The sequence below is a fragment of the Lobosporangium transversale genome (assembly GCF_002105155.1).
Source record: "Lobosporangium transversale strain NRRL 3116 chromosome Unknown BCR41scaffold_5, whole genome shotgun sequence".
Lineage (NCBI taxonomy): Eukaryota > Fungi > Mortierellomycota > Mortierellomycetes > Mortierellales > Mortierellaceae > Lobosporangium > Lobosporangium transversale.
In genome coordinates, this window is record NW_019028983.1 from 1 (window position 1) to 128,420 (window position 128,420).

General features: G+C 41.1%; 40 protein-coding genes across 40 annotated transcripts in view; 17 read left to right on the forward strand and 23 right to left on the reverse strand.

Annotated features, from left to right (window-relative positions):
• Positions 1 to 20: 20 nt before the first annotated feature.
• BCR41DRAFT_392885 (hypothetical protein) lies at positions 21 to 1,022 on the forward strand (the record flags this gene model as incomplete). The annotated part of the gene is made up of 1 exon (XM_022028512.1): positions 21 to 1,022. One exon carries the CDS (start codon positions 21 to 23, stop codon positions 1,020 to 1,022), a length of 1,002 nt encoding a protein of 333 aa, XP_021884594.1.
• A 2,075-nt stretch (positions 1,023 to 3,097) lies between these two features.
• Positions 3,098 to 5,730, reverse strand: BCR41DRAFT_367860 (WD40-repeat-containing domain protein; the record flags this gene model as incomplete). The annotated part of the gene is made up of 8 exons (XM_022026342.1): positions 3,098 to 3,209; positions 3,359 to 3,666; positions 3,788 to 3,866; positions 4,013 to 4,161; positions 4,321 to 4,449; positions 4,801 to 4,953; positions 5,186 to 5,207; positions 5,633 to 5,730. The coding sequence occupies 8 exons, from the start codon at positions 5,728 to 5,730 to the stop codon at positions 3,098 to 3,100; spliced, it is 1,050 nt and encodes a 349-aa protein (XP_021884595.1).
• Positions 5,731 to 7,187: 1,457 nt separating this feature from the next.
• On the reverse strand, positions 7,188 to 8,669 carry BCR41DRAFT_177456 (hypothetical protein). Its single transcript, XM_022019744.1, has one exon. It carries the CDS (start codon positions 8,301 to 8,303, stop codon positions 7,449 to 7,451), a length of 855 nt encoding a protein of 284 aa, XP_021884596.1. The 5' UTR covers positions 8,304 to 8,669; the 3' UTR covers positions 7,188 to 7,448.
• Positions 8,670 to 10,178: 1,509 nt separating this feature from the next.
• Positions 10,179 to 11,070, forward strand: BCR41DRAFT_177478 (hypothetical protein). The gene has a single exon (XM_022019745.1). The coding sequence runs from the start codon at positions 10,452 to 10,454 to the stop codon at positions 10,947 to 10,949; it is 498 nt and encodes a 165-aa protein (XP_021884597.1). The 5' UTR covers positions 10,179 to 10,451; the 3' UTR covers positions 10,950 to 11,070.
• A 491-nt stretch (positions 11,071 to 11,561) lies between these two features.
• On the reverse strand, positions 11,562 to 13,145 carry BCR41DRAFT_367861 (Alpha/Beta hydrolase protein; the record flags this gene model as incomplete). Its single annotated transcript, XM_022026343.1, has 2 exons — positions 11,562 to 12,536; positions 12,642 to 13,145. The coding sequence occupies 2 exons, from the start codon at positions 13,143 to 13,145 to the stop codon at positions 11,562 to 11,564; spliced, it is 1,479 nt and encodes a 492-aa protein (XP_021884598.1).
• Positions 13,146 to 15,191: 2,046 nt separating this feature from the next.
• Positions 15,192 to 18,641, reverse strand: BCR41DRAFT_346979 (hypothetical protein). Its single transcript, XM_022022997.1, has 3 exons — positions 18,131 to 18,641; positions 17,569 to 17,706; positions 15,192 to 17,432 (listed from the first exon to the last, which is right to left on the reverse strand). The coding sequence occupies exons 1-3, from the start codon at positions 18,402 to 18,404 to the stop codon at positions 15,223 to 15,225; spliced, it is 2,622 nt and encodes an 873-aa protein (XP_021884599.1). The 5' UTR covers positions 18,405 to 18,641; the 3' UTR covers positions 15,192 to 15,222.
• Positions 18,642 to 21,215: 2,574 nt separating this feature from the next.
• Positions 21,216 to 23,201, forward strand: BCR41DRAFT_367863 (CP2 transcription factor-domain-containing protein; the record flags this gene model as incomplete). The annotated part of the gene is made up of 4 exons (XM_022026344.1): positions 21,216 to 21,258; positions 21,479 to 21,649; positions 21,877 to 22,154; positions 22,293 to 23,201. The coding sequence occupies 4 exons, from the start codon at positions 21,216 to 21,218 to the stop codon at positions 23,199 to 23,201; spliced, it is 1,401 nt and encodes a 466-aa protein (XP_021884600.1).
• A 349-nt stretch (positions 23,202 to 23,550) lies between these two features.
• On the reverse strand, positions 23,551 to 25,377 carry BCR41DRAFT_332215 (triose-phosphate transporter family-domain-containing protein; the record flags this gene model as incomplete). Its single annotated transcript, XM_022021843.1, has 3 exons — positions 25,031 to 25,377; positions 23,932 to 24,422; positions 23,551 to 23,795 (listed from the first exon to the last, which is right to left on the reverse strand). The coding sequence occupies exons 1-3, from the start codon at positions 25,351 to 25,353 to the stop codon at positions 23,551 to 23,553; spliced, it is 1,059 nt and encodes a 352-aa protein (XP_021884601.1). The 5' UTR covers positions 25,354 to 25,377.
• Positions 25,378 to 26,007: 630 nt separating this feature from the next.
• Positions 26,008 to 26,745, reverse strand: BCR41DRAFT_346983 (hypothetical protein). Its single transcript, XM_022022998.1, has one exon. It carries the CDS (start codon positions 26,464 to 26,466, stop codon positions 26,209 to 26,211), a length of 258 nt encoding a protein of 85 aa, XP_021884602.1. The 5' UTR covers positions 26,467 to 26,745; the 3' UTR covers positions 26,008 to 26,208.
• A 2,593-nt stretch (positions 26,746 to 29,338) lies between these two features.
• On the forward strand, positions 29,339 to 31,156 carry BCR41DRAFT_332217 (hypothetical protein). The gene is made up of 3 exons (XM_022021844.1): positions 29,339 to 30,102; positions 30,505 to 30,866; positions 30,989 to 31,156. Exons 1-3 carry the CDS (start codon positions 29,412 to 29,414, stop codon positions 31,016 to 31,018), a joined length of 1,083 nt encoding a protein of 360 aa, XP_021884603.1. The 5' UTR covers positions 29,339 to 29,411; the 3' UTR covers positions 31,019 to 31,156.
• A 202-nt stretch (positions 31,157 to 31,358) lies between these two features.
• On the reverse strand, positions 31,359 to 32,845 carry BCR41DRAFT_318238 (short-chain dehydrogenase). The gene is made up of 4 exons (XM_022021309.1): positions 32,677 to 32,845; positions 32,346 to 32,548; positions 31,999 to 32,080; positions 31,359 to 31,890 (listed from the first exon to the last, which is right to left on the reverse strand). The coding sequence occupies exons 1-4, from the start codon at positions 32,733 to 32,735 to the stop codon at positions 31,401 to 31,403; spliced, it is 834 nt and encodes a 277-aa protein (XP_021884604.1). The 5' UTR covers positions 32,736 to 32,845; the 3' UTR covers positions 31,359 to 31,400.
• Positions 32,846 to 34,586: 1,741 nt separating this feature from the next.
• On the forward strand, positions 34,587 to 36,249 carry BCR41DRAFT_383937 (AIG1 family-domain-containing protein). The gene is made up of 4 exons (XM_022027516.1): positions 34,587 to 34,866; positions 35,039 to 35,103; positions 35,286 to 35,485; positions 35,592 to 36,249. The coding sequence occupies exons 1-4, from the start codon at positions 34,704 to 34,706 to the stop codon at positions 36,145 to 36,147; spliced, it is 984 nt and encodes a 327-aa protein (XP_021884605.1). The 5' UTR covers positions 34,587 to 34,703; the 3' UTR covers positions 36,148 to 36,249.
• A 185-nt stretch (positions 36,250 to 36,434) lies between these two features.
• BCR41DRAFT_346987 (hypothetical protein) lies at positions 36,435 to 39,619 on the forward strand. Its single transcript, XM_022022999.1, has one exon. The coding sequence runs from the start codon at positions 36,583 to 36,585 to the stop codon at positions 39,574 to 39,576; it is 2,994 nt and encodes a 997-aa protein (XP_021884606.1). The 5' UTR covers positions 36,435 to 36,582; the 3' UTR covers positions 39,577 to 39,619.
• A 3,003-nt stretch (positions 39,620 to 42,622) lies between these two features.
• On the reverse strand, positions 42,623 to 45,614 carry BCR41DRAFT_383938 (hypothetical protein; the record flags this gene model as incomplete). Its single annotated transcript, XM_022027517.1, has 2 exons — positions 45,044 to 45,614; positions 42,623 to 44,944 (listed from the first exon to the last, which is right to left on the reverse strand). The coding sequence occupies exons 1-2, from the start codon at positions 45,389 to 45,391 to the stop codon at positions 42,623 to 42,625; spliced, it is 2,670 nt and encodes an 889-aa protein (XP_021884607.1). The 5' UTR covers positions 45,392 to 45,614.
• Positions 45,615 to 47,729: 2,115 nt separating this feature from the next.
• Positions 47,730 to 49,965, reverse strand: BCR41DRAFT_346989 (hypothetical protein). The gene is made up of 3 exons (XM_022023000.1): positions 49,223 to 49,965; positions 48,959 to 49,005; positions 47,730 to 48,801 (listed from the first exon to the last, which is right to left on the reverse strand). The coding sequence occupies exons 1-3, from the start codon at positions 49,729 to 49,731 to the stop codon at positions 47,765 to 47,767; spliced, it is 1,593 nt and encodes a 530-aa protein (XP_021884608.1). The 5' UTR covers positions 49,732 to 49,965; the 3' UTR covers positions 47,730 to 47,764.
• Positions 49,966 to 50,722: 757 nt separating this feature from the next.
• On the forward strand, positions 50,723 to 52,094 carry BCR41DRAFT_177656 (hypothetical protein). The gene is made up of 5 exons (XM_022019746.1): positions 50,723 to 50,904; positions 51,041 to 51,084; positions 51,182 to 51,313; positions 51,815 to 51,894; positions 51,990 to 52,094. The coding sequence occupies exons 1-5, from the start codon at positions 50,879 to 50,881 to the stop codon at positions 51,993 to 51,995; spliced, it is 288 nt and encodes a 95-aa protein (XP_021884609.1). The 5' UTR covers positions 50,723 to 50,878; the 3' UTR covers positions 51,996 to 52,094.
• Positions 52,095 to 52,147: 53 nt separating this feature from the next.
• BCR41DRAFT_419312 (hypothetical protein) lies at positions 52,148 to 54,210 on the reverse strand. The gene is made up of 2 exons (XM_022029740.1): positions 53,517 to 54,210; positions 52,148 to 53,394 (listed from the first exon to the last, which is right to left on the reverse strand). The coding sequence occupies exons 1-2, from the start codon at positions 54,031 to 54,033 to the stop codon at positions 52,190 to 52,192; spliced, it is 1,722 nt and encodes a 573-aa protein (XP_021884610.1). The 5' UTR covers positions 54,034 to 54,210; the 3' UTR covers positions 52,148 to 52,189.
• Positions 54,211 to 54,335: 125 nt separating this feature from the next.
• Positions 54,336 to 55,393, reverse strand: BCR41DRAFT_392900 (hypothetical protein; the record flags this gene model as incomplete). The annotated part of the gene is made up of 2 exons (XM_022028513.1): positions 54,336 to 55,235; positions 55,352 to 55,393. The coding sequence occupies 2 exons, from the start codon at positions 55,391 to 55,393 to the stop codon at positions 54,336 to 54,338; spliced, it is 942 nt and encodes a 313-aa protein (XP_021884611.1).
• Positions 55,394 to 55,941: 548 nt separating this feature from the next.
• BCR41DRAFT_346992 (aldehyde dehydrogenase) lies at positions 55,942 to 57,635 on the reverse strand. Its single transcript, XM_022023001.1, has one exon. It carries the CDS (start codon positions 57,617 to 57,619, stop codon positions 56,021 to 56,023), a length of 1,599 nt encoding a protein of 532 aa, XP_021884612.1. The 5' UTR covers positions 57,620 to 57,635; the 3' UTR covers positions 55,942 to 56,020.
• Positions 57,636 to 57,771: 136 nt separating this feature from the next.
• BCR41DRAFT_392902 (yeats family-domain-containing protein) lies at positions 57,772 to 58,771 on the forward strand (the record flags this gene model as incomplete). The annotated part of the gene is made up of 4 exons (XM_022028514.1): positions 57,772 to 57,795; positions 57,891 to 58,080; positions 58,237 to 58,439; positions 58,556 to 58,771. The coding sequence occupies 4 exons, from the start codon at positions 57,772 to 57,774 to the stop codon at positions 58,769 to 58,771; spliced, it is 633 nt and encodes a 210-aa protein (XP_021884613.1).
• A 147-nt stretch (positions 58,772 to 58,918) lies between these two features.
• Positions 58,919 to 60,333, reverse strand: BCR41DRAFT_346995 (hypothetical protein). The gene is made up of 4 exons (XM_022023002.1): positions 60,134 to 60,333; positions 59,715 to 59,995; positions 59,437 to 59,568; positions 58,919 to 59,353 (listed from the first exon to the last, which is right to left on the reverse strand). Exons 1-4 carry the CDS (start codon positions 60,280 to 60,282, stop codon positions 58,953 to 58,955), a joined length of 963 nt encoding a protein of 320 aa, XP_021884614.1. The 5' UTR covers positions 60,283 to 60,333; the 3' UTR covers positions 58,919 to 58,952.
• A 715-nt stretch (positions 60,334 to 61,048) lies between these two features.
• BCR41DRAFT_367873 (hypothetical protein) lies at positions 61,049 to 62,319 on the forward strand (the record flags this gene model as incomplete). Its single annotated transcript, XM_022026345.1, has 2 exons — positions 61,049 to 61,121; positions 61,301 to 62,319. The coding sequence occupies 2 exons, from the start codon at positions 61,049 to 61,051 to the stop codon at positions 62,317 to 62,319; spliced, it is 1,092 nt and encodes a 363-aa protein (XP_021884615.1).
• A 3,202-nt stretch (positions 62,320 to 65,521) lies between these two features.
• On the forward strand, positions 65,522 to 66,701 carry BCR41DRAFT_392905 (hypothetical protein; the record flags this gene model as incomplete). Its single annotated transcript, XM_022028515.1, has 2 exons — positions 65,522 to 65,594; positions 65,722 to 66,701. The coding sequence occupies 2 exons, from the start codon at positions 65,522 to 65,524 to the stop codon at positions 66,699 to 66,701; spliced, it is 1,053 nt and encodes a 350-aa protein (XP_021884616.1).
• Positions 66,702 to 69,908: 3,207 nt separating this feature from the next.
• Positions 69,909 to 71,085, forward strand: BCR41DRAFT_392906 (hypothetical protein; the record flags this gene model as incomplete). Its single annotated transcript, XM_022028516.1, has 2 exons — positions 69,909 to 69,981; positions 70,109 to 71,085. The coding sequence occupies 2 exons, from the start codon at positions 69,909 to 69,911 to the stop codon at positions 71,083 to 71,085; spliced, it is 1,050 nt and encodes a 349-aa protein (XP_021884617.1).
• A 1,580-nt stretch (positions 71,086 to 72,665) lies between these two features.
• BCR41DRAFT_392907 (transcription factor/nuclear export subunit protein 2-domain-containing protein) lies at positions 72,666 to 78,963 on the reverse strand (the record flags this gene model as incomplete). The annotated part of the gene is made up of 15 exons (XM_022028517.1): positions 72,666 to 72,760; positions 72,866 to 73,224; positions 73,366 to 73,736; positions 73,834 to 74,103; positions 74,203 to 74,363; positions 74,477 to 75,529; positions 75,644 to 76,060; positions 76,212 to 76,932; positions 77,023 to 77,118; positions 77,225 to 77,323; positions 77,440 to 77,636; positions 77,754 to 77,908; positions 78,176 to 78,303; positions 78,456 to 78,753; positions 78,884 to 78,963. 15 exons carry the CDS (start codon positions 78,961 to 78,963, stop codon positions 72,666 to 72,668), a joined length of 4,500 nt encoding a protein of 1,499 aa, XP_021884618.1.
• Positions 78,964 to 82,287: 3,324 nt separating this feature from the next.
• On the reverse strand, positions 82,288 to 84,175 carry BCR41DRAFT_392908 (hypothetical protein; the record flags this gene model as incomplete). Its single annotated transcript, XM_022028518.1, has 4 exons — positions 82,288 to 83,267; positions 83,395 to 83,491; positions 83,793 to 83,978; positions 84,143 to 84,175. 4 exons carry the CDS (start codon positions 84,173 to 84,175, stop codon positions 82,288 to 82,290), a joined length of 1,296 nt encoding a protein of 431 aa, XP_021884619.1.
• Positions 84,176 to 86,199: 2,024 nt separating this feature from the next.
• BCR41DRAFT_300791 (ribosomal L29e protein family-domain-containing protein) lies at positions 86,200 to 87,020 on the forward strand (the record flags this gene model as incomplete). Its single annotated transcript, XM_022020593.1, has 2 exons — positions 86,200 to 86,236; positions 86,884 to 87,020. 2 exons carry the CDS (start codon positions 86,200 to 86,202, stop codon positions 87,018 to 87,020), a joined length of 174 nt encoding a protein of 57 aa, XP_021884620.1.
• A 1,260-nt stretch (positions 87,021 to 88,280) lies between these two features.
• On the reverse strand, positions 88,281 to 89,821 carry BCR41DRAFT_419316 (hypothetical protein). Its single transcript, XM_022029741.1, has 2 exons — positions 89,690 to 89,821; positions 88,281 to 89,451 (listed from the first exon to the last, which is right to left on the reverse strand). The coding sequence occupies exons 1-2, from the start codon at positions 89,727 to 89,729 to the stop codon at positions 88,490 to 88,492; spliced, it is 1,002 nt and encodes a 333-aa protein (XP_021884621.1). The 5' UTR covers positions 89,730 to 89,821; the 3' UTR covers positions 88,281 to 88,489.
• Positions 89,822 to 93,210: 3,389 nt separating this feature from the next.
• Positions 93,211 to 95,438, reverse strand: BCR41DRAFT_300379 (S-adenosyl-L-methionine-dependent methyltransferase; the record flags this gene model as incomplete). Its single annotated transcript, XM_022020567.1, has 6 exons — positions 93,211 to 93,685; positions 93,799 to 93,904; positions 94,019 to 94,607; positions 94,736 to 94,801; positions 95,165 to 95,245; positions 95,397 to 95,438. The coding sequence occupies 6 exons, from the start codon at positions 95,436 to 95,438 to the stop codon at positions 93,211 to 93,213; spliced, it is 1,359 nt and encodes a 452-aa protein (XP_021884622.1).
• A 129-nt stretch (positions 95,439 to 95,567) lies between these two features.
• Positions 95,568 to 96,275, forward strand: BCR41DRAFT_419318 (Trm112p-domain-containing protein). Its single transcript, XM_022029742.1, has 3 exons — positions 95,568 to 95,798; positions 95,964 to 96,053; positions 96,167 to 96,275. Exons 1-3 carry the CDS (start codon positions 95,619 to 95,621, stop codon positions 96,266 to 96,268), a joined length of 372 nt encoding a protein of 123 aa, XP_021884623.1. The 5' UTR covers positions 95,568 to 95,618; the 3' UTR covers positions 96,269 to 96,275.
• Positions 96,276 to 96,335: 60 nt separating this feature from the next.
• BCR41DRAFT_177842 (hypothetical protein) lies at positions 96,336 to 98,146 on the reverse strand. Its single transcript, XM_022019747.1, has 4 exons — positions 97,906 to 98,146; positions 97,685 to 97,805; positions 97,455 to 97,606; positions 96,336 to 97,374 (listed from the first exon to the last, which is right to left on the reverse strand). Exons 1-4 carry the CDS (start codon positions 98,107 to 98,109, stop codon positions 96,625 to 96,627), a joined length of 1,227 nt encoding a protein of 408 aa, XP_021884624.1. The 5' UTR covers positions 98,110 to 98,146; the 3' UTR covers positions 96,336 to 96,624.
• Positions 98,147 to 98,329: 183 nt separating this feature from the next.
• Positions 98,330 to 99,882, reverse strand: BCR41DRAFT_347003 (hypothetical protein; the record flags this gene model as incomplete). The annotated part of the gene is made up of 4 exons (XM_022023003.1): positions 99,604 to 99,882; positions 99,143 to 99,213; positions 98,738 to 98,785; positions 98,330 to 98,581 (listed from the first exon to the last, which is right to left on the reverse strand). Coding segments are annotated over exons 1-4 (421 nt in total), but the record flags the coding sequence as incomplete, so codon positions are not given.
• A 528-nt stretch (positions 99,883 to 100,410) lies between these two features.
• Positions 100,411 to 102,001, forward strand: BCR41DRAFT_347005 (S-adenosyl-L-methionine-dependent methyltransferase). The gene is made up of 4 exons (XM_022023004.1): positions 100,411 to 100,588; positions 100,791 to 100,915; positions 101,062 to 101,152; positions 101,265 to 102,001. Exons 1-4 carry the CDS (start codon positions 100,442 to 100,444, stop codon positions 101,949 to 101,951), a joined length of 1,050 nt encoding a protein of 349 aa, XP_021884626.1. The 5' UTR covers positions 100,411 to 100,441; the 3' UTR covers positions 101,952 to 102,001.
• Positions 102,002 to 102,606: 605 nt separating this feature from the next.
• On the forward strand, positions 102,607 to 106,259 carry BCR41DRAFT_347007 (hypothetical protein). The gene is made up of 4 exons (XM_022023005.1): positions 102,607 to 103,817; positions 104,623 to 104,753; positions 104,883 to 105,467; positions 105,601 to 106,259. Exons 1-4 carry the CDS (start codon positions 102,859 to 102,861, stop codon positions 106,164 to 106,166), a joined length of 2,241 nt encoding a protein of 746 aa, XP_021884627.1. The 5' UTR covers positions 102,607 to 102,858; the 3' UTR covers positions 106,167 to 106,259.
• Positions 106,260 to 106,473: 214 nt separating this feature from the next.
• BCR41DRAFT_347009 (hypothetical protein) lies at positions 106,474 to 108,683 on the forward strand. The gene has a single exon (XM_022023006.1). It carries the CDS (start codon positions 106,505 to 106,507, stop codon positions 108,659 to 108,661), a length of 2,157 nt encoding a protein of 718 aa, XP_021884628.1. The 5' UTR covers positions 106,474 to 106,504; the 3' UTR covers positions 108,662 to 108,683.
• Positions 108,684 to 108,736: 53 nt separating this feature from the next.
• Positions 108,737 to 109,631, reverse strand: BCR41DRAFT_419323 (Glyoxalase/Bleomycin resistance protein/Dihydroxybiphenyl dioxygenase). Its single transcript, XM_022029743.1, has 3 exons — positions 109,515 to 109,631; positions 109,192 to 109,308; positions 108,737 to 109,075 (listed from the first exon to the last, which is right to left on the reverse strand). The coding sequence occupies exons 1-3, from the start codon at positions 109,590 to 109,592 to the stop codon at positions 108,776 to 108,778; spliced, it is 495 nt and encodes a 164-aa protein (XP_021884629.1). The 5' UTR covers positions 109,593 to 109,631; the 3' UTR covers positions 108,737 to 108,775.
• A 142-nt stretch (positions 109,632 to 109,773) lies between these two features.
• On the reverse strand, positions 109,774 to 113,412 carry BCR41DRAFT_347011 (hypothetical protein). Its single transcript, XM_022023007.1, has 3 exons — positions 112,929 to 113,412; positions 112,664 to 112,743; positions 109,774 to 112,567 (listed from the first exon to the last, which is right to left on the reverse strand). The coding sequence occupies exons 1-3, from the start codon at positions 113,166 to 113,168 to the stop codon at positions 109,963 to 109,965; spliced, it is 2,925 nt and encodes a 974-aa protein (XP_021884630.1). The 5' UTR covers positions 113,169 to 113,412; the 3' UTR covers positions 109,774 to 109,962.
• Positions 113,413 to 120,044: 6,632 nt separating this feature from the next.
• BCR41DRAFT_376733 (3-deoxy-7-phosphoheptulonate synthase) lies at positions 120,045 to 121,232 on the reverse strand (the record flags this gene model as incomplete). The annotated part of the gene is made up of 2 exons (XM_022027065.1): positions 120,045 to 121,022; positions 121,161 to 121,232. The coding sequence occupies 2 exons, from the start codon at positions 121,230 to 121,232 to the stop codon at positions 120,045 to 120,047; spliced, it is 1,050 nt and encodes a 349-aa protein (XP_021884631.1).
• Positions 121,233 to 122,272: 1,040 nt separating this feature from the next.
• Positions 122,273 to 126,185, reverse strand: BCR41DRAFT_419326 (hypothetical protein). Its single transcript, XM_022029744.1, has 3 exons — positions 123,511 to 126,185; positions 123,042 to 123,385; positions 122,273 to 122,929 (listed from the first exon to the last, which is right to left on the reverse strand). Exons 1-3 carry the CDS (start codon positions 125,952 to 125,954, stop codon positions 122,289 to 122,291), a joined length of 3,429 nt encoding a protein of 1,142 aa, XP_021884632.1. The 5' UTR covers positions 125,955 to 126,185; the 3' UTR covers positions 122,273 to 122,288.
• Positions 126,186 to 127,774: 1,589 nt separating this feature from the next.
• BCR41DRAFT_347016 (mitochondrial FAD carrier protein) overlaps positions 127,775 to 128,420 on the forward strand; it is a 1,618-nt gene continuing 972 nt past the window's right edge. The window contains exons 1-3 of the mRNA XM_022023008.1: positions 127,775 to 127,813; positions 127,984 to 128,068; positions 128,144 to 128,420. The exon at positions 128,144 to 128,420 is cut by the window's right edge and continues 537 nt beyond it. Coding sequence (XP_021884633.1) covers positions 127,781 to 127,813; positions 127,984 to 128,068; positions 128,144 to 128,420 — 395 coding nt within the window. The 5' untranslated portion in view covers positions 127,775 to 127,780. The remainder of the gene's footprint in view (positions 127,814 to 127,983; positions 128,069 to 128,143) is intronic.

Below are 128,420 nucleotides of genomic sequence, written 5' to 3' on the forward strand. Positions count from 1 at the left end.
TCGAAGAGTTGGGTGAGGACATGATCAAATTTGTGGACCTCGAGCCATCGATTGCTGCTACTCCCCAAAGACGCTCCAACCCCTATGGTGGAGGGTCCGTAATCGGTACTCCGGACATGTCCTCGTCCGCACGGTCGAAGGGTCTCTGGAGCAATGGAGGAAGGTTCAGTGCGACGACTACACCCCTGCACCACCCTGCATATCAGTTTCAACAACAGCAACTTCAACGTCAGATGTCTGGCGGGGGAGCATCCAAGAGATATAGCGGAGGAAGCACCATATCTAGTGGCAGCATAGTCGACGATTACTTTGCCCGTTCCTTTTCGATGGAGCAGAACGGTAATGTTGCGGCCCCAGCTGCGCCCATTGGCCTGGGATTGACAGGGATCGATAGACCAGTCGAGCAGAGCTCGATGGAGCGATTCCTTTCTACTTCACCAATGAACACTCCACCGGCACCAACTCTAGGACCATCATCAACAACATCATCATCGTTCCCCTATAACTCGGGCCCAGCAGCTTCACCATTGCCATTCATCTCCTCACCGTCATACCATCAACAGCAATTCTACATGCGCTCGCCTCTCTCGACTCCTTCTTCTGCCACCTTCTTCCCAGCTGGAGTGATGATGGAGCCTAACCAGGGTTTCCACAGCCATCATCATCCTCAGCGATACCTGCACCATCGAAGCAGTCTTCAGAGTCTCCGTAGCAGCAGCAACGGCAGTGTCAGCAGTGGTCGACTCAGCCGTGCAGCCACAGTCACACCCACGCCCACACCAGCGACGCCTCCCCCACCCATGGGACCTTTGCCTCCGCTTCCCAAGAACCCGACGTGCACGTATCGTGAGCACACGAAGCAGAAGCTGCTTGATTTCAACAGGCGTCCAACCCATGCTCGAACCAACAGCCATGGGTTCGTGATTGAGAATGTAGGCCAGTTTTTGAAGAAGAAATCCTATAGCAAGGCCTTGACTCGAGATTATATGAGCCGAGGTCATCGCCGTAGGGGCTCTATGTAGAACAGACCAAAAATAAAAACAAAATCTATGAAAATAATAATAATAATAATAATATATATATATATATATATATGTGAAAAAAGTAATAACTGCGATGACAAATTCCGTAGAGGAATTTTTCTTTTTTTAAAAAAAAAAAAAAAAAAAAAAAAAAGAGAGAGAGACAGAGAGACTATAAATGAGAGCATATTCCAAATGGTATAGGAAAAATATAAAAAAAAAAAGTTACTAGCCTTCTCTCCTTCTCTCCTTCTCTTTCGGATGACCAAGGTGAGGTTAGTTTTTTTTTTTTTTATTATTTTTTTTATTCATAAGGTTCAAGGAATGTGGAGAAGGATAGGACGCGCGTCCCTTTCCCGATCGAATTCTGTCTCTCTCTCTCTCTCTCTCTCTCTTTGGGTGTTGTGAATGAGTCACGTGGGAGTGAGCAGTAAAAAAAAAAAAAAAAAAAAAAAAAAAAAATGAATTTGATGAATCACGCGGGAATACGGAAAAAAAAAAAAATAAATAAAATATTAAAAGGGCATGTTTTGTCATTCATTTTATTTTGTTTTTTCTCATTCACAACACTCCATTTCAAACAAGAATATTCTTTATACACATTATTATCCACCATGTGCTACCCTGTCAAGTGCGGAAAGTGCCAAAAGACCGTATGATCTCTCTTTCTTTCTTTCTTTGTTTTGTTTTTTTTTTTTTTGTTTTCTATCCAGTCCTTTCAAAAATATATACATGATCGCAGCGCAGGAAGTTTAGGATGCTAATACTCCACTACATGTATATGTATTTATATCAATCGATCAACTGACATTTTTTATTTTATTTTTTTCCATGTTTCTTTATAGACCTGGGCAGGTTGTGGTCAGGTATAATAATGACGATCTTTTTTTTGAAGACATGAATGTCGAAGCAAAAGGATTGATTCTAACTATTATTATTATTCTTATTCTTATGATTATGATTATGATTATGATTATGATTATTCCTCCTAAATTCTGCTATATTATCATATCCAGCACGTCGATCAAGGTAAATAACATACATATATTTTACCTTGTAATGCTTCCTATACACATGGGGAAAAAAATAAAAACAAAATGCTAATATAAAAATTATCATTGTCAACAATTATTGTATAATCGTCGACTTAGTTTTCAAGAACGTTCCTGAGAGTCAACGTTGCGAGTGCCCCCGTGAAGGTTCTTCATGCGTGATTATGCAAAATCCCAACACCAAAGCTTTCATGCTTGATGTCATCCCTTCTGAAGTCTAATCGAATTTTTATCATCTTTTTTACTTTTTTTATTTTTTTATTTTATTTATTTTTTTTATTTCTGATATTCGACATCTTGATCAAACGATGACCATTGACCCAAAAACAACACCAAAAAAACAAAAAAAAAAAAAAAAAATATCATAATCATAATCATAATCATAATAATAATAATAATAATAATAATTTCCCCTCATAACAACAATAACAACAGGCGCTGCTCCAGTGCAGACACAAAAGTCATCCAATGTGGAAGGATCCACCCATTAACTAAAAAGAAAAAAAAATACTTTGACTCCCTTTTATTTCATAACAAGCAGAGTGCTTTTTAAAAATAAATTGAAAAAAAAAAAAAAAAAAAAAAAAAATTGTTCATAAACATTGTTATACATTCACAAAGATGTTAGGGGACTAAGTTTGTGTTTCCTTGAATGACCAATGTTTTTTTTTTTTTTTTTGTTCATTTGGCACATTCAGTACACAGCAAGAATGTGAATAAATAAATAAATAATAATAAAGCACAGCAAAAAAGCATTACAACCTTTCTCACTTTTCTCACGATCATTTACGCCTTCTTGCCCTTTTGTTTGTTTGTTTGATTGTTTTCTTTATATACAAATGATACAATGGAGTAAAAAGGAAGAGAGAAAAGGAGGAGGGGTGAATAGTTCCTTTTCCTAGTCTTGGAGATATTTTTCATAAAAATAATAACAAGGGTAAATATTGTTTAAAAAAAAAAAACAACAACAACAAAGAGAAAGAAAGCCTTCCTTCCTTCCTTCCTTTCTTTCTTTCTTTCTTTCTACCATCCTTTCTTGATGTTGATAGGTGGTGGTTTAACTTCAATTCTTCTACTTTCCATCCACTTTTCATCCTCATCCTGTAGCGATCTGCACAAATCCTTTGTTACCCATCTGTAATATGATAGCAATACAAAACAAAAAAAAAAAAAAGAAAAAAACAAACAAACAAAAGTTAGAGATTCATTCAGTATAAATATAAACAACTGTAGATTAAATAAAATATAAAGCTGGATATACATGTAATGATCTCTATGACTTACAAGATAATGTGATTATCATCACTGCAGGAGGCCATCAGGCCTGATGTCGTTGGGTGGAAAGCAGTGCAGCCCGAATGCTTAGAATGCTCTTCCAACACCGTGATCAGCTCACCCGTTTCCACATCCCAGAAGTGAATCTTGCCATTCTCAGATCCTGCACACAACATCTCATAGTGGGGTCCACCAAATGTGGGCATGATTTTGAACATCTCATTGATGTAAGAGTCTGCCTCTAATGCCCTCATAAATGTCAATGACGCGAAATCATAGATGAGAATCTGAGCAGGTCGACAAAGATCCATATTAGCCTAAGGAAAGAAGGTAGGAAAAAAAAAAAAAAAAAAAAAAAAAAAAAAGATCAATAAATGTGGTCCTTGATAAAGTGTATTTCTATCAAAGAAGAAACAAATGAAAAAGAAATAAGCTCACCTTGGTGGAAATAGAAAGGTATGCTCCATTTGGTGACAAGGTAATGCCTACCGGTCTCTCCGTCATTGTATCAATGGGCCTATTTTGAAGGACAATCCATGATCATAACGATCAAGAGGTCAGATCTCGATTTCTCTTTGCTCCATATCCATCCATAACGTTCAAATAAAAAAAATATTAAAAAAAGAAAGAAAGAAAGAAAAAGAAAAGGATGCAAGTTCATACTTTGACTCTTTGCCTTCAAATGAATAGAGTTCCACTTTGTTATCATTCGTGACAATCACCGCTTCGTTTCGTCCTGGAACCATACACATTATATCCACACATTTGCCCTCTCCCATATCAACCTCTTGCACAACCTCGCCTTTAAGGTTCTATAATACAATAATAAAAAAAAAAAAAAAAAAAAAAAAAAAAAAAGATAAAAGAAATGTTTACACATTAGAATCATTTTCTTGTTTTTTCTTTTTTCTTTTTTCTTTTTTTGGTCCTTCTCAGAGAACGGATGAAGGAAATAAGGATAAAAAAATTACCCAAATATAGAGCAAGCCATCGGGAGTTGCAGTAATGAAACGTTCAGAGTCTGTCATCCAACCAATGCTATTGACTGGGACATCACGCGGTCCATCTTGATGCTTTCGTGTCAGAATGATCTCGCCAGCCTAATACACAATACAGAAGCATCACCGAATGAGGTCAAAAGTATATTCAACAAGTAAACACAGAAAGTAAGTTAGTTGAACAAAGTTTTTCTTTTTTTTTTTTTTTGTAAGAATAGGTTACTCCCAGATATTCACGCGTTTGTCAATCAATGGAGCTCTTTTTAACCATTAAAACATGTGAAACGCCTTCTTACAAAAAAAAAAAAAAAAAAACTCAGCGCGCATAGGTGACACCTTTGTACCCTTTTCAATGCTCACACGCTCAAACACACATGAACACTCAACATAAGAAAAAAAAGGAAAAAAAAAAAAAAAAAAAAAAGAAAAAAAAAAAGATACACTAGGCCTTACCACAATATCAATCAAATTGAATTCAGTTTGGTATCCTGGTCTACCGTGGTCGAATCCGAGGTTTACGAGCAAATATTTACTATCAGGCGACCACTGCACATGAGTGATGGTCCGTGAGAATTGGAATGCCTTGTAGACCGAAGGTTCGGGCGTCTTTAAATAAATAAAAAAAATAAAAATAAAAAAAGAATAGAAAAAGAGGAAAAAGAGAATAAGTAAACATAATAGGTTTATAGACACTCTAAATGAACATGAGTTATTGTTGTTTGTTTTGTCGATTTCAACAAACAAAAGCCCAACATCCACAGTGCTCTCTATTCCTGTCCGGACCCTTGACCCCTGACCATGACAACATTGACCCTTTTTTTTTCTTTTTTTCTTTTACTTTATGCGCCTCTTCGCCTTCTCTTTCATTTTTCAGGTGTTTTGTCCCACCATAGTCTGTTATGCATGACAACAGCCACGGCGACAATGCAAATTCTGCGGATCAAATGATATGTATGGAGTCCCTGGCGACCTTTTTTTTTTTTTTTTTTTTTTTTTTTCTTTACTCTCCCAAGAAACAAAAAAAAAGAAAAGAAAAGACAAAGCTGAGTATCAAAAGTTTTCCTTTCTAAACCCAAAAGAATTGAAGTGGGGCTAATATTTTTCATGCAGACAACAACACCTTTCAGATGACTCAAATCCCACTTTTTTTGTTCAACAGGCCCTTTCAATCCAGCCCAAATAAAAAAATAAAAAAAATAAAAAAAAAAAACTGCTATTGTTCTTGTTTAGCTCATGCAGAGCTATGGAGTAAATAGTCGCATCAGAAGGAATCACTTTTTTTTACCCAACCAATTTTTTGCCCAGCTTCTTTGTATTGATATAGATGTTGATGTGAACAAAGGCATGGTCACACACTCTTGTCTCCTTTTTAACTGGAGTCATAAAGAAAGGGGGTTTTGTGTATAGTCACTTAAAGAAAGCTTTTTGTACATGAACTACATCGGGAATAAGTATGGATTACCGATTTGTCACCAACAAATGGGCAAAATAAATAATGGAGCTTCGTATCCTAGGAAGTACCCAAACCCCCCCTTTTTTTTTCTTTTTGCCAAGTCTAGACAAGGCAATCCCAGGACTAACGAAGGATATATTTGTAGCTGTAAGTGTAAAAAGCTCAAAAAATGAAAAGTGCGGGAAAGATGGCGTATGTACAACCAAGAGAAGAGGGTGGCGACCATTGCATCTTGATCACACAAGCGCCTTTTTTTTTTTTGTGTTCCACTTTTCCTCCTACTCAAAACTAGAGCTCTGTCTTTCTTTCTTTCCTGGTCAAGAATGTAAAAAGCTCCCCTTATAAAGAATACAGTTACAATGATAAAGAAGAAATTGAAGGGCCGACTGGAGTTCTACCTTCTCCTCCACAGTCGGATATGCAGGCTCAATGGCCCGTTCTCCTCTTTTCCTTTCCACCCTTTCATCTTTGGCGCCTTTTTTTTTTTTTTTTTTCTCTCATAGATATCTTTTTTATATATGTTTGAACCAGAGTTGTGTGGGGAATCAAATCAAATCCGGTTGAGAAGGTTCTTGTGAACATTCTCAAGGAATTAAGATGATGAGCAATGAAAGGGGGCAGGAAAGGGGGGGGAAAACAAAAGAAAAACAAAAAGAGATGCTGTGTAAAGTAGTTCCCTCTTTGTATCGGTGATAGACATTCCTTCCCTTTTATCCTTCATAAACAGCTCAACCATCAAAAGTTAAACATACATCTCAGAGTTTTAACCTGACCTTTGGCGTGTTAAAGCCCATGGTTTTTTAGTGTACAACCCAAAACTCGTGCATCGTTACAAAACGAAACACAAGTCCAGGGTGGTGTGAGAGAGAGTGTATAAGCATTCAACATGGGTCAAGACGTCTTAATTCACAAACTTGCTGTACATGTACTCCCACCAAATGGCTTTTTTTTTTTTTTTTTTTTTTTTTCCCAACTTTTTAAAGAAGAAGAAGAAGAAGAAGAAGAAGAATAAAGAATAAAATAAAAAATAAAAAAAAATAAAAAAAAAAAAAAAAAGGGTTGTGGTTCAGTTGTGCTATTTGTTGTTTGTTTTGTAACAGAAGTTTATTGTTGTGTTCTGTATCACCATCACCATCAAAGGACCATCAACGAATAAACCCTCGCCCCCCTCTTTTCATCCGTATCTCTCTGGCCCTGACATGCAATCACAATTTGATCCAACCCTATTCTTTATTGTTTGTTTTTCCCTTCCTGCCCCGAGACCAATTATATACCTCCAATCAACATTCCAACTTCTCTGGCGGATAATGCCATGTGTTACCCAGCTTAAAGACACACCAATCCCAATGAATAAAAAAAAAAAATAAAAAAAAAAAAAAAAAAGAAACAGGGGGATAATACGACTAAAGAAAAAAAAAAGTATGACCATGCATATGCGATATACAGTTGGATCAAAATAAATTGCTGCAAGCCCAATGCAATGCCATTTGGAAAATCAAGGCGAGTGAATGAAAGAGAAAGAGAAAGAGAAAGAGAAAGGGAGAGGCGGAAGCATTGGGAGCATACAAAGCGTATGCGCCACATACAGTTATGCAACAGAAATTGTTGTTTGTTTGTTTGTTTGATTGTTGTTACTATAGCTGTTTCTTCATTGTATTTCTTTTTTTCTTGGGGAACTTACCACCATATCCTTCCATACCACAATCGAATGATCTAAACCAGTCGATGCCATGTACTGACCTGAGGGTGCAAAGTGCAAGAACCAGCACTCGTCCAAATGGTAGCTCAGCCGTACACGCACTTCTGAAGGGATATGTTCTTTAAGAACGGTCAGACGATTGCAATCATAAAGCCTTTCTAGACTGATGCTATCGCGGTGTGGATGATGACCAAAGAGTGCCTGCTTGTGCTGATCCTCTTGAGCAGCCACACCGGTACCTGTCGTGCCTGAGCTACAGATGCTATTGCTTCGCGCACTGGAGCAACAGTTGCAGGATGGCATCGATGATGCTGCAAGTGCCATGTCGTACTCATTAGAGGGTGTCATCGTACTCACATCTGTGTCTCTACATTCATCATCCTCCTTCAAAGTACCAAAGTATGATCCATGTGGTTCGCTGAGGGTGGGCGATAGAGGAGAGAGCAGTGCCTGGGAGACTCTGCGACTATGGGAGGCATTGCTCCCGTAGCTCGTATAGGATCCCGAACCAAGGCTAGACACGCTAGCGATGCTCAATGGTCTTGCGCCGGCAGAGGAACTGCCATTGAGAGGGTTGTAAAGTCTGCATTGTGGATGATGCTGGGGCGAGATATGGGAGTGACCGAGGAGATTGGCGAGTGTATGATCAAGATCATCATTGTCGTCCTGATCGAGCAATGAGGGATCGGCAACGGAGGCATATGCGACGGAATTTGGGTTGATTTTGGGGTATCTGTGAGAGGAAGAGGAAGTATTGCTTGAGGACGATAGCTTCCGAGGAGGAGGAGGAAGGGAGGGTGACATTGTATTTGTTCGTTTGTAAAAGAGGAGAGTATATATGTATAAATAAAAAAAAAAAAAAAAAGAAAAAAAAAAAAAAGAAAGAGAAAGCAAAAGTAATTGTAGTAGTAGGTGATAGTAGCTGTTGTAGTGGTCGTTTTTCGTTGTAGTAAAAAGAAAGTTGATTGAGAGATGTAATATGGAGCAAGATAAATGACAAAGGAAGAAGAGGAAGAGGAAGAGGAAGAGGAAGAAGAGGAAGAAAGAACAGAATGAGAATCAGATGTAGAATGAGAGGAATGAGAAGAATCAGAATGAGAAGAAGAAGAAGAAGAAGAAGAAGAAGAAGAAGAAGAAGAAGAAGAAGAAGAAGAGGGAAGGAAAAGAAGGATGGATTGGATGCAGACAAAATATGCAAACAAACAACATAAAATAAAATAAAATAAAATAAAATAAAATAAAATAAAATAAAAAAGAATTCTGAGTGATAAGCATTCATTATTAATCTAATCATTTTGTTTTTCTAATATGAGTAAGAAGTGAAAGACCATTTTTGCATGAAAAAAAAAAAAAAAAAAAAAAAAAAAAAGACCCGCGCTTAGGACACTCACCACTTTTGGGATGCAACTTTTTTTTTTTTTTTTTTTTTTTTAAGGTTATTGTCACAAGACAGATTTTTTTTTTATCCATTCATTCGCGACCTTGAATTTCAAGAAAAGGCCATTTTGGGACAATCTACTGATCCTCCCCTCACTCTCATTCCCCATGTTTCTGTCTTATTCTCGAGACCATTCCTTTTTCTTGTTAACTTGAGTTAGGGCCCGATCTTGGATCTTGGATCTTAGACCTTGAATCTCTCTGATCTTCTCTTCGCAGTTTAACAGGGTTCAGAAAAAAAAAAAAAAAAAAAAAATTGGAAAAAAAAAAATTGCCCAATTATAGCAATTGGCCATAAACAACAACGTTCGCTCCCCCTCTGTTATGAAATGTATAGATGTATGTTATTTGAAATGATGAAATATTATACTGCCCTCACCCTCTGTGTCTCTCTGTAGTATACATGATATAGAATATCCATTGGAATAAACAAAAGGACAATCAGGGTGATCATGCATCAGGGTTCAATAATGAATAGTGTTTCCTTCTTCATACCTCTCCCCCCCCCTTTTTCTTTTTTTCTCAAAATGATCATGTTCATGGAACCATCGAAAGGAATTCAAAGGTATTATACATATATTATGTTTTAATATAATTGTAGTCTTTTCTTTTTCTTTTTCTTTTTTTTTTTTTTTTTTTTTTTTTCCTATTTTGTTGCCGACTCAACACATGATTTAGAAAACTAGTTGGGCAGATTTCAATCGTTACCATCCTTCATACAACTATGGTATATGTGTTATAATTTATACTTCCACTAAAATCGTGACAATGTCTCGATTCAAAAATCTCACACAATGGCGCGCCTTATTTTCTTCCAAAGTAGACGCTAGGACAAAAATCTGAATTGCAATAGTAGGAGAAGCAGCCCCTCCCTCCGGTCGAACCCATTGCTTGAGTAACATATTGACAAGTAGAAAAAGAAAAAAAAAAAAAAAAAAAAAAAAAAAAAAGATTATGAAGATAAAGAGTCCCTGTTATCTTTCACATGAAAGAGAACCTTCTGGCCCTTTTTTTTTTTTTTTTTTTTTTTTTTTTTTATATTATATAACATGTTAAATTTTGTCCCCTCCCGTCATCATCATTTATTTTTGTGCATCGTTCATGCACGGACACAAAAAGCCCTGGTAACTCTCTCATTTATAAAGAAAAAAAAGAGTTTACGCGCGCCTTTTTTTATTTTTTTTTTTTTTTTTGACATTATCTAACCTGTAATTGGTTCGATAAAAAAGAACCCAGCACAAACTGGGGGGGGGAGGAGGAGGGAGATGGTGACGTTGCTGAGTTCACTTTTTCCAACCACTTCAAGTAATATAGATGTATTTATAATAAAACTGTGTAATATATATATATATATATATATATACTGTATATACAAATGTACTTGTACACATGGCACAATTGCCGTGTATAAAAAAAAATTGGAATTGAATTTATATATGTACATATCCCTATATTGCCCTCTTTGTTCATTTGTTGGCCTGAGCGCTGAAGACAAAATCTTTCCTTGACGCCTCAATGCTTTATTTACATTTGGGCGGGGCGGGCAGAAACTGGCCTTTATCCCCTCCTCCCCCCCCCCAGTCCTTCAATCCTCCTCCTACACTTACCCTCGTTGTTAGCCAAGCAAAGCAGCTGACATCACAATCTTCTCTTCAACTTTTCCCCTCAGGCTCCTCCTTCTCCTTCTCCTCCTCAACCCCTCAACAATTGCATCATATCCTATATTTCCTCATTACCACATTTGCCACCATTACGACATTCTTCTGCGGATCCCTTTACAATTTTCCTACGCCTTATTCAACAGCATATCCATCTAATATGCCAGCTCATGTACCTACCCACCCAAATGTGCTACACAAATATGCCTTATTCATGCTATCCTATTCAGCACCCGTAGTCACCCCCCCTCCCCCCCCCTCCAAGCTTTTTCGCATTGTCTACCATCTCCCAAGATACCACTTTAGCTTTACTGTGTGTATGTTTTACAGCAGTAGCCTATACCTCAAAGTGTAGGACATTACTCCTAATCAATCTAGTCAACGCTTCAATGTCCATGCATCACACAAGGGGCCCTTGCCGTCCGAGCGAACAATTGCAAAAATGAAAAAAAAAAAAAAAAAAAAAAAAAAAAAAAGGTGGTCCTTCCTTCTATCCAATCAACTTTGCACCGTGTAATAAATAAATTCGGTGGGGTGCACCACTCTGAAACATTTTACCGTTGATGTGGGTTTCTGATTTGATAGACCACCGGGCGTACCTGAGCTCTGGTGCATGGTAAATATCATTCATTGATTTCGAACCATCATCCTATACCTCCCTTGCCTTCCTTCCCTTCCCTCCCATTGTCCATTAATTAACACACAAAGAAATAGATGATCTATATTCATCCAAGCGCATTGGCGTCGAAAAAAAAAAAAAAAAAAAAAAAAAAAAAAAAAAGAGAGATTAGACAGCTAAGACTACAAGATCTTCATGCAATCTTCAAACAAGGCACTAAAAAAGTCTGGCATATGCTCATTCATCTATCCCTGATATTATTACTTTCCTTCTTTCTTTTTTCTATTATTACTACTATTTTCAATACTTGAAATACATTTTTTTCTTTTTTCTTTTTTTTTTTTTTTTTTATGCTTTCTTTGGAGGTGGAAATGGCCAATGCCGCGTTGGAATGGTCCCTTGTTGGAGCAGGACTTCCCACTCATACAATGTCGCATCAGTGACCACATCCTTTAAAGTCAGTCTCTGACGACGCTGGAGTTGTTGGAGAGGCTGATGACTTTGTGATGGGACTTGTTTATGATAACTCATGATACTGACGCCAGACAGATTGATCACATTGACTATTGTCTTCTTTCTGGAAGAAGTCATGCCCTGATTGGGGCGTTCCACCCTTCCTGGCGATGGTGGCCTTGAAGGAGATGATGATGATACTGATCCATCGTCAGCATTAAGGATCCTCGGACTTGAGGACCTATTAATCACTTTGTTGTTAATGCCAACTCTGCTAGTGCTTGACCCAAATAGTCCCTGGTGATTGGTTCTTGCAGTAGATGTGGGTGAGAGCAGCTCTTCCGATATATCCAAGGATGAAGATAGAGAGGCCACCCTATCCATAGCGGATGAATGTAAAGGCTCATGTCGTTTATCCTGAAGATCGTAATCGCTTTCAACAATCGGCACTCCCAATGGCGAGATGGTATTGGATTTGTTATTGTTGGTCGACTGCAGAAGAACAGAAACCTGCTGATTCATTGACTGCTGTCGCTGTTGCCTATGCTGTTTAGGTGAGAGTAAAGGTGAATTGGCGGAAGAGGATGAAAGTGAAGAGGGGGTTGAAGAGATGGGTATAATAACGTCCCCATGGTCGGTGCCTACGCCACTAATATTGTTTGCCATTGCACTGGATCCATTTTTCACAGCCTCGCGAATATAAGCGCTGGTCCGGTCTAGAGCCGCAATGGCACTTGGGTGAAAACGAAATAATGGGAAAATATGAGGCATGTCTTCATGGATATCAATCCTGCATGGTTGCTGTTGCTGCTCTAAACGAGAAGCCATCAATATACACTCGTTTACAAATCTCTCTGCTGATCCGCAAGTCTAAGATAAAATAAAGTAAAAAAAAAAAAAAAAAAAAAATTAGCTTTCCACTATCCAGATACTTAAGATCAAGAAGCCGATCAAGAAAAATAAGAAAAAACTTACGATGAAGATACTGGGGATGCCCTTAAAATTAGTCTCGAACAATGGACTGACATACTTTAAGCGCAAGCACGAGTCTGGGCAATAGACTTGAGCTCGCTGCCTGACCAATGGCTCATCGGCCGTTACAAGTTCCCAATCGTCATCGTCATCGTCGTCATTATCTTGACCCCTTTCAAGTCCGTGCTCTTCATCACTGTTGTATTCATTATTATCATGGCAGTCTTTCTGCTCTTCGAATTCAAACATCTTATCAACTGCCACCGAGTGGATATGTGTGAAGTTTTCATAAGGGATACAGTCCGTCAAAGCGTTCTCTTTGAAGGAAGGTAGTGACTGAGTTAGGTCTAGCCAAGGGGACCACGTCGCAATTGTGAGTGGTTGTGGTAACTCTCCATAGTCCCGCAACAACAGACTGAGACTCAATGCCAACCCTCCGCCAGCAGAGTCACCCATGAACACAATCTGATTCGGTTGGAAACAAGGCTCATTACTCAGTCCAGTCATCTCTGACGAGTCGTTGGTGGCCCTGGTCCTGTTATTTGAGAAAGTTTCAGAGATGGGTTGTTCAAGCAGCCACATGTAACAAGATAATGCATCAATTAATGCTGCTGGGAATTCATGTTGAGGAGCAAGTCTATAGTTAACCTATTTAGACGTCCAATTAAAATATTTTGCCATTTTAGTGTAAATAAAAAAGTAAAAAGGAAAAAAAAAAAGAAAAAAGAACCAAAACCATGAGCTAAAAGGACTTACAATCAAAATGCGAATATTTTTGCCCAGTCGTTTGACGAGCGGGCCAATCAATACACGGTGCTCCTCCTTTGATCCAGTGTAGTATCCACCTCCATGAAAATAAAGTACCGCTGCAACGTTATCACTGCCACCGCTACTGTCGTCGATGTGTGTTTCATCTGGCCCGATGTATTCCAACCACTCAGCATCAAGGCCTTCTGCAAATTGATCCTCTGGTTGATGGTGATGGCTAGAGTAGAACCTGTTTCTATTTCTGGCTTCCTGCCCCATATCATTATTATCTTGATCCCCATCATCTATGGAGCACACACTCGTCAATGCCGTATCATATCCTCTCTGAATCTCAACGGAAAGTGAATTTTCATCCTGCTGCCCCTGAATGTGATTAGAATTCTTTCCTTTTTTCAATTTCCTTTTGTTGAATTCTGGCACTAACGCTCGTTCCTCCTCTGATAGACAGTTGTAGACGATGGACTCTGCTCTAGAGCGATAAGGGAATGCTGGTATCTTCACCTTATTGACCCGAATACCTGCTGGAGCTGTCATAAATGGAATCGACCTAGATCGTGCTTGACAAGCTTCAATTGTCAAATGCTCTGCATGCTGAAGGTAAACCTTAAGAAATGAAAGCGCCAGCGCCAATCGGACAGACCAAGTTCTGAGAGAGAGAGAGAGAGAGAGAGACAAATAAAGAGTTGTGAGCTAAATTATCCCTCTTGTGATTGATCAATACAATAAAATCTTTTTGTGATTTTTGCTCTTATTTTCCATTCATCGTACTTGCGCATGCCTCGTCCTTTGCCCTTGTCACCCGCCTGGCTAGTGCGGATCCCCAGTAACCAGAATACAAATGAAGGAAGCCATGTCATGGCCACAATCAACAAGAATGGCACTTGGGCGATAAAAAACAAGCTCGATTGCAGATCCAGTGGCTCAGGCTCATTAGGGAACAACCAAGCTGAGATACGGTTATAAATGATGCTGATCACATGCCACACCCAGCCTAGTACACGAACGATTTGTCTAACGACAAAATTCCGCTGCTGCTGCTGCTGCCGCTGACGATGATCGTTGGTGACACTTTTCCTACCAAGAGTCCTTCTTTCCTTAGCAGTAGACGTAATTGTATTGGAGAGGAGAGGCTGTTGATCTGTGCGCAAGGCTCGAGTATTGTCCTCATCCTCATCCTCATCCTCGGTGTTACTATAGTTGCTATTCTCTAGAGAATACATTGTCTGATACTTGGACCTAGGCGAAGTAGGGGTTGATCCAGCAGATGCTAGCGAGATGTTGTCCAGGACAACCATTCTTGGAACGATGATATGCTTTTCTTTGCGTATTCCAACGGATGAAGAGAAAGGAAGGGAGAGTAAAAAAGGGGGATAAAAAGAAAGAAAGAAAAAAAAAAAAAAAAAAAAAAAAAAAGAAAGAGTGAAGAGTGGGAGAGCGACAGAGATGAAAGTTCGGCAGGGGGAAGTAAAAAAAGATGAAAACCTTATTGGTTAACCCTAAGAAAAAATTGTATTAATATTCCAACCAAGCCCGTGGCGAATAGAGAACACTTGTATGTATATAGTAAGCAAGGAGATACCACCCTCATCATCACCATCATAATCGTCATCATCATCACAAATATTATAGGGCTAAACAAGCAAGGAAAGGTGGGGTGATTTTTTTAAATCCTCCAGAAACAAGCGGAGAACATTTGATCTTCATATGTGTACAAGACATATGACAAACACAAACCGCACCGTTTTACTGGAACAGGCTTTTTTTTTTTTTTTTTTTTTTTGTAGACTTTATTAAGGGTATAAAATATTCTAATTTTCTATGCCAAAGCCCAGCGACTTCCATCGCCTCCAAAGCTCTCAACAATGAGCACAAAGCACCACTTCATAACAGCTGCTGCATACATTAGTAGCATCCAAGCGACTTGCACATAGAAATTTGATGCTATTGCTACTGAAAATGTTCGCTTCGAGTAAGTCTCACTGGTGTCCTTTTGGATTTCACTCTGATCGTCATCCAAAAGCTGTGCATCTTTCCATGCAGTCTGGAAGTAATTGACTGTTGCACTAGAAGCTTTTGTCTTCTTGTCTTCACCACTAACTCGCTCATCTCGTTTTTGTAGTCCTCGAAGAGCTTCAGCGCGTTTTAGAAATGAAGTCTCGGTTGGAACAGAGACAGAAGGAGCTATTGGATGACCTCGGGATGCTTCTATGGCCCTAATCCGATCGCAGACTTGCAGTGCACTGACCACACATCCTTCCAACAGGGGAATACCTGGGTATGCATAGCTTCCTACAAACCAGATGCGATCTGAAACAGGGACCTCCGGTGTATCTAGCGAGCCAATACCAACGTAATCCAAACAATCCTGCTCCTTCTCTCCTTTCCTTTTAGCTGCCATGATTTTAATGTGTGAATGGTTTTGATCAACCCAATGCGCTGTTTGTTGGTCCATCATACGTTGAAGCTCATCAACAGCCTTAGTTGAGACCGGGTTAACAACAGCACGCTCGAACCAAGTCGATGACAAGACTGTCTCGGGTCGAGGGAGGAAAATAGGATTGGTTGTCTGAAGAAACTTGGTTGCCCATCCTCGTTGCATTGCTGGATTAGTAGTGCTATTCATAATGTGTGTCGCCATCGCAGAGTTGTGACTAAGCGATGCTGTGGACGAAGCAGCCGTAGCAGTAGTGGTAGTGGATGCAACTATTGCCGATCCGATGTTGGTTGCAGATGGTAAAGGGGTAAAATGGGTGCGCACCTTTGAAGAGCTATTCCTACGACTTGCCGTGGGCCTAACCCTGCTATTGCTATTGAGCTGATTGTTGCAATTTAGGTGATTATGGTTAACCAGCGCCGATGGTTTTAATGAAAAGATGGTTGCTCGGGGCTCCTTGGCTTTCTTGGAGCGCATCTCCATCTCCAGCTCGAGATCTCTGGTGATTTTGTTCAACGGGGACGCCAAGACGTCGGCTTTGGATGATTTAGCAATATTCAACAACCGCCAATGTGCTTGATTCTTGGGCAAGAAGGACTTGTCTGTATGACACACGACTCGAGTCCGCTCATAGGGAAATTTGGCAAGTATTTTGATTTGATGAAAGAATGGAGAGGTTGGTTCGATCGACTCCAAGACTGCAGGGTCATAGATAGGAGGATCAGGGCCAAATGGTTGATCGCATTCAGACCGAGGATGCCTTGTAGGTGACTGACCAGCTAATGCGAACGCAGCTTGATTGGCTTGTGTGGCAAACACGACATGGTCAAACGATCTTGCAATGCCACGAGAATCGACCAGGATAACAGGTCCATTTGCCGGACCCTGCGTTTCGAGGCCTGAGGTAGATGTTCTGTTGCCTTTGACAACACGTTCGATCCTGGTGTTGAAATGGATTGTACCAATGTTCTTCGCCAACCTTTCGGCCACATCCTGGACTCCAGAAGAAACAAACTGCATCCGACCGAAAGGCATACATCTCGCTACATATTCAAGGACCGCACAAGCTGGATATTCCATCATTCGCTCAAAGCTACACGTGCAAACTGAAGCAAACAAGGGAACAAAGAACTCACAGAACTCTTGACTATATCCCCCTGCCTCTAAAAACTCGCGCAATGTGATCAATCGACCATTGCCCCATTCAATCGGATGTTTGCCGATATCCATCATCCGACCTTTAGCCAGAAACTCTTTGGAAATCATCAACATACGAAGATAGTCATATGCGATACGTACATATCCCGCGATGCGTCGTCCAAAAGGAAATGGATTGAGTAAGGAGAACCGCGGCAAATCCGGGAGAGTGATGGTTTGTGAACCGATCTTGTACGATCTGGAGGACAGATAAGGTTCCTGAACTTGAACGGCTTTGATTTTCTCTTTATCGTAATTATTACTATAGGTATCAGAAATTTCACAAGTCGCTCGTCTTGAGTCGAACTTGATATCAAAGCAGGACAAGGTATTGTCTGCATCTTGAAATTTGACACCGATGGATCGATAAAGACGTACTAGATTAGGGTAGTACTCTGATAAACGACAAAGAGTAAAAGAGTCAGAGCGTAAAATGTTAACAAAGACGACGTGGTGGTTACAGCAGTTATACGCACAGACATGGATGATGCAAAGCTGAAGATAGACGCGATTGTCTATTGTTTTGTGTACCTGGAAAAAAACTCCTCATAGGCACATCCATACGACCTTCGGCATGTTTTTGATTGGGGCTCTTGTGGGTCTCTGTCCCCGAGGCTTGGACACACTCTTGACATGGACATGGTACGGATAGAGAAGCAGCATCCATACCTATGTAGATCAATGAACATGGTAAATCATAGTATTAGTAGGTTCACATTATGTATGACGGAATGGTGACCGGATCGGGATTAGAAATTCATGCAATCAAGAATTGGAGGAAACAAAAAAAAAAAAAAAAAAAAAAAAAAAAAAAAAAGGAAAGGAAAGGAAGACATGTGTTTGTCGATTCGCCAATAAAGTTGAAACCAGAATGCTCTTCCCAATGATGACAAAAAAAAAAAAAGTGTAAGCAAAAGAAGAGCCACCTTTGACGATCACGCGTGTGTGCGCATGACAGGATTAAAAATAAGTACATGTCCGCATGATTTTATGCTGGTAAGAATACTGGGCATCCAACCTGGCATTGAAATTTCTTTTTTCTCTGGACTCTCGTTTCATGAGTGAAACTCATTGAGTTTTTTTTTTTTCTTACCAAATTTGTGTGCTTCTTCAAACACATGAACGTCAATAGCCGTATTGCCATGTCCGTTCTCAGTGTGCAATGAGGATAGGAGATGGGCGATAGTCAATCCAGCGAGACCTGATCCAACGACCGCTACTCTTAACTGCTTTGGCGTAGATGTGGATGAAACATGGCTTTGATGTGGTTGATCAGTGTGGTTGCGGCCCGCAACGTGGTCACGATCGATTGCTTGTGAATGAAGGGCAGTGTGCCCGTTGATGATGATAGTGGGTAATGCGGCCATAGGTAGGAGATCAATGTGTATATTTGTATTAGTCTAGATAAGCTTTGGTTGTCAAGAACCGGGTCCTTTTTAGATGGGAAAAAATTGGCAGAGGGTGTGTTTGTTGACTGGCGTGTGATTTCGTTGTTGCACCAGACTAGTAAGATTGGCAGGAGACTTTAAAAAATCAAGGCTTGTTGTCAAAGGAATGAAGTAAGCAAATGAATGAGTTGCATGAGCAAGCCTGCTTAAGGGATGAGAGAGAAAAAAAAAAAAAAAAAAAAAAAGAGAATGACTTTTTTATTTTTTTTTTTTTGAGCAGACATGCTCTCTTATGACAAACCTTTCTGTATTTTTGAATAGCATTTTGCAGGAACTGTGACACTGGCTTCTGTGTTGCACATGCAAAAGCAATTCGATTTTTATTATTGAAAACATTTCCTGTTGAAAAAAAAAAACGTGGAGGTTATGACATAAACATTCAAAGGAAAATGCTTTTGTATTCAATAATTCATGGGATAATGATCCGCTTTGCCTCCTGTTTTTGGGAGCACTTTGACTTTTCCTTTCAGGTTTAGAGAATCGAATCTTTTGAGCAGGTTGTAAAAAGACGATTAAAAATCTGCAGAAACAAAGAGGTCACAGAAGAGGTTCATTTCATTGCACGAGGGCAGTGCCCCTTGTCCTGTCACAGGGTCATTTGCAATTTAGTGTCATTTTTACTTCTTAGTCCATTTAGTACAAGAAGTGACTTTGATAAAGCCAACATGGGTTAGATCAGGTCCGTGATATTGGCACCAAGCCGAATAGACTATGTTAGTCTTGATTAGGGTCAGATGCGACTAAGCGAAAGAGAGGCGCGCAAACAACATTCTTGCTATTGCTTTATTATTTTTTTTTATTTTATTTCCTTTTTCTTTGCTGGCTGGCCCTCTTCCTCAACCAATGACCAAGATGGGTTAGTAAAGAGTCCAACAAATACAAGACAAGAATCATTGGAGTAACAAGACAGGTAATACATGAGTTTACATTAATTTGTTCTTTTGAATTGGTTTTCAACAAGAGAAGAGCTCCTCTGTCACATCCCTTTTCTTTCAAACAAAGCGGTTGCTGACAACCTGTTTGTTGCATTGTTTTGTCTCCTTCTTTCTCTCTTGAAGTCTCTCTCTCTCTCTCTCTCTCTCTCTCTCTCTTTTTTTTTTTTTTTTTTTTTTTTAAACATCTTGAATCTATTCTCATCAAAACATCCATTCTCTCATCTAAACACACAAAAACAAAAAAAGAAAGAAAGAAAGAAAGAAAGAAAATATCTCACTCCATCCCTTTTTTTTTTTTTTTTTCCTTTCGCATTTTTTTTTTTCTTCTTTTTTTTTCTTTATTCTTTTTCCTCTTCCTCCGCATTGCCTCTATTCCCGATCTTGAGATCATTACCTTGTTGTTCCTTTACATTGCTCTGTGACGCCGTCTACATGGAATGGTGTCAAAGTCTTTTGATTTGATTTGATTTGATTTGATTTTTTGATTTCGCAAGCAATTCTACCCTTACACCTGAATCGAACATTCCCCTTTTCATTTCATTTTCATCTATCCAATCGTCTATTGTGCCATCTATTTATTCACTGAACCCATTCCTTGGGCAAGGAAAAAAGAGAGGAAAAAAAAAAAAAAAAAACATTTTTAAAAAGAAAAGGACAAAAGCATTGAAACACGACAATTTCCACCCATCCTGAACATGTCGGCGTCTTTGGACCCCTCACAATCCAATAACTATCCTCAGCAGCAGGATAATAACAACAGTAACAGCATTAGTAATAACAACTTTGGTCGGCAGCAACATCAAGATCATCCTTTACAACCTTTTGGTAATCCAAATCAGAATCTGAATCAGAACAACTTAGGTCAGCCACCTCAGCAATATTACTACCAGGGTGATAAATATTCCCATCATTCTCGACCACCTCCTTCACAGCAACCGCAACCGCAGCAGCAACAACAGCAACAGCCACCACCACAACAGGGCTTTAACCGGAACACAGGTGGCCCATACTCCCAGCAACAGCCAATGCAACAGCAACAACAGCGGCCTGAAGATTATTACTCCATGAACTCTCAAGGAAATAAAAATCAGCAGCAACAGCAGCAGCAACAACCGCAACAACCGCAATACCAGCAGCCATATCAGCCGCAGTATCAGCAGTATCAACCACATCTACAACAGCAACAGCAGCAACCGCAACAACAACAGCAGCAGCGGCATCCTGGAATGAATAACTATCAGCAACAGCATCATCCACAACAACAACAGTATCATCAGCAACTGCAGGGTAGGGGAATTTTGCCTTCTCCATCAGTTTCATTGACATCAGATGAATATCTGATTCAGCGTGACTACAATAGTGGTGGAGAAGCTGCCCTGTCCGCGGGTTCCTCTACTGGGCAAAGTCAACAGGACCAAAGCGAGCAGGCCTCTACCACAACATCGGCTGCTTCTGGTTCTATCGAAGGATCATCATCGCCAAGATCAGAGAGCGAGTCAAGGTAAAATAAAAAAAAAAAAAAAACATTGTCAGTCTTTTATATGCCCAAACAAACACATTCTGTTATACCATTCCCTGATTCAAAAAGGAGCTTTAAATGAGTGGGAAAAACAGAATATACAAATGCATTTGGGCTTTTCAGGTTTTGTGTGCATGTGTGTGTGCGGATAAATGAAAATGTGATATCAGAATTCAGAGACGAATCAAGTAAAACCGTACTCACGCACTTGCCCTGTGCTGTGTCTTTTTTACTAGTTTACGATTCAAGGTGACATTGGATGCGCAAACTGCGGCAATGCAACACCAAGGCGATACTCCCGTTACCTATCTCAACAAGGGTACAGTAGGAAAAAAAAAAAAAAAAAAAAAAAAAAAACGACCCGAGGCATCTTCACACGTTTTATTTTTATCATTACATTCACATAATTCATAAATCGTCAAAAATGATATACGTTGTTGTATTCATGAAAAAAAAAAAATGCATATCTTTCCGACATGAACCTTTTTTTTTTTTTTTTTTTTTTTTTTTTTCCTTTCTTATTTCATTCATCTTAATAGGTCAATTTTATACCATCACGCTGCAGGACACAGAGGAGTATGATGGCGAAATCAATAGCGTAATCAAAGTTACGTTTCATGAGGAGCCACATCGGAAACTGGCGGCTCGATACTGGAGCTTCTGGTTGAGCCAACAACAAAATCCAAAGACAGCGCGAGCATTGGATATCGGTATGTTATGATAACAACTTGCATTAATTATAAATATAAAAATATTAGAAAGTTGAGCTTGAAGGGTTAATAAGATTAGGAGGAAAAAACAAAAAAAAAAAAAAAAAAAAAAGCTTTTTTCCGCGCTACTTTTTAACACTGTTTTTCTTTTTTCTTTCTTTTTTTTTTTTTTTTTGTTTTTTTTTTTTGTTTTTTCTATTTCTCTTCTTTTCTTTCTTTATATTTAGAAAAGGCATCGTCGACGGGGATGATGGAAGTTCAGTCCAAGACGTTTGATAGGATCTCTTTCAAATGGAATGGAAAGGCAGGAGCCAAATTGATGGTTCGATTCAATTGCCTCTCAACGGACTTTTCGCGCATCAAGGGTGTCAAGGGTATTCCTCTTCGAGTTCATATGGATACAGTACTTCCAGGAGGAAGTGTCAATAATAACAACAGTAGCCAGGGAGATCAAGAACACCAGATTGAACGTTCATATGCCAAGATTAAGCTTTTCAGAGACAAGGTAAGCATGTATTCATCATTATTTGTTCCATCAACTTTAAATTTGTTTTTTTTTTTTTTTTTTTTCAACAATTTTTTTTTTTTTTCCTTCTCTTTTCCTACTTTTTACCTTTCATTTTCTTTAACTGTTTAAATTTAGGGAGCGGAAAGAAAGAATAAGGATGACCATAAGCACTTGGAAAAGATGTGGGATAAGATGCGAGGCAAGAATGCAGATACCAATCCATTGTCTCAAGTCTTGGCACCTGTACAGAGCGTATCAGTCTTTTGGGAATGCCTGGATCATCAGGAGGACACTGGCGAGGATGAGACCTTGGACCTGTCTGAGACTTTAGCCCACGAGACCTTGGACTCTGAGGACGGCAGCCAGCACAATCCATCTTCCTCAGCAGGAGGTACGTATGGGGGGGTAGGAGGTAGTAATAGTAGTAGTAATGGTATTAGTACTACTGGTGCTAATCTCATCTTTAACAACAATGGGGTGAGCGCAGGGTCAGATTCTGTGAGTGGATTACTGACTCCAAGCGACGAGTCTGGTGGGTTGTCTTCATCTGGTGATTCAAATGCCTTGGTCCCAGCCTCTAGAAAGCGACGTCGACCCAATGATACTGGTGGCGGCGTACATAATATTTCGAACATGTTACCGATGGATCGTTGGAATCAATACGGAGGCGGCGCTGGCGGCGGTGCTGGCAATGACGGCCTGACATCGGATCAGTTACTGGACCGAGATCCGACCTATGTCCCTCAGATGCGCAAGAAGAAGCAGCCGGCATTGTGTCTTTACATCAAAATCGGAGGCGAATCTGTATACAGAGCCGTGTATCTAGAGCGATTGACATTGGCAGAGTTGACTCAAAAGCTATCGGAGAAGCTAGAGATTCAATCGTCGACGATCTCGGGTGTGTACCGCAAGACGACCAAGAAGGAGTTGCTGGTTCGGGTGGACGACTCGATGGTTGCACAGATGACCGATGAGCTGGACATGGTGGTTGAGTATGACTTTAATCAGTTGGATGGTAGCGTCAACTTGACACTTAAATACTAAGGCTAAGGAGGGCAAAATAATAATAATAATAAAAACAAAACTAACGAAAATATTCTGGAAAACCTCTTACAGCACACTACCGATGACCTGTCCAAAAAAAAAAAAAAAAGAAAAAAGAAAAAAAGAAAAAGAAAAAGAAAAAAAGAAAAAGAAAAAGAAAAAAGAAACGGCTCCCCTTTGAAGAGGAGACAAAACAGTATGGTACCATCAAAAATAAAATAAGCATAAAAATTTATATAAATATGTATTATTCCTTTTTCCTTTTTTTTTTTTATTATTATTATTATTATATCAAATGAGTGAGAGAGAGTTGACGATTTTTTCTTTCTTTCTTTTTTTTTTTTTTTTTTTAGCTTACTACCCTGACATTGAGCAACTCTTCCTTTTCAGATTCTGTGGCAGTTGTTGTAGGTGAGGGGAGGGGGAATGCTGGAGTCAAAGGCCTTGCTCGCTGATTCTTCTCTTTCAGATCCACATAGCTATAGCACGCACCTCCTACTAAGGTCATGATAATGCCCAGACCATTCAGGAGTCCAATCGTCGTATTGAATACTGTGACTGCGACTACAATTGACAGCACTTGTTTGACATTGGCTAAGCAGAGGTTAATCATGGTAAAGGATAAAAGTATATTAATATTAGCCATTAAAATAAAGTAAAATAAAATAAAATAACAATGTGTTATGTGTGTGGTATTGCATCTTTTTTTTTTCTTTTTTCTTTTTCATACCTGCAACAGTCATAGTCAAGGCACTGGTCTTCTTGTTGGCCGTGAATGAAACATAGTTAAGGAAGAAAGCAATGATCCCGTTTACCAACAATGCCAAGATCAGCTTATAACTCATCTGCGTCTGACAGAACGACACCACCTCATCCAGTTCGCCCTTCATCCATGAAAAGATGACAGTCTGCACAAATGCCAGGGGGCTCATCCTCAACAACAGATCCAATGGGTGAAGCTGTAGTCTCCCAACCTGGACCCGGTTCGTCACCACAGTCTTGGTCGCCGCCAATACAGTTCCCAAGACGGTTAAGAAGAAGCCCATTGCCGTAAAAGAATAATCGCCCACAGTCGCCATATAAACCCCCAAGAGTAGAGGTAGTAGTGAAAGATATGTCATGCCACTATACCGTTTTGAAAGGAATGCTACTGAGATGGCGATCGTAAAGACTGGCGTCATCGCACGTACAACTTGATGAAACGCAACTGACACCTCGTTCCTGATATTGCAATAGCAGTTGGAAAAAAAAAAATAAAAAAAAATAATAATAATACTTGATTAATAACTCTTTCTTTTCTTTTCTTTTCTTTTCCTAATATGAGATTAGAAACGAGGAAGGTAGTAAAAACAAAGATGGAAGAAAGAAATCCGGTCCTAAGATTGCTCCGGACAACATACTGGATTTTTCCATGGTGAAAAAAAAAAAAAAAAAAAAAAAAAAAAATACAGGGCTTTGGGAAATGCATTGATTCCCTTTTTTGATCAAGAACAAAGAATGTTTTGTAAACTTGAATGTATCCAAAAATAAAAAAAAAAAGGATCCAGTAAAAGTCCCAAAATGCGGGTACTTCCTATTTTTTTTGTTTTGTTTTATTCACAGCTGGGGTCCGGCCTTTCCTTTTCCCTTTTTTTTGTATAAGTGTGTGTGTAGTTGGGCTTTGGTGTTGAGCATATCCTGAATACCTTATCTTCATCCACTCCTGCTTTCCCTGTTCTTCATTCAGTCCCTGCTTGCCTTGTCAAAACTTCCACAGCAAAAGAAAGAATAAATGATCCGAACAGAGGGGAGGGGTTTTTTTTTTTTTTTTTTTTTTTTTTATCACTTACAAAGAGACGTTGCTGATGGCGATATTGAGGGTGTATAAGAATGAAAACATGAGCATGACCATGTTTTCACGCTCTCCGAGTTGTGCAGGTGTAAAATATCCTAGACGAGCCATGATCAACGCTCCGATGCCTGAGCATAGTGTATGGATCCCCGTTAATGTCCATGGAAAACTGAAGTGGAATGTGCTGAGGATCGCCTTGTTATAGATGGTGAGTGAGAGATTGAGTAGGAAATACATGGTCAGCCATGTATACGACGTGTCTACTTTCTTTGCGGGTGTATTCCCAAGTTGAAGTGGTATGGGACGCTCTTTTCCTTGCATGGCTCTCTTTTTTTTTTTTTTTTTAGACGACTTTTTTTTTTTTTTTCCTTTTTCTTTTTGAGTTGTGTTGGAGTTACTGGGTTGATGTTAATAAAAAGTAAAAAAAAATAAACCGAGACTGCTCTTGTCTTGTTCGAATAGGACTTGATGAACTTGTAGATGAATGAACTGAACTGAACTGAACTGAACTGAAACTGAAATGCTTTTTTTTTTTTGTTGTTCCCCTGAAAGAGATGAAAGGGTCTAGACAAAGTTCTTTCTTCAGACAATGATTGCGCAATGATTCGGTGTCACCGGCTAAATATCCCAGAAAAGGACAATTCGCGCAATAGGATTAAGGACAGGAATATGAATATGATAGATAGAGTGAAATGCAATTAAAGTAACTGAAGAGACGATCTATTGACATTGAAAAGAAACGGAAAGAAAAAGAAAAAAAGCGGTTGTTGGTTAGAAAAAAAAAATATGTATTCATGTCATGAAAAAAAAAAAAAAAAAAAAAAAAACGGTGGCCAATAACACTGCATCACTGAATTTACGGTATGGTATATGAGGAAGGAAGTGGAAGGAAAGGATGAAGAAATCAGAGGATTGAATGAACTGAAAGAAAGGAAGAAAAAGAAAAGAAAAGAAAAAAAAAAAAAAGGGAAGGAAGGCAGGAAGGTAGGAAGGCAAGAGGACAGGAAGCAAGGAAAAGGAAAAGGAAAAGGAAAAAGACAAAGAAAGATCCAGTCCTTTTCCTTGGTCTCCTTCTATTCGTCTGTTTGTCTGCATGTTAAAGTCTTGTCTTCGTGCTCTTTCGAAGCCAGCTACCTAGCCATACACAACCCCCATATCAACAAAAATCCCAGATACTCATATCCCTCCCACATCCATCATCATCATCATTATCATCATTATCATCATCATCATCATCATCATCAACATCGCCACCACTGCCAATTGTCTCCATTTTTTTTTCTTTCTTTCTTTGTCGTAGAAACAACAAAAGTGACGCTCAAGGAATGAAATGAGGAGTGTGGAAGTCAGATGGGAAACACAGGTACAACAAACAAAGGAACACAAAAAAGACCATCCTCCCTGATCTCGATCAAAAGTATCAACGCATCGCATCAACCTTGTTGTATTTATACAACCATTGAGCAGCACAAAATATTTATCCCGTATAAAAATAGCGAAACCTTTACCTTCTCTCTCCCACCTTTTACTTTTTCTCACTCACAACTCAAAAAATGAGTGAACGATTAGAATATAGACGACTGGAAAGAACTACTTTCCATTCCAACTCTCTGGGTTAAAGGATGTTCTAATCATTTATAAATATCATCATACCCTCCTCCCGGGCTATTGCTCAGTACAATACATGCTTAAAAAAAGGAAAAAAAGTCATCGCCACTAATTAATGGGCTATGACATTGTTTTTTTTTTTTTTTTTTTTTTTTTTTTTTTTTTTAATTCTGCCGTAAATATCCCCAGAAAAGAATAAAAAAAAAAAAAAAAAAAAAAAAAAAGATCCAATAGGCTGTGCAATGGAGACACGCTTCATCAGCAAGAAGAGAGCGGCAAGGCACGAAAAAGGTGAAGACGAGACTTTTGTATTGATATATGAATCAAAATATGTATGAAGGAAAGGAAGGGAAAACAGGAAAAAAAAAAAAAAAAAAAAAAAAAAAAAAGATATGACAGTGCCAATGCGATCATCTTACAGGAGATAAGGACCACAGCAACTAAAGTCTAGTTTGATCTGGCCTACTTTAAAAGTAGATCGATCCAAGAGATGTACATTCTAAAGCTTTAAAGACAATATGGGGACAATCAAAAGTAAAATGGGTGTAAGATGGAGTGTGGCAATAAGCGTGAGAATTGAAGGGTATGGCAACAGAAAAGAAACTAAAAGGATGCACACATTCTCTCTATTGATGTTTTTTGGGTAGGGGAGTGGGGAGGGTTGGCGGGGTGGAGGGAAGAGCAAGATTAGATCTTCATTAACAAACACGTTATGTTCTATTGAGAAACAAAGATTGAAAAGGAACGTTGCATTCTGAAGGATACCAGCTTTTTTTTTTTTTTTTTTTTTTTTGTCTTGGAGCTTTCATTTATAGCCTCCTATGACAAGACATAATATAGCCGCCAGATTGTATCGGAATATCGAGACTCCATGTGAACAGATGCCAATCATCCTGAGATCGCTTGTCTCACCTTTTTTTAAATGTCTTTCTGTGTTGTAAAAGGCTGTAAAAGACTGTAGAGGAGTGTAAAGGATAGAGGGCTTAAAAGGATCGTAAAAGGTGTCTTTTTCCTTCTTTAAAAAAAAAAAAAGAAAGAAAAAGAGAGTATTGTGAGGTCAAAAGGAACAGAATGGAAATGCGGAACGAGACTCAAGGCCAGGGGTAAATAAAGGCAGTGTAAAAAAAAAAAAAAAAAAAAAATAACAACGTTTGCGATTAAATTATTGAAATAACGTGTTGTGAAACAGGTAAGACTGAAAACGTGAAGACGCTACAAGAGGAAAAGAAAAAAAGATGATGAGAGGAAAAATGAAGAGGATTAAAGAAAAAAGAATTGGTCAAATGTAATTAATGAAATCTGTTGGTGCACGTAGCCCATCATTATCTGTATTTTCCTTGGAAAGGTTGGGAATAAGACGTTATTAAAGCCAAAGCATTGGTTCAAACAACAGGGCTCTCATCTATACTTCAGCGGTCAAAAATGAATTGTTCGACGTATAGCAATCAAAATGAATCGGCTATCTGACATGCACTGGACTTTTACCACTTCACCACCAAGAATTCAAATCTGTGTATAATGTGTATATTATTATCATTAATATCATGATTGATGACATTCAGGATGATTCCTTTTCGAATTAGAAGTGCGCAAAAAAAAAAAAAAAAAAAAAAAAGAAAAGAAAAGAAAAGAAAAGCAAAGCAAAGACAAATGGATAGTCTTGACACGTTCATCATTCCTAACGGACACAGACACATAACCACATGTTTCTCACTCATTTCGCATGGAAAGCAACGACCCCTGTAGGGATCAGTAAGTGGATGCATTTTCAGATCCACGAAAAATGTCAGGGGAAGGTTATTTTTTGTTACTGTTTACAGTACAGTGATTGAAGTTGACTACTACATGATCAATGTAATGCTTTGGTCGTAATCAGTAGCGATGCCCCTGTGAGTAGCAATGGTCAATATTTTAGCTCTTTATCCTTCCAGACATTCGCATAAGCGACTTTCTTTGAGTAATCATAAACAATAGCCTATAGTCCACAAGTGTATAGTATATATTCCTTCCCGAAAATGCAGCCGCTGGAAATCATGTTATTAAGAACAAATGAACTGTCAAAGAAAATAAAAAAAAATCTTCTTGAAACACTGGACGTTTTCCTTCCCCCCCTGTTGCGACTGTTCTGTAAGCACCTTGTCTTGTGAAGGGAAGTGAAAAATTGTGTAGGCTCAGATGGTCAGCATCTTTAGCATTTTCCCCATTTTTCATTTGCATAGCATGTTACTCGTTATTTCGACGGTAAGCTGGGCATGAAATAGTGGGGACTGCGCCATTGTTGGACAAATGAGTGTTATTAACCTGTCTCGTCATGCCTTGATCAAACAAAAGTATAAAATATAATATAATAAAATAAAAAGGCCCATGGCCCTGCAGAGAATATACTATTACAAGGCACTGTTGTTACTACCTTTGTTGTAATCACTGTTATTATGTTATTACTCAAACCTTCAAAGTAAGTGGGAAGGAATCTGCTCTTTTAGTCCTTTAGAAAGAGAAAGTGTTGATGTCAGGATGCGTTTTACTAAAAAAAAAAAAAAAAAAAAAATTCTGGATGTATATTTTAGCAGGGTTAAAGTGGCCAATGGGTCAATGGGGTCAATGGGACAAAATTATACATTTGTGTGCATGGATGGGATATAAAAAGAAGTCCCTCTTCTAATTTCTTTTTTTTTTTTCTTTCTTTTTGTTTCTCTGAATACGACCTTCCTCATCCATCCTTTGTCATTGATCAACTCTCTTGTTTTTGAGATATCCCTCCTGTCAGAGCTATGCAGCAACAACAAAATCACTACAATCATTTCGATCACAACCAATATCGTCGATCATCACTCGCGCATCCGCCTTATTACCAACACCAACACCAACATCAACACCAACAACCGCCACCCGAATACTCTTACGCACCTTATCATGGACCCACACATGCTCATAATAGTATACCCTTCACCTCTCAATCCTCCTCCAATTCGTTAGTTCAATCGCGTCAATTTCAGCAACAGCAACAGCAACAGCAACAGCAACAGCAGCAACAACAACAACAACAACAGCAACAGCAGCAACAGCAGCAACAACGACAACCGATCCAGGATAACAGCCAGCCACAACAGTCATACCATTCTCATGACTCAATAGCAACACCAGTATCCACTGCATCAGCTCCTTATCAACATTACAATCACTATAATACCTATCGACCTGGCTCTCCAAGTGAGATGCAATTCCAACGACAACAGTATCAACAGCATCAGCAGGTGCTTCGACAACAGCATCAACAGTACCAACACCAGCAACAGCACCAGCAGCCAGGTCATGCAAGGTCCGCTTCCACTGGTGCATTACCCGCACTCAACTCACTCAAGGATTGGTTTGATGCGGTCGACACGGATCATAACGGAAGCTTGTCCTGTGAAGAGCTACAGCGGGCGTTAATGAATGGTGATGGCTGGACCCCTTTCAATGGTAAGTTCTTTTTGTAATTATTATTATTTGGATATTGTAAAAAAACGGAAAAACGGAAAAACAGGAAATAGAACTTTCTCACTTGACTCGGAAAGGATAGAGTTATACAATCTCTTGGCACTGGCGATGAAGAAAGAAAAAAAAAAAAAAAAAAAAAAAAAAGTGGGCTGAATAGGGTGTACCAAGGATATTGGAGAATGTGAAGGGCGCATTGATGTAATTTACTGAAATGATAGTAATACACGTGGGGAATGCCTCAAAGCGAAAAAAAAATAAAATAAAATCCCGATATCGAAAGTAAAACAAAAAAAAAGTGGTAATGTTTTGATATGCATGCATCTTATATAACCCTTTTTCTTTCTTTTTTTTTTATAAAAAAAAAAAAAAAAAAAAAAAACTTAGTCGAGACGGTTCGGATGATGATGAATATGTTTGATCGCGATGGCAATGGATCGATCGAATTCAACGAGTTTATTGGGCTCTGGAATTATATTGAGAAATGGAAGACATGTTTCCAAACGTATGATCTGGATGGGTCAGGGACAATTGATGCCATGGAACTACGGAAGGCTTTACGAGGATTTGGATATAATCTGAGTGAGGCCATGATTCAGCTAATCATGACCAAATACGATGTTCGTGGTCGTGGAGACATCAGCTTTGACAACTTTGTGCAGTCGTGTGTCACCATCCAAACATTAACGGATGCGTTCCGTAGAATCGATGTGACCGGCACGGGCGTTGTCACCATGACTTATGAACAGGTAAGGGAGTCCGCTCGTTCGCAATTAAAAAAAAAAAAAAAAAAAAAAAAAAAAAAGTATGGGCTGTTGCGTTGTTTCTAATTTCTATGGCTGTAATTGCTTTTGCTTCACTTGCTTTGTAGTTTCTTGGGCTCGTGATCAATAATCGTTAGGATCCTCAAAAAAAGGGACGGGAGAGAGCATAGATCAAAAAGAGGGAAGAACCCATATTCCCTAATGCACATGTATGGAATTGTCCATTGTACATATTCAAAGCAAGCAAACACGTCGCACTCCTCGCTTTATTGGATTGTTTTTTTTTTTTTTTTTTTTTTTTCAACCTTTCGCCTCATCCAGGGTCTCCAGGGCAATCCAATAGCCAACTCGTTGATTGTGCACATGTCAAAGAAAATCCTTTTTCTTCCCTTTGAGGACCTGACATAACCTTGCATGTCCCTAGTATCAAACAACAGACAATAAAAAAAAGCCTACATTCTCAATAATGATGTACAAGGCATTTTTTCATAATGATTTTTATTAAAAGTGGTCTTTTTTTTACTGATAAGAGGTATGAGGAGAGTTGGAAATGGTCTCACCCTCTGGGGTGACATAAGCAGAGCAGAGTCCTCCATCGACCACAAAGTCCGTTCCAGTCATGTATGAAGAATCATCTGAAGCCAAGAACAAGGCAGCCTTTGCCTGTTCAATCGCCTCTCCAAATCGTCCCATAGGAACATGAATCAATCTCCTGTTCTTCTTTTCCTCGGTATTCAAGAATTCCATCAGCAAAGGTGTACGCAACGGACCTGGGCACAAAGCATTGAAGCGAATGTTTTCTTTCGCATGTACTACAGCCAATTCACGAGTCATAGCCAGAACGGCACCCTTAGAAGCTGTGTAAGCCAGTTGAGGTGTTGCTGCGCCACGGAGAGCTACGAATGAGGCTGTGTTAATGATCGATCCTCCACCCGTCTTTCGCATCTCCGCAATCGCGTACTTGCAACCCCACCAAACACCCTTGACATTGATATTCATGGTCAAATCCCTAAAAGAATGAAAAATAAAGTTTATGTAATCAGTCATTGATATTGTTTTATAATCCAAAAGAAAAAAAAAAAAAAAAAAAAAAAACTAAAGGGATTAAACCACATACCAGATATCTTCAGAAGTCGTGATAGCATTGTCGTCGGCAGGGTGCATGATACCAGCATTGTTGAAGAGAACATTGAGCTTGCCTAAGAGAGAAATCAAACAAAAAAGAGGGGATGACCAAGGAGATCCGCAAAGAACCCGTGGGAGTAAATTAAAACAGTCAGTCAGTTGATCAAAAAAAAAAAAAAAAAAGAAAAAAACTTGCTTCACCACATGGAAGAGCATTTTGAAAAATCCTCATCCTCACTTCCAATCCATGCTTCTATCGCTTTTCCCCCCTCTATCATCCAGGCTTGCTATTCAGAGTTGACATCAAGAAAGGTGGCATAGTAGATATGGATAGCTTACCAAATTGGGCGACAGCCAACTGGATCATCTTCTTGACATCTTCCTCTTTACTGACGTCGACACGGACAGCAATGGCACGACCTTCACCAAAGAGTGAATTAATCTTCTCAACAGTCGCAGCCGCGCCCTTTTCGTTGATATCGGCACATACAACCTGAGCACCTTCGGATGCAAACAGGACCGAGGATTCGAGACCGATTCCACTTTTTAAAATTATTTAAAATTTATGGAATGAATTACGTTAAAAAGTCTCCAAGGCAAGTGCAATTATGAAATGAAGAAAAAAAAAAAAAAAAAAAAAAAAAAAGTCCCACCAAGGAAAAGAGTTTACCTTCCAGCACCAGTGATGACGGCGACTTTGCCGGCCAGACGAGTTCCAGTGGGCGCCATCTTTATAAAATAGGTATGAGTGTGTCTGATTAGGGGAAAAGGGAGGTGGAAAGAAAGAAGGAAGAGTAAACAGCAAAAGATCGTGAGAGCAAAAGAAAAAAAAAAGGAAGGAGAGGAAAGAGAAAAAAGAAAAAAAAAGAAAAAAAAAGAAAAAGGACTTTTGTAGAAGGGCTAGGTATTTATACAACGAAAAAAAAAAGAAGATTGTTCAATAGCGCGACATGTCATGGTTGTACATGTGTCATCACATCCATTGAGTGGTTTGATTGCCAATACTGAGTTTGATATATGGCTTCAATTAGAAGATGAGTTTTAATGTTGGTTTATGTATTCACAAAAACGCAAGAATCCCATCTTCTTTTTTCCCTCCCCTCTCCCCTTCAAGTATTTGAAATAAGAGGATCGTTCATCCTTTTGCATTGTCTTAATGGTGCTGCCTCAAGAAAAAAAAAAAAAAAAAAAAAAAAAAACCATTTGATATCCTTCACATTCGCTCGCTCTTTTTTACGACAAAAGAGATTTTTCCTATGCATGACCCAATCATGGATGGAGTACGGACTACGGAAATATTATTGATAATAATGCGCTGTGGCTGGTCTGTAGCACCACTTTTTTTTTTTTTTATCTCATGCCGCGTGTTTGGATCCGATCCCCTTTCCCAATGAGGAATCTGCAGAAAGAGAGAAGATATTCGCAACTTGTAAGAGATCAGCCGAATTCTACGTGAATGAAACTACGTATTTACTTACCGGGCTAGAGAGAGTGACTGGAAAAGGATACATTACGTGCATAAAAAAGCCGCAGCAAATATTTATTTTGTATTCTTACACACATTCAGCGCGTTGTTTTTTACGCGTCTTTCTCACACTAATGTTTCCTTCCTTCTTTTCGACCACAATCCTGAAGCCACAAAGGGAAAACATTTCATTTATGATTGGTGCAAGGAACGAATCCGTCGTCGATCTTGAAGAATGTGTAATGGAAAGGTGGTCATTATTGATCCTTACTGCTGCAGATGAAGATGATGTTGTTATTGTTAACAAGATGGCTACGGCTGTTTGATGGAAAATCCCTTCTTTTGCTTCTTGTATCTGATTATTGGGGCAACCAAAGAAGAGGAAGAAAAAGAAAATGATAAAGTACTCTTTTGTTATTTTAACAATGTATTAATCTGGAGTGGGACGAAAATGTCTTCTTTGCCCAGCCCTCATTATTCAGCCCAAATTCCGTCTTGCAGCGCCATCCCCAATATTGCTTTTTTTTTTTTTTTTTACATGTCATTATGCGCTTTGACGCCAATGGTTGAATGTCGTAATAAGGAACCCCTTATGAGGTCTGCTATATTGTTTCCCAATTTTTTTTTTTTTTTTTACAGATGATATCTTGCTCCGAGAGAAAGTCGAGAGTAGTAGGAAAGTAGACTGCTGTTGAAGCAAGATATGAGTAAAAAAAAAAAAAAAAAGAAAAAGTCAGGGACGATGGAAAGAGATAAGACAAGATCAAATGGATTCATATTCACACATTCATTTCCGACAACACAACACAAAACGCATCCAAGCTCAAATATCCGCACAGTTTCAGTAAGGTTTGGGCTTGTCATCTGCGTCACAGACAAATGTGAAAAAAGTGCTTAATTTTCAATGTACTCCAAGGATCGATTAGTGTTCACAGCTCATTGATGGCACCATAAATTGAATTGACACAGCGGCCTGTGTGTATGTGTGCAGAAAAGTTCTCTTTCCTTCAAGTCTTTCTTTTCACCTTTTTCTCTTTCTCATTCTCCTTTCTCATTCTCCTTTCTCTCATTCTTCATTCCTTCTTCATTCAATCATTTCATATCCCTTTTTCTTTTTTTTTTGTTCATTCATTTCCTCCATTCACTTTTTATTTTTTATTTTTTTCTTTATAACTATCCTAAACCACCGCCACAACTTTTTTTTTTGTCTTCTACTATAACATCACTACACCATGGACACTGACGACTATCAACAACAACTTCAACATCAGCAATATATGATGCACCTACAACGTCAACAGCAGCAGCAACAGGAACGACTACAACAACAACAGGTTGCTGCTAATTCACCCACGCGCGAATTTACAGTTGTAGCCATTGGCAAGAGTGGTGAAGGTATTATTTCTCCTTTTTTTTTTTTTTTTTTTTTTTTTTGCTCTGCTGATGACCTGGACCTAAACCTGCAAGCTGCGGTGCATTAAAAAAAAAAAAAAAAAAAAAAGGAATCACAAGATTCATTATGAATACAAAAAAACTAACGACTCGACTTTAATGGCAATGAATACAGGCAAAAGTACACTTTTAAACTCAATCTTGGGTCGAGAAATGTTCCTGGCCAAGGCATCTGTCAAAGTAAGATAACGAAGGAGGGGAGCGAACAACAAATCAACACATTGTTTTTATCGACCATCGATCTTCTTAACATCACATCTATACTGTTTTGTTTTGCATTGTTTCTTTCGACTTTCTCTGCTATTCAAACTAATTTGATGTTTTATGACTTTTTTTTTTTTTTTTTTTTTTTTTTTTCGCAGGAAGTAACACAGAGGGTCGATCAGGCCACCAACCATTTCTTGAATATCTCCTCCAACCCTGTGATGCATTGTATCGACACACCGTCATTTAATGGACAACTACACGACCCAGAACGTATCAATGAGATTGGTGCATTGCTGACAAGAGTTGCAGCGGGCGTGGATGCATTCCTCTTCGTCGTCAAGTGCACTCACTATCGGTAAGCAGGTGCAGACGACTATTTGAACAAATTGCGAATTGATGTGAAATAGCGAATTAATCGTTCTTTTTCGGGTCCATGTGTTGGATGGACTGATCTTTTCTAGATATGACAACACGTTCCATCAGACATTACAAACGTATCAGAGCCTACTCACACCTGCATTTTGGCCTAAAGTGATTCTTGTTTTTACACACGCTACACCAGAGCTGGTCTCCAACACCACAGAGTCACGGTTACCTTTGATGGCATGGGCACGAGAGATTCAAGAAAGCTTTAAGCTGGAGGCACCACCACTAACAGTCTTTGCAATGGACTATGTTCGATTTCCATACCCTGCTGGCGGAGCACAGGAGTTTTGGGAGGCATTGATGACACTAGATGCCAATACAACACCATATCGACACACACCTTTTCTCGAGAGCTTTGGCAATGGAATTGCAGTGGAAGGATATGTACAGCGGATCAAGGGTCATCTTGCGCTGTTTGAACCAAGTTTCTTTGAGGAACAAGCAGAAGGGCAGTATAATGAGAATAAGAAGAGAGTGGGTCGGTTCAGTTTCTTTCGGAAGAGTAAGAGTGCTGTACCCAAGACAGCTATAGGAGGGCCATTGTCAGCATCATCATCAACAGTGTCAACAGCTTCCGGAGCATTGTCGTGAGAGCTTTTTTTATTTTATTTTATTTTTCTTGAATAGGATCTTTGGTGATCATTGTAATAACATTGATGTAAAATAAAATAAAAAAGCTTTTTTTTGTAATGCAGTCAGAACGAGATTAGATGAGCACTCTTTGGAACGTGACCTTTAATAAAAAAAAGAAAAAGGCTGGATAATCGCGTAAAAGGTGATCATTGTTCCTTCCTCGCCTCTTCACTCTTTGTTCTGACTTCTCTGACTTCATTCTGTTCCGTCTCTCATTCGCTACATTTACTTTTTTTTTTTTTTTTTTTTTTTTCTTCTCCATTCAGTCTTTTCATCTCTTCACGCTTCCCTATCACCTGTAAACCACCTTTTAGAAAGAAATAATTAGAGCCTTAATTTATCCTTTTTCTATTTCTATTTCTATGTTAATCTTGAACGACAAACATACATATCATGGAAAATCAACCTACTACACCTTCACAATTCGATCCGATACGGAGTGACACATCGGCGTCCATTTCGATGTCAACACCAGCTTCAAGCTCAGCTTTGACGCCAGCGTCAGCGTCACCTACGACCTCAATCTCGTCAACGTCCTCCTCAGGAGTGCTGCTGCCGCCACCGCTGCCACCGCTGCCTTTGCCCACACGGCAGCCAACGCCCAAATTGCCAGCTGAATGTCTTCAGTTGATCATGGCTCACTTTGAGGATGATCTAACTATGTTGCATTCGCTCCTTTTAGTCAATAGCATTTTCTTCCAGCTGGCTGTTCGGTTGCTCTATCGATCTCCCTTCCGGTTGTTAAAAGCTTTTGATGGAGATAAATTGCCCTGGGATAAATATCGACGTCAGGTGAAACTCGTTTGGCTATTGCTTTCCTGCGTTATGCACCATCCTTGGGTCTCAAGTGAACTACCACCAATGGACACATCCTTCCCAGTGCTGCGCAACCCTGCTCGACATCATCGTGATGATTATCAGCAGCAGCAACATTATCAACAACAGCAACAACAACAGCAATACCTTCCAGGTCTGGATAACGAGAGGTGTACCTTAGCTGATCCATCACCGAATGATAGCATTATTTACACCACCAATAGCAACAATAACGTCAGCCATGACGAAAGAACAGCCACTACCAGACGATTGGATGATAATGACAATAGTGACGATGGATACAAGGATTTGACTATAGATTATCTCCGATTCTACATTCATCATGACCATCCCCAACTCTCTGACGCGTTCCCAGATCTGTTCCCAGGTTTGATATGCCGGATGATGGATGAATGGCGTCGATCTGAAGATATGATTCGATTACGACACACGATCGAACGAGCCTTTCTTTTACATCACCCAGAGACGATTGTTTCTTTGACCATCCCCTTGTCAAGAATAGAGACATATCTAGAATCAGGCGCTGTGACTAGGCTTTCGAGGTTAAAAAAAATCGAATTTGTAGATATCAAGAACTGGAACCTGGTGAACATTCAACAGGCGACCTTGTTCTTGAAGCAGCATGATCGAGCCCGTATTCAGGAGAACGGAGGCAGAAATATCAATAGAAATAGGAGCAGGGGCGAGAATAGGAGTGGGCACATGCCGCAGACGAGGAAAGAGGGAGATTGCAGGCAGCAATCACAGCCGGGTAACTATGATCTCGATGATGACGGTGGTGGCAGTGGAGGCGGAGGTCGAGCTGAGAATGGCAATGGCTGTGGGGCCTATGCTGAAAGCCAAATAGACTTGTCGGAGCAAAAGAAGAAGAAGAGGAAGGAAAAATTTGCTGTCACCCTCACAGAGATCAAACTTGGTGGGACTGATGACAGTGGGATCATTCAGACGCTGGAACTGTATAGGATCCCACAGGCATTGCGATGCCTTCGGGCTCTAGACGTAACAGGCTGGAGGGGCGCGGCCTTGGATATGATGTCTATCCCTACGGAATCATTACAGGTCCTTAAAATGAGGTTGGATCGTCCATTGCCAATAGTGAGTCCTCTGTTGACATTTTTAGCTCATGCACGACAGTTGAAGGAATTACAGATTTGTATTGCAAGGACTCATGAGGGATGTTTTGGGCCTCAGTTGACAGAAGAGCGGAATTATATCCAAAAAATGAAGAGACTTAAAAAGGCCGCGCGGTTAGAACGTCTGCGACAATACCAACAGCAGCAACAGCGCCATAGACGGATATCAAACCATGGACGAGAGGCGGACAATACTGAAGATAAAGAGACAAGGGACAATATGGATGGGAGTGAGGAGGACGAGAATGAAGACGAAGACCCAGAGAGAAATGAGGATCAGGGACTGGAGGTACTTAGTCTCTCGGGAGAGACTCGTGTGGTCGTGCATGCATCCTGTGACGCAGCCAGAAGATACTGCCGTAGCTTAATCACACTTCAGGTTAATTCATGGAAAGAGAGTACAGGGCTTCAATTCGAAGACATTGCAGTGGGTCCTGTCATACCCCAGATGGCTGATGGGGGCGATGATGACGAAGGCAATCCTTTTCCTCCTCCTCCACCTTTGCCTTTACTACCACCACCGCTTCCAGTCATCCCAGCGACAGCAACAGGCAACAATGGCCATTCTGACAGCGATGACGATAGTGATAGTGACAGTGACAATAATAACTCCACAATTGGGACAGGATACACTTCTACAAGCATTCGAACTCGATCTCGTCTAAGTTTACAGTTCGAGGAGACTATGATCTGCCTACGATCGCTAGAGCTCCGTGGCGAGATAGCCGCATTGCATTTCGTGCTCGAATCGTTGAAACGCTGTCCAACCCTTCAAACCCTCAAACTCAACACTAAGCCCAGCAAAATTGAACCAGCCTCGTCTACGATCAATGCCTTAGTGGAAAATGTCTCTACCGAATTAAATGAGCTTGAGTTAGTAGGGCCATGGTGGATTACAGACTCGCATCTGAATAGGATTGCTAATCGGCTTTTGAAAATGAGAAGCTTGAGACTGATCCATGCTTCATCGTTTTATTCCATCAATGCTCAATCTCCTGCCACTGTTACCCACCACCATGGCTCATCTGCGTCGAAAGCTATATCATTATTACCGTCACTGTTACCATCGCCATCACCTTCATCATCAAAACCAGTGCCCTCACCTTCGCTCCCTTGCTCCGACAATAATGAATCAGCTTTGAGTAACAAGTTTCTCTCACCAACAGGAATTCTTCATGCTGTACAACAGATGGGTCAACTGCAAGAGATTCAACTGGGAATGGATATGGATCGGTTCCGTCGGCTTGATCAAGAAAGAAGCCTCCCTTTTATCGCTTTTAGAAAGAGCCAAAATAATGAATCAAAGGATATCTGGACATTAGTGCGAGAGATGCTGGAGCAAGAAAGCCTAAATTGCCAACGAGCCTCTGCAGGATGGTGTCCGTTTAGAGTTGAAGTTCAACATTGTCCCACATAGAATATTATATATTATTATTAACAACAATAACCATAAAATGTACAGTACATTAATTTGTAAAAGTGTTCAAAGAAATATATTAGATTGAACATATTTACTGGAATTCCATTCGTCACTCGGTAAAATGTTTTAATTTTTGGTTGGTATAATCGGTACAGATGTAAAAAGAAAAGACAGCTTTTTCAACGAGGAGTGCCAGTCGCAGTATTTCTTGATTCATACGCTAGGAGTTGTGGACAAGTTCATAAATACTCGACCCAGTCTATGGTTTTTTATTATTGGACCCTTCAAAGAGAAACACAACATGCGTCAACAACTAGCATAGACATGATCAAGACCGACGTACATTCGGCTTTATTTATATTAAATGAATTGAGTAATAGCTGGGGACTAAATGGTGTGATTCCGTTACAGTCGCCGATATCAAATGTGGTTTAATCAGATAAACTACGCCTCCATTCCTTCGAGCGGCACCTTCCTATATTCATTTTTGTATTTAATCCATCCAACCTTTTTCATACTTTCCAGGTATTTCCATACTTCCCAACCATTCTTTTTAGGCTCCTTGGCCCATTCATTTACAGGTTTAAATACCGCTCTTTTTTGTATGTTTGCAGAAAGCATCCTATCATTAGTGAGATACTTTAGCTCTAATAAACTTAGCAAGCCCTTTCGGACTTCTGATTCACCGAGTGGGAAGAGATCGACCAATATACCATTTCCTAAGCCAAGCCTGTCTATATTTTTCCTACTCTGGCGCTCTAGGATCGTCATCGGAGCATTTGTTCCTGTTCTTGCACATCCAGAATGAGGACTGTCTTTAAGCAGAGGATATTTGATGAGTTGGTCAAGTCAGTAGCCTGTCTTCCCCATGTCGCGTCAGGAATGGCAAAAGCGGATAGCTTTCCCTGGCCTATATGAAAACGCTGCAAAAACAAATATCTACTATGTCTTCTAAAGGCATCACCACGGAATGTTTATTCAAGTCAAATATCCTTGTTCTAACAAATTCCCCACATTGCCACCAAAATCTTTATTATCGAGGGAACCGACCTATAATGCCCCGCTCTCTACTTCCTCTTACCAGTCCAATTCATGAGCTCTTTCTTCTCCATACACTATTTCGAGAAAATCCACTTAGCTTAACTTCGTCTTACGAAAGCATACGTTTCTTTGCGCCTTGGACTGGTGATAGCTTCAATGGATCGTTATCAGGTACGATTTTGCCCCCCTTGGCATCCTCAACCCACTTGGTTGGTGGTATCATCACAAACGCTGAAGGAGACGACGTGTACGATCTATCCAAACGTGTTTCGACACACATCGACAAGTTTCAGCAGATTCGACAACAACATCAACAAGGATTAATTGATGACGAAACTTAACGATACGTAAGTTAACAGCTGGTTATTTTCGATCAATAGGGAGTGGGTCGCATATATCCTTCTCTTACTACTGAATCACCATGAATATTCATCAAGGACTCTCTCGTTTTACTCAACACGCTAATTCGCTAAAATTAGCTTTTTGAGAAGAAAAGTACTACTTCAATAATATTGGAAAGCCACAGGAGACAAGAAAATCTCCCTTGATGCAATTCACATCAACTACAAGACCTGGGAATGCACCAATGAAAAGACGGCAGCCGAATTACTCGCAAGCATCAAAGAAACGGTCAAGAAACTCATCGGGTTTGCAGTGGTCCAGTTCAACACCTATCAAGCCAATCCAGAAGCTGGCCTTGCATTCACAGAACTTACGACCCTCGCAGTCACAGGCAACGGTCAAGAAGACAGCGGAACAATCGCTCACTACATGGATAAGAGACTCAGAGGACTATAGTTCCGAAGACGAAGATGCTGTTCACGCCTTATTGGGGCATCATAGTCTTGTTGTACATGCACAAAAAAGTTTGTTTACGCGATGTCGGATATATTATGGTCACGTGGTGAGCTCGCCACCAACCTACAAAACGAACCATATTCTCGTTCAGACTTTTTTGTATACCAATAAATAGGATAGTAGAAGTACTTTTATAGTTCTTTATCAATCTTTACTTTGAATTATCGATCACCTTCTTCCCTTTCCATCATCATTACATTATCAAAAAAATAAAGAACGCTGAAAAGCTCACCTTTGATATATATTGGTCGGCTCCACTGTGACGGCCTTAACTGAGAACAAGCTTATGGTCATGCTCTACTTTATACGGACATGTATCACTGTATCGTATAGAAACCATTTTATTAGGAAAAGTGAAAAAAAAAAACACCATGTCCTTGCAGGTTGTTCTGTCTTCTATCCAATGTATATTTTTTCTTCTTTATTGCGAGGTTGTATTTCGACCCTCCGATTTCGGCTCTTCCTATCATATTATTAGTAGAATTCAATAAGCGCCGGATCCTTCACTCGCGAATACGGTGCATGCTCCTGCGTAAAGATGATACACAAGAGTTCAATTCTCCTCCTGATTGAAAATCAGTTTGTGCACCGCGCTTTCTAGCTGCAAATTCCCCTCCACGTGTGGAAATGCTGTGCAATAATCCAATCTTACTGTAGACCAACTCTATATTGCCTTCACTTTCTGAGACTGTTGCAAGACGCGTTCATTATTTGCGAAATGGGATTGTGGTAGCTGATCTTGCACACCATATTATATATATTGTTATTTATAAGCCGCGCTATGCTCTCCATTCTCCTCAATAACTCTGTGATAATCATCATCACAGATGATATACATTCTCCTTCCTTGTCCTATCCCGCTGTAAAGCCGAGCGTTCTCTCTTTTATAATGTGATAGTAGCGACCTTTAAAGACATTACACGAGAGAAACTCAATGGCGTTTTCTCAGTCCAAGCCATGTCCTAAATCAGGTAATGAGGCATCACATGAGCTTACTGCGATAAATTCATTATATTGGCATCAAAAAAAAAGTTATAGCAATCAATAATGTATTTTTTATTTTATTTTATATTTATTATTATTATTATGAAGGTTGATTTATATAACCATGCCTATTTTTTTTTTTTTTTATTTTTATTTTTTTTTACAGAATGGCGCCTCCATAGAAGGAGGTAATATCCTCACTTTGCTGAATAGGTGCTCCTCCTGGCGTGCGGTCCTTGGACTGTGGAGACAAAGCTGGACTTTGTTGTGTGGAAGCCGAGTATGGGGCCATGCTATTAGAAGCTGCCGTGACATTGGCTAACGTAGCGGGGGAAATCCTGGGCGACGGCGCTCCGAAAGTTTGTTCATTCAAAGGCTGTTGCTGGTAGCTTGAGTACTGAGAGTAAGATGGTTGTTGCAACTGCTGTGGCTCTGGAGCGGGGATGTATTGTTGTTGGACAGTTTGCGCTGGTGCTGATGCAGGTGTGGGTGCAGGTGGAGGAGATTGAGGCACCGGTGGCAAGGCTGGCTTGATGTATGTGCTAGCGGTAGCGGCAGCGGGAATAGTGATGGAGGAAGATGACAGTGGCGACGAAGGTCCTTTCTTGGGCGTCAAAGGTTTAGGTGATTTAGGAGATGTGGATGAGTTTGTAGGCGAGGGAAGCGAGTTCAATGGAGGAACGGTGCCTTCAACTGCAGCTAAAACATCCTCATAGAAACCATCACCAAACATCGAATCCTCCGCAAGCGTAGGTGAATCCAGACCAGTACTTGGGTCAAACAAATTCTTCTGCACATTGGTTAATGAGCTAAAAGATGACTCTTGCTCATCTGAGGATCGGACAGGGGAGAGGACATTGGCTGCTGGTGTAGTTGCAGTCGTGTTGACATATGGGCGAGATGCTGGCGCATTGCTAGATACGGGACTGGTTACCTCAGTCTCCATGAGGCGGTTCTTGATATCGTCCTCATCATTGTTATCAAAGTCAGAGTCGGAGTCATCATCTGGGAAATCATCATCATCGTTCTCTGTGTAGGCAGCTGCAGACACTGGACGTTTCTGTTTGGGAGTCTTGGCCTTCTTTGCTTGGGACTGAGACCCTAGTTGCTCTTGACTTTGCTGCTTCTGCAGCTGACGCTGAGCCTGATGTTCTTTGGCAGCCTCCTGGTTCGGCAAGACAATGGGTCCGGACCTAGGCACTCCTGTAAACTTGACAGACTTCTTGCGCACAATCTCAGTCGATGCAGGGGTAAATGTGCTCGAAGGCTGGTGCGGGATTAGATCCGAATTCAAGGGAGATGCAATCACTGCTGAGAGCATTGGAACAGCAGGAATACGGGATGCACCCTCCTCATCATCTTCATCACCGTCTTGAGGCTGAGCATATGCGCCAAAGATAGTATCACGATATCCGTTGTAGACTGGAGCATTATCTTCTACTTCCTCGAGCTCAGCTTTATCATCCAACTGAGTAGAGTCAAGAGGTTTCTGAGCCGCAGACGAGGGTTCAGGGCTTGAGGGGGCCTGTTGTTGCACTTGTTGCTGCTGCTGCTCTTGTTGTTGACGTTGCAACATCTTTTGCTGTTGTTCGTAGTGATGCTGCTGGATGCCAAGCTGCTCCAGCTCAAGATCTTTTACTCTAGGTGTAGCATTAGGGCCGACCTGGCGATGAGCCTGGACAGGAGACGTTGCAACAGCTGCAGCTGCAGCTGCATTCATGGCCAGAATTTCATGTTCATTAGATGGCGTCAATGGGGCCTGGTTCTTGGATTGAGGACCCATGTTATGAGGATACCGGCTACTGCCATTACTGGGACTGGCCTTGAGCTCTTTAGGGCCATTGGGGTCATAGATGGACTCAGCATCCGACTCCGATGACTTGCGGTTCTGTGGACTGCTTGCTCGTTGAGGAGGAGGCCCTGTCATTTGAGGAGGCTGGTACTGATGTTGACGGGGTAAGGCTCCTTGTGCTGGGATCACTACCTCGGGTCCATCAAATGGACTCTCAGATGGTGAACTCATCTGTTGTGGAATAAGGTTAATAGGTCCCGAGACTTGATGTTCAGGACGGGAAGGAGCACCGTTCAATGGCACAGAGACCATATCTCCATCAGCAGGGCCGCCCGCTCCTGCAGATTTTGTCAAGGACTCTTCCTTGGATGTAAGGCCTGCTTCCTTGCTATCGTCCATAGAGGGACCGTCATGCACTTTAGCTGCGGAGACACGGCGGCGATGACGGGTAATGAACAGCATGGAGACTGCGAGCAAAAGTACCGCGGCACCTGCGATCAAACCAATCAACATCATGCCAGAAAGACCAGAGCTTGCCTGGGCCTCTCCTGATCCAATGGTGGGATCCGCATCTGTGGGTATAGCAGCCGCAGCCGCAACTGTGGTAATAGTTATGATGGGAGCATCAATGTCAAATTGCCTTGAACTGACGGGCTTGATCTTGGACTGATAGTCGCAATAGAAACTATGCTGTGACACATTTAAGAAAACACAATCCATGCGTCAGTCGCACGAAAACTTGCAAGGACAATTGGCTGTGTAACATCTTGTATGCCTATTTGTTGATACCTTTCCTCCAGTTGCATTCGCTGGAATCTGAACTCGTAGATTGAGGGCAGTCTGTGCAACATTAGACTGGAGCAAATATCTTTGGCCAGTGAGTGCACGCAGGACTAAATTGAAGGGTTTATCGTCAAGTACTGTTCCAGCATCTGGAGCTGCAGCAGTCCATGACAAAGCAACCGTTTCACCAGGTTTAATAATCAGGTTATCAGCTAATTTATTGAAGGCAATATTGGCAGATATCGTCTGCATCCATGTCATTGCAAGCGCAAGGGATGGAAGGAAGAGTGAAGAGCGATATCCTGATCGAATCATCTTTGCGTTGTTTTTTCTATCACTACCAAGTGTTGACATGGTTAACTATTTGTTGGAATTAGAATGGAGATATGAAGGAGGCCAATGGGGTAGAAAGTAAAGAGTAGAGAGCAAGGATTAATCTGGCTGTATCTTTTCGAAGTATGACTATTATTATTAACTTCTCCAGGAGGAGGAAGGACAGCGAGTCTGATATAAAATAAGGTGCTGGTGAATTCAATTAATATTAACGTAAAAGAAGGTAGAAGGTGGAAGGGGGCACATTAAACTAACCTGTAAAGAAGTTGGGTGATGCAAAGCGGACAAATAAAGGAGGTTCAAGGATGTGTGTAAGTTTTAGGACTTAGAGGAGACGTTGTGTGAAATATTTGAAGGTATAAAAGGGCGGTATTAATGATGGCGCTGAACAAGGAGTGGGGAAGCAATCGGGCAGATTATCAAAGGAAGGACGGAAGGAAGGAGGGGAAGGAAAAAGGATATAATAAGCTGAAGAGCAGAGTGTTGACCGTGTATAAGGTAAGATGGGCGCCTGTTCCTAATCAGTTGTGGAACAATTAACTGTTCTCAATGGGAAAGCCGGGGAAGGAAGAAGGAAGAAGCAAGGTGGAGAGAGAAAAGAGAAAAGAGAAAAAGAGAAGAGAAAAAAAGAAAAAAGAAGGACCAACAGATTCAAGAGCATAATAAAATCCGCGGGCGGTAAAAAAAAAAACCAATGAACAATGAATGGTACCTTGCAAGGGGAGAAAGGAAGCCAGACTGATTGAGAAGTAAACAAGGTAATTTTAACGCATTATAAAAATACAGTACAGACATCATTCAGTTGTAGTTAAAAAAAAGATAAAAATTAAATTTAGCGTCTGGTTGTGCTGGTTGTGCTGGTTGTGCCTGCATTGATTCACTCAGCACCCGTTAAACACTAAACATACTTTACTCAGGTAGGACAGACAAGGAGGAGGTATTTAAGATTCACTGATGGGGCATGGTCAAAAAAAAAAAAAAAACAAGAGCGTTATTTTTGTTTATTTGTTATTTGGTTGGACAATCTCACCATTCTCGGCCCTATCTACCGTATATTTATACAATAGTGGTGTTTCTCCACTGCCTTCGACTTGACAACGCCTTCGATAGACTGGTTCAATCAGAGCCCAGTTAGACAATACACACAAAAAAAGAGAGCGTTCAATTTGATGTACATGTACAGTATATACTGTACATATTAGGGGTAATAGATAGAGACATGAGTATACATTTATATATACTTGCCGCCGATATATCCGTTCTACACTCAATTTTACTGCCGAGAAAGAGATTGGGAGGGAAAGGGAGAGGAGGCAGGGAAAAGGAAAAGAGATCTACCAGCTCTATTGTGAGATTGCAGTAATTCAGTACATGAATATTGTCTGTGTCATCTTGAGCTGTGCACGCTTAGGTGAAGACCGTTGGAGAAGGTTGCATTGTGCTTACATGAAACGCGTAACACATTCAAGCCCCATTTTAAGGAACTGACCCCTGAAACGTCTTTTTCATCCGCGTTGTGCGACTATGATTGCAACATCGACATTCACACATCCTCTTTGCCTCATTGTCCTCTTCGTCTTTCTCTTTCCCTGCCATGATAAAAATCTTCTAGGGCACGATGAGATCCATCTTTTCTTTTTCTTTTCCTTTTCCTTTTCCTTTTCGGCTCCCATACATTGTGCATACGAGGCTAATTGATATCATCCGATTTTAAACTTGAGTCTAAACCCAGTCCCATGTTCTGAAGGAGCACGTTTCGCTCTGCTTCTTTCTTTTTTGTCCAACTGATCTGATTTACCATGCACTGGGATTCGAGCCGATAAGACGATATAAAGATATAAAAAAAAACATTTATTATGCAAACATTTACGTATATATATTTATATATGTCCAAATATACTAAAATAGCACGCTTACCTTGGTGGCTCTCAAGAGTATATGAATATACTCGTATACAAAAATTAAAAAAAACCCATTCCCAATTTGTATTCCCAGCTCGGGTTAATGTAACTTTCGGGAGATACAGAATGATGAAAGAGGTACTGGGAAAACTGTTTGGAATTTATATAAATATACCTACAACATGTAAAGCCCGACATGGAAAGGCTGACTGGTCTTCATAATTGAGAATCACAAATCTCCACTTTTCCCCTCTCTCCACCAGTCTTTCTTTTTCTCTCCCTTTTTTTTTATTTCTTTTTAAGAAAAAAAAAAAGCAAGCAAAGCAATGCTTATCAACTCTTGAAAAAAAAAAAAAAAAGAAAAGCCAGGAGAAATATGCAAGTACTTTACTAGTTTTATTAGCCTTTTTTTTTTTTTTTTTTTTTTTATATAAATATATATATATATATATAAAAAAGGCATGGTTATTGTTTGTTGTACATTTAATTATATCTACGACCAATCGTCATGACGACGACTATGCCATTGAGAAACATACGCGTCTCCATTAATGGATGTCTTGTCTGGTTCCTGGTCCCGTGAGTTCTCAAAAGATGGATTGAACCGCTGCTCTTCCTTAAGCTTTGAAGGCCCTGCTCGCTGAGAAGTGATTGATTCTGACTCTGGCTCTGGCTCTGGCTCAGGTGTCGGTGCAGGAGGAGGCATAGGACCATTACCCCAGCCAGCACCAAAGAATCCAGAAAGTGCCAAAGATTGGTTCGAGGTTTTGTGGCGCAGTGTCTTTGGCTCCTGTAAGTGTTGCTGTTGCTGTTGCTGTTGCTGTTGTTGCTGCTGCTGTTGCTGCTGTAAGTGTAGCTGTTGTTGTTGTTGTTGTTGTTGAAGCTGTTGGTTCCTAGCCCGTGTATAGCTCTCGTGGTCTTCTTCATTCACGAGCTCACTTGTTCTTGATGAAGCGAACTGTGAGGCAATGGGTGTGACAAAAGCGAGCCTTGGTGCTTGAGCTTCATCATATTGTGCCTGCGAGAGATTATCCATGGACATGTTTTTCCTGTCTTGAGAAAGTCCTGGAGTCTGTGACCGTGGACCCACCTTGAGATCATATTCCTCACGGGTCATCATGCGCCGCTCCTTGTTATGTGCCCACCCATCGTGCTCACCCCACCACCACATTCCCTTTTCGATGGTTCCGCAGATAATGACAAATAAGATGGGTGTCCACAGCAAGAAAAGAATTACATTCAATATCACAGCTGCTTTGACACCTTTACACTGTGCTGTATATCCTGGACGATCTGATAGAGGACCCTCTCCACAATTGGATTTAGCACCATACTCGTTGGCTGCAAGAACAATCCAGCTGACAAAGTTAAGAATTGTGAGGATTGCAGACATGAAAATAGTAGTAGTTTGCATAGCAGGATGATTGATGATTGTGCGCCATGATGATTTCAGTCCTCCACGCCGGACAAGGATTGGTGAGAGCGATTGCCAGATAGCAGTGATGGATGTGCTCACGGTTGCCACAAGAACTATTTGGAAAGGGTAAATTGCTAATTAGCAATCATATTCATTTTTGAAGGCCAGATGATGAAAATGAACTGTTCCCCTGTTCCGTCGTGTAACAATGAAAACATCATCAATTACTTCATAAATTTGATTGTGTAAAATGTAAATGTATAAACATACAAATAATGTAGGCTGCATTGACAAAGGGCTGAGATTCGAACTTGTTCCTGTCAAGAAAAACCACGAGGGAGGTCGGAAAGGTGGCGAGACAAATTTTGATGTGTGAGAGGCAAAAAGTGGTTAGTTGCATTGTCCTTTGTGACAAAAAAGTAAAAAAACCACTGTTCCATGTCTTGTATAGCAAACAAGCGTGCCAGGCTGAAACATAGTCTTTTTTCTAGACCGAAAATTCAGGTCGCTTTTTTTTTTTTTTCTTTTTTTTACCTAAAAGCATAAGCGGGCATGAGTGAAAGCCAGGCCATCATACTGACTAGAGCTAAAAGAAACCACAAGATACGAAGCCTTGTCACATTTGCCATGCTCAGCACTCGTAGACGGAAAAGTTGTCCCTTTGTAGGCTGATGATGGTGTGGCACCTCAACTTTGTCGGCGTATGCATTTGAAGAGCTGGCAATTTCGCGTGGATACTCTTCATGCTGAATATGTCCAATTTCTGGATCCTCGTCATACTCTTGTTTTTGATAGCGTTGTCCATATTGATCATGCTCTGCTATGCTGGTCCTTTCTAGGTCAAGGACATGGCTGTGGACAGAGCTTGGTGTTGGAGACCTAGCACCATGTGCAGGTCCCTGTTGGTACTGTTGTTGCGAGTGGTAGTAGTTGTCTGATTGCTCATGCGCATATTCTTCAGGAAAATGCTGTCCTTCATGATAATGTTGGTGGAAGGACGGTGGAGTATCTAGTGAAGCGCTGTCACGAGGGAACTGTGACATAATGGCTAATGGAGGAGCGAGAGAATGAGAAGTGATCAACCGCAATTGAAGAGCAAGAAAGAGAAGGAAAGAAATGGAAGAGATGGAAAAGTACTGCGTTGGTCCTCTTTTGAAATGGTTTGTTTTTCAACTTTTATTTTAAAATACAGCTACGCACTGTCCTTCGTTTAAAAGTATAAAAAATAAAAATAAAAAAAAAAGTAATGAGTGAATGAGACGAAGGACGAAGGGGTGGATGACAGAAATGAATGATCGGAGACAATCAATGACAACATTAGCATATGGAAGAAAGACCTGTCCAAACTAAGCTTACTTTGCTCGGTATGTTTACATGCCCTGATTTTAAGGAGGAAGCATACGTTTGAGAAAAAACAGTATGAAATTGTATGCAATCAGGCCGCATAGCGCTAGACGATGGACTTTGTTAAAAAGATGCCAGGAAAAACATGGGCGTGATAGACAGATATTATCTATTTGTATGACTCTCAAAGGTAAAGACATAGTTTTTCTGTCTGGAATCTTGGATTGCCATGAAGATTGGAAGCAGGAGCAAGAGCCCAGCGCACTAGTCTCGTACTTTCACTATTAATTTTATTTGTCTTAGCGTTTCACCAAAGACCAATCATTTTGAATGTGTTGAAGTGACATTAAGAATTATATTTTGGGTGCCATAGACTATACAGATTCCACACAACGCACAGCCACGACCTTTTTCTTTTTTTTCTGTCGGCTTTTAGATACAAGCAATTATTGTCATATTTACATTCATTCATATACAACTTCATTATAAATAGCTCTTTATTCATTCTACATCTTGCTGGAGAACAGCTTTGAATTAAGTGGCGTGCTGAGTGTTACAGAGGGGCGTGACCAAAAGTCCAATATCGCGCATTTTCCTTCCATTCATTCCATTGGAAGACTTGTGGTGCTCTTGGCGAAAACAACGACACAACACAAACGAACACTAACAGAAAAAAAAAGAAGACCAGGAAGAAAGGAAAGACAGTAGTAGGCTCGAGTCACAATAAAAAGAGCGCAGACTAAGGAGATCTTCCTTCTTTCTCTCTCTCTTTTTCTTCATCTTCTTCCTTCTCTAGCACCCTTCCTCTAATCTATTCCCTCATTTCGAAATAAATAAAAAAATATAATGGAGGCTCCTCTTCCCCCTGGATGGTAAGGGATTCCAGACCATAAAGTCTAAATATTCTTTAACAATTTGAACGAGATGGGATGGGATTGAGATGAACTCCTTCATTTGAATTAACTCGAACCATTCTTTTTTTTTTTTTCCTCTTCCTCTTGCCTGCAGGATCGCACAGTATGACGCAACCCATCAACGAAACTTTTACGTTGGTAAGGTTCTTCCTCCAGACTTGCAGTCGGAGACGAATAAGTGTTAAACAATGTTTCAATTCAATTAATCAAATGCCATTGTCTTTACTTTATGTAGACACTGCAACTGGCAAATCGCAATGGGATCATCCTGGTCCTGCTGGCGCCCACAATCCGCCTGCATACGCTCCTCCAGCTGCCGCTAAGGTAGACATGCCTTCTCCATCAACTAGCTCCGCGCATGACAAAGGTATTTATCAGGCCGCTCCTTATGGTGGACCTCCTCATCCAGGTGCCTATGGCTCTCATCCACCACCTGGGGCCTATGGTGCACACTCACCTGCTCCTTACCCTCCTACTTCCCACGCACCGTATGGGGGTCCTCCTGCTCCTCATGGTGCTCCATCTCCATATGGCGCACACGCACCTGCGCCCTATGGTTCACCTGCCACGCCATACCCTTCCAGTCCATACCCAGCTCCTTATGGTGCGTCTTCCCCCTATGGCGCACCCTCACCCTATGGCGCGCATCCGCCTCCACCCCAAGCAGCCTCCTATGGAGGTCACCATTCTACTACCCCTGCTTCTTCATCCGCTCTTAACCTTCCTCGTCTCCCCGGACCTGCTGGCAATTTGGTAGCAGGTGCTGCTGCATTGTTGATGGGTGGTGCTGCGGGTGGTGCCATGGCAGCAACTCACAAACCCCATGGTGGTGGGGCCTTTTCTGTTCCTGGCTTGTTTGGTAATTCAGGTCATAAAGGCAAACATTATAAGCACTCGAAACATCAAAAACATTACAAACATTCCAACTATGGCCGCCACAAGCATCACGTAAGTTTTTTTTTTTTTTTTTTTTTTTTTGGTCTAAAGAATTGCAAGTGAACGAGCAATCTTAATAACAAAGTCCTTTTATTATTATTGAATAGAAATAAGGACCTTACTCGTTCGTCTATCATCAGATGCCCTGCTTCTTTTGCCTTCCATACCTACTTGATTATAAACACAATAAAATCTATACTGTATTTTTATGAGGTGTCTTCCAATCACACATTTAAAAAGGCTTTGAATGAGACCTTTTTGCGTAGCTGGCTTTAATTCACTTTAATGTAGACCGATTGAGTAATATTTATGGCCGAGTCTTGCTTTTGCTTCCACGATCATGGCTTCTACTGCTACTACTACTACTACTACTACTACTACTACCACTACTATTACTATTACCATTGGTATCGCTGCTGTTGTTACCATTGCTGTGCCTGCGGTCATTATTACTAGCGTTCGTATCAGTTTTAACATCATTGCTCTTAACATGAGTTATCTTGTTTAAATGGCGACGGTGATTACTACGAGCTGCTGCAGATGAAGAAGCATTCTTGATACGATATGCCGCCATGACTTGATTCCATACACTCTGCATATGTGTTGTAGCACCCCTTACTAACGTGAATGCATCACCACGAACGACACTGTTCTTGATCCGCTCTAACCCACGTCTTTGCGAGCCATTTGTCCAAGAATCTACATACATTTTTGATACGCGATAGGTAGGCGAGAAGGTCCTATACAAAAACGCTGTTGTCGCGTTCATGGAATGGATCAGACGCTCTTGAACTACAGTGGTGGCAGAGTTGAAGACGGCTGGAGAAAGTGAGATGAGAGCAGCAAAAATGGATGTCGTAGCAACAGTATCAGTGGCAGTGGTAGTAGGGGTAGAGATAGGGAAACAGGTTTTGGTGATGTTGGATGATGATACAGTGCCATCGTTGTTATGGTTAGATGTTTTATTATGGTCGGTTTGAACATGATGGATATTGTGGTTTGTATCGGCATTAGTATTGCTCTGGGTACTAGTGACGTTGATTTTAGCGTTAGTGTTGGTATTAATATTGGCAGTAGCACCGGTACATTCAGAAACATGGGTACTTTTTGAGGTTGCCGAGATCCTTGTAGAGGGTGCAGCGGAAGCATCTGTGCCACCTACTGAATTAGTTAAAGTCTGTTGTTCCCCGACCAATGGATTCGTGAGTCCTGTTTTAACCTCGCTGTGTGCGACACTTGCCGGAGCAGTCACCAAACCAACATTGGCAGGGTTTGTGGGTGAATTTGAGGAGTTTGATCCCGAAGTCGTGAAGGAGGTCATTCTTCCATCTTCTGCATGGTTCTCATTCCTCGATATATAGTATGAATCTGACATTGATGCTGTTGATACTATGCTTTTGAAAGACATACTCCTTCCCGATAGATATCCGTAGTGTGGCCTGGTTGTGAATATATTGGTAGGGCCCTCAATCTCTTCTGCACCCTGACTGCATCTTGTCCTTTTAAAAATAACTGAAATGGAACAGAAAAACAAAAAAGTTAGAAAAGCGAACAGAGAAAACGGTGCACCTCATTCATTTACAAAAGGGCGATAAGGATTCGAACAGTTTCTTCTCCTTCCCTCTCCCTCTTACCTCCACTTGCATACTTAAAGTCTTTGGATACTCCCAATGTTATGGGAAAATCTTTTGGATTTGGCTGCTGATGATCGTGATTTATTAGTTTGTCATCCTCCTGTGTAATAACAAAGGAAGGAGAAATCGTAGGAGAGCTCATGGATGATATATGGATGAAACACTTGAGCCAGTCAACTGTTTCTTGCGGTTGAATATCAAGAAGCGATCTGCAACAACACTTATTCTTGGTATGAAGTGAATGTGCTGAATAGCAGGATGTTTGTTTGGAAAGTAATGCAATGGTAGAAGAACCAGGTGTTGTAACGATAATTGAGGGATATGATGATGAAGGGAAAGGAGAAGCAACAGTCGGGATAAGACGCGATTGCTGATGCTGTTGTTGAATGTGATGCAACGGTGAAAGGGAGCTATCGAACGTAGTACTGCCTGTCTCTGTATCCATGGCAAGATTCCAAAGAAGAGGGTCAACAAGTCGCACCACCTCGTACCAGCTTTGCATTGCAGCAGTAACCATAGTACAGGAAATATACGGGGCAAAAGGGAGAGAGAAAAATAAATAAATAAGAAAAGAAAGGATGGAATGATGTAATTGAAGGAATGGAATGAGAAAAAGAAATGGGCCGTCAACGAAAGGTGAGGTGTGAGTGGGAGGACAGAAACATAAGCACACATAAGCACAATTACAAGGAAGGAAAAAAAGTGAAAAGAATGAGATAAGACTTTTTTTTTTTTTTTTTTCCTTCGCGAATATTCATTCGCCCAAAGGTGGCCTGACCGCAGTGTAAGGAAAGGAATAAAAAAAAAGTGTTTACTTGCTCATTCAACTCTAAACTTGGGGCTGTCTATGAATGAATTGATCTTGGCCTCAACTTGTACGCGCTTGTCTTGCGCCTGTCTCTTGATGGCTTTGTTAATCCGTTGGAGCCGTGTACCTATCAGGCGGCGCATAATTGCTCTTGACTTTGATCCTTCAGGATCGTACTCTCGGGCGACCATGACCAGCCAGGCAAGACACATGATCAAACTCACCCCCATACCCCCTATGATTTCAAATAACACAAGACATTCCATCTCGCGCATGTCCACAGCACCCTCCGTTATCGACATTGGCACGACTGCTGCTGCTGCTGCCGTTGCTGTTGTTGTTGCTACCAAACTTGATGAGAAAGAAATGTTCCGAATGATAAATTTGAAAACTTCCACTTCGCACGCTACTGGCCAAGAGCTACATAACATCGTTGCGTAAAATGCTCGAATATTCAGCAATGGATTGTTTTCTCCTACATGCGCATGTCCAAAAGCTTTGATGCTACTGGAATCTGCGCTTATAATAGGACCAAGATTTGCCATCAGATCTGGGTCGATCGAAATATTCAGTGTCGTTGTTGTTTTACAAGCCTTATAGGCTGCTGTTGCTGCCGAGGGCGCAGTCAATCCTACTTCTCCTTTCAGACTGGTTGAAAATTTTGTGAAAAACAATCGATGCACATCCAAGAGTTGCGTCATTACTAACCAGATGTTGAAGAGTGTCCTGCATTGGGATGGTGTTCCAAACTTTTGGACCAAAGAGACACCCTGAATATGTAAAAGAAGCCATCCACATTGGATCAAATAAGTGGCCAAGGCAAGAGCATGAGGATGTGTTTCAGCTATTCCAGAAATGGTCAACAATAGACTGGCAAGAAAACATCCTGCAGCGTAAGGCAATAGTGGAACCTATCCAGAGTAAACAACAACAGCGGCTTTTTCTGTAAAAAAATGCAATTCATACTTCTTATCGAAACCGCAATCTTGTTTTTATATCGTGCTATTTTTGAGGGTTGATGGTTTACCGAGCTGTCATCTTTTTGGATATGAGTAAGTGTCAACAGCATATTGAATACTCTGTTTGCAGGTCTAGCGTTTTATAGAGTATTCGGATGTGGAGATGTGGTTTATAGTTTTATCAAAAAGGAAATAACAACAAAAGAAGAGAGGGAGCAAAAATGTATAGCTAGAGATGATGGAGCAAAGAAAGAAAGATAAAGAATGAAGCGAATTGATCGGAAGAAAAGATAAAGTACAAAAAGTAAGCCTGTTGATGATGTAGCTATTCTCTTGTTGGGAAAGAGAGAGAAGTAAAAAGAAAAAAGGAACAGAGGTCATTGCCAAATTGTTACAGTATTTGGTATTTGTCAAAGAACTGAATTCAACCTGAAGAGAAAGATATGCAACGACATTTATGATGAATATCCCAACATCTCCGTGATCAACAGCAGGACAGTAGCAACAAAGCATGTGTTTAACTTCAAGACGTAACTACAGAAAAATACAGTAGAATACCCTTCTGCCATTGTGCAATTGGTCAGCTGCGTATGAATGAACATTTGTTTTATTTGTCGCGTGTTCGAAATACGAAAGATTTTTTTTTTTTTTTTTTTTTTTTTCCCTCAATGGTGATTATGGGCGAATTCAGTAAATGTGTATAACAACCATCTTCAGCATATACAAAAGCTTTCTCCTTAAGAGATCCAAACACGCTCCATAACACCTTTAGTTGTCTGGTACGCTCTCAAGGCTTCTGCTCCGAGATCTTTGCCAATGCCACTCTCCTTTACTCCACCAAAAGGCACGTGGGTCATAAGCAAGTTATAGCAGTTGACCCATGTCACTCCTGCCTCAAGCTCCTGAACGCAGCGTTCTGCCTTGCTTGCATCTCTGGTCCATACACCTGATGCCAAGCCATAAGGCGTGGCATTTGCACGCTCCAAGGCTTCCTCAATCGTTTTGAAAGGCTTCATCACCGAAAGGACCGGGCCAAAAATCTCTTCCTTGGAAATAATTGATGAATCATCAACGTTACGGAAAATAGTAGGCTCGATAAAGTAGCCTTTATCGCCATATCGCTTGCCTCCATGGAATAGTTCGGCCTTGCCCTCACTCTTTCCCTTCTCAATAAGGCCCATAACCCTATCAAACTGCACACGATCCACCACAGTACCAAAATCGTATGCTTCGTCTAGCGAGTTGCCAATCTTTACTTTCTCGATACGGGCCTTGAGTTTGGCCAAAAAGTCCTTCTCGATACCTTCCTCCAAGAAGAGTCTTGAGCCTGCGCAGCAATTCTGGCCCATATTGGAATAGATACCTCCAAAGACTTCTTCAACAGCCTTGTCCAAATCAGCATCCGCAAAGATGATTACCGGACTCTTTCCGCCGAGTTCAAGGGTGACAGGCTTCAAATTGCTCTCGGCAGATGCTGCCATAACTTTGCGGCCCACATTGCCTGAGCCTGTGAAGCTACATTTGTTGATACCCTTGTGGTTAATGATCGCTGCTCCGACAGCATCCCCACCAGGTAAGACATTGAAAACTCCTGGAGGCAGATCTGTGTGATCTGCGATGAGCTTCCCAAGCACGAGCGAGGAAAGTGGGGTCTGTGGCGCTGGCTTGAGAATGATGGTATTGCCACAGGCTAGAGCTGGGGCAATCTTCCAAGCGGCCAACATAAGTGGATAGTTGAATGCAGTGATCAACCCACAAACGCCGACGGGCTTTTTAATAGTGTAGGTTTTATAGTTCTCCTCAGTTGGGTAGCTATCTCCGTGGATCTTGTCAGCATGACCTGCGAAGTAGCGGAAACACTCGATCGAATCTTCGATATCGATCTTGGCTTCCCCAATCGGCTTACCACAGGCAGCCTCAAGGACCGTCAACTCCCACATATTTTTCTCAATGGCTGAAGCAATATCGAGAAGGACGTTGCGACGTTTACGGCCCGTAAAGTTTTTCCATGGACCCTTGAGTGCGGCTTGTGCAGACTTGACGGCTACATCAACATCCTCAGGGCTGGCCTCTTGAACGGTCTCAAGCAGCTCCTCTGTGCATGGGTTGAAGAGCTGACGTTGAGCAGGTGAGCTTGCAACTGTGGGCTGGAACTTGCCATTAATGAAGGGACCAATAAAACGTGGGAACGAAACTTTGCCTTTGGAAGTTTGAATGGAAAACATGGTTGGATGAGGCAGCAAAGTTTGAAAGAAATGTAAAAAGTAAGGAAACAATTGAAATGACAGTGAAGGAAGAGTTGAAAAAGAGGAGAAGAACCAGGGTCTATTCGACATGGGCGTGTGAACGTTGGTTCGGTCTTGAATACCACAGCAGTAGAGGACCAAGTTTTGATCCATTACAAGCCACATACCACTAACGAAAGAGTTCTTTTATTGGTCACGACGACTCTTTCAACCCTACTGTTGTTTCGTCTACATTGCCGCAAATGACCTCAATTAAACGAATGAAGGTAAAAAAGAAGAGAAGGACAAGAGCGGCCATATCAATACATCTTGTGAAGCGTTCGTTTTGGTCTGACATTTATTATTATTATTTTTGGAAAAGGGAATCTCGATTTCGAGACCCATTATATATGGTAATTCAGCAACACCATTACATGGGAAGAAGGTCGGGGACTCTGACCATACACATCGCTGGACTATTTCTGTAAGGGGCGTCAATAATGAAGACATTTCATATTTCGTTCGCAAAGTCGCCTTCAAGTTACACGACACATATGAAAATCCTAACAGAGGTAATAAAACAAATCCAAAAAAAAAGACAAATAAACGGGATAAGCTGACATGTCAAAGGAAATGAAAGTTATTAAGGAGGGGACCCAAACTTGAAATGACTTGTTGGACTGACTAAAAGCGCGTTTTTTTTTTTTTTTTTTTTTTTTTGGATATAGTGGTCGAAAAACCACCATTCGAGATTTCAGAGACTGGATGGGGTGAATTTGACATTATTATCAAAATACACTTCAACCCAATAAGCGGAGAGAAGCCCCTTACACTTTATCATCATTTAAAGTTACATCCATACGAAGAGGACAGCCTAGGCAACCCTTGGCCAAAGCAGAAACCGGTGACTAGTTATTCCTATGATGAAGTTGTAGGTCCTTCTCATTTTTTTAAAGAGTCACTTTTTCTTCAAAAAAAAAAAAAAAAAAAAAAAAAATCAGTTCAGGAAGTGGAGCTAATGGGCGCAACACACTTATTTTTCCTTAGGTTTTCAATGAGCCAATTGACACTTTCTATACATTGTTGCAAGAAAATCAGACTTCCAACATTCCACTCAAAAAGACACCGCATCATCAATTTAGTCTCCAAGCCGAGCAAGAGGAGCTTGAGCGGATTGATAAAGCGTTACAAACTACAGCACAAGAAATCGCAAAGCATCGGGAGCGATGTAGACGGCTTGAGGCAGAGCTCTCGGTAAAATAAGATCAAGTCATATCAAATCAAACAGGACCAAACGCAATAGTTTTGGGTATGACGGTCATATCCTCAAGATTCGTCTCCATCAATCATGTATAATACAATAAATGAAAATTTAATTTTTTTTATTTTTTATTTTTTATTTTTTATATAATGCTTCTATCTATTTACTATGATATATTTTTGCTTATGCGTTCCTAGCAACATCGCAACGAACCAATCTATCGCCATCATATCCATGTCTCTCTAGGTCTCGACGTGTCTCGATTGGATCCTCTAATGTCTGTTCCAAAAAGAAATTGAAAAAGCCCTCCAAAGTCAAGTAGCCCTTGGCATCCTTTCCAAACTGAATACCCATCTGAGTTAGGAAGGCAGTAGGCGGACGACTTCCATTGGTTCTATATACAAAATCCGACAGCTCTGTAGGTGAAAGACTCCCGTCACGATCCTTATCAAATGAGTTGAAAATAGCTGTCAAAGCTGCCTTTAATGGTGCCGATAATTCTTTGGCGTTATCTAACAGAGGTGCTGCATCTGACATGGTTGAACCATATCCATCCTGCAGTGCATGAATTTCCTTCGTAAGTTCTAAATTAAAAATAGAGAAACACGATAAGCTTTTTATTTATTTGTAGAGTATGGACAACAAGACCTGAATAACAAAGACTGACCTTTGATGGGTTCATAGTTGGGATCTACCATGCTGCCAATTTCCAAGAGTGAAAGAGCATCCTCAAGTTCGTTCAGTACGTAAAGAGTGAATCCGAGCAAATGATAGCAACCAGCATGGCCTGGAAAGTTATCTATCGGGCATCAAATATCAATAATTAGAAAGAAACAAAAGTTAATCGCCGTAAGTCATGTTCATAAAATGCCTACCTCCACCTATACGACAATAACAGCAAACGACCTCTTTTCAGGACAGACACTTAGTAAAAGTCCTTCCTACCTAGAATTCCGACCATTAATTGTGCAGCCTTGCTCAAGGACTCGATCTCGCCAGAAGCTTGGAAGCCTCTCAAAAGTTCCTGTGCTTCCTCATAATCTTTTTCCGACTGTGCAATCTGAGAATCACCGTCCTTGTTCATTTTTGATATTGCCTGGTGTCTCTCCTTATAATATTCACGCCAATCTGTTGGTTCAGACTTATTTTGTTCGCCCAAATCCAATCCTGCAGAGTTTAGAATCGATGTGATGGTGAATCTGTCTCCAAAATCATCAATTGCTTTGCTAATATTTGTCATACAAATATATCGAAGAAAAAATAAAAAGAATAAGAAAGAAAGTCCTGTTGCTACAAAAAAAAAAAAAAAAAAAAAATGTTTTGATATCATGAAAAGGGCAGTTCAACTGTAAAGACAAACGTACTGCTCCCAAACTGTTGGTTGGTTGATTTCCTTGTATAGCCTCTTGGATGTAGCACCAAGGTTGACCATATCTAATGGCTCAAGGTATGAAACCAAGATCTCAATCAGGTCTTCGGTGAGGGTATCGAATGTCTTGTTTGAACTTGACATGACTAAAGTAAGTGTCACTGATGAAAAGACGATGCTACGTGATGCAATAAGTAATGGTTCTTTTTTTTTTTTTTTTTTTTGTAAACAATGTGGCTTACTCTTCCTAGCAATCTTAAAAACGCGTCCAGTCCTAGCCATTTCTCTTTTTCTTTCATCTGTCCTCCTTTGCCACTTGTATCCATGCCTTAGTTGGACTATCGTTCCACAAGCTTGAAACTGTACCTTGCGTTTGATCTAGGAAATAATCAAGGAGGAAAACAATAATGACGAAGCTAAAGGTCGACGAGATCAGTATCCAAGTCAGAGCCAAAGTAGTAAATAGGAGATAGGATTAGAAGAATATTGCCCCTGTCCAACTTCATGATCTCAATTTAAACCGTCTTTAATCTTAAGAAATCGGAAAAAGTACTCCTTGGCTTTTTGAGGGTCTATTTATAATTGACCTTGCACTCGCTTTTAATTTCCTGAGATCGTCAATTGGAAAATGGGAATCTTCAGAGATGATTGTGTTTCTCCTTTTTTGATACTTGCTAAACTTCCTTTTTGCCTCCTCAGTTTGGGAAGGAACGGCCCAAGGCTCTTTCTGTTCTCATGGTGTAGTCTCATAAAGCTTTAAATACTTTAATGATCTACCTTTTTTCTATTATCTTTTTTTTTTTTTTTTCTCTCATTAACTTTACCCACTGTGCCATCTAAAAGCAAAGACACTCTAAACCTTTTCTCTTATCTGTTAACCATTTGATTAATCAAGCTCCTCGTTGCGACAATGAAAGCAATCTCTGCTACTATCTGTCTATTTGCGGTAGCGTGCCTAACAGCTCATGCCATCCCACAGCAAGGTACTGACTCTTGGCAGTATAAGCTGACAGAAATTTATGTTAACCTTGAAAAAATACTGATCTTTTTTTCTTATTCTTTCTTTCCTTCCTTTCTTCCCTCCTTTCCGTCCTTTCGCCCCTCTGTTTCACCAAAACGGCATTTCTATGCATGTATCCCTTATTAAAATGTGTATCTTAAGAGGGCGAAACTTATTATGCAGCTGCTTTGCAGCGCGAGTGGGATCAGGAAGCTGACACTGTTAGTGAGCTGGAGTACAGACGCATATTCTTGCTGAAGGAATCGGAAATGCAAGTTGCGGAAGATACTTCAGCGGCCAATGGCCCAGACACAGCCGCTAATGTTGCTGCATCGTCGGTCAAGTGCGACAACGGTCTTGAGCAGCTCAAAAACGTTGCTCGAAAACTGCCTGACCAGCTGGCCAAGGATTTGAACAAACTCACTGGCTCTTCCCTTTTAGCTGGGGCCTTGAAGGTCGCGCTCGCTCCTGTTGCTGCCGCCGCTGCAGGATTCAATGAACTCACAGCCTTCGTGGTCTCCGGGATATTTAAAGCCATTGATGCAATTAAAGCTGCACTCAAGCCTTTTGAGGATGTCATCGGCTTCAGGGTTATTATCAAAGCAATGAAGAAAGCTCTTATGGCTCTCGAAAAGCTCGTTGAGATGGTCACTGGATGCAAAAGGAATGGTGGAAAGAGTGGTGGAAAGAAAGGATCTAAACCTATGGCCGAGGCCGGGCTTGAAGCGATGGATGGCTCACAGTGCAATGTCATCGCAGAGATATATCGCGGATTGGTCAAGGACGCTCTTACGAACATGCCCGCTCCCTCTGCTTCCGCCTCCGATGACCAGAAGCGTGTTGCAGCTGGATCTGCTATGCTGTTGGACTTCATGGACAAGTACTCCATCGCTACCTCAAACGATGCCTTGTTGTCATCACGTCCCATCTTCTCTGCTGACTTGTTGGATCAGTATCGTCAGGAGCTCATCAACTTGGGTGAGACTGATGAAGTGAAGGAATTTGCACGCATCAACTTGGCACTTACTATCTCCATGAGTAATGCTCTCGAGGCATGCCTCAAGCTTTCAGCTGATCCCACTGCAGCTATGGAGGCTTGGGATGAAGACTTTGAGACATCCCATGAGGTTGAGGATGAGGTTGTGAATGAAGTTGTGAATGGCGAGCACCAGGAGTTGTAATAGTTGAATCTTAATAGCTTTCGGATAATAAAAAGATATCTTCATATCATCCTATCATTCCAGCCTGCTATCAAAATGATATTTGATACCTGCTAAATCATAAAAGTTGAAGAGACTTAGTGCGGAGTATCCTATGTCTTGGGGTTTTTAAGATGGTAATCAATCGCGATAGAATTAGAGCGACTCACTTCTATTGACTTTCAATGAAGAACGGAATAGCTATTTGGAGGCTATTTGATAAAATATTCAGCACTTCTTTTTCTGAACCCACTTTCCCTCCTCTTTTGCCCTGATGCACACTTTACAAACAATCTTTTCCCATAATACGACAAAACCACACATGGATACCTGGCTCATTATAGGAAATGCCTTTCTGGACATGGTTTTTTTTTTTTTTTTTTTTTTTTTTTTAAAAAAAAATGCGTTCGACTATCTGTTGGCTTGCCATCAGCCAGTGACACTTTACTACATCTTCCTCAAGAGAAGAGGGGCTACATGCCGAAAGAGTAACGCCATGCAAGATCACTCTCTTCAGTTGGTGATGGTCCTGAAGATCCTTTTTTTTCTGTCCCTAATTGCACTCACATCACGGTAGCGCTGTACGGCCACATGTCGCGTTGTGATCAGCACAACAAAGAGTGGCTCGTGCTCAAGTAAAGTTGGTTGGTTATATATATTGATAGCTGCTAGTGATAATGCTATGACCGATACTTGAGTACGAGATAAAAAAGACACCTTGAATTGACGGCCCTAAGAGATTGGTTTGTTAACCGTCACTCAATAAGATGCATAATCAAAATTAGGCATTTTACCTATATGATCAGCTCCCGTAGTTGTTCGTTTGAATATCATTGTTTCTTGTATGGTTGTATAAGGTCTCCATGCCAAGTCCACCACACTTGCCCTGAGCAGTATCGGATGTATATTCTCCATTCGAGTATGTTCTCGTCCAAGTTATTATTCATAACAGTGCCACTTGTCAGATGCACAAGTCTATAGAGATCAGCTCGGACAGGTCTATGGAAAAGAGAACAAACAAAGTGTTTGTATATCGATATTTGTCCCACTTACTTCTCGAGGCTCAAAGCCTGCTCTTATTGGGGGCGAAAAAAACAATATCAAGTAGTGGAGCAAAGATGCCGTCGGATGTTCTATGAACTGCTATTGTGTAAATCCGTTTCTTTCTTTCTTTTTTTCTTTGCAAAAAAAAAAAAAAAAAAAAAAAAAAGATAGAAGAGGACTGACCCAATGTTCCAATAAGGCAGAAAGGATGGGGTGGGAGTATGGATAGCCAAGGTAGGAGGTAAACAGATTAGACATAATAGAAAGATAGAGTAGACAATAGAGACATGCACTCCCATCTACAAAAGGAAAGGATATGTAGGATTCATGGGTTGAAATGGCTCATCGATCTCTTCAGGTGTAGCAGTGCATCTAATAAAGCTGTTAGGCTTCTTCAAGGTTACCTTACTCAATGCATACACCAAAAGAGATATATGGCATGAAGCTCACTAACCCGGCATCAGGTTGTACCTCGTACTAGCTTCTGTCCTAAGCAATAAGGAAGTTCGACTCTTCAACCGAACAGAGCGTATATGTGGAGCAGGAGCCATCAAGTTTCACTCACACTCGCATATTCTCTTTGTTTCTTTCATAGAAGCAGTACGCAAGCCATCCCTTTGTTTTTGGACCATTGCTGCTGCTATACCCCCCTGATGGCTAAATGCTGCCGCATCTGGTTCTCTGGTCGTCGAATGAGTGCCATCGCATGCCCTTGTGTCCTTTGTGAGCTGCAGAGGCGTTTTCATTTCTCTTTTCATTTTATTTTATTTTTTTTTATTTTTTTTTTTTTTACAAATAAAGAGTTACGTATATAATCTTGGAGCCACTTCACATACCACTGCTACCATCTTTCATGGACACAATCCATACATACTATGAAGTATCCTTGACCAGGCCTCCCTGGCAGCTCTCTGAGCTCTTAACCAGGGCTAGGAGTGAAGGGAATCGAGTATTCCAAAACTTTTTTTTTTTTTCATTTGTCTGTACAAGCCTATTAGAAAAAGCTGTTTGGTGGCAAAAAGCAAAAATAAAATAAAATAAAATAAAATAAAATAAATAAATAAAAGAAAACAAAAGTGAGACACCACTCAGTGACATTCATATCCCTTACAAGGATGCTAAAAGGCACATGCAAAATGTTGACAGCGAATGTCAGCACTTATCGGATGTTCATCCGTCTGTGATGTGACCTAATACTTTCGAAGACTGATGATTCTTCTCATCCATCACCACTCAGCATTTAGAGATAAGGGGTTCTCCTTCTTCCTTCTTTTTCTGTCAAGAGTATGAAGCGTATCAAGGCTTGGGACTCACAAACCTACTGCACTTTTAAGGGGCCATATAATTGGCAATACTGCACCACTACTGTATTCACTCGTTATTATCGCCAAAGTTTGCCTCTTTAGGCGGGACAACATGAGGCACTTCCATCAAAAGCTATTGTTTTTATTTGTCAATAGTCGGAAAAGACATTGAGGATCGAGCCAAGGTATGCTTGACGCACTCATCTGCGGTTTCTATAGGATTGAGGACGCTGATTTGTTAAAAACGGGTGAATATTGACGGGGTCTCGAATAAAGAGTCACCAACAATCATGTCGGGTTGATTCCATGAGGGCATCCTTCCTATTTCCTTGTAGTTTTTGGACTGACTAGAATAGCGCTTCTATTCGTGTATTATTTGGGGAGGGTCGTCTAGTCTCGCGGCGAACAATCGTGGTGGCATCGACACCAACCAGTTTCTTGGCTTATTGAGAGTTAGGCCTGGTTGTGGTGAGTTCTGGAGGATTGCGAACTGTGGAATGGGAATTCTATCTCAGGTGAATGTCCTTTTTTTTTTTTTTCTATTTTTCCACTTGAATCTTTTTACTTGCCACTCCTTTTTAATTTCTATAATATGCTCTCCTCAGTTTGATAGAGAACATCGCATTAGACCCTTTTTGTTCTTACAAAAATGCTAAGCCTATGCCAGCTGTTTTTTTTTTTTTTTTTTTTATATATATATATTAAATACTTTGATCAAACTTTTTTTCTCTTTCTTTCATTAGCATCTCCACTACATTATATGAACCAAAGACACTCCAAACCTTTTCGCCTCTGACTTACCAGCCATCTAGTCAATTGAGTATCTCATTGTGACAATGAAAGCTATCATTGCTTCCATCTGCCTTGTTGCAGCAGTTTGCCTTACAGCGCATGCAGTCCCACAGCAAGGTACCGTTGGTATAATAGTAGGATAGGACTAATAAAAAGAGAATGCTAACCCCTTTTTCTCCTCTCTTCTGTTCTACTGTTATGGCATTTCTATGTATACAACCCTTATCACAACACATGTTCTTAGAGGGACAAACTTATTATGCAGCTGAATTGCAGCATGAGTGGGGTCAGGGGGCCGACACAGTTAGTGAGCTGGAGTTTAGACGCATGTTCTTGCTGAAGGAATCGGGAGTGCAAGTTGCGGATGACATCTCGGTCGTCAGTGATCCAGACACAGCCGCTAATGTTGTAGCGCCCGAGTGTGACAACGCTTTTGCGCAGCTCAAAAAGTTTGCTCAGACCTTGCCTGACCAGTTGGCCAGGGATTTGGGCAGAATCCCTGGTGCTTCCATTTTAGTTGGAATATTGAGGATCGCCCTTGCTCCCATTGCTGCCATTTCTTCAGGACTCAATTCACTCACAGCAGGCGTGGTCCGTGCAATTCGCATAGTCATTGGTTCGATTAAGCTTGCAATCAGGCCTTTCGAGTGGATTCCAGGTATCAGGGGTATTGTTAAAAGGGTGAGAGACCTTCTTACAAACCTCGAGAAGCTTATTGATGCAGTCACTGGATGTAAAAGGTCCATGTCCCAGACTGAAAACGAGACTGAAGCGGTGGGTTCACAGTGTTATATCCTCGCAGATGTGTATCGCGGATTGATCAAGGACGCTCTTACGAACATGCCCGCTCCCTCTGCTTCCGCCTCCGATGACCAGAAGCGTGTTGCAGCTGGATCTGCTATGCTGTTGGACTTCATGGACAAGTACTCCATCGCTACCTCAAACGATGCCTTGTTGTCATCACGTCCCATCTTCTCTGCTGACTTGTTGGATCAGTATCGTCAGGAGCTCATCAACTTGGGTGAGACTGATGAAGTGAAGGAATTTGCACGCATCAACTTGGCACTTACTATCTCCATGAGTAATGCTCTCGAGGCATGCCTCAAGCTTTCAGCTGATCCCACTGCAGCTATGGAGGCTTGGGATGAAGACTTTGAGACATCCCATGAGGTTGAGGATGAGGTTGTGAATGAAGTTGTGAATGGCGAGCACCAGGAGTTGTAATAGTTGAATCTTAATAGCTTTCGGATAATAAAAAGATATCTTCATATCATCCTATCATTCCAGCCTGCTATCAAAATGATATTTGATACCTGCTAAATCATAAAAGTTGAAGAGACTTAGTGCGGAGTATCCTATGTCTTGGGGTTTTTAAGATGGTAATCAATCGCGATAGAATTAGAGCGACTCACTTCTATTGACTTTCAATGAAGAACGGAATAGCTATTTGGAGGCTATTTGATAAAATATTCAGCACTTCTTTTTCTGAACCCACTTTCCCTCCTCTTTTGCCCTGATGCACACTTTACAAACAATCTTTTCCCATAATACGACAAAACCACACATGGATACCTGGCTCATTATAGGAAATGCCTTTCTGGACATGGTTTTTTTTTTTTTTTTTTTTTTTTTTTTAAAAAAAAAATGCGTTCGACTATCTGTTGGCTTGCCATCAGCCAGTGACACTTTACTACATCTTCCTCAAGAGAAGAGGGGCTACATGCCGAAAGAGTAACGCCATGCAAGATCACTCTCTTCAGTTGGTGATGGTCCTGAAGATCCTTTTTTTTCTGTCCCTAATTGCACTCACATCACGGTAGCGCTGTACGGCCACATGTCGCGTTGTGATCAGCACAACAAAGAGTGGCTCGTGCTCAAGTAAAGTTGGTTGGTTATATATATTGATAGCTGCTAGTGATAATGCTATGACCGATACTTGAGTACGAGATAAAAAAGACACCTTGAATTGACGGCCCTAAGAGATTGGTTTGTTAACCGTCACTCAATAAGATGCATAATCAAAATTAGGCATTTTACCTATATGATCAGCTCCCGTAGTTGTTCGTTTGAATATCATTGTTTCTTGTATGGTTGTATAAGGTCTCCATGCCAAGTCCACCACACTTGCCCTGAGCAGTATCGGATGTATATTCTCCATTCGAGTATGTTCTCGTCCAAGTTATTATTCATAACAGTGCCACTTGTCAGATGCACAAGTCTATAGAGATCAGCTCGGACAGGTCTATGGAAAAGAGAACAAACAAAGTGTTTGTATATCGATATTTGTCCCACTTACTTCTCGAGGCTCAAAGCCTGCTCTTATTGGGGGCGAAAAAAACAATATCAAGTAGTGGAGCAAAGATGCCGTCGGATGTTCTATGAACTGCTATTGTGTAAATCCGTTTCTTTCTTTCTTTTTTTCTTTGCAAAAAAAAAAAAAAAAAAAAAAAAAAAAGATAGAAGAGGACTGACCCAATGTTCCAATAAGGCAGAAAGGATGGGGTGGGAGTATGGATAGCCAAGGTAGGAGGTAAACAGATTAGACATAATAGAAAGATAGAGTAGACAATAGAGACATGCACTCCCATCTACAAAAGGAAAGGATATGTAGGATTCATGGGTTGAAATGGCTCATCGATCTCTTCAGGTGTAGCAGTGCATCTAATAAAGCTGTTAGGCTTCTTCAAGGTTACCTTACTCAATGCATACACCAAAAGAGATATATGGCATGAAGCTCACTAACCCGGCATCAGGTTGTACCTCGTACTAGCTTCTGTCCTAAGCAATAAGGAAGTTCGACTCTTCAACCGAACAGAGCGTATATGTGGAGCAGGAGCCATCAAGTTTCACTCACACTCGCATATTCTCTTTGTTTCTTTCATAGAAGCAGTACGCAAGCCATCCCTTTGTTTTTGGACCATTGCTGCTGCTATACCCCCCTGATGGCTAAATGCTGCCGCATCTGGTTCTCTGGTCGTCGAATGAGTGCCATCGCATGCCCTTGTGTCCTTTGTGAGCTGCAGAGGCGTTTTCATTTCTCTTTTCATTTTATTTTATTTTTTTTTTATTTTTTTTTTTTTTACAAATAAAGAGTTACGTATATAATCTTGGAGCCACTTCACATACCACTGCTACCATCTTTCATGGACACAATCCATACATACTATGAAGTATCCTTGACCAGGCCTCCCTGGCAGCTCTCTGAGCTCTTAACCAGGGCTAGGAGTGAAGGGAATCGAGTATTCCAAAACTTTTTTTTTTTTTCATTTGTCTGTACAAGCCTATTAGAAAAAGCTGTTTGGTGGCAAAAAAGCAAAAATAAAATAAAATAAAATAAAATAAAATAAATAAATAAAAGAAAACAAAAGTGAGACACCACTCAGTGACATTCATATCCCTTACAAGGATGCTAAAAGGCACATGCAAAATGTTGACAGCGAATGTCAGCACTTATCGGATGTTCATCCGTCTGTGATGTGACCTAATACTTTCGAAGACTGATGATTCTTCTCATCCATCACCACTCAGCATTTAGAGATAAGGGGTTCTCCTTCTTCCTTCTTTTTCTGTCAAGAGTATGAAGCGTATCAAGGCTTGGGACTCACAAACCTACTGCACTTTTAAGGGGCCATATAATTGGCAATACTGCACCACTACTGTATTCACTCGTTATTATCGCCAAAGTTTGCCTCTTTAGGCGGGACAACATGAGGCACTTCCATCAAAAGCTATTGTTTTTATTTGTCAATAGTCGGAAAAGACATTGAGGATCGAGCCAAGGTATGCTTGACGCACTCATCTGCGGTTTCTATAGGATTGAGGACGCTGATTTGTTAAAAACGGGTGAATATTGACGGGGTCTCGAATAAAGAGTCACCAACAATCATGTCGGGTTGATTCCATGAGGGCATCCTTCCTATTTCCTTGTAGTTTTTGGACTGACTAGAATAGCGCTTCTATTCGTGTATTATTTGGGGAGGGTCGTCTAGTCTCGCGGCGAACAATCGTGGTGGCATCGACACCAACCAGTTTCTTGGCTTATTGAGAGTTAGGCCTGGTTGTGGTGAGTTCTGGAGGATTGCGAACTGTGGAATGGGAATTCTATCTCAGGTGAATGTCCTTTTTTTTTTTTTTCTATTTTTCCACTTGAATCTTTTTACTTGCCACTCCTTTTTAATTTCTATAATATGCTCTCCTCAGTTTGATAGAGAACATCGCATTAGACCCTTTTTGTTCTTACAAAAATGCTAAGCCTATGCCAGCTGTTTTTTTTTTTTTTTTTTTTATATATATATATTAAATACTTTGATCAAACTTTTTTTCTCTTTCTTTCATTAGCATCTCCACTACATTATATGAACCAAAGACACTCCAAACCTTTTCGCCTCTGACTTACCAGCCATCTAGTCAATTGAGTATCTCATTGTGACAATGAAAGCTATCATTGCTTCCATCTGCCTTGTTGCAGCAGTTTGCCTTACAGCGCATGCAGTCCCACAGCAAGGTACCGTTGGTATAATAGTAGGATAGGACTAATAAAAAGAGAATGCTAACCCCTTTTTCTCCTCTCTTCTGTTCTACTGTTATGGCATTTCTATGTATACAACCCTTATCACAACACATGTTCTTAGAGGGACAAACTTATTATGCAGCTGAATTGCAGCATGAGTGGGGTCAGGGGGCCGACACAGTTAGTGAGCTGGAGTTTAGACGCATGTTCTTGCTGAAGGAATCGGGAGTGCAAGTTGCGGATGACATCTCGGTCGTCAGTGATCCAGACACAGCCGCTAATGTTGTAGCGCCCGAGTGTGACAACGCTTTTGCGCAGCTCAAAAAGTTTGCTCAGACCTTGCCTGACCAGTTGGCCAGGGATTTGGGCAGAATCCCTGGTGCTTCCATTTTAGTTGGAATATTGAGGATCGCCCTTGCTCCCATTGCTGCCATTTCTTCAGGACTCAATTCACTCACAGCAGGCGTGGTCCGTGCAATTCGCATAGTCATTGGTTCGATTAAGCTTGCAATCAGGCCTTTCGAGTGGATTCCAGGTATCAGGGGTATTGTTAAAAGGGTGAGAGACCTTCTTACAAACCTCGAGAAGCTTATTGATGCAGTCACTGGATGTAAAAGGTCCATGTCCCAGACTGAAAACGAGACTGAAGCGGTGGGTTCACAGTGTTATATCCTCGCAGATGTGTATCGCGGATTGATCAAGGACGCTCTTACGAACATGCCCGCTCCCTCTGCTTCCGCCTCCGATGACCAGAAGCGTGTTGCAGCTGGATCTGCTATGCTGTTGGACTTCATGGACAAGTACTCCATCGCTACCTCAAACGATGCCTTGTTGTCATCACGTCCCATCTTCTCTGCTGACTTGTTGGATCAGTATCGTCAGGAGCTCATCAACTTGGGTGAGACTGATGAAGTGAAGGAATTTGCACGCATCAACTTGGCACTTACTATCTCCATGAGTAATGCTCTTGAGGCATGCCTCAAGGTTTCGGCTGATCCCACTGCAGCTATGGAGTCTTTGAGTAAAGAGCTTGACGCATTTCACGAGTGGGAGAATGGAGTTGAGAATGAAGTTGAGAATGTCGAGCGGGCCCAATAGTGGTAATAGTTATCCTCCTTATTGGGCCGTAATGGTCTACAGAGAATAAAAATGATATCCCCTAATAGTTTTACATATTTTCTAGATGATATTTGATTTCTGCTTTCATCATAATGCCGCTCTATCAATATAATATGAAGGTTAAAAAGAACTAGTGCGGAATAGCCTATTGGCCTTGGGCCTTTAAAATGACTCCTCCTGTTGGCCTTCAGTAAGGGTAGTGAAATATTTTTCATGGAAACTCAGCACTCTTCTCTTTTTCTTTCTCTTGTATATATTTTTGCACTCAATCGGCTATGCGTGCAAATACCGGATATGGGCACTCAGCTCATTGTAGGGATGCCTTTACTGAGTAAAGACTTTTGCTTAATGGTAATGATAATAATAACAGTCCGACTGTCTATTGACTTGCCATCAGCCAGTGACACTTTGCTACATCTTCCTCAAGAGAAGAGGGGCTGCATGCCAAAAGAGTAACGCCATGCAAGATCACTCTCTTCAGTTGGTGATGGTCCTGAAGATCCCTTTTTTTTCTGTCCCTAATTGCACTCACATCACGGTAGCGCTGTACGGCCACATGTCGCGTTGTGATCAGCACAACAAAGAGTGGCTCGTGGTCAAATAAAACCGGATGGTTATTTATGTATAAGAGAACAAACGCAACCATCGATTATTCTAACGTCACAGCGCACATTCTCTCAACTAGTGGCTTCTAAACCATCGCACTCAACGGTTGTTGGTTTGGTGCCCGGTTGTGTGTCAAGGTTTTCTTGTATTAGGGCACATACCATCACTGGTGCACCGAACCAATCAAGTTCTGGTAAAAAAAAAAAAAAAAAGAAAAAGAAAAAATGAAAATGGCTTTAGTGGACTGGTGAAAATCATTGCCTTCATCAAGCTTAGCAAAAATCATGATCGACAACTTTGAGCATCTCAAAAATGGCTATCCAGTCCTACGCATCGCATTTGCTCGCTCACCAAATGTCCTCCATGGGCAACATAAGAGAAAAGAGCATTAAAGACGTCACCGGCCTTTATATATTTTTTTTATCCTCATACATGAACAGATCACTGGGACTTTGACAGAGCGAGCACTGGCAAGTTGAAGTTTTCCGTGTCTCCATGGGCTCAAAGCCCGAACAGATTTCATTGGAGCTCATACACGCCAAGAAGCCTCAAGGATACAAGCAAAGCTTTGGGAAGGTTATTATAACAAATCCGTGTCATAGTAACATTGGTGTAGCAATCGCAATGAAATGACTGTCCTTTCCAAGAGTAAAGGAGTCGTAGGCAAGCACAAGGGCGAAAAAAGGGACGGGGGCGCTCTAATATTGAAGCACTCATCGAGTCTGGAAAAATGTTTCACAATCTTCTAATGGTAGGATGCTTTACAGAACCGCGCGACCCTAAACAGGCCAAAAGAGGGGAAGCTAACTGGAATATACAAAGCAGAACTATCTGCAATCAACTTGTGACTTTCCCCTCATTACAAAGCTGAACGCACACAACAAAATTGACAATTTTGACAGCAGAAAATCGTAATGTGCAAGAGAAAGTTATTATTATTATTTTATTTTCCTTCAGCGTCGACGCTTTGGGTCCCTGTCCCTCTCCAGGCTGGTGTCTCGACCGTGCTTGCGGTCGAGCCTGTCTCTGGAGGGCCTATAGCTTTCGGCTATGTTGGCAAAGTAAGGAAAGATACATATACTTAGATTAGCTCATAGTCACGGGTAAAACCAAGACTCAAACATGTTGCTCATCTTATCAAAAAGCAACTTACATCCTCGAGTGGGATCCTGACGACGAGAAGAGCCCCTTGGGTCAGCTTCTCGTCGGCCTCGAGGATCATGGCGGTCACGAGGTTCCCGCCAGCCGCGAGGATCATAGCGGCCACGGGTTTCTCGTTGGTCGCGAGAGTCACGGGGATCTGACTGCAAGCGACCAGGACCGCCTCTAGGGCCATCCCTGCTGGACGCCAGGGAGGCGCTCCCTCCGTGTCGAGGGCCTGCTGGCCGTGGGGGCAAGGGCACAGCAGTCCTTCGTTCACTGGAGGATAGCGCATCGCCACCCGTCCGAGAGGCCCTTTCAGCACTTGGTGCCAGGGATCCTTTGCTGCCGTCGACGTTGGTGTTTCTATTTCTATTTGTATTTGTATTAATTGCACTAATTCTACTTTTAAATAGAAAAATAAAAAATAAAAAAGCATGTGGCAAGTTTCAAGTTAATAAAGTCCTCATATTACTTTGGTAACATTGGTACTTTGGTGCATCTGCCTCATACCTTCTTTCCACTGCGGCTGTGCTGGCCTTGGCGAGTGGCTGTTTACTTGGTCCAGCCTTGGGCATCCCAGCAGCAGATGGCTCGCTAGTCCTGGGCTGGGCGCCGGTCCTCTCCTTCGGCTGGACCAGATGGAACTGGCAAGTGGGCAGCCAGGCTCCAGAACTTTGCCCCTTTTTCAGGACCCCCAAGTAGGAAGCCGCCATAAGCTTCAGGTCAGCTCTCTCCTCGCTTTCGGCAATAGACTTAAAGGTTGACGTGAGGCGGGTGCCGAGCACCATCAGCTCTGGATAACGCGGAGCAAGCTCTCGAAGCATCATGATCGTATTCTTCATAGGCATGTATTCTTTTGTCTCAACAGCGGATTGAAAGGCCTATAGCGAATTAGGATTTAAGCAATGAGTATAGGGAACTTGGTTACAAATAGCTTTAAACATCAGTCATACAGCTGATAGTCAATTGTTGACTCACCTGAAATAGTCTGACATGCCATTTAAAGAGGCCATGTCGGAACATTTCAAAGTCCAGTAGATCTTCCTCATGGATTACGTCATTGATATTGTGTGACCCCCATTTCACTTGGAACCCAGGCAGGTTATCGCCATGACCTTCTGCAGCATACAATGCACTGCTTTTATGCCAACGAGCTAGGTTGCTTAAAACACTTGACAGGAATAAGCCGTATGACTTGGCTTCAGATTCAGAAGAGAGGAAGAGTATACGATCCACCTCCAGAAACAACTATTTAGAACACATAGAATAGAGCTCCAGACATTAGCATATTCAAGTACTGGACTTGTAGAGGAAGATGTAAAAATAAAAACCTGAATATAAACACACCTTATCGAATAATGTCAATGTCGAGAAGTTAATGGTTCCTAATGAGTGCATCAGTTGTATAAATGCTGAGCAAAAAATAGCATCCATGCCCGACATGACGGCCCTTGGATAGATACAGTGCTGTATGACTTGGCCGATGATCTCTTCACGGCTGGCATCCACTGTTACAGAGAAGGGAGAAGAAAAAAAAAAAAAGTGAGAAAGACAAGTAACTCAGCATCAACATAAAAAAACAAAGTTTGATTAAATTAGTGTAATGTAAGGCCTTCCTTACATCCTTTAAACCAGTGGTTCTTCTCGCGCTTCAAACGCTCCATGACGGTCTTGTGATGGGCCAAATGGCGCTCCATCTCCAGTTGCAAGTTGAATGCTCTGTTTACCAAACGGTCTCGATCCCTGTTATTCTTGGCCTGCATACTAGAGTTATATGTTGCTTTATCATTATCCATGGCGCGGATAGACTGTTTCAGTCTATTTATTTCAGAGTAATATTCTCGGACGGGGACATAGATGTCATACATAGTCAACTGCCAGAAGGTAATGTAGAAATGTGGCTTCATAGAGCGCCAGGCTTTAGGCGGGAGGGTGGATTTGACCTCCAAAGCGACAGACCTTAAGCACGGTAGCCAAGGCTCTTTGTTAGCGATAGTTGTTTCGTTTGATTTATTTTCACCTGCTTCTATGACATCGACATCACCCGAGTCAGGGGCAGGATTGGAGCCGGGCTGCACTACTATTTCTGTTGTTTGCTCCAGGTGTATTAATTCCTGTAACTTGGGCCGTACGATATACATGGCGACCGCAGGGGTGATCTTATAAGTCTCACAAAGGTCGGTGAGACTGGGGAGCAATATTGTGTATCCTTCTTGGTGCCTAGACGACAAAAAGTCTAGGAACTGGAGAAGAGTAGAATGTGCCTGATCGAAAATGTTGCTCAGGACTTTCAAGTGGGGGATTTCGACGGATCCAAATATACATTCCTGTCTGTGTTGAGCAAGCAGAACAACAAGTTGAGCAGCAATGTTGTCATGCGCCATAGTCTTTTGTAGTCGGCTGCAGCTTCTTACATCCTTTTTTATGACAGCCCCAGTAACGCTTGCTGCAAGTACTTCATCCCGCAACAATTCACCACCCGCCATCGCTAGAAGCTGTTCCCTAGTCAAGTTACTCAAATCCTCAACTCCACCCATCTTTGACAAAAGCTCTCGCAGCACCACCAGATCATAAGTGTTGCGTTGTCGCAGCTGATTAACAACATATTGTAGGATACCCATCAGTTCACCTGAGGGGTATTTTCGATACAGCTTTCCGCAGAACAAAGCCAATGCTAAAATTGGATATAAAAAAACAATTACAAGAATAGTTGAGAAACTTGGGTGGAGTGAAATCTAGCATCAGGGTCCCCAAACAAAGGAAAAAAAAAAAAAAAAAAAAAACTTACTGTTCATCCATTTTGCGATGGACGTTCCATCCTCCTGGGCCTTGCTGCGCGTTTGCTTCGATAATGATTCGAGTAATGAGTAGCTGAGAACATCATGCCCAAAATCGGTTAAATATTTGCAGGCATCCACGAGAGGCTGGGCCATGTTGTCGTAACCACCTTCTAGTTGCTTGATCGCTGCAGCAAATACAACCAGCGGATTCGAATGGGCATACTTAGCAAACATGCGCCCATACTCTTTCACATTTTCCTTATTGATCCTCCGCATCATATCCTTGGCATCTTTCTCGGCTGAGGCTGTTGTCACAAGAAGCTCTGGATATTGCTTGGCTGCCTCTGATTTCCATTCTCCATAGAGGGCAAACCGTGTCTGATAGTTTAGTCCTTTTATCACTTGCCACACTTCATGGACAATGCCTTGGGGTTACAGAGTAGAAAAAAGAGGAGGGTTAGGAGGTTAGCCTTGGATATAATGTAGTGTTCGCGTTGTACAGTGTAGTTGCCATTACTCTAAAGGTAAACCCGTCCTTGGTTAGCCTTAAGAATGGTTTATGGCTACGGTACGTACCAGGATTGGAGAATGCAAGAGATACTGTTGGTAAAAATAGAGATCTTGTCATGTCGACCCAAATGCCTTCAATGATTTCTTTCTCTGAGTTGAGCATGGCCAATCGAGCATCATCCTGTCCATCAAGCATAGCAACTTCGCGGCGAATCCTATCAAGGGTCCCAGCTCCAATACGGCATAGTTTGGTCACAAGCTTCAGGTCTCGGTGGATTCGAGCACCAACAACAGACAATACTGGGTATACATAGTGCACGATATCCTGCACTGTCTGGCACAGCACAAGGTCATCTCCCCATTCCTGATAAAAATATTCGTAGCGTTCGGTCTCTGTAGGGAGTGGAAGCCATGGGTCTAAGATACGTACAGCTTTAACCTCTTTTCCTTCTGAGGCAGTAGGATAGCGGTAGGCAAAGTCTTTGCGCTTTGCTAGCTGCGGATGGCTCGCGCTTGGCGATAAGGGTGAGTATACGGGGCTGATCATCTCGTTGATCAAGCGGCAGACCAAATCAGCCGATTCTGGGTGTGAAGCTGTAAGTTTAGGAAGCCTTGCAAGAATAAACATTGCGTGATCCAGATCTCCTAGAGATAAAAGTGCATTTAGGACTCCAACTTTTTGGTTAGGAAGCGGCAGCCCGGGGATGGCTTCTGGCACTGGCTCCTCTACCGCTTTGCCGCCCTTGTCTCTAGAGGTTACTGTGTCGTTCTCTAATGCGCCAGCCATCTATAACACAGGCAAAGCATTGTAGTTAGATGTTTGTGTGCTTCACCAGTGTCATATTACAATTAGCATGGTTCAGTTCATGGGACTTACTGCAAGTGGACTGCTTTTATACTCTTGTGCTTTGGACTTCATAGCTTCTACGAATCTTGTGTACTCTTGAGCTATCTCATTGTCAGTTGGGGAGAGCTACAAACCATAGAATAAAGGTATTAAGCATTAGCAGAGGTTAATAACGATAACAGCAATAATGAAGCAAACACTATTGAAACCCAAGTGCAAATGTTTAATTTACATGGGGATAAAGATCATCCAAACTTATGATGGAGTGCTTGATCAATAAGGCTGATACTGTGTACAGTTCGACTAGCGATTTATAGCGGTTTTCAGGACGCTACATAAATCAATTGAATTGATATTAAGGTTAAGGTTCAACAATCAGGAAGAAGACGTTAGAGTAATTTATGCATGGCTGACATAATAATCTTGTTCTCTGACACGTTCACTCACCTGCGAATCCTGAAACATAAAGCCAAGAACCTGAGCACAGGCCTTGTTTTTGAACGCAGGCAGATTGCCCATTGTTTGGGAAGACCATGGTGATATCAACAAAAACTCGATAAAGAAGTGATAATGCGTGATAATATTTGCAGAAAAGACGTCCAGAACGATAGAAAGGACCCGAATTGGGTCAAGATCGAAATAGCCTAAGATGACATGATACAATTAGCACTCAAGCCTCACTTCCCCTCAGTTGAAGCATTTAAACAATGCTAATAGCCTTTTTTTTTTTTTTTTTTCCTTTCTTTTCTTTGTTTACTTACCAATGAGAATGAGCACGTTGGCAAAAACAGACTGGGCCTTTGAAGCGACCTTTCCGACATTGTCATTGTCAGCTGTACCACTTGCGAGCTCCGTGATTAATTTCGAGTAACCCTCGGACTCTTCTCTTAGGAGATTGAACTTGTGCTGCTTGTATCTAAAGCCATGAAGGGCCCAAACAGAAGATCCCAACAGATTAGTAATGTTGAGAAGAAAAACGAGTGTATGGCGTGAGATACTTTTGTCTTGTGCTGTAAGAGTTGCTACATAGGCAAAGAGGCCAAGGGGTCTGCAGCTTGAGAAGCTATACACCATATATCCCTTCAAGCCAAGTCATCCCACCGACTGGCATTTCACAATTTAATACTCGTACAGAATTAGGATGATACTATATTGTGGTGCCGACATAGCGGCAGTGACTTACAGTTGGTTCGTGCTAGCGCGGATGACACGCTTCTTGGAGTCTTCAATGTTTGAGATGACGCCTGTTTTTTCCAGGAATGACAGCTCCCAGCGCTCCTTCATGAGGCGCTCTGGGATGAAATTTTGGGCCTAAATACAACCAAATAGAAACAAATAGAGAATATGAGGAGGATCTGTATAAGGGTATATTTGAAGTACTTTATATTCTGCCACATGGTATATAGTATATACGCCATTTAGATCTGTTAGAGACGCGTAAGCAATAAAGCCTTGCCACTTACAATTAACGCTTTGGCAACGCGAACGAATCTTTCAGGTTTCTTTGCTTGAACCTCTGGGTTATCTGTATAATTATCAAGCTCAGCTTCCTTGAACCAAATAAAGTCAACAATGATGCTAGCCACGTCGCCTGAGCTTGATTCTGAAGGTTTGGTGGCAAGCTGGCGGAGGAAAGCAGCAGCATTATCAACTGGAAGGGTATCAGCAACAGCCTCAGCTAATACGAGCTGGATGACTGTCGCGATCGGGTGCGGGATGGCGTCATTGGGAGTACTAAGTAGCTCAGCGGAGTAGCACATCCTATGAATAAGTTTAGCACATATTAGGAGAGTATAGGTTAGTTTGCTATATAAAATGGTCACCGGAAGCTGTTGAGCAAAGTGAGATTCATGTTGTATCTGATGGCACTGTCATGAAAGCACCAACATACAAATCTTCATAAGATCCGGTTTCTTTCCATCGAGCCAGGTGTCCCATTTCGACGACTGGGTACAGATCCTTAAGCGACATTAGGATGGAATCAAGAAGTTCTATGGCTTCGATAGTTGGTTAAACGATGATGAAAAAGATGGTTGGGAGTGACTTTGGGTAAAGAAGAAGCAATTTTGAGTAAAGAAGAAGCACCTTTGAAAAAATAAACAAGGCTAGCTAAAGAAGAACCGAGTTTGGATAAAGAACAATCGAGTTTGTATGCAGAACAACCGAGTTTGGATGAAGAAGAAAAAAAAGAAAAGAAAAGGAACAGAATTGTGGCAAATCAAGGAGACGTGTTTATATCTGTCTGCAGCGAAGCACTTGTCAGGGTTTGTCAAGTGAGCGATATGGTAATATATACAATATAGTATTATAAAAATACAGTATACGGCATTATAATGAATATAATAATACAGTAATATAATGAATACAATAATATAAAAAGATAAGAAAGTAAAATAATATAGTATATTTATTGTAGTGCCAACAATGATATCACTGTCCTGAATCATCAGAAAAAGACGTTCACCGAACACAAAGCATAAACGACAAGGAGAAGGAGGACACTGAAAACAACAAAATAAAATAAACAAAATAGAATAACAAAATAAAATACAATAAAATAAAATAAAATAAAACACAATAAAATAAAATAAAATAAAATAAAATAAAATGAAAAATGAAAAAGAAAAAGATAAAAAGAAGTCCACATGGCGCTCCTCCTTTGCTGAGTGGGATGGCCAGGAAATAGAGAGACAAGCTTCCGGCAGTGCCTAATAGACCCATCTACTTAGGAATAGAATTTACTTGAGAATATTGGTAGTAAAGAGAGTGCATATGAATAGTTATATGACTAATGTGCTTGAGCTATAGCTCTCTCTCACCTTGTTCCTTTTTTAATGAATCTTTCCGCTTGTTCCACCACTTCATCATGCAGATTCAGTATTGCCAATTATATGGCCCCTTAAAAGTGCAGTAGGTTTGTGAGTCCCAAGCCTTGATACGCTTCATACTCTTGACAGAAAAAGAAGGAAGAAGGAGAACCCCTTATCTCTAAATGCTGAGTGGTGATGGATGAGAAGAATCATCAGTCTTCGAAAGTATTAGGTCACATCACAGACGGATGAACATCCGATAAGTGCTGACATTCGCTGTCAACATTTTGCATGTGCCTTTTAGCATCCTTGTAAGGGATATGAATGTCACTGAGTGGTGTCTCACTTTTGTTTTCTTTTATTTATTTATTTTATTTTATTTTATTTTATTTTATTTTTGCTTTTTGCCACCAAACAGCTTTTTCTAATAGGCTTGTACAGACAAATGAAAAAAAAAAAAAGTTTTGGAATACTCGATTCCCTTCACTCCTAGCCCTGGTTAAGAGCTCAGAGAGCTGCCAGGGAGGCCTGGTCAAGGATACTTCATAGTATGTATGGATTGTGTCCATGAAAGATGGTAGCAGTGGTATGTGAAGTGGCTCCAAGATTATATACGTAACTCTTTATTTGTAAAAAAAAAAAAAATAAAAAAAAATAAAATAAAATGAAAAGAGAAATGAAAACGCCTCTGCAGCTCACAAAGGACACAAGGGCATGCGATGGCACTCATTCGACGACCAGAGAACCAGATGCGGCAGCATTTAGCCATCAGGGGGGTATAGCAGCAGCAATGGTCCAAAAACAAAGGGATGGCTTGCGTACTGCTTCTATGAAAGAAACAAAGAGAATATGCGAGTGTGAGTGAAACTTGATGGCTCCTGCTCCACATATACGCTCTGTTCGGTTGAAGAGTCGAACTTCCTTATTGCTTAGGACAGAAGCTAGTACGAGGTACAACCTGATGCCGGGTTAGTGAGCTTCATGCCATATATCTCTTTTGGTGTATGCATTGAGTAAGGTAACCTTGAAGAAGCCTAACAGCTTTATTAGATGCACTGCTACACCTGAAGAGATCGATGAGCCATTTCAACCCATGAATCCTACATATCCTTTCCTTTTGTAGATGGGAGTGCATGTCTCTATTGTCTACTCTATCTTTCTATTATGTCTAATCTGTTTACCTCCTACCTTGGCTATCCATACTCCCACCCCATCCTTTCTGCCTTATTGGAACATTGGGTCAGTCCTCTTCTATCTTTTTTTTTTTTTTTTTTTTTTTTTTGCAAAGAAAAAAAGAAAGAAAGAAACGGATTTACACAATAGCAGTTCATAGAACATCCGACGGCATCTTTGCTCCACTACTTGATATTGTTTTTTTCGCCCCCAATAAGAGCAGGCTTTGAGCCTCGAGAAGTAAGTGGGACAAATATCGATATACAAACACTTTGTTTGTTCTCTTTTCCATAGACCTGTCCGAGCTGATCTCTATAGACTTGTGCATCTGACAAGTGGCACTGTTATGAATAATAACTTGGACGAGAACATACTCGAATGGAGAATATACATCCGATACTGCTCAGGGCAAGTGTGGTGGACTTGGCATGGAGACCTTATACAACCATACAAGAAACAATGATATTCAAACGAACAACTACGGGAGCTGATCATATAGGTAAAATGCCTAATTTTGATTATGCATCTTATTGAGTGACGGTTAACAAACCAATCTCTTAGGGCCGTCAATTCAAGGTGTCTTTTTTATCTCGTACTCAAGTATCGGTCATAGCATTATCACTAGCAGCTATCAATATATATAACCAACCAACTTTACTTGAGCACGAGCCACTCTTTGTTGTGCTGATCACAACGCGACATGTGGCCGTACAGCGCTACCGTGATGTGAGTGCAATTAGGGACAGAAAAAAAAGGGATCTTCAGGACCATCACCAACTGAAGAGAGTGATCTTGCATGGCGTTACTCTTTCGGCATGTAGCCCCTCTTCTCTTGAGGAAGATGTAGTAAAGTGTCACTGGCTGATGGCAAGCCAACAGATAGTCGAACGCATTTTTTTTTAAAAAAAAAAAAAAAAAAAAAAAAAAAACCATGTCCAGAAAGGCATTTCCTATAATGAGCCAGGTATCCATGTGTGGTTTTGTCGTATTATGGGAAAAGATTGTTTGTAAAGTGTGCATCAGGGCAAAAGAGGAGGGAAAGTGGGTTCAGAAAAAGAAGTGCTGAATATTTTATCAAATAGCCTCCAAATAGCTATTCCGTTCTTCATTGAAAGTCAATAGAAGTGAGTCGCTCTAATTCTATCGCGATTGATTACCATCTTAAAAACCCCAAGACATAGGATACTCCGCACTAAGTCTCTTCAACTTTTATGATTTAGCAGGTATCAAATATCATTTTGATAGCAGGCTGGAATGATAGGATGATATGAAGATATCTTTTTATTATCCGAAAGCTATTAAGATTCAACTATTACAACTCCTGGTGCTCGCCATTCACAACTTCATTCACAACCTCATCCTCAACCTCATGGGATGTCTCAAAGTCTTCATCCCAAGCCTCCATAGCTGCAGTGGGATCAGCTGAAAGCTTGAGGCATGCCTCGAGAGCATTACTCATGGAGATAGTAAGTGCCAAGTTGATGCGTGCAAATTCCTTCACTTCATCAGTCTCACCCAAGTTGATGAGCTCCTGACGATACTGATCCAACAAGTCAGCAGAGAAGATGGGACGTGATGACAACAAGGCATCGTTTGAGGTAGCGATGGAGTACTTGTCCATGAAGTCCAACAGCATAGCAGATCCAGCTGCAACACGCTTCTGGTCATCGGAGGCGGAAGCAGAGGGAGCGGGCATGTTCGTAAGAGCGTCCTTGATCAATCCGCGATACACATCTGCGAGGATATAACACTGTGAACCCACCGCTTCAGTCTCGTTTTCAGTCTGGGACATGGACCTTTTACATCCAGTGACTGCATCAATAAGCTTCTCGAGGTTTGTAAGAAGGTCTCTCACCCTTTTAACAATACCCCTGATACCTGGAATCCACTCGAAAGGCCTGATTGCAAGCTTAATCGAACCAATGACTATGCGAATTGCACGGACCACGCCTGCTGTGAGTGAATTGAGTCCTGAAGAAATGGCAGCAATGGGAGCAAGGGCGATCCTCAATATTCCAACTAAAATGGAAGCACCAGGGATTCTGCCCAAATCCCTGGCCAACTGGTCAGGCAAGGTCTGAGCAAACTTTTTGAGCTGCGCAAAAGCGTTGTCACACTCGGGCGCTACAACATTAGCGGCTGTGTCTGGATCACTGACGACCGAGATGTCATCCGCAACTTGCACTCCCGATTCCTTCAGCAAGAACATGCGTCTAAACTCCAGCTCACTAACTGTGTCGGCCCCCTGACCCCACTCATGCTGCAATTCAGCTGCATAATAAGTTTGTCCCTCTAAGAACATGTGTTGTGATAAGGGTTGTATACATAGAAATGCCATAACAGTAGAACAGAAGAGAGGAGAAAAAGGGGTTAGCATTCTCTTTTTATTAGTCCTATCCTACTATTATACCAACGGTACCTTGCTGTGGGACTGCATGCGCTGTAAGGCAAACTGCTGCAACAAGGCAGATGGAAGCAATGATAGCTTTCATTGTCACAATGAGATACTCAATTGACTAGATGGCTGGTAAGTCAGAGGCGAAAAGGTTTGGAGTGTCTTTGGTTCATATAATGTAGTGGAGATGCTAATGAAAGAAAGAGAAAAAAAGTTTGATCAAAGTATTTAATATATATAAAAAATAAAATAAAATAAAATAAAAAAAACCAGCTGGCATAGGCATAGCATTTTTGTAAGAACAAAAAGGGTCTAATGCGATGTTCTCTCTCAAACTGAGAGAAATTAAAAAGGAGTGGCAAGTAAAAGGATTCAAGTGGAAAAATAGAAAAAAAAAAAAAAAAAAAAAAAAGGGCATTTACCTGAGATAGAATTCCCATTCCACAGTTCGCAATCCTCCAGAACTCACCACAACCAGGCCTAACTCTCAATAAGCCAAGAAACCGGTTGTTGCCGATACCACTATGGTCACTTGCTCCTGGACTAAATCCCCTCTCTAAAAATATACCAATGGAGGCGTTATTATAATCTAAAAGCTGCGCCGACATCTGGACGAAAACGATAAGAGAAAGTAAGAAGCATGGCCTCACGGATATCAACCCGACATGATTGTTGGTGACTCTTTATTCGAGACCCCGTCAATATTCACCCGTTTTTAACAAATCAGCGTCCTCAATCCTACAGAAACCGCAGATGAGTGCGTCAAGTATACCTTGGCTCGATCCTCAATGTCTTTTCCGACCATTGACAAATAAAAACAATAACTTTTGATGGAAGTACCTCATGTTGTCCCGCCTAGAGAGGCAAACTTTAGTGATAATAACGATTGAATACAGGAATGATGGCCCGCTCCAAACTTTCATCCATGGGTGATGTACTTCTAAAAGAGTTCCTTCTATATCTCGCCGACTATCTTTTGATCAATGGGACTGAAACTCAAGATCCTCAACCGTCCTTGACCAGTCATGGCGATGCTACTTCGACCTTTTCTTTCCTTCAATCCACATGGCTCCTATACAGTATTGAAAAGGGCGAACGACTAAACCAGCGACACCATCATCGCACTATGCTCCATACCAATGGAGTAAATGGAGGCCTTATGTGAGTAAATGCATTTAGGACAATGCTATGAATACCACAAGTGTAAGGTCTTGTTTAATTTTGATAAATATGTACATTTCAACTTACTTTTTGTATATTCTATCTCATACACGTTATAATTTATGGAAAGGTGCTTTCCGTTGCTTCCGAAGGGGCGGGTGCATTTGGTCTGGAAGTATAATTTTATTGTACTCTCGTTAATCGTAGACAAGCTTCCAGTTTCCCTGTTCTCCTCTTGCCCTTTGGTTTCAAATAGAGCTATTTTGCCACTTTACTAGTAATCATTAAAGAGAATGTTATGGATGCGATACCCCATCAAGAGCGGTGTTAAGTTGGCTATCAAAATCATCTTTTATTGCAAAATACCGTAACAACCTAGTAACTGCACGTAAATTAAAGAAATGAAAAAAATAAATAAATAAATAGATCTGCCCCGGCTCCAGATAGAATTGCGATTTCTTGATGGCGAGCCAGGGCAGGAAAGAGTAGAGCAAGGGAGAGAAAAGGATTGAGCATGTAGCCTTTAAGTTGCCATGTTATTCGACCTGTCCAGCTAAGATCAAACCAAACCAGGACTAAATATAGGTTGATCATACGAACTGAGAAGATCCCTTGCATGATGCTTTAGAAGGTAATTGTGCATGTATAGGTTGGCATTTCCAAATCGTTCGTTCCAATTTTATGGCTTGACTTAGTAAAGGGTACCCACCATCTACTGATAACCCTGGCCATCCGGCTACCCAAACTCATAAATACGGTTGCACGACATTTTCCTAATTTTTTCTCCTTTTTCTTCCATGTCCTACACATACTACTTTTACCATTGCTAACAAAGGCTAAAAGTTTGGTCGACTGAACATCTAAGAAAGGGAGAGCAATGAGGTATATGGTGTATGGAGATGTGAACGTTGTAGCGATACACAGCCCAAGTTGACCGGTCTATTTTCATGATAGATATCCTAGCCCAATTACAATGATGGAATGATGTAATATGCCAGACCTAGAGCAAGATACTAAATGTCACTAAGGATGTGTGACCAGCATCCAGGAGGATTGATATTGCTTAAATACAACGGTGGGACGCAGAAGAATTCTGGTTTCTTTTTTGCAGAGACGCGACCCGCTTCACGTGCACCACAAGCCACTATTTTTTTTTTTTTTTTTTTTCAGAGCCAGCAGGTGCGAGGGGTTCAAAGAGATGTGTTGGACGTGCTACGAATTTGTTCTTCCTCTAAATTTACTCTTCGATTTTACGAGGTAGTGCATCTGGACGGATGGATTCATGATAAAGGCATCAAACTGAGAGAAGCATCCATTATCCATCGGTTGACACATCTTTGCATTCTCACTATCAACGTCAGCAATCATTCTTTGCTTGGATAACCTTGATTTTTTTTTTTACTGAAAACTTTCTTTCAGACATCCACCATTGGCATTACTTTTGGACTTGCACATGCAGAACATGTTCTGGGATATGGCAAATCTAAAAAAAAAAAGAAAAAAGAAAAAAGCCTTCAATATTTCAAAATCGGATCCCGACATTATTACTTGGGAAGAAGAACGACTTCATCAGTCTCCTAAAAATTACATTCTAATTATGATCTTAACTTTGAAAACTAACAAAGTTACTCTTACTTATTTCCATTCTCAACTTTCAGCTAGTAAAAAATGGCCAAGTCCAAGAACCACACCAACCACAACCAGAGTACGTAATATAACGTTGCAATAAGTTTTTCATTTTATTTTCATCTTTATACGTTTTCAGGAAGAGCTTATTGATCAGGAAAGGAATGGGACAGATGCAAAATTGAACAGTTTGCAAGGACATCGGAATGACAGCAAAAAAAAAAAAAAAAAAATTCATGTATGAAAAGATTTCAGCTGTTCTTTTGGCTTTTTCATGGCGACATCAATTAAAGAAAGAATTGCTGTATCGGCTTCAAATGTCATGAGGTTCGACATTATACATTCGTATGTATTACGGAAAGTCAGTCTTTCAATATCATCCAGAGATCTTGCTTTCATAATGAAGTAACCGGGCCGCGCACGGTGTTTTCTGTTATGGAAGCAATGTCTACAATGCCACTTTAAGATCTTCCTTGATAAGAAAAACAGTGCCCAGCGGCCATTATTTTATACGCCTTGATAACAGTCTGATCAACAACATCTATACATATTTTACCAAATATTCTCCACCTAATCGTTATCATACACAGGACGCGTTGATTGTTGTTGAACTAGAATAAATGTGTCTGGACCTTGATTAGGTTACATATCATTTTATACTTTCAAAAAGTTCATTATTTCTTTTTTGCTGACGTTCTTTATTCTATTATTATTTTGCTTTTACAGACAAGAAGGCTCACCGCAATGGTATTAAGAAGCCAAAGACCCAGCGTCACCCTTCCCTCAAGGGTGTTGACCCCAAGTTCCTCCGTAACCAGCGTTTCGCCAAGCGTGGTTCCGCTGCTGCTCTCAGGAAGAACTAAGAACAGAAAAAGAAAAGTCTTGTTCTTTTAACCTTCAAGTTGTAGTGTTGGGAAAAAATCATCGCATGGGTGGACTAGAAGAGATCCTTTTTTTTAAAAGAAAATGACAAAATAAAGACTCTTTGCGTGTGCTCTTGAAATTTCTTCTCCCCTTTTGTCCTTTTGTCTTATGATTTCCAATGCATCCACAGACCTGGATTGCTGAACATTATTCCTTATGCGCTATCGAGAGCTTTTCCTGATGAATTATGGGCTCGAGAAAATAGTCCGACCGGTTCAGAGCCTCCTCAGTCAGAGTCCGCTAGAGTATCTGCCGTGTCAACAAGAAGCAGCTTACGCTCCAAAGATTCAACTGACTCTCCAATAATTACGCAATCAGCAGATCTAATTGCGAAGATTGAAAGCCTTGGTGCTTCTCTACCTTATGTGCACCAGATTCAAGATCAAGAAGTGCCACGAGTAACGACTACTGATGATCAGCAAAAGCAACTTTTAAAAGATACATACAGCTTTGGACACCTTGGTATTATTATCCTACTAGAAAGGTTTTTATATATTTTCCTTGCATACTTTATAAGCACTCGCTTGTCTGGAGTATGTTGCGACTAGCAGTCATTTTTGTGGGTTTTTACTATAGCTTAGATTTTTACCCCTGGATCATACAGTTTTATATGCTTGGCTCTTGGGTGATGTGCAACACATCACAGAAACAAGACATGATACTGATGTATATATTTCATAGGGTTGAAGAGCAACACATGTAAACATGATATATTTGGCGCATGGGGTTGATGTGCAGCACAACACAGATCACTTTCAAAATATTACTCGTCTTTCTGCAAATAAATCTTCACATCCATTCTTTAACCAATCCCATGTTCAAACTATTTTGCATCCTTGACGGACAATCCACGGCATTCCCCGTTGAAGTCTCGCCAGAAGACACTATCGGCGACCTCAAAGAAGCAATCAAGAAGAAAAAGAAAACGACTTCCGAGAGACTGGTGCCGACAATTTGAATCTCTTCCATGTCTCCATCGTAATCGCTAACGATGAGGACACTTATTTTCCATTTTTGTCGATCAATCGACCTGATAGCCCACTGGTTACACATCATAACTTGGTGGCAAAATTTCAATATCAACAAGCCTTTTTTTTTTTTTTTTTTTTTTTTTTTTTTTCAAACATTTCCACAATTGACCTTTGCAAAAGACAATCCCATATTCTCATAAAAAATATTGTTTTTTTAATTATTTTATTGGGTTTGTTAAGCAAATTATGTTGTTACATGTTTTTTTTTCTTTTTTTTTTTTTTCCAAAGTATGAAAGTGGGTTAATAGCAAAGGTGATATCAAATATGTACAGAAGTGAGGTTTTTTTATACAAGCAAGGCAATGATGTGCAGATGATAATAATACTAGTAATGATAACAAGATGCAAAGGTAAAAAAAGAAACACTTCTCCACTTTTTAACGGAAGAGGGTTCTCATGAGTGTGGAGAACGGAGGTAGAGTAACGGGTCCTTGTGATCCACGGAGAGGGGCCAATGTGGAGGCGTCGAAAGCAGAATAGTGAGAAAAGGACTCTTCAGTTTTTGAAGCGTAGTTGTAGTTGTGGTTGTAGTTATTGTGGTAGTGGGAGTGGTAGTTGCTACTACTACCACTGTTACTGCTGCTGTTGCTGCTATTGTGAAATGGAGTTTGATTATGGTATCCTTGCATTTCCAAAGATGACAAAGGCATAGGCGATGACTCTGGCGTAAAAAGGGGAGACGTTGGTGTATCAGACTCAGAATCAGACATAATCATTGACATTGGTGAAGAGTTCACAGACACTGCTGGTGGTGGCGAGGGTGATTGAAAAGCACTATAATTATTGCGTTTTGCCACAACTGAATAAGGGGAAGATCTTTGTTTGCGAAGCGAAAACGCCAACAAACGAGGCGAAAGGGATGGCGAGGGTGATAATGAGAGGGATGAGGATGACGTGCTGATAGTGTCGTTGTTATCATTGTTATCGTTGTTGTCGTTCTTCTCCTCGTCCGTGGCGAGGGCAACCCTCATAAATGGTTTGATTGAGACATGTGAAGGAGAAGGTGAAATCATTTCACGCTGCTCACGGATCTCTTTCTTGGATGGCTTTGCAATATGGATACGCAAATGTCGAGTGAGCTCATCAGAACGTGAGAAGCGCTTTTGACAAGTGGGGAAAGTACATTGGTGGGGTCGTTCACCAGTATGGGTGCGAACATGTCGAGTCTGATGCTCGAGGCGGTGAAAGGCCTTCGGGCAGATTGGGCATTTATATGGACGTGGAGCATCCTCGACGCTTCTAATAGAAGAGCGCTTATATTTTTGTGGGGAAGCCTTCATTTTCACATTCAAAGTGGTGGAGGTGGGGATGGTGGCAAGTGAGAGAAGCGAGTCAGCGGCTGCGTGGACAGAAGTAGACACAGCAAACAACGAGGACATCAGAAAAAAGGAGCAGTTTAGAAGGAGAGAGAGAACAGTTTAGAAGGAGGTGGGGGAAGAAAGAAAGAAAAAAATAAAAAATAAAAAATAAAAAATAAAAGAAATAATAAAATAAAAAAAAAATAAAAAAAGCAGGGTTGCTTTATATCTCTTGAATGTATTTATCTTTCTTTGTATCTGCTTTACGGTTTTTTTTACCTGAGCGGGGTGCAGAAATCCTTATCTCCCGTGTGGCCATATTTGTTACATTGCGTACATGTTGAAGGGGGAAAGACAAATTAAGACCGCCGTAGTCCGTAAGTCGGATTCTCGATTGAATTGCAAATGAATAGCTAAAAAGATGTCTGTGTGTTTTTTTTTTTTCTGGAGAAGACTGACTCAGCCAAGGATAAGTTTTATTTAGCAGATGGAACAGGGACAATTGAATAATAGCAATAAATAAATAAATAAATATCCAAATCTATCTGTGTCCTATCGTACTGAATAGTTAAAAATACCCTTGTAACAAAAACAAACGACATATTGATTACACACTCACAAAACATACACCCGTTCATTCCATTCTATTCCACGAGATAAGGAAAAAAAAAAAAAAAAAAAAGGAGTTCAGACCATTTTATCCATTCACGACATCATTGCTCAGTGTACGACTTGTGTGAGAAAGGGATAAAATGCATCAAGTAATAAATGTGTACCAATGGGGATTGAGAGGAGAAAGAGAAGGAAGGATAACTATCGAATCCGCAACCATTTTTTTTTATTTTCAATCGATTGGAGAAGGGGAGGAAGTATTATGCGGTATCATGCGGTGTACGCCACTTCTCGATGTCCCAATCCCAATATCGCCGCAGTAATCCGATCCAATGCTTGGTGACCTTGGGGTGACGAGATGTTAAAGCTAAAGTAAAATAGGCATCTTTAATGCCCTCATTTTTTTTCCTTTTTTTTTTTTTTTTTTTTTTCCAAGTTATGCTGAGCCGTTCCTACTTTCCCCTCCACATCTGAGTACCCTTTATTTTCTTCAATCCTTACCCAATCACCGAGTCATCAAGAACCTGATCATGACAAAAAAAAAGTAAAAATCGAGAAAAGATGGGAAAGTTTCTTCCTCTGGAACCAGATCATCGCTTTCCTTTTCCTCCTTTCATCTTACTTTTTTTCTTTTTCTTTATTACAATGATATTTGCACATGTTAGTCGTCTTTCAAAGACAACTAAAGTATATCGTTTTTAAAGATTCAGAAGAAAAGGGACCATTCCTTTCAAACCTGACCCTAATTTTTTTCCCTTTTTTGTTCAATAAAAATAACGCGTCTCATAGGTTCTCTTTTGTAAATTCCGTTCTATCCTTTTCCATGGCAATTTCTTCTCAACGTCCTAAAGATATTTCCTCCAAATATATCTTTATGCACTTTTCCGCTCTTGGGTACATAACACCATATGTAGCATATTGTAACCATTGCTAACGCAATAAACCCTTTCACGGGAACTACGGGCAGATGTGCAGAGTATACAAATAGATATATATAAAAAACATGTATGGATATGGAATGGACATCTCTGTAGACCTTTATTTTATTTATTTTTTTAGTTCAGAATCTTGGAGGAAAATGATAAAGCAGATTTGCTCGTTTGTCGAATTGTCGATTTGTCAAAGCGGATTTCTAATCCATTCAGAGTTTGAGACTACAATTTTCAGACCCGCGAGTCAATTTACTTGACGAATGGGAACTTGTTAATCCTTCCGAAAACTCTCCATTTCCTCCCGATAAGCATATTCAAAGAGGTTTACATAAACATCATCTTCAAATATGCGACGTTACTGTTAATGACAGCACCTTTTGTGGTCGCCACCAATCTTCTGACAATCACCTCTTGTCATTTCTGGATCAAGTTGTATAAAGAAAGAAGAAAATTTTAATAATCTGTTACTTGATATTTTTTTTTAATCCATTATTACCTATTGATATGCCCAACAAAAAAATAACTCTGATGGTTTAGAAATTAATTGGAAGGCTCTCTGAAGTATATACAAGGAGGAATGTGGCCTCAGCATCAAGACTGATCTGGTATAACATCACCCTTCATATCCGGCCGTGACCTAGCACCACAGGCGCAGAATATCCAGCCTTCTGAGGCCTATCAATAGCTTTTTTTTTACTTGTATCTCGAGAATACGAAAATTATGATTGTTTCACTAACAAATTTATAAGGGGAAAATACATCACGCTTCTACGGTAGTAGTATTTTAATGTACAGGGTAACACCTGCTAGTAGAATATTTATGAATGCCGACAGCTCCATATCCTGGTGCCTGTTGCTGTTAGAGACAAGGGCTTGAGCCTGCAATCAATCGATTGTATATATATATATATATATATATATATAAATGTGTGTCTCGGATGACAACCATTTTTAGATCAGTGTGGAGACTCGGCAACATACCTCTTGCATAAAAGAAACCAAGAGGTAGCCAGTATGATTTTTTTTTGTTTATTTATAAAATCGGAGTAGAAGATAAGGACAGAGGGAGTGAAAAATGACGAGAATTGGTAGATGTGCAGAGCAAGTGAAAGTGAACGTAGTGTATCATGATGATATAGCTTGTTGCATTATGATTTTTGCTTTTACTTCCTCGGTATGTTCGCTCTTGCGAGATCTCCAAAGTTTTTGGCAATTCGCCTCCAAAGAAAACTATCCATGTTATAGATATATTATTCATTTTCATCAACAATGAATATAAAAACGACATCGTCATGCTATTGTTATCGCCAATTTCATTTGGTCATGATACCTTATATTTTTAATCTAAAAACGATGATTGAATTGTTCTGGTGGCATTTCACTACGTGACGGACTTGCAACAATACTCGCAACAAGCGAGCCAATTGGCTGCCAATACACTCGAAAGTATTCAAAAAATATAAGGTATCATGACCAAATGAAACGGGCTATATCTTTACTTGTGGTGGCTATGACTTTTGGAGCTTTAGAGACGGAGTATTTTGATTCCCCACCTTTTTTTTTTTTTTTTTTTTTTTTTTTTTTAATGTACGGATGTATAAACGATTAATTCGGAACTGAGTTTCAAAGTTAATGAAGGAAGAACTAATTCCAGTGGATAACTTTAAATCGTCCCTCGTGGGAGTAAAAAAACGGAGTTACCGTGGGAGGAAAAAAAGAAAAAAAATATATTTTTTTTATTCAGGGGTAACATGTACACGTATGCGGAACTAGCTAGCAGGCAGGCCGGAACGGGGGAAAGATCATTCTTTGAATACTCCAGTTCCTATCTTTTATACATTCTGGAAATAAAAATTAAAGCATATAATAATAATAAGACATAATTTGTACGCTATATATTAACATAGGCCATTCTAATGCTTTTGATGGTCTTGCTGTTAGTTTGTTCTTGACGACCACTAACGAGCTTTTTTTTTTTTTTTTTTTTTTTATGATGGTGGACATGTATACAAATGAAGTATTGTCAGATAAGCAATAGTCGTAAGTTGGAGGAATAAAAAGAATAGTTGGGCGAAGCACACATTAGCAACTCAAAATGTGATAGTCAAACGCGTGTTTAATCCAGATAGTGATTGTGAATCGCATGTTTGTGCAAAAAGGACGTCTAAATGGGCACAGCCTTCTTCGGAGGGATCAAAATGGCAATTGTCGCGACATAAAGAGTATAGAGCTTTGGTTGTAATAACTTTGTTTAGATCATGGTTGGCTATTCTTCTTTTTTTCTTCTAACTCCTTCATGTACGCTGCTACACCTTCGGACCCCCCCTTCTGATAAGCTTCCTTTAGTTCCTTTTTCCTTTTTGCATTCTCAACAGCACTAAAGGCGAAATATCGATCCCTAAATCCGAAATGGCCAGGTCGTTTAGGTGAAGTAGTCGACTTATTCATGTCTCCTGATGGCGCTCCCAACCCTGTCTTGCTATCCCAGTCTGCCACCTTTTCCATTGTAATCAAACGACGTGACCATTGTCCGAAAGCTTGTTCACTGTTTGAGATGAGTTCCATGCATGGATGCGTCGGCAGATCATCAATTGCATAATCTTCTGTAACTGTGGGTAACCAATAGACAAGCCTGCCTCCGCGGACAAGGTTCTTAACAGCGAACATTAATAGATCTGCTACTACTTCAGTCATCTCATATGGTTTTGTTGGGGGTACATAATCTGGAAGCCTATTATAATATCATAAATATAAAGTAAAGCAGTTGCAGTTGAACAAAATGATGTTGCAACAGACGGCAAAGCAAAAAAAAAAAAAACATAGTAAAAATAGGTAAAAACTTACAGATGTGCAAGAACGCCTTCCTCAACAGCCATACGGGGCTCAGTGGCTTGCTTAGCAGGATCCTTACGTCCCAGCGTCTTGGCACCGGCGCGAACGCCATATGGGGCTGTTTATAAACGAATTCAATGGAAAACTCGGTTAGCAGAAATAATAAGAAGAAGAAGAAGAAGAAAGGAGGGCGACGATTAACAGAGTAAAGATAAGAGATATGAAAACGTACGATCGGTCACAATGGCATCAAATATGCCTCCATTGATCCGTCTCCAGGGCGCATGACAAACGTCAAAGACCAAAGCATCTAGGACTCTTCCTTTCAGATTATATTGCTCACAGTTACTGTAAATACTAGCTTTGCCCTTTCCACGGATCTGTCGTCCATCGATATCACTACCCACAGTCATGGCTCCGAAATGTGCACAAGTCATTAAAAAGCTTCCTGTGCCCACAAATGGATCGTAGACCAACTTGCCTGACCCACATAATGCCTGGTTGGCCATGATGAGAGAGAGCTCAGCGTCCATGGTAGTATTGCCGATATATCTCCGTTTCTTCACATTGAATTTATCAATCAAATCACGTCGACCATTTCCAACAAGACGACCCATGTAAAAAGTATGTGCCACAACCGAATCAGGCTCGATCCCATAGTCTGCAATAAGCAAAAATTCTTCTTCTGGATTTTTGAGATCAATTTTGCCGAGAAATCCTGTGAATGAGAATCGGTTGATGATCTGAGGCTTATCTTTCATTTCAATTGTACCGCCGAATGTCACTACGGAGAATTTGAATGTTGTATGCAGGTATTGCGGCTACCCAGAGGTATGAACCCAGGCAAGATTAGTTTCAGTACGCTCGATTTTAAAGCTCATAGATATGTACAGCAAATCCGTGAACAGAAAAAAATCGGAAAGAATAATGGGTGCGAAAAGAGACATACCCATCGTTCAGGATGTTCTTTGACCTTTTCAATTAAATCATCCCATGATGAACCTTTCCCCCAAAGCTCTGTAATAGTTCTACATATTGATGGGTGCAAGAAGACAGAAGCTATTATTAAAAACCTCATTATTTTCTTCATTCTTATGATCCACGATGTCTGCCGGTCGACCATGTCATGTCATGCAATTGAGTTGTATAAAGCTTCTTACTTGATAAGGATTGCGCGCTTTAGTAACAGGGTTGCTTTCTCTGCGGACTCGATTTCAACGATCAAGAAAGGGGACTAAAAGAAAACGAGGGGTAAATATACATATACAGAGTCAGAAAGAGAGGAGAGGAAAGTACGATCTCAACAACTACTTTGCAGAAAAGCTAGATAACATTTGAATATGACAGATCAATTCCAGTTTTTTATATCTATATGTACCTCTAGACTGTAGTCACTTGGATTATATGTCATCTGCACATTCTCTATGGTTGCCAGCGCCTCCAATTCTGGTAGACGAAACTACAGAATCAAAAAAAAAAAAAAAAAAAAAAAAGATATTCAAGTTGTGAAAGGGAAAGGGTTATTGTTTATGAGTAAAACAGAGCTGTAAACCTTTATCTCAAAAATAATAGTCAATTGAATGCCAGACTGGCAGTAGTCTTTCTGTTACCTCCTCATGCTGCTGTGCAAACTGAATTAGGAATTGAGGCATCTCTAAGGTTGTGTTGAATAAAAAGGCTGTGTGCTTTGCTTGCGAAAAAGGCTGGCGCAAGGGCCATGTGGCTTATATCCTGTTTACCTTTTTCTTTTTTTCTTTTCAGGCCTTGGCCTTTTACATTCCTTACTCGGACACCTGCTCACAATATAAACATTTGTCAAAAACATAAACGCCATGAGACTTATTACCCATAATATGCTTCAATGCCACGTCAAAGGCTGCAATGCAAATAACTTTCCATTAGAGTTTCAGGAAGTTGAACTCGAGCAGGAGGAGGCAGAAATGAACGAAGACTTTTTGAGGAATATGCTCACAAAACTGGAATACGATGCCCTTGTCAGTACTTGTCTCAAGGTAAATCCAAGGCTAAAGGAGTGAAAACCAGCATTTTTTTTTCTATTCTCGGAATCTCGGGATTAAGGAGAAGAGTAGATAAGAAAAGAAAAAAGAGGATAATTTCAATTGAGCTTTTTTTTTTTTTTTTTTTTTTTTCTCTTTTTGAAAACATGTGGCATTCAGCTCGGTATTAACGATCTTCCGGCAACTATGCCCGCAGATGCCGCCTACAATGACGAATTCCTTCAGATCCTTCACCGCGTTATCCTTGAGGTATATACCATTATGCTATCGCTCTCGTTAATCGGAACAAATTGGCCAACATTCTTTTTTTATTTTTTTTCCAAACTGACTTGACTGTCTTTACTTTTTGATTAATAATATAGACGCATGTAAAGTCTGGAAAAATGATCTGCCCAAACTGCAAACACATTTACAATATTCGAGACGGCATTCCCAACATGCTTTTGGCAGAGCACGAAGTTTAGAACGCATTCAAAAAAATAAAAATAAAAAAATTAGAAAAATAATGCAAAAATGTAACGACAACTATCCTATAGAATTTAAGAGATAGTTTTAATGAAAAAATCACTGCAAGCATCAGCAGGAAGGACAATATGCGATTACGAGCCGGCCTAAAAGGCTGTACAAAATTTGCTATTCGAAACTTACTATGAAAGTAACAGTTATTGAAAGTATATAATAGTTGATATGCTATAGACTATTAGGGTGCATTGTATATAATGGATAATATTGAGTATATGGTATGATAGTTTTTGTCGATGCGAAGCACTGCTGACGCAATGATAAATAATAGTAATGATAATGGTAATGGCCAATAAGCTCATGGTTCCATGAGTGGTTGTCCATACGAATGGTCATATCGATGAATTGAAATCTTATTTTCCTGATCATGGGACATTCCTGAGAAATATTGCTCCTGTCTACCCATAGATTGAGGAGTATGTGGTGCTACGTCCGTAGTCTTGATCGCTTCCTCATCCCTTACTGGCAATGCACCCAAATGTTGATCTCTCTCATGTTTCACACCCTCCATATGACCCATGGCCGGTTCTGTCTCCGAAACAGACGGGAGTAAGGCCAATGGTGGTATGTGCTCGATCTCCATGAGTTCTGGTGCTGGCGTCTGATCCTGACTCGCTTTTCGTTTCGTGTACTTGCGAGGAGTGTATGGTCGTGCTGTAGAAGATCCAGAAGACTGGGCTGCCTTTTCTGCTTCCTCCAGTGTCTCCATAAGAACTTCGTGGTTACTAGCGTACAGACTGTTGTTAATCTTCTTCTTCCTTCCTGGTGATTTACTTCCGGAAGGGTCCCCATTCGACGGGGACCCCAAGCTATCGTCCTCGATGATCCATTTTAGTGGCATATAGCGCCGGCAGCGATGGGCGTTGGGCATTTCCTGAATATACTTTATAACGCCTAAATTCGTCAAGCCGTACATGTCAGGTCCTGAAGCGTGGGTCTTGGCATTGTAACCGAGCTCCATCAACCCTTTTAATGCCAACTCCCATGCGCCGCTTGACGATGAGTGCCGAAAAACTTTTTCTGGCATGTCTTCCAGAGTTATTTGAAACTACATTCAAGGAAAAGGACAGTATAAGTTTGTTTGTGTTAAGATACGGCAAACATGAGAAGCCATGATTATAAACTTACAATAGGTTGTTCTCCTCCGTCCAGGATTTCATTGATAAAATAAGTTTTTTTAGATGTATCGGAGAGCGAAGTATATTGTTTCTTGCTGCGAAATCCAACTGGAAAGATGTAGCGATGGTTGTGGTACCCCCTGCCTTGCCATACAATTCTGCCTACAGTGTTGAAAGTTGGCATTAATAAAAAATTGGTTGCAGTTCATCCCTTCGCTCCCACGTTGTCAAATCTCTTACCCATGTTTTCTATGATGACTTCATTCGTGCCCTTTCCGACGACGATCGGATAGTTTAACGAGCCGTCTGGATTCGTTGGAAGTGGAACTACAGCACGCGGCCTACCACGGTCCGCTCGTTTCTATAATGGAATATAAAATGTATCGACGGTTAACTTCAACAACTATTAATATCTGTTGTGTACAAACGACCCCTTCGCTTTAAATATTGCTAACACTTGCCGTGGCTCGCCTTGTTTGCTTCGGAGCGCCCTCTGGCTTCTCCTTTTTAACAAGAGCGCCTGCCCTAGATGGTGCCTGATTAGATGTATTAGATGTATTGATATTCGCTGGCCTGTTATCCATTTGGTTGTTGTAACCACCATTGGCGACGCCAACAGTGGAAATATTGCTCGAGTCTGTCATGCTCGTAACGTCTCGAGACATTTGCAGTCCATGACTAGAAGTAGTATCTACAGCAGTAGATCAAAAAAGCAGGAGGTCTGAGGTCAGAGCCTGTATAAAAAGCCTCTTTCACTGTCTCCCCAAAAAAAATAAAATAAAATAAAAAGTATCCAGATATTTTTTGGATTTTGGATTTGGATTTTGGATTTTGGATTTTGAAATTTTGATTTTTGCTTATGATTTCGCTAACTGTTATTCTGGAGATGAGCTATGCTTGTTCTATTTCATTTGGATTGTGGATGCGGATACTGATGTCGATACTGATGTTGACTGGTGATTACCTCTTCGGCCCCTGCCTGATAACGCCTGTCTATTGTTATCAGAGACATCTGCACGACCCGCGCTGGACCGCCCATGACGTGAGTCACCATGTCCCTCATCTTTAAAATCGTCGTCATCATCATCGTCCAAGTCGCTTAGGTCATCGAAAGATGTATCACTGTCACTTGATAGCCTATAATGCGAATGTAAACATGTTTGTGAGTTTTAAAATCGAAGGCAAGGACTAGTCATATGCAATGATGCGCAACATTAGGTGAAAGCAATATGTCTCGGGACAATAAACTCTATCAATGAGCGCTTTTTATTGTTATTTTGATCTCCAGCTTACCCTGACCCGGCCATTTGCTGCATGTCGCTCAGGATATCCAATAGATGGCTAATGAATGATAAAACGATAAGAAGCGGAAAGAAAAATGCGGACAAAAATAAATGATTAGGAAAGTAATTAAATAAGGGACGCGTGCGCCATTAGGTTGTAGGAAATAAAAGAGCACTGAGGATGTCAGGAACACAATAAAAATGCATGGAAGGGGCAGGGCGTTGAATGACGTGGCAACCATTATGCGACAAAAAAAATCGGAAAGGAAAAAAGCATGAAACAATGAACGGAACAAAACAAAACAGGGAACAAGACAGGAGAGGAAGCATAAAAAAGAATTGTAATCATGCATTGATTGGGTGTTTGTTCGTGGTAACAACAAGTTTTCCTCTTTCTTTTTTTTTTTTTTCTTACTTATTCTCCTCCTTGAGTTTGCGTGCCTTGAGACGAGCAGCTTGTAAGTCGTTGGTATATTGGCGCTGGGTCTGAAGATGGGCCAATAAACCATCAATAAGAATCATTGGTGAGATTTATAAGAGCAAGCATAAGGAAGTGGCGATAGCGATCATGGAATAACAAAAAGAAAGTGCTCATTATTGCATTAATATGGTTGTTTAACAGACTAAGCTTTTCGGGGGTGATAGGATGGTAAGAATCAATGTACACACAAACGTCCTCCAAGACATAGTTTTTGCAACGGCAATTCAAAGACAGGACCATTCTTCCTTTTGTTTTGGTTATTATTATTTCTATTTTGTCCGTCCGTTTCACACAAAGGAAAAAAAAAAAAAGGGGGAAACGCCCAAAAAAGAAAGAAAAAGAGAAAACAAAGCATGGATTGACTTGGGGCAGATTGTTTTTCATCTTTCACATACCGCTGACACTCTATCAAAGCGTTCACGTAGTCTGAGATATTTCTCTTTGAAGGAGAGAGGCTCGTCCTTCATTTTGGCGAGGTGGTATGTGTGAAAGGGGTATAAGCCGCAGTGATATCTGGTGATTATAAGGTACTCAGTGTTGCAAATAGAACGGAAGAGACAATAAATAAATAAATAAGAATGTGTATGGGGATCCGGACAGAAGGAGAAGAAGGGGGGGAATGAGAGAAAGAGCGAGTGAAATGAAATGAGGATGGAAGAATGAATGTCAGTCCCGTAGAAAAAAAAAAAAAAGAAAAGAAAAAAGAAAAAGTTTGACACGCGAATCAGCTTCAAGAGCCTTGCACAAACAGAGCAAAAGAAGGGATGGGTGTGTGAGGAGAATAAAAGAGAGAGCGTGTGTAGAAGGAAAAGGAAGAGAAGAGAGGAGACAGTTTGGCTCGGGCGAAGTAAAGGAAAAAAAGAAGACTCGAAAGCGAGAAAGCGAGAAAGGTGCTGCGCTTGGCAAGTAATGTAATGCAACAAAGCAACACAGCACTGCAAAAAAAAAAAAAAAAAAAAAAGCGGGACCTTTGAAGAATACAGAGCAACATACAATATAAACACAATATATTACAATAAATGATATTATATTTGTACATGTTCTTAATTCACTTCAAGCTGCACAAGAACCGTAACTGTCGCCGCATGGCATTCTGTTTTCTATTGTAGTAGAAAATTATACTTGGGACATGGACTGCTTTTTTAAGAAAAAATGCAATATATAATACAATGAATATTGGAATATGAATAATAATGGAACTTAATTTTTTGGATACAAACGTTCATCAACCAAATGAGTACATCCAAAAAGAATCCATTGCACATTCCTTCGCCATTCCAGGCGGAGGAGCCAGGTATGACCCCGGAGCAAAAGGAGCAAGAATATGTTCATAATGTATACCAGGTTATTGCGCCTCACTTCTCGGCTACTCGCTACAAGGTAAAATAGAACTCGATATATTTCTATTTAGTCTCAGGACCATCTATGTTCGTTACCCAAAGTAGAGAGTCTAGGGGCTATGCAATGCAAGAGCTTCGAAGCATGGCCGCTGCGTTCTTTTATGCGCGTACTATCATTTACGCTTACTACCACCCTTTCGGCCCCTGGCTTTTGATGTCTAAATATACTGCGCCTTCATTAGCCATGGCCTGTTGTCGAAGAGTTTCTTATGAACATGCCTGCAGGATCTGTTGGGGCAGATGTAGGATGTGGCAATGGCAAGTACATTGGTGTCAATCCAAGCCTATTTATGATCGGCTCCGATAGGTAAGAGATGTCAAATAGGAAATAAAAGCCAATCATTAAACCCACAATATGAAGAATGGATTTGTACTGACCACATGTTCCTCTTTTTTTTTTTTTTTTTTTTTTTTTTTTTTCTTCTGGACTATCCGACATTACTGTGGAATTAGGAGTTCAAATTTGATTAGTATTTGCAGTGAACGTGGTCATGAGGCCATGGTCTGCGATGGTCTCGCACTCCCTTACCGACCACAGTTTTTTGTGAGTGATCCACGTACTGCCCTCTATATCTGCTATCTACACTCTGACCGTACTCAGCCACTAACCTCTGCATCGCCTTATTATGCATGAATATAACAATCACTGAATACAGGATTTTGCTATTTCCATTGCTGTAATTCACCACTTTATCACTCCGGAACGCCGCATTAATGCCATCGAAGAAATTTTGAGGGTCGTCAGAGTTGGAGCGAAGGTCTTAATATTCGTTTGGGCATTGGAACAATCGGGTAAACGAGACTTTGACAAGAATGTACAAGATGTCTTCGTACCCTGGGCAATGCCCAAAAAGGCAGAACCCAAACAGTCAAGAGATCGGACTCAGTCCAGAGCACAGGGCGTCAGAAGGAATGAAAGATCGAATGTTCATCAACAACCTTCCACGTCATTATCATCACAATCATCGTCAGCTGCAGTAACAACAGCGATGACAAGTCTCAACGAGGCCTCATCGATTGACGAACCACTGGATCAGCTAAAGATGAAGAGCGACCAGGCCGACAAAGATCAGGATCAAAAGGTTCTCACAACGCATAATTTGACCTTTGAGGAATTTGCGTCGACTAGGGAAAATGCCATACAGCAGACCAATGTACAAAATGAACAAACCCAGCCATCTGCAAAGGAATCTGAAGCAGCACCTGTGTATAATCGCTATTATCATCTTTTCCAGAAGGGTGAGCTCGAGGAATTAGTGGTGAGGACCAACAAGGCGTCCATAGTGCAATCGGGCTACGATCGCGATAATTGGTGGTGCATCTTAGAGAAAACGACCTCGTAAATAACAACAAACAATTAGATCTGATTAAAACGTTGTACCACAATTTGGACTTTTGGCGTGACAGACCGCCACCAATCTTTTAGAATTCTCGTGATAAAAAATGTTCTGTCGATGGTTGTGCGTTTGTTTGCATTCCGAGTAAATACTTTTTTTATGACATTAGACTTACTTGACTTGACGGAATGGAGCTAAAGTTTACATGCAAGCTTATAATGCAGCTTAGCGTAATATGCGTTGCATCATGACAACAGTAACATCATCTGGCAAATATTAATAAACCATTTCTGCCAAAGGTTCCATCTTCCTTCTTCATGGAGTATCGGCTTAATAGATATTGAGTAGTTGCTTTTCTTTCAAGGCTGGCACATTTATCCAGTATACTCTAATCAATGCTCACTTGAGCTCTCACACGCCCACATTCATTCCTTGTTATGAGGAAATAGAGAATAGAGACAGCAAAATCTGCAATTCCCTCGACGAAGGTGCCACAAGAGCGCAAAGCAAGGGGAAGTGAACGGATGTTGTGTTTATAAGCAACGAGCGAGCCAGTGTCTGATTGAATTGACTGAGCTCAAACATTTTTTTTTCTGCAACTCAATATGAACTTGTGACTCGAGCTTTTTTCTTTTCTTTTTTTTTTTTTGTCACAATGCGTCTTGTCTGTTCACTCTCTCTTTCCCATCGCTTTCCTTTTTACTTTGTTCTCTCAACGCTCCAACACCTGCAACACTCCCCCTCCCCTTTTTTTACCCTGCGTTTGCATACATTTTCTGTTCTTCCATTCCTTGCCATCATCTATATCTTTATATTTATCTGTGTTGCTGATTGTTAACTGCACTCTCACCTTTTGATTACTCCTCTCTAGTCTCCAACAGCACTTTCTATCACATTTATCTACTTCACAACCATGAGTTCAAACAGCGAGAATCGCCCTTATCTCCGTCAGACACAAAGCCAGGTTCAATCTAGGAACATCACTGTCGCCACTACAGGTCTGCCTCTCACTGGTCTTAGAAGCATGCGACGACTCTCTGAGGGATCTATTCCGGCTATCCCTTCGTTCGATGGACACTCTAAAGAGCAACCCACCTCCATTCCTATCAATACCCTCTTGGCAACAACGGCAGCAACAATCTCCACATCGGCAACACAAACAGTCACCACTGTCAGCTCATGGCCGTTTGCAACTGGTACTGTCTCGGACTCATCATGCTGCTTACACTCTCCAACAGTCTCTAATTCCTCATCACAACGATCCGAAGGACCTTCACCAGCCTCCACACCCGCATCATCAACACCATCTTCGCCTTGCTCAGCTCCAATTTCACCGGCTTCATCTTGCTCACCATCACCTACAGCCGCTTCCTTTAAAAGTTCATTACATTATCAAAAAGAGAAAAAGGAACCTCATTGTACATACTCAATCTCATTCGAACCTCTTCCTCCAACTAAGGAGATCGCAGATAGGGCTCAAACTGTTGCTGAAATGGTCAACGGAACCGACTTTGATCAAACAACGACAACAACACCAAGACAGATGGGCGCAGTAAGTACGACGACTTTAACAACAACCGCATTAAAATCGCAACCAACAGAATTATTGGATCTTCCAACAGAAATTTTGCAAGAGATTCTATGTCGACTGGTTGCACCGAAGAACTTTGTTCGAAGCTGTCGTCAGATCTACAATCTCTCGCGATCACCATCTTTACGAGCCAAGTATTTGTGGCTTCTCCATGGTCCCGACCAGGTGTTGTCCCGTAAGACTGTTGAGCTGCACAAGCTGACAAGATCAATCCTTGACTCCCCAGTTGTCCTGCTTCTCATTGCTATGGGAGCTGTCTATCGTGATCCAGAGGAATTTATGTAGGTTATGTATTGGATGCTAATGTTGTTTATTTTATTGGATTTTTCCTTCCCCTCTTTTTTCGTTTTCTTCCCCTCTTTTTTTTTTTTTTTTTTCGACGAGAAGAGAGGAGAAAGCAGGACTGTTCTCGCTTGCGTGCAACAACAATCTTATCAGGAGAAAGTTCCATGATCATCATGAGCAGTCTGTCTGCTTCCTTGCATCACCATGAAAAAGACAAAAAAAAAGTGGAACGCCTCTTTTTTGCTTAGTTGAAATGTTTTGCATGCTCAAATTCTGTTGGGCGGAGATCAAGGAGACGATAACGACACACCACACAAAAGTGCTAAAAAAAAAAAAATCAAGTCTATTTGCGTGGATCAAAACAATGCACTGACATCAAAAATGAATGTGGGGTTTGAAGAGGAAAGGGAATCGACATTCCCCCCCCCCCCCACAAACAACACTTGTGAACATTTACACAAAAAAGAAAGACCAGAGTGTTTGCCTTTTGTACTTTCTTGTCAAACCAGTCCATTGGCTTGATCATGCATCGTGCCAGACTCAAAATGAGACGGAGCGCAAATGAAGAACAAGGTTATCGGACCATCGCAGCAAATCATTTATCATTATTATTATCAAACAAAATTTTCATTACCCAAATTGTCCACATGTCATCATTATCTTCTTGGCATTTGCCAGCATTATCGACGACCTCGCATGAAATTCGACTGCTTAGATAGGTCCATTCCAGTATCTGCGATTATAAAGATCTATATTTCTGATGAGCCCTTTTTTTTTTTCTTTTTTTTTTTCTCATAATAGTTTCCGATGGGCTTGCTCAAAGGGCCACGTGGATGTCGTCTGCCATTTACTAGAAAACAGTGAGCCAGGGATTGATCTGAGGTTTAGATCTGACTGGTTTTTGCGAGAGGCTGCTAAGAATGGCTGTCGAGGTAAAGAAAAAATGTGTCAAAGGGGGGGGGGGGATAATCAAGTTTTTCGTTCCTTATTTCAAAGCAAAGAGGCATGGACTTAACACATTTGTATCAACTTTTGCCAATCACTTCTATGGCTACCACAAGACGTCGTTGCAATCCTCCTTCAGCAGCCAGACTACATACCTTCCGAAAGTGGTCTGAACAAGGCCTTCGAAGCCGCATATGAGCAATCACATTGTAGTACTGTTAAGGCACTTCTCGATTTTGCTGAAGCTCGAGGTGCTATTGTGCAACAGCTGGAAATCGAGCAACGGACAGCAGTCTCAGGACCAGGGACATTTCCGGTATCTATTTTTCAAAGCTCAATCCCCTCGACCAGGAGAGCTAGGAGGGTTATGGCAGGAGGATTGTTTATACAAAAGGACGCTGATAAAGCCCTACGTTATGCAGTCCGTGGAAATGACGTGGAGATGGTCAAGTTATTAATGGAATATGAGGCAGATGTTCATGCCTTCAATGAGGAGGCCATTCTTGTGGCCGCACAAAAGGGACATGTTGAGATTTTGAAGTTGTTAATCCAAGCAGGTGCCAACATCGAAACCAAGAATGGAGCCCCTCTGCGACAAGCTGCAGAGGCTGGACATGCAGAGGCTGTCAAAGTATTGTGTGAGAGCGGTGCAGATACGATGCTAGGAGGTTGTAGTGCTTTACGAACTGCAACGTCTCAAGGTAAGCCCAGAAAATCTATTTTTTCTAGCTAGTGAATCTTTTTTTTTCTTTGTTTTGTTTTGAACTCGCATCTTCGGGTTCATAACAGCGGTGGTTCTCTACTTTTGCTTTTTTTTCCCCCCCTTCTGAATAGGCTATGATAACATCATTGCAATACTACTGGACCATGGAGCAGATGTCAACATTCATGAAGGAACACCACTGCAATTAGCATGTCAACATGGCCATGAGGCCGCTGTACGAGTGCTTCTCCAGTATGGCGCTAATCATCGATTGGATGATGGTGCGGCTTATAAGATGGCGCTGGATGCCAACCATGAAGGAATCAAGGCCCTTTTAGTCCAAGCTGAGAAGACCATGCGTGCCAAAGAAAGAGAGCTAGAGAGGATGATACAGCAGCAACAACAACAAGAAGGAGGCATGATGACGCAACAACAACTCCAACCCTTGTCAATACCTCCTGATTCACGAGTGTATACCGGGAACTATGGTAATTTCTCACCCATTCCAGGAATTTCATCGTCGTCAATGTCCTCAGTCCCTTCTGCAGAGAACGCAAGACGTCACAAGCGGTATTATAGTCAAATATCGAATCCACTCTCAGTAGCAGATTTGTTTCGGTCTGGATCAGTATGTGGTCTTGTGGCCCTAGACGATGAAATTCGGTCACGACAACGAAGCGAAAGCAATCGGTTATAGATATTTCCATCATAGCTTACATTACTGAAATGCAATCAGTAGATATTTTGTGGCAGGAATAACCCAAAGCTTTTTTTTCCGTTTTCCCTATGCTTTTTTTTTTTTTTTTTTTTTTTTTTTGAGCTATGTCAGTTTTATATGCTTGAAGTAGTGGGATTGAATAAAGACATGAGTAGCTTGGATAGGGAAATGAATGAGATGTTCATACGTTTGAAGTCACTGTGACATTAATAACCCTGAAGCTGTCAAGCATTAAAATATTAAAATTTTGCCACCATCACTTTTCTATTCTTTTTCCTTCCTTTTTACCAACTATACCAACTTTCTATTTAGTCGCCATGCCAACCACACGAGCAAAACGCACGACTTTCCCCGATGATTCCTTGACCTCATTAATACCCAATCAACGACAGACGACACGCAGAACACAAAAAACAATGGCCGCAAAAGAAAATGACCTCCATGGCGGTCGCGATGAACCTGAAGTAGTAGAAGCAGGTCCTGCGGCTGTCCATGATCTCACACCAGATTCAGAATCACTTAAGGTCTCGCCATCACAGACTACAACAAGCACCCGGGCAACTCGAGCGGCACGGCGGGGAGGCAAGGACAGAGCACGAGTGTCTACAACTGCAGACCTGTCAATGGCAGATACGACAACCGCGGCAACAGATGAGGTTGAAAAACCTCGTTGGCAACGATTTGATACAATAGTCATCCCTGACCGCACTCTACGCTCTTCAAAGCCTTTGACCAAAGGAAAACCTGGGGTAGACAACTGGGACCAACAGGCCGTGTCCTCTGATACCCAGCTGGATACAGTGTCGTCCGTAGTACCATTACACGATACCAAAACAACCATCAGGGATAATTGGCAGGATAACGACAAGGGTCATCGTCATTGGGACGAAAAAAATGATGAAGACAACTCCTCATTGTTCTCAAGATTGTCGCTCACACCCCCACCCCCACCATTATTGTTTGACTTGGAGGATGAAATAGGGACGTCAGAGAAAATTGACAACAAAGTTACTCAATGGGTCCCTTCGGTCTTTAGCAGCTCCTTGCCCACATCTACACACTCTGGTCGCAACGTGCCAGGTCTGACTCTCGCAGACTTGGAACCACTTGAGTCTGGGCACAATAGCAATAACAACATCAATAACAATGCTCACCAGCTAATGAACATCGACCCAGAATCCGAAGCTTTATGTGATAAAGATGCAGAGAAAGAGGATGATCCTTTTGGGTTCGCAAAAGTGGATCGATTGCTCCAGCGGAGAGACGGCATTCAATCAAAGCTTCTTACCATCAACGAGAGAGATACCACAACATCTGGAAATGCGATGAAGCAGAGTAATGAAGAACCTTTGCAGAATCGCAACAATATTAATAGCGATGGTTTTATTTATAGGCTTAAGCAGAGCGCCGTGGACAGAACCGCAACTAAGAAAAGAGGCTACACAAAAGACAAGATCGATATTAAGGGTAAAGGAAAGGCTGTAGATCAACCCGATCTTTCTATGATATCGACTGCTTCCTATAGCTACGGAAGCGATATCTCTGATGCTATGAACAAAGATATTCAAATGGCCTGCCAGCTGAGTTTAGGCTTGGATGTCACTCAAGATGAAGGATGTTCCTACAAAACAGAAAGGATGACATTGTCGAGCGAAGCTACTTCTGTACGGGACAACCAGGATCTACAAAATAAAATGCCTGGATGGACTTCTGTGTCGCCTATAAATCCAAGCTCACCAATCGAGCAACTTGAAGATAAGGAAAGCAGTGACAACATTAATAGAAAGGATCTTGGAACGTCCGTACCAGCGCCATCCACACCAAAGAAGGTTAAAAACAAAATCTTCATGCCGCTAGACATCTCGTCGAGCCCTGAGTTATCACCATTTATAATGGAAAGCTCTCCCCCGAGAAAGCCTGAAGCAGGAGCACCTTCTTCTTTGGAACCGTCCTCTGTACCTGTCAAAGGAGCGCGACCACAGCAAAGAACAAAAACTTTCTTATTGACAGAGCAGCTCGAAGCGATGCTGCCGCGCCCTAGAAGGAAGCAGAAAGCAAATTCTTGGCGATCTACTCGTAATAAGAGCGATCATAAGATGGATTCAGAGGATGAAGCGTCTTCGTCTGAAGAGCCATCGTCTGGAGCAGAAGAAAAAGCGGCGCCACGCCGTGGTATTCCAACTAAGCGAGCTACAGCCTTATCAACACGTCTAGCCAGTGCGCCTAACAAGAAGCGCCGAGTACAGGCAGAGTCGGAGACGTCTACGTCCATCGCAAAACGTAATCAGCATCCTTCAAAGTCTTCAGCCGCTTCAATGACGATGAACTTGAAAGATAGCAAAGGAAAAGAGAAAGGAAAGCAAGCGAAAAAAGACAAGGGTGGATGGACCGAATCGCAAATCAAGACACAGCAAGATCGGATCAAGTACTTTCAACAATTGGATAATTTTGAACTTGAGGTGGAGACATATTGAGAGCAAAATAAACATGTTCACCATTTGTATATATTAAAATCAGCGCTTTTTTTTTTTTTTTTTTTTTTTTTTACACTTGGTGACCTTCATTATATGTATTATTTAATTTGTTGTCTAACTCTGTTCAAGTTCAACCAAGGTTCCATGACAATCCTTAGGGTGCAGGAACACGACAGGTTTGCCATGAGCGCCAATTTTTGGAACAGGATTCAAGGCCTTGATACCCTTTGCCATCAAATCATTCACAGCCTTGGTGACATCATCGACCTCGATGCAAATATGATGGATACCTCCAGATTTGTTCTTATTGAGAAATCCCTGGATGGGAGAGCTCTCACCGTATGGATGAAGAAGCTCAATCTTTGTATTGCCCAACTCTACAAAGACTGTGTAAACGCCGTGCTCAGGTAGTGGCTAAGAAAGATTAGAAAAAGAAAAGACATGCGGTAAGTAAGTTTGCAAAGAAGAAGAGAAAGAGTATGAGAGAAAAAGAGAAAAAGAGAAAGAATGTCGAAGTCGGAGCTGCTTACCACTTTCTCGCTAACTTTTGCACCCATCAAGTCGCGATAAAAAGCTGTAGACTGATCAATATCTGGAACAGCAATAGCAACATGATTCAAACGGCCAAGAGTCCAAAGTGGGGAAGTCTAAAAAAAAAAAAAAAAAAAAAAAAGAGGGCATGTTATTTGGTGTTGCTTGTCAATGTCATGTCGGGTCACTTGAACATTTGAACATTTGAACTGATTCTTTTTATTTCTCTTCAAAGTGGCAAAATAAACTTGCAGAGGTTGTGGTTTGGATGCGATGAAGTATAAATGCAAAAAAAAAAAAAAAAAAAAAAAAAGGTGGATACCTTGGGAATGCCAGTCGAGAGAGCGCGTTTGGCAATACTCTGGACAGGGGATGCACGAGTAATGAATGAGCGGAGCATGATGTTGGAAGAGAGTGAAGGATGTTGAGTAGAGTGTAGGAGGAAGGATTTTTTTAATGAGCGAAAGTGAACAATAAAATTTTCTTCCCACGAGGACCGGAACCGACTGTGATCGCATAGTTTGTGTTCAAATAAAAAAAAATTTACCTATTAGACATAGACAGAGGATAAAACCCTTTTTCTGTAACTTTTGTGTACCTGTTTTTATTCGTTTTATATTATACACTGTTTAGAAGAATAAAGCACTGTTTTTTGCTCGCAGAAAGAATGATTATGAAAATGAAAATAAAAAGATACTAAATTATGGTTCTAAAATGAGGATGGGTGGATTAAAGGATGAAGAAAAAAAAAGAAAGAGTAGGAGGGGAGCTTAATGTGATGGACCTGCAGCACCACCGGCACCTAAAGCATTCGAGACTTGAGCAGCCTGGATGGTGCTGAAGCGACGCATCTCGTGTGTAGAAATGCCCAAGGACTTGCCATCGGCCGTAAGAGGACCACCAACCGAGTTCTTGCGTGAGAAGTTGCGAGGCTGGTTGGTGTAGCGGTCGAAGTGAGAGGAGTAGAAGGAGCGAGTCGAGCGTGTACGGGCCAACTGGAGTTCCTGCTGGTTCTCCTGTACGGACTTGAGAGTAGGCTTGAAGAGGCGCTGAAGACCAAACTTGATCAAGTCCAAGGGGAAGTACCAGACAATGTTCCAGACCCAGACAGCAGCAGCCCAACCCCAACCACATCCCTGGATTTGGGTGAAACCCCAGTTAGCATAGACAGCGATCAAAGTAGCAATGATTTGGGCAAAGATGAAAGCAAGCAGTAAGATCGCTGAGGGACGCTCGATGAAAGAGACGCCTTGAGAACGAGTGACAAAAATCAAGGCTTGAGAAAGAATCGAAACCTGCAGGTAGATGATAGAGTGCAGCTTCCATTGGTTTGAGTTGTCAAAGGAATCGAGACCCATGTTCGAAAAGAAGCTAGTGTGGTAGGCAACAGCGAAGAAGGCCAAGGTCGAAGCAGTGAGGTAAATACCATAGACAATGGCAGAAGTGAAAATCTCCTTGAGGTCCCAGTGGTTGGGGTACTGCGAAGGCATGACACGATCCTTAGAGATGGTCAAGATGGTTCCGTCGTTCAAGATGGCCAAGATCAGGATCATGAAAGGAGGGAAATCGAATTTCCAGGCGAAGCACATGATAGAGAAGGTAAGGACAACACGAATGGTGATCGAACAAGTGTAGGCAGAATAGTTGCGCATGCGCTGGAAAATTTGACGGGATCCCAAGATGGCATCAATAATAACTGAGAGACCAGGCTCAGTCAAGACGATATCGGCAGCAGAGCGAGCAGCATCAGAGGCATCAGCGACAGCAATACCGACGTTGGCCTTGGCAAGAGCAGGAGCGTCGTTGACACCATCACCAGTCATGGCAGTGAAGTGACCCAAGTTCTGAAGACGAGCCACGATATCATACTTGTGCTCGGGATAGACTCCAGCAAAACCATCAGCCTCAAGAACAAGCTCATCAACAGTGTTCGACTTGACGTTATCATCAGCTGGAGGACCATCACGAAGAACCGAGGCGTTGAACATATGGTCACCCAAGTTAAGACGACGACCAGTCTCCTTGGCAATAGCGAGCTGGTCACCAGTAATCATCTTGACTTGGACACCTAAGGCCTGGGCGCGATCAATGGTTTCCTTGGTGTCGTGACGAGGAGGATCGTAGATGGGCAAGAGACCAATGAGAGTGAAACCAGTACCAGGAGCATCCTTAGTACCTCCGGGGACACTCTCCATAGCGACAGCAAGAGCACGAAGACCACGGCGAGCAAACTCATCGACATCAGCATGCATCTGAGCAACTAACGCCTCAGTCTTGTCGCGAGTGCAGAGGTCGAGAATGATGGAAGACATACCCTTAGAGACACGATGAACAGTATTATCAGAGAGACGGCGATAGGTGATCTCAGTACGCTTGTCAGTAGGGTTGAAGGGAATAAAGTCTAACTGCTCAATTCCAGCACGGGCGAGCGTAGGATCGGGCAGAGACTTGACAACGCAGGTATCGATAGCGTCCTGATTTTCAACACGAGAGGCATAGGCAGAGTAGAGAATGATATCCTCCACAGAGACATTGGAATAGGTCTTGACGTTGGCCATATCGATGGTAAGCTCGTTCAAGGTCAATGTACCGGTCTTGTCAGAGCAGAGGATGGTGACACCAGCCAATTCCTCAATAGCGGACATGCGGGTGACAATGGCTTTGTGTTCGGCAAGCTGACGAGCACCGATAGCAAGGGTGACGGACAGAACAGTGGGCATGGCAATGGGAATACCACCAATGAGCAAGACAAGAACGTTGTTGATACCACGACGATAATCGTATTTGAAGGCAGCATACATGACAATGACCTCGATGACCAAGAAAATAGCAATTGACACAATACAGAAACGACCGATGCGACCAAGAACGATCTGCAAGTGTCCAACATCATCACCAGCCATCTGAACAAGCTTGGCAGCACGACCGAAGAAGGTGTTGGAACCAGTACCGATGACGACGGCCTCACCTTCACCTTGCTTAACAGTAGAACCAGAAAAGATCTCATCGCCGTTCTTCTTGTTGGCGGGCAAAGATTCACCAGTCAAGGCGGCCTGATCGATAGAGACGTTGACAGCCTCGATAAGGCGAGCATCCGCAGGAACGATATCACCAAGCTTAATTGAGATCACATCACCAGGAACCAAGTTGGCAGCCTCCAATGTAGCCCACTGACCATCACGCTTGACCTTGGCCTGAGGGGCCAAGGAAGCCATCAAGGCCTTAACGGCGTTTCCAGCTTGACGTTCCTCAATATAACCAATAGTGGCGTTGGCAATCAACAACAGAACAATACCGACAAAGTCTTGCCAGTCTGGGGGCTCACCACCACCGTTGGAAAGTACAATGGCGACAAGGGCAGCAGCTTCCATGACCCTGCAGTATTAAAGAAAAATTTGGATCAGAAACATGTGTGAGAAAAAAAATAAATAAATATGGGAGTTAAACAAAAGCAATCGAGAAAAAACTTACCAAGAGAGTGGGTTCCACATGAAGGATAAGAATTGCATAATAGGATTGACCTCCTTTTGCTCGAGGCGATTGTGACCGAACTAGATTTCATTGAGAAGGCGGAAGAATACAGAAAATTGCTATCAGTTGATTTCCCCTTTCTGCAAGGCCAACGATTGATTTTGTCCATGGCAGAGAATTTCAGAGCACAAACACAAACAGAAGGGTCTGTGGTAACACGAGCTGAATTTGTCTCCACCCTCGCAATCATGATCATTGTAATTACCTTTTTGAGACGAGTATCTGCTTCTGCAGAAGTCAAACCAATTTCGCTGGTCTTGAGCAATTGGAAGATGTTATCTGTCTCCATAGTTGACATGTCAAACTTCTCCTTGTTGTACAAGTCCTCGACGTCGATCGTGGCGACGTTGACATCGATGGTGACAGAAGAAGCCTTGGTGCCAGAGGGGGTATTCTGGCCCTCCGTCTGCTCCTTGGCAGAGGTAACGGCACGATTGGATGCCATTTTTTTTTTAATATGGATGTTTTGATTTTAGGGGAGTGGTTGAAGTGGTAGTTCACAAAGAGTGAGTGATTATTTTTAAATAAGTCAAGATAGGCAACGTTGTTGAGGATAAAAGTAGAGTGGGGAGGTCGTGAAGAAAAGAGAGAGAAAAGAGCCCAGCACGAGGGTAGAGAAGCGTTGTGGAGATTAAGGGAGAGAAGGAGTGAAGAGAGTATCAGTAAGGAATTGGAAAGATTAGATGACGATGAAGAAAAAAAAAGAAAGAAAAAGTGCGGATGGGGGGCCTTTTTAAATGGATGTGCCAGGCAGGGATTTATCAATACAAAAAAGATCCTAGCCAATTGCGAATTAATGAATGATGATGCACAAGCACGGAAAAATGAGGTTGAGCAAAATGATTAGGTGACAGAGCGTGCATGGAGAAATGGTAAAATTAATCAATTCAATAGAATAGTCAATATGTTTCTCTATTGAAATTGAAAATTCCTCACATCACTTTGTAGTGTAAAAGAGGGAAAAAAAAGGGCCAAAGGTCTGTCTCAAACCTTTACTCTAGTTTCTCTGGCCTAAAATTGCTATTGTCTATTGTCTTTTAATCTATTCAATTCAATTCGCTATGATTCTCTTTCTTTTTTTTTTTTACATGTCTCATATAGACCATTCTGACAGTTGGTCCATTCTGCTGTTTTGTTATCCGCAATGGTCGACGTGCAAAATGAATGGATGATTTGTTTATTTTTTTCCAAGGCTAAACGGGAGAATAGGCTAAATCTATAACGGTGTACAGTATATACTTTTAATAATAACCCTGATCAATTTTTATATAATACGTTTGCTTATTTACAAAGATAGCGAATTAAAATGGCAAAGATTTACACATTTGGACAGCAGAATTGTCGCTCAGCAATCTGTAAAACAATTTCCCTCATCTAAAAAAAATAAACAATGAGCGCATTTTGTAGTCCATGTGAACTCTATTCCTCATCTGTGCATGCACTGTCCTGGATAACTTTTCCATTGTGCCTCTCCTCACCTCGATTCAGGGTAAATAATACTTCGACTTGCCTCTTATCCTTCAACGGTTCCCTGTGAATCAGACGGAAACATGTTGATAGTCTGGTAGATCAAGGAGAGTAAGGAGTAAGGAAATTTGGTGGATCTTTTAGGTGCACTGATCTATCACATCATTTTCTGAGACATCTCTCGAGCGATACGAGCATGTAAAATGAAAAATCGCTCACCAGTTTTTCCACGTTGCTTTTCTCCGGACAGTTTCCCATCCAGGCACCTATCATGAATAACATTACTCAGGAACAATGAGTTGTGTCCTACCCATTCATTCATTCGTTTGGTTTCTTTTTTAATACTTTTATCCTCTTTAAATGTTGTATAAGGACGTACCAGCGAACCAAGGCTACAAGATTAACCTCGATAACAATTTTTTTTTAAATAGAAAAAGCTGTAATAAACTATACAGATATATATACCATATCCGATATGCTTATACCAGCTCGATCTCCGATCCTTTTTGTTTTTTATTTTTATTTTTTTTTTTATTTGACTTGAAGCTTCAGTCTGTTATCGTTGAGAATCATCTCTATCTGCTTCTACCTCGCTCTGTAGACATAGACAGTCGTAAAAAAAAGCCAACAAAAAGACAATTTACAAATCCTGATCTGCCACTTTAGTAACCACTAGATAGCGATAGCAATGCGTATCACCTTGTTGCGTTGAACATTGCGAATATTAAATGTCCGCTTTTTTTTTTTTTTTTTTTTTTTCCAAAAAAACCTCCCGTATCATTGGCTTCTCCATTGATCCAACCCACTTTGATATGGAGACTACACAATAGCGCAGTGGAATGTTAGGATCTACGCAACCTGATGATTCTTCCCTAGTTGCATACACGATTAAACACATGTTGGTGACTAATACCCCTGGAACGAATGCATACGTGTGTTGAAATAAACAGGACAAATAGACATCATAAACTACTTACTACTAGGGTAAAGAGAAAAGCTCTCGAACATGCGTAGAAGCTATGCTGTGCCTGGATCAAGGTCATGAGGTCCTTGAAACTTCGATAGACGATATGGACCCGGGTAAAACATCGATACCTCTGCTAATGTATGCAGGGGAACATTGATGGATCTAATGAGCATTGGCTATCATAAGCGCACTATATGAATAGTCGACATGCTCATAGATCATCCCTCTTTTTTTTCTTTGACTTTGGGCCGTTGCAGATCAGGGTGCTTCCAATCCATACTCTTTTTATGATCTCTATCCCTCTGGTCCCTCTATTTTCGACTACAATTATATTTTTTTGTACGTGGACCTATAGTATATATATATATTATGCTAGGGCTTTTAATGAAGTTTACAACAGTTGCTCACAGATCACCTGGATTTTTTTTTGAAAAAAAAAAAAAAAAAAAAAAAAGCGTGATGATGTATATATGTGAATTAAGATTTCCGGATTTGAGCTTTTTAAAGCGTTTATATATAATTATAAAATTATAAATTACACAAAGGAGATGCGCTATTTTTCAGGGCATTATGGCCAACCATTGGGTGAAAAAGGGCACTTTGAGGTACTGAAAAGTTGAGTAATGATGTTAAGATGGGCCAATGGTCGAAGGAAAGGGGAAAAAGAGCGAGAATATCGCTTTTCACAAAACATATTCTTCCCTTCATGGCTTTGTTTTTCATGGGTCACTCACAAAGCGTTGGCATGAGGGTCCTTACATGATCGCGTGCTTGCTGACGGATGATCAGGAAAATAAAACCGCATTAGTAAATGATGAAGTTTCACGAATTATGGTCATCTTGTACATGTAGATCATAGAAAGAGATAATGAGGTATGGATTATTGTGTAGATCATAAAATGAATACAACGGACATGATATGAACCACAAACCGATCAATGGCTTGAACTTGGTATTCGAATTGATGCGGACACTGCCTCATGTCTATGACTCGCTTTTTGTACCCTTTCTTTGGGCTGTTAATATTAACAATAGTAATAATATAGTAATAATAATAATTATAGTAATAGTCATAGTAATAATAATAGTAATAATAGTGAAAAGGCTAGACTGAGCATGGCAAGGGTTTTTCACGCTACCTTTGGGATGTGGAACCCATGAAGCTTTCAACAAAATGACAATTTTCTGTACAACCATGTCAATGGCCACGCGTAAATGATATTATTGTAATAACAGAGCGCGTTGTTTTGTTCATTGGCACGGACACCAATTTGTTTATTTGTTTGTTTGCGTTAATTCTGTTACACTTTATCTCTTTTAAGAGCTTTACTGTCGCATGCAGTCCACATATACACTCAAACATATCAAGGCATCAGGGGAAGATTTCCCAAGTTGGTTCTTTTGTTCCATCTATGCTTCCTTGACTTAATTGGTCCTGCAAAGCAATAAAATAACTATCATCACGAAGCAATTGAGAAAAAAAAAAAAAAACCTCAACTCTGAAAAGGACTCCATCTGAGGGATTATTCTATATATTGTCTCATCTATTTTTCGAGAGTGCTCTCAAAAGAATCTCCACACGAGCTGCGACCCCACATCGATTCTTTATTAACGTTTTTATAATTTCCATATTATCCGTCTTCTGCAAATCTACGTCTCACATTCACTTACACATTCCACATGCATAAGGAAAAATGTGTATATACTGTATATATATACATATATATTAAGCTTCAATAAATTGAGCTTATTAATGTCACCATTTTCTTATTCCCTTAGGGTCCTTATTGATCTGCGTTTACAATAACAAAGCCAAAACTAAAATGTCTATAGAGATCTTGGAAGGTTTGTGAAACAGGAAAAAAAATTCCTAATCACTTTTTGGTGCCTGGGTTGAGTCGATTTCAGAAGACCATGCAATTAAAAAAATAAATAAAATCTTTGAAACCAACCTTTCTTTATAAGCGACCGGGGAATGAAGTTACCGTGCTAGTCTCCACTTCAATAATGTTATCATCTCTTTTACGAGTTGAGAAATGATTGGTATCATTTCTTTAGTTATGGCTATCGATAGGCTATCCAATGACGATTTTTTGTTACATGAATTAGATAAATGTTTATATATATCATATAATATATATATATCCAGTACTATTTAAAATTGCATTGATCGTTTCGCGACATGAATAAGAGGTTGAACAATTGGAAAGCAGTTACTCCGCTCTAGGCACTCCCTAATATGTATATATATATATATATATATATATATATAATATAATATAATAGCCGACTTAAATGACTCTAAAAGGAAAAAAATAAAATAAAATAAAATAACTGGGTGATTGACATGGCCAATTTTTCCAGATCAGTTCTCACTCTTCTCGTCTTCTCGGATGGAGGAATGAAAGATTAAAAAAAAGGGGGTTCAAAGTGTTGAACGTCTATAAGAGTTGAGAGCAGATTCATTTAAAAAAAAAAATAAAACAATAAAAAATCTCCTTTAAAATGATAAGAAAAGTGCTATGCAATGTCTCATTCTAATAATTCATCAATGTGCCAGTAAATAGAATTGATAATTGATAAATTGAGAGGCTTTTTTAAAAATAAAAATAAAAAATAACGCATTCTCTTTTATCTATCACTCAGATTAAAAGCGCTGGTGATTGCCCGACCCTTAAATTGCTTGGTAATGTCCAACTATGAGACCATAGAAAACGTTATCCTGAAAAAATCAATCAAACGAACCCAATATATCTATTGTTCCCGAGTCGATGCGACATACCATGATCAAAAGCGATTTAATCTGAGGATGTCATACATTAAGCTTTCTTCTTCTATTTCCTACTATTCTATACATGAGAGCTATTACGCCATGTGTAATATATACCTTTGTTATTGTGTACGTGCTTGCAAGGTTGTAGATGAGAAAACGTCTCGAGATCATCCACCAGATCGTGTGGACATTCTCGTACGCCAAGGCAGCGCTGTTCGTAATGATAGACAGGGCTTTTGGCGGATCGAAGCCTTTTTTTCTCGCCTAATTCCGAAGTGCTGGTGCTCCCATTGTCGAGGGGCTTCTTTTCAGTGCTGTAAGGGGTGATAGTTGGTATGCAGGAGTAGATAGAAGGGTGACGAGCAATAGTATCAGATGGTGGATGGAAGTAGCAGAAACAAGATGTAGATTCACATATATATTAATACAACAAGTGTTTATTCAGTTTTTTATATCGATGAACATAAATCTTGTATTGATGCTCATACATTTTTTAGGAAAGAATCAAATACATGTTTCCTTTCTATGCAAGATAGGAATGTTCAAGCGCCTAACAAATCAACTGTATGCGCGATGGGTCAAAAATATTCTTGAAAAAAAAAGGGCCACGTGAATTTTAACGTACAAGAACCTTTGTACATGAATGAGAGTCCTCGCCAAACTCGTCGACTAATATTTTTTAAATAGTGCCTCTGAATTGATTCAGTGGCTTATTGTCCGAAATGGAAAATATAGGCTCGTCACTAGGCTCGTCACCAGCCTGAGGACGAAGCGCACGTGTGTTTACACGTGCTGCAAGGCAAGCGTGCCTAAAAAGGCAACTGGTGGCTTGCTCTTGCAGATGCTTCTCTCTCAGGCTGGTGACGAGCCTATGAATAGTCTGCGTGCCAACAGCACCAAATATGGAAGCTTGTCCTACTTGAAAATGATGACACTGTCTAGGATTTTTGCCTGTAAAACCTACGGAATATGGGCATTCATAATTGGTACCTACTTTTGCTCCAAAAAAAAAAAGTAGCTGTCTTATTTACTGTTATTATATGTTATGCTCAGAGGTTGATACAGGCTAGCTCATTAATTAGTACTGAATCAATAAATCAATCTGCTAATTATTACCCTCATAAGAACCTCATCTTTTGAAAAAGTGGCAGCTACGGAGAAGAAGAGAGAATTAAGTTCATGTTGATCTTTTAAATAGATCCAACACGCAATTTAACTTGGTGAACCTGTAAACATAAGAATCAAAGAGCACTAGACTCTTTGCTTGTCTGCAGATGAACAGACAGCCTAGGGTGCACCACACGGAGGCCACTACCACGCTTCAACATCGCTCTAGCCGTGACCCTGATCAGCATCTCTGGCGTAAGGAGGGTCGCTTCATCATCGAAAGATGTTGAAATAAAGGTTAGCAGCCATAAACCCCAAGTCCCTCGGGACCAGTACTTATAGTGGCTGTATCCTATCGCACATCTCCGCGATCACAATTGTTGCCAATACAACGCCCCAAAGCGCGGATTATGGGACACAATTAAAATCTGAAAGAATAGAAATTAACGTACAAAGACTTTCCTTCATATAATTTTTTGAATGGACTTGACTGTATTGGAAACCATTGACCGATCGAAGCAGACCCTCATTACCCTCATTCACATTCACTCATCCTCCAAGAAGTAGTCAAATGGCTTTCCATGCTAATACCTAAAGCCATCTCTCGCATAGTGGGATGAGTGATATGTATAATGTCTACCGATCTAACACCCCGAGGAACACGCCTCTCTCATAAAAATTAAAATTTCTAGTTTGTACGTTTTCTTTTCTGTCTAAAAACGGAGGGTGTTCTATTCAATTTAAAAATGCGAAAATATTTAGTCGACGACTTTTTGGCAAGGACTCTATTTGTTGACGATTTACTTGACACATTGTAGTTCAAAGCGGTGACATTGCTCTCAGTCGTTCTTGTAAAGACTGTGCCACTCTACCAATGCCGTAAGAAATGCAAGCAGATTATCCACAGGGCTTTTGATGAGATGTCTTAATTTTATTGCTACCATTATTCGGTTAAGAAAAACTTATGATACAGATGATTTAAAAAATATAAAAAGAGGATGGGTCTTTTAGCCGCGTCTTACACGGATGGCATCTGCAAGGTCCTCCAACATCTTGACAGTATCATCCCAATGGACGCAGGCATCTGTGATACTTTGTCCATAGACTAAGGCATCTCTACCTTCGGGTCCAACATCCTGACGACCTTCAACCAAATTGGATTCAATCATCACTCCCACAATGGACTTGTCACCTGCACGAATCTGATTAGCCAAATCAGCTGAAACTAATACCTGATTTTTGTGCTGCTTTTTTGAGTTTCCATGTGAGCAATCAACCATGATCACTTCTGGCAACTTGGCCTTAGCCAATCCTTCTCTTGTTTTCTCAATATGTTCCTTCTCATAGTTGGGTCCACCATTACCGCCGCGCAAGATCAAATGACACAGCTCATTGCCTTTTGTATTTGTGATCGCTGCCAATCCTTGCTTTGTCACTCCCAGGAAATGATGAGGCTTTGCAGCCGCACGGATCGCATCTACAGCAATGCTAATGTTACCATCGGTTCCATTTTTGAATCCAAGAGGGAAGGAAACTCCACTAGCCAACTCTCGATGTAACTGAGACTCGGTTGTACGAGCACCAATCGCACCCCAAGAGATCAAATCCGCCAAGAACTGAGGTGAGATAGTATCGAGCAATTCACAACCAACAGGAATTCCCATATCCGTCAATCGACACAACAAGTCTCTAGCAATCCTGAGTCCCTTGTTGATCTGGAAAGTTCCATCAATATCGGGATCGTTGATAAGTCCTTTCCAGCCGACTGTCGTACGGGGCTTCTCAAAGTAAGCACGCATGATGATCAACAGCTCGCCAGCGAGGTTCTCTGCTACAGGTTTAAGACGGGATGCGTATTCGAGAGCTGCTTTGGGGTCATGAATGGAACAAGGACCAACAATTACAATAAGACGGTCATCATCTCCACGAAGAATCTTAGCGGCCTGTTGACGAGCCAATGAGACGACCTTGCGAGAAACATCTGACTACAAGTGTTTGCCAGCAGAAAGAGAGGAGAAAAAAAAAAAAAAGAAAAGAAAAGAAAAAAAAAAAGGTATTCAGCAAACAGGGTATTTGTTGACCCACTAAGCGAGTCTATCGGCTATTATCATAATTACTATTACCATAGGGATCTCTTCCTGAATGATCTGGGGAGGGAGAAGGGGATTGTACCCGGAAACACGGAGATCCTCCATGAATTCGGCTGCGATTTCTTCCTTGGAGTGCATCAGAGGAACTGGTGATTCAGGACGAGAGTTAGTTGTTGTTGAAGGAGACATTTTGTGTATATAATTCGTTATTTATAAAGAAATAGATGATGCACTTGTGTGGCTGCGTAAACAAAGGGGGGTGGTTGTTAGTTAGATTCGGTTTAGTATGACTAAGACTTTTGTTGTTTGTTGATGATAAAAAATTTTGAGCTTTGTTAATGCAGGAAAGATAGTTGGATACAATGGATATAAATTGAAATGATGAAGGGAGTTAAGAAAGATGAAGAAAAGAAAAGAAAAAAAAGAAAAGAAGAGGCAAGCTATTTATCTATGATGGCAAATAATGGGTTAATAGATGATTTCTGGTTGCCCATTGAGCAACGTTCAAAGTACTTTTACTTATCTCTCAAACGTACAAAAGCAATTATCTGAATGTGGAAATAGTTTCAGTCGAGTCATCAATAACAAGGTCCCACAGTCCTCAAATGAGCATTTGTTTTGTCTGATAAACCGAACAGAGTGGGCAAAGTGGAGAAAGCACCAAGCAAAATACGGAGTTTTTCTCCGATCTGAATTAAAATGAATACTTTATCTATTTTCAAGGACTAGCATATGAAGATCAGCAGTAAAGTAGACTAACATTTTTAAAAGAAGTGATTCATCCCCTTGAGTCACAGCTTTATTTTACAGGGACCTACTGCACCACTGCCCCATCCTGTTTACTTCGAGTCACCACAGAAGCACACACAAATGAGCTGGCCGAACCTAATACATACATATTCACTCTACCTCTTTTTTTTTCTTTTTTTCTCTTTTTTTTTTTTCCCGGGTTTTGCACATTCATGAATTCAGTAGAGAATTGTAGAGCAGAGATAACATGGTGGATAATCATAATTTACGCCCAATGAATTATTCCGAAAAGAATCAGATGCGTCTGACAGATAAAGAGCAAAATACTCATCCAAATGCTCAAAAAACGTTATTGATCGATTGATTTTCATAGGTTTAATGTATGAATTCAAAGTGTTACAAGAAGGTAGTCTAATTTAATGTGACCTTTGGGGCTTCTGCCCTCCCACGTTGCTCTTTGAGTTGCTGCTGATGCTTGGCTTCAGACGCCGCCATCGCTGCTGCCGCCATTGCTCGAACCTTTTCATCTCGCAAACGCTCCTTCTCTGCCCTTTCCTTTTCAAGACGCTCTTTACCCAATTGCATGATTCGCTCATGTTCCTTCAAAGTCTCTCGCTCACGCTCGCGTTTCCGTTCTCTCTGCTGCTGTTGATGCTGTGTAAATGCCTCAAATGTTTGGAACTCGGTTACTGACGGTGTACTGCTTCCAAGACTACCGCTTGTACCCGCTTTCGGCGTCATTGGTGGTAGAGGACTCGACAGGCTGTGTATTCCGTTCGTACTTGTAGGCGTATTCTGCGATGATATCGATGTTCCAGCAGTCGATCCTGTATTAATTGTAGTGGCAGCTGCCGTCTCTCTAAGCTGCTTCATCTTTTCCTCTTTACGGCTGTCAAAATGTTTTTTGTACTTGGCTACCCTTACAACCTCATCCGCTCCACTAGGGGCAAGCTCTTGGATAAGTACGCCTCGGATGTGCGCTAACGCCTCGGGTGTGTCTTCGGCGCCCACCCACACCTCCACTCGATCACCACGGGGCCTACGCGCGATAACTGGTTCGTATCATGGAGCAAGGTAATAAACGTTAATTGTCAGTCTAACATACAGCACCCCATGAAGGATATATAAAATGGTAATTATCTAAACCTTATCCTAAAGACTTACCAGCACCAGTTCCTTCGCCATTAAGATCCAAAACATCTCCAGCCATCAAAATCAATACTGTTTCCCAGACAATGTCTAAAAGCGCTTTTGGCGGGCAAAGTGTTAAGCGTCCACCATACTTGTTCTTAGGATCCTCCCACATGGGCTTAATCCCTTTCTTGAACCAGTGTAAATTCTGGTTCATTTTCATTGTTGCGGGTCGGACTCGCTCACGAACATATTTCCAGGATGTAGCGAATTGAGGGACTGTGTGACAAGAGAAGAGCGGGGTAATGGCACTTGAGTATGCGTCCTGGACACCGGTTTTATCTTTGGCTCCGGATGTGTCCGAAAAGAATAGTGTCCTGATACATTTTTTTTTTTTTAAAAAAAAAATTGGCATCAGTTTACAGGTTTCCAATACGTACATTGCTTCCACATAAACTGACGGAAAATAAAAAGAAAAGAAAAATCTCAAAATAATTCATACCATTCATCGGAAAGAGGCATTTCGTCAGGATACTGTCTCTGGGCTAGGAACAGGCGAATACGTTGCAATTCCTCAAGCTGTGCATCTCCTTTTGCCCAGTTCGGGAAGTACCCATTTTGAATTATAGGTGTTGTTACCATCTGGAGTCGTCCATAGTAATCGTCGTCGTCATCACCATAGTCACCTCCTGGAGTCATAGGCGTGCGCGGTGGATGCTGAAGTGGGCGCATAGAAAAGTAATCGGAGGGTCCATCGCGTGCACTTCGGGGCGAAAAAGTAGCCTGACCACTCTCACTCAACGTCTGCAAGTTACTTGTTGAACGTGTACTCAAAAGACGAGCCGGACGTGGGCCACGACGTTTCAGATCAGATTCAGCAAAATTTGAGCCAGATCCACGACCTGACGTAGAGGCAGGGGAGGGGCTCGTAGGTAACTCCGGTGAGATTGAGTGTGAAAGTGCAGAGGGGCTGACGGGTGCTGTCAAAGGGACTGGGGCCGATAGCGATGTCGAAGTAGTAGTGATAGTTGCAGAAGATGGTCCCGTACCAAGAGTCATTTTGTGCGCAGGTACCCAGGATGGTGTCTGCGGCACGGGGGGGACTGATTGGTTAGATAGGGTTTGGCCTGAGCTATTTCCAGCATGAGTGTGGTTACGAGATCTTGATCTCGATCTGGATCGTGATCGAGCTTTCGACTTCTTGGACTGCTCTGCAGATCCACCCTGGCTTTCATTGTTGTCTTCCACATGTTGATGGTCACCCGACATAAGAGACTCAGTCTGGTACTTGTCTGCATCTGGCAGTTGAGGGCCATCTACGATCTTGTCCTTTTGATCCTTGTGACTTTTAGAATGGCGGCGACGACTAGGTGTTGTTGGAGTGATAGATTCTGCAGCTAGCTTGTTGATGTCCTGCACATTGTTATTTCCTGGAAGATTCAATGGTGGTGGGAGAACTTTCTTGTTGCGTACAGAGGGTTGAGAGTTAGAATCGGACAAGTCTGTTGTGGCAAAAGTGTCATCTTTGATATCAGATATAGGTGAAGCGCGTTGCAAAAGACGAGAGCTCTCTGAGACAATGTATTTGTGTTGATCATTAGCTACAGTTGAGTTGGTGTCACTCTTATTTTCGCTAGCACCTCTAAGACGGCTAGCAGGCGGCCTGTAGGGTTGTGAAGCTGTAGGCAGGACCAAAGAAGCCTGAGATATGCATTTATCTACGTCTACACTATTCGAGGCGTTGGGCTTGTAAGCCTGTGCTTGCTGCTCGAATGCATCCTGTGCATACTCGCTGTGCTCAAATTCGGACTCTTCTCCAACTGGGAGATGGTGTGCACAAAAGAGCCCTTTCTCCTGTCCTGGGAGCTTGACACAAATAGTGGAGGTAGGATAATAAACGGTTGTATGATGATAAGCATGCTTACGCTTACGTGCAAAGGGCGATGTAGGTAAAGAGGTTGGGCCAGTCGCACTTGGGAGGAACAGTCGTGGCGAGTAATAAGGTGAAGGGAATTCATGAGGAATGGAGTAGGCAAAGAATGGTGGCGCAGAAATGTTTGATCGATCGCGTGTGGTTCTATTCGAATGTACAGAGTTAGATCGTGATGAAATGGGAGAGAAGAGAGGAGTCGAACACGAGTCGCGGAAAGGAGTTGAGGGCTCGCTGACAACGTCCAATGATGAATATTGTTTAGTTATGTCCGGCCGAGAGAATTCATCTGATTGGGAAACCAGATCCTGTTTAGCAGAAGATGGTGGCAACGGAGGGGGTGTCGTCTCTTCGACTGAAACTGGCACAGACGAAGTTTCCGACCTAACAGGGTTGTTTGGGGATGGTACTGAAGTGATGGTAGAGCACTCTCCCAAAGTCGTTGATGGATTAGTTGCGTTGGAGAGGACAGCAAGTGGTGGTAGATCGGTCGATGCGGCTGCAATGGCTTGTTTTATGTCCTGCACCGTGACGGTAGATCCATTACGACTATGTGTGCGGTAATGAGTCTTGAGATGTTGCTGGTTCAACATCGACTTGCTATCTCCTTCAGAGAGAGGTTTCGCGTAAGCTTCACTGTTAATGTCACTTGGAGCACTCAAAGTGATACTTGTCGCGGGAGATGTAGACTGCTCTTCCTTAAGCGATAAATTATCCAATCTCTTTTGAAGTCCATTGCTGTTGACTTGGGAAAATGGCGCTGAGGAAGACGAGGGCGTCTGAGCCTGCGCTTGTTGAGGTTTTGGAAAGACAAAGTCCGGTCGCAACCCATCGCCTAGGCCGCGTGACTTTCGTCTGGCCTGCATGGCAGCCTTGACAACAGCAGCGTTAGATGATGCAGAGGATGTAACTATGGCGATGGTAGACGGTGGAATAGGGTCATGAGCAGCAGAGCAAGATGTTGTGGAAGGTTGAGAGGCTCCCTGCTGTTTCTCCAGTTCATTTGTAGTCGACATTAGAGTTGTAGTTTGATCAAGTTTACTGATGCGCTAAATAAAATAAAGTAACTCTGTAGTGAATGGTTCTGTGTGTTGTGTTGAATGAGATGCTGCAGGTGCAATGTAAAAGAAACTACTAAGGAGATGGTGGTGGCAAATAAAGAGAAGGATGGACAAAGTGATGAGATGCCCTAACAAAAAAAAAGAGAGAAAAAATAAACCAAAGAGAAAAAGGTCGCAAAGATGATGGAGCAAACAGAGAAATCAATGAATGTTGAGCCGATTGAGCATATTTATCGACTCTCTTGAAGTCTCACGCATCCGCTCATGTACTTTTCTCTTGCACTCCAGCTCACGCACTTTTTTCTTCATGGCTGTTTGACAACTGGATGTTCATGTTGTGCAGGAATTTTGGACAATGTTGATTAATCAAACATGATGCAAATTAAAGTTTATGATGGTGCTCTTTCCAATACTTTATTCCCAATTCATTTTTGAAAGTCTCACTGCAGCTGTAAGTGATGGCGAGAGCGCTGGTGATGATAATGGCTATGTGCATAGCCGTTCTTTTGAGCTAGCGTTGTAACTTGACTCGGCGAAGAGATTGGTACCAAGAAAACAAAAAAAAAAAAAAAAAAGTTTCCTTAGGGTGTTGTTGATTCCATCTCACGTTGCGTTATCCACACTTTAGCATCAGATCTCATCAAAAGACTTCTTGCACCATCCAGATCTCTTCTCGTCTGCCCTTCTCAAACTTGATAAAGAAACGCATCCCTTCAAACACAGAGATAGAGGATGGCGAGAGAAAGGACAAAGAATGAAAGAAAGGCTCACGCACAGAGTTCTGGATTGACCTCCAAATCACGAGAGCATCTTGCCTCCAGCTGCGGTTACACAGCAATAGAACCGCTAAATGAGCATGGCCAAATGTCTACAACCATATTTTCTTTCAGGAACGGCGCGAAGTTTAAATCATTTCCTATCTAAATGATCAATTAAGAAAAGCTGAAAAATATTATCCTCTGTCTTGTCACTTCTGTCTTTCTAGTGTCCTGTTTTCTAGACTTTGCTGACTGCACAAGAGTAGGTGAGGAGTATCGACCACATGTCAGGTTGTAATCAAAGGCTCAAAGTGCTAATATGCCAGACAAGTCCTATTGTTTTGTGGGCGCCATTCATTCATTTACTTCACTGTGAATGATGTCGTTGATTAACACTAATTTGTGTGCGTAGTACAACAAGGTGTTTTGCATCGTGTATCTTTCTAAAATAAGATCACCAGTAATGACATTGCGGTTGCTGAATGGAGAGTGTTAAAGGAAAAAACGGTCTTGGACATTTAAGAAAATAAAAAATGACTACAAGACACGGGTTGATGAATTACAACACCACAGATGCACAGCAAAGTCACCTACTTCAAACAGGCCTGTTCCTGTTTTGTCCGAATAAATGCTCCACTTCACACGATTCTTTTACGTCCACCACTCGATTTGTTTCCTATCTCAAGGCTATTCGCAGGCACAAATGCGGGGGTTGTGTGGACAATGGACTGACAGATTTTTTTTTTTTTTTTTTTTTTTTTTCCCGCGGTATATCTCAGCAGGAATCTACGGACTTGTCCCTGTCTTCTCCGTTAGACTGCCCCGCGCTTTCACCTTCTGCCTTCACAGCACAACTCGCTTCTTTTCCTCCTTCCCGTATTTTGCATCATTACCCTAACATCCATCAATCTATTTGTTTATTTTGTCAGGACTATTTAATTTTTTAAAAATCGGATCTTTTCTTTCAAACTTCCTCTACAGCTGCCTTGTCTCATTTCACCGACTACGCAACATTGATCAGAAATGCCAAAATCATATACAGGAAGTGTAGCAACGGTAATGAATAACACTTAAAGAATTTACAAGATTTATAGTTTTCGAAATGCAATTGTCAAGAACCGCTCATGAAGAACGAGGCTCATTTCGGGATTTTTAGAAAAAGATCATGTCTAAACTGATCTTAAGACAACTTTTGACTGACTAATTTTATGTGCATGTTACAACAGGATCAAGCACTAGCGGGCTTCACTGGAGGTGCTGTATCAACGATATGTTTGCATCCTCTAGATTTGATCAAAATACGCTTCCAAGGTACCTTGAGGAAAATAGTTTTTTTTATTTTTTTTTCTATTACATGAATGTTTATCTTCCAATTTCTTCCAACAGTCAACGCATCACAGGCAGCACCTCGGATTGGAGGCACGCTCCGCAGTTTCCAGGAGATCTTTAGAAGTGAAGGCTTTCGTCATGGACTCTATCGTGGACTGACACCCAACTTTGCAGGCGCAACTATGTCCTGGGGTCTTTATTTTTATCTCTATGCCGGTATCAAGGGCCAAATGCCTGTTGATCCGGAAACCGGCCGACTTGGCCCGGCACAGTACATGATAGCATCGATGCTTGGAGGTGCGCTCACCGCTGCTGTCACTAATCCCTTATGGGT

Bases quoted from the DNA above. Each gene is read 5' to 3' on its own strand.
- BCR41DRAFT_177456 (XM_022019744.1), bottom strand. From the start codon at position 8,303: ATGTCACCCTCCCTTCCTCCTCCTCCTCGGAAGCTATCGTCCTCAAGC.
- BCR41DRAFT_177478 (XM_022019745.1), top strand. From the start codon at position 10,452: ATGCTTTATTTACATTTGGGCGGGGCGGGCAGAAACTGGCCTTTATCC.
- BCR41DRAFT_346979 (XM_022022997.1), bottom strand. From the start codon at position 18,404: ATGGCCGCATTACCCACTATCATCATCAACGGGCACACTGCCCTTCAT. The intron at 17,707-18,130 runs GTAAGAAAAAAA...TGATCTACATAG, and splicing joins TGAAGAAGCACACAAATTTG to GTATGGATGCTGCTTCTCTA. The intron at 17,433-17,568 runs GTACACAAAACA...GTCGTTTATCAG, and splicing joins TATGAGGAGTTTTTTTCCAG to AGTACTACCCTAATCTAGTA.
- BCR41DRAFT_346983 (XM_022022998.1), bottom strand. From the start codon at position 26,466: ATGCGATGCGTTGATACTTTTGATCGAGATCAGGGAGGATGGTCTTTT.
- BCR41DRAFT_332217 (XM_022021844.1), top strand. From the start codon at position 29,412: ATGCAGCAACAACAAAATCACTACAATCATTTCGATCACAACCAATAT. The intron at 30,103-30,504 runs GTAAGTTCTTTT...AAAAAAACTTAG, and splicing joins TGGCTGGACCCCTTTCAATG to TCGAGACGGTTCGGATGATG. The intron at 30,867-30,988 runs GTAAGGGAGTCC...CTTGCTTTGTAG, and splicing joins TCACCATGACTTATGAACAG to TTTCTTGGGCTCGTGATCAA.
- BCR41DRAFT_318238 (XM_022021309.1), bottom strand. From the start codon at position 32,735: ATGGCGCCCACTGGAACTCGTCTGGCCGGCAAAGTCGCCGTCATCACT. The intron at 32,549-32,676 runs GTAAACTCTTTT...AATTTTAAAAAG, and splicing joins GTCATCACTGGTGCTGGAAG to TGGAATCGGTCTCGAATCCT. The intron at 31,891-31,998 runs GTATGTGGTTTA...TCATTCTTTTAG, and splicing joins ACGACTTCTGAAGATATCTG to GGATTTGACCATGAATATCA.
- BCR41DRAFT_383937 (XM_022027516.1), top strand. From the start codon at position 34,704: ATGGACACTGACGACTATCAACAACAACTTCAACATCAGCAATATATG. The intron at 34,867-35,038 runs GTATTATTTCTC...CAATGAATACAG, and splicing joins CATTGGCAAGAGTGGTGAAG to GCAAAAGTACACTTTTAAAC. The intron at 35,486-35,591 runs GTAAGCAGGTGC...GATCTTTTCTAG, and splicing joins GTCAAGTGCACTCACTATCG to ATATGACAACACGTTCCATC.
- BCR41DRAFT_346987 (XM_022022999.1), top strand. From the start codon at position 36,583: ATGGAAAATCAACCTACTACACCTTCACAATTCGATCCGATACGGAGT.
- BCR41DRAFT_346989 (XM_022023000.1), bottom strand. From the start codon at position 49,731: ATGTCACAGTTCCCTCGTGACAGCGCTTCACTAGATACTCCACCGTCC. The intron at 49,006-49,222 runs GTAAAAAAAAGA...TTTTCTTGACAG, and splicing joins ATGCCCGCTTATGCTTTTAG to GAACAAGTTCGAATCTCAGC. The intron at 48,802-48,958 runs GTATGTTTATAC...CTTTCCAAATAG, and splicing joins CAATGCAGCCTACATTATTT to TTCTTGTGGCAACCGTGAGC.
- BCR41DRAFT_177656 (XM_022019746.1), top strand. From the start codon at position 50,879: ATGGAGGCTCCTCTTCCCCCTGGATG. The intron at 50,905-51,040 runs GTAAGGGATTCC...TCTTGCCTGCAG, and splicing joins GCTCCTCTTCCCCCTGGATG to GATCGCACAGTATGACGCAA. The intron at 51,085-51,181 runs GTAAGGTTCTTC...TACTTTATGTAG, and splicing joins TCAACGAAACTTTTACGTTG to ACACTGCAACTGGCAAATCG.
- BCR41DRAFT_419312 (XM_022029740.1), bottom strand. From the start codon at position 54,033: ATGGTTACTGCTGCAATGCAAAGCTGGTACGAGGTGGTGCGACTTGTT. The intron at 53,395-53,516 runs GTAAGAGGGAGA...GTTCCATTTCAG, and splicing joins CTTTAAGTATGCAAGTGGAG to TTATTTTTAAAAGGACAAGA.
- BCR41DRAFT_346992 (XM_022023001.1), bottom strand. From the start codon at position 57,619: ATGTCGAATAGACCCTGGTTCTTCTCCTCTTTTTCAACTCTTCCTTCA.
- BCR41DRAFT_346995 (XM_022023002.1), bottom strand. From the start codon at position 60,282: ATGTCAAGTTCAAACAAGACATTCGATACCCTCACCGAAGACCTGATT. The intron at 59,996-60,133 runs GTACGTTTGTCT...GACAAATATTAG, and splicing joins CAACCAACAGTTTGGGAGCA to CAAAGCAATTGATGATTTTG. The intron at 59,354-59,436 runs GTCAGTCTTTGT...TTTTTAATTTAG, and splicing joins CAACTATGAACCCATCAAAG to AACTTACGAAGGAAATTCAT.
- BCR41DRAFT_419316 (XM_022029741.1), bottom strand. From the start codon at position 89,729: ATGGCCACACGGGAGATAAGGATTTCTGCACCCCGCTCAG. The intron at 89,452-89,689 runs GTAAAAAAAACC...CTGTCCACGCAG, and splicing joins GATTTCTGCACCCCGCTCAG to CCGCTGACTCGCTTCTCTCA.
- BCR41DRAFT_419318 (XM_022029742.1), top strand. From the start codon at position 95,619: ATGAGACTTATTACCCATAATATGCTTCAATGCCACGTCAAAGGCTGC. The intron at 95,799-95,963 runs GTAAATCCAAGG...TGTGGCATTCAG, and splicing joins TTGTCAGTACTTGTCTCAAG to CTCGGTATTAACGATCTTCC. The intron at 96,054-96,166 runs GTATATACCATT...TTAATAATATAG, and splicing joins TTCACCGCGTTATCCTTGAG to ACGCATGTAAAGTCTGGAAA.
- BCR41DRAFT_177842 (XM_022019747.1), bottom strand. From the start codon at position 98,109: ATGTCTCGAGACGTTACGAGCATGACAGACTCGAGCAATATTTCCACT. The intron at 97,806-97,905 runs GCAAGTGTTAGC...ATTCCATTATAG, and splicing joins AGCAAACAAGGCGAGCCACG to AAACGAGCGGACCGTGGTAG. The intron at 97,375-97,454 runs GTAAGTTTATAA...CCTTGAATGTAG, and splicing joins ACGGAGGAGAACAACCTATT to TTTCAAATAACTCTGGAAGA.
- BCR41DRAFT_347005 (XM_022023004.1), top strand. From the start codon at position 100,442: ATGAGTACATCCAAAAAGAATCCATTGCACATTCCTTCGCCATTCCAG. The intron at 100,589-100,790 runs GTAAAATAGAAC...CGCCTTCATTAG, and splicing joins TCTCGGCTACTCGCTACAAG to CCATGGCCTGTTGTCGAAGA. The intron at 100,916-101,061 runs GTAAGAGATGTC...CTGTGGAATTAG, and splicing joins TTTATGATCGGCTCCGATAG to GAGTTCAAATTTGATTAGTA.
- BCR41DRAFT_347007 (XM_022023005.1), top strand. From the start codon at position 102,859: ATGAGTTCAAACAGCGAGAATCGCCCTTATCTCCGTCAGACACAAAGC. The intron at 103,818-104,622 runs GTAGGTTATGTA...TTCTCATAATAG, and splicing joins CGTGATCCAGAGGAATTTAT to TTTCCGATGGGCTTGCTCAA. The intron at 105,468-105,600 runs GTAAGCCCAGAA...CCTTCTGAATAG, and splicing joins ACGAACTGCAACGTCTCAAG to GCTATGATAACATCATTGCA.
- BCR41DRAFT_347009 (XM_022023006.1), top strand. From the start codon at position 106,505: ATGCCAACCACACGAGCAAAACGCACGACTTTCCCCGATGATTCCTTG.
- BCR41DRAFT_419323 (XM_022029743.1), bottom strand. From the start codon at position 109,592: ATGCTCCGCTCATTCATTACTCGTGCATCCCCTGTCCAGAGTATTGCC. The intron at 109,309-109,514 runs GTATCCACCTTT...TTTTTTTTTTAG, and splicing joins TCTCGACTGGCATTCCCAAG to ACTTCCCCACTTTGGACTCT. The intron at 109,076-109,191 runs GTAAGCAGCTCC...AATCTTTCTTAG, and splicing joins CAAAAGTTAGCGAGAAAGTG to CCACTACCTGAGCACGGCGT.
- BCR41DRAFT_347011 (XM_022023007.1), bottom strand. From the start codon at position 113,168: ATGGCATCCAATCGTGCCGTTACCTCTGCCAAGGAGCAGACGGAGGGC. The intron at 112,744-112,928 runs GTAATTACAATG...AATGAAATCTAG, and splicing joins CAGATACTCGTCTCAAAAAG to TTCGGTCACAATCGCCTCGA. The intron at 112,568-112,663 runs GTAAGTTTTTTC...TTAATACTGCAG, and splicing joins ATGTGGAACCCACTCTCTTG to GGTCATGGAAGCTGCTGCCC.
- BCR41DRAFT_419326 (XM_022029744.1), bottom strand. From the start codon at position 125,954: ATGTCGACTACAAATGAACTGGAGAAACAGCAGGGAGCCTCTCAACCT. The intron at 123,386-123,510 runs GTATGAATTATT...AAAATGTATCAG, and splicing joins ATGCCTCTTTCCGATGAATG to GACACTATTCTTTTCGGACA. The intron at 122,930-123,041 runs GTAAGTCTTTAG...GATACGAACCAG, and splicing joins TGGCGAAGGAACTGGTGCTG to TTATCGCGCGTAGGCCCCGT.